General features: G+C 48.9%; 2 protein-coding genes and 2 pseudogenes across 3 annotated transcripts in view; 1 reads left to right on the top strand and 3 right to left on the bottom strand.

Annotated features, from left to right (window-relative positions):
- TMEM222 (transmembrane protein 222) overlaps positions 1–14,800 on the bottom strand; it is a 17,168-nt gene extending 2,368 nt beyond the window's left edge. Inside the window, exons 1-3 of the mRNA XM_004592200.2 lie at positions 14,536–14,800; positions 2,427–2,511; positions 1,423–1,454 (exon numbers count right to left, since the gene is read on the bottom strand). Of these exons, the coding sequence (XP_004592257.2) occupies positions 1,423–1,454; positions 2,427–2,511; positions 14,536–14,732 (314 nt within the window). The 5' untranslated portion in view covers positions 14,733–14,800. The remainder of the gene's footprint in view (positions 1–1,422; positions 1,455–2,426; positions 2,512–14,535) is intronic.
- Positions 14,801–28,521: 13,721 nt separating this feature from the next.
- Positions 28,522–28,914, bottom strand: LOC101535309 (ubiquitin-like FUBI-ribosomal protein eS30 fusion protein; annotated as a pseudogene).
- Positions 28,915–34,785: 5,871 nt separating this feature from the next.
- Positions 34,786–90,139, bottom strand: WDTC1 (WD and tetratricopeptide repeats 1). 2 transcript variants are annotated; one of them, XM_058677368.1, is made up of 16 exons: positions 89,727–90,139; positions 70,179–70,326; positions 68,945–69,028; positions 52,704–52,750; positions 52,332–52,443; positions 48,817–49,004; positions 46,857–47,039; positions 45,936–46,030; positions 45,417–45,532; positions 44,356–44,431; positions 43,731–43,839; positions 42,837–43,013; positions 39,783–40,018; positions 38,446–38,617; positions 37,471–37,663; positions 34,786–36,732 (listed from the first exon to the last, which is right to left on the bottom strand). In XM_058677368.1, exons 2-16 carry the CDS (start codon positions 70,224–70,226, stop codon positions 36,535–36,537), a joined length of 2,034 nt encoding a protein of 677 aa, XP_058533351.1. In that variant the 5' UTR covers positions 70,227–70,326; positions 89,727–90,139; the 3' UTR covers positions 34,786–36,534. The 2 variants fall into 2 exon arrangements, with proteins under 2 accessions (XP_058533351.1, XP_004592258.1); XM_004592201.2 differs by having other exon boundaries at positions 42,837–43,010; positions 89,727–90,138.
- A 12,255-nt stretch (positions 90,140–102,394) lies between these two features.
- LOC101535948 (large ribosomal subunit protein uL11m-like) lies at positions 102,395–103,177 on the top strand (annotated as a pseudogene).
- The last annotated feature ends 39,367 nt before the right edge of the window (positions 103,178–142,544 follow it).

The raw sequence follows: 142,544 nt of genomic DNA, 5'->3' as shown, positions 1-142,544 counted from the left end.
GCAAGGCTCAGACACGTAGGAAATGTCTATTGCCCTGGGGGACCCTGGCAGATGGATTCACTCAGTCATAGAGAACCACAGTCTGTGTCTCCCTGGGGTTAAACAGAACCCCACGGTGGTGGTGTCAGGAGATGGGGATTAGGTCATGGTGAAGGCCATCTGAATAGGATCAGTGACCTCGGAAGAAAGGCCTTGGCCCTTCTGCTAGGTGAGGTGATGGGGAGAAGACACGTTGGGCCCCTCCAGACCCTGAATGCACTGGTGCCCTGACCTTGGCCATCCAACCTGTGGAAGTGTGAGAGGACTTCGTGGGTTCTAAGAAACGAGTACACGATCCTGGGTGATCCAGACCAGGTAAGAGGCCGCTTCTTGGAGCTGAGCCAGACTAGAGGAGGGGTCAGCCAGGCCTGCACAGTGGAGGTGGACCTTCTGGGCAGAGGGATGCCGTGACACAGCAAGAGGGGTCCCATTGCAATGTCCCCAGGGACCAAGTGGCTGGGCCTTGCTGGAGCACTCAGGAGATGGGAGCCAAGGGATGTGCTGGAACGAAGCTGGGGCCGCTGAGTCCTTGCCTTCAGCAAGCGGGACAGGAATGGCCACTCTAGGCCATGGAATGCCCTGGTGGCTCCAGGTCTAAGAGTGCTGGCAGGTCAGAGGGGCCCCGGCTGCTGAGTGAAGGGCCCAGACTGTGAAAACCCACCATGGCATGGCTGGCTGGAGGGCTCCTGCCTGGAGGAGGGGTTCCTTAAGGGTGTCTGAAAATCCATCTGCCACCAACTCCTGGCCCGGAGGCCCTGGCCCACATTCCCATCCTGAGCAAGTCAGACCAGGGTTGGTTGGGGAGCTGGGCTTCTAGCTGCCTTGGCCGAAAGGAGTCCCCACCCTCCTTAGCTCCTTCGTCCTGATGCAGCCATGGGTACCTGGGCACCAGGTGCTCCTCTGAGAATCCTGATGGCCACTTTTTCCCCAGGCATGCATCTGTGGTGAAAAAACTGAGAAATAAGAAATCCGCAGCTACAATAGTGCCAGCTGACCGAGACCTGGCTTGCCTCCGACACTTTGTTCACTCCGAGGGGCAGGAGGGAGCGGGATGCGAAGGGGCTAGGCGTGGGGCCAAGGGCGGCTCCATCACTTCCTAAGGAGACCCCCTGCCCATCTCTTCTCTTTCCTCCCTTGTGCCATGTAGCTAAAGCATGACCTGCACAGCTGAGGCAAAACCTGTACCTTCCACAGGTAAAGGCCCAAGCCAGCACCTGGCCCAGCAGGTGCCAGCCAGCACAGGGCTGCTCCACTCCGGTAGACCCACCATCCCTCCCCTCCATATCCCTTCTTCAGGGTATTGGCCCTGCTGCACCCCGGAAGGCCTGGCCTAGCCTGGAAGGAGGAAGTCGACCTTGAGGCCAGTCACAGGTGTTCACTTACTTGGCAGGCTTTCCAAAGGCCATGTTGTCTTCCTGTTAAGGGACAAGAGCAGAGGTCAGTAGTGGGAGAGTGGTTTGGGCCTGCCCAGGGGCTGCCACAGCACCTGCATGGCTACTAGCAATTGCTCTGAGGGATGAAGGCAGCATGGCAAAAGGGCATCACACTGGGAGGCCACGGGCCTTGGGCTCCAGTCACCAGTGCCCTTGCGTGGCATCAGGGATGTCTCGTTCTCCAGTATTCTGGTCACTCATCTCTGACACTTCATCAAGTGTCAGGCAAGTCATTCCTCTCCCAGTGTGAATGACAGCAGCACTCTGGCCTCCCAATCTGGTCAGTGGCCCCCACGGAGCCCAGCTCTGTGGGTGGCAGGCCAGGGGCTGCTAGGCCGCCGTCAAGCCCTAGGCCCACCAACTGAGACCTGGGCTCTTGGGGGTCACATGCAGGGAGGCCCTGTGGACAGAGCTGGTCAGAGGTAGTGGGAGTAGTGCTTGGGAAGTGTTGGTATATGGGAAGTGAGACTATGCTGAGACGATAGACTAAGAAAATACATTCCCTGGAGCCTGCGCACCTTCCTTCAAGCTGCAGATGCATGGACACAGGCACATTGGGCATGCTCACCGAAGCCAGCCCAGAGGGGCAGTGCTGGTCTACTCCAGGGAAGCATGCCGGCCTCACTGCTGCCTATGGTGACTCCCACCTTCTGCAGGTGCAGAGCTGTGCTTCCCAGATAATCTAACTCACTACTCTAACCCTAACCCTACTCATGTCTCAGAGCTCGGGGGCTGGGGCAAAAGGCTGGGCCAGTTACTTAAGAATCCTTCCACCAAATACTGCCCTCCTGTTCCTTCCTGGAGACAAGAGAAACGGGCAGGGGTCATAGGCTGGGGAGGCCAGGTCTGGGATGCTGTGTTGTCCACCTGCTCCTGGGCTATGGCAGCACAAGACTGACAGCCTTCCCCGGAAGCCCTGGAATTCCCAGAGGGGCGGGCAGAAGGGGGACTCACCGAGACAAAGTAGGGGCCAGCAAAGTCCCGGATGACTCCTGTGGATGTGCAGATGCCCATGTGGCCAATGATGGGGAAAAACCACCTGTAAGGGAGAGGACAAGGAAGGGACATGGTCAAGGAAGCATGCAAACACGCACTGTGGGGTGGCTTTTGTGCTGTCCTCAGGAGCGACTGCAGATGACCACCCAAGGGGACACCAACATGAAAGACTCCCCTCCCCCAGCTGGCCCCAGTTAAAGGATGAGGTTGAATGCACAGGGTGACGAGCAACCAGAATTTATTCACCGCGAGCAGACTCTAAATCGTTTCTGCCATCACTCTGGAAAACAGCCTGGCGACATAAGCTAGGCTTCTGGGTTCTACTTCCAAGAGCATCTAGCAGAATGAATGCCATGTTCATCAGAGCTATTGAAAAGGACGTTTAGGGTCTGGCACAAGGGCTCAACTGGCTAATCTTTCACCTCCAAGCATTGGCATCTCATATGGGCACTGGTTCACATCCCAGCTATTCTACTTCCCATCTAGCTCCTGTTTATCCTCTGCTGGGAAAGCAGCAGAGGATGGCCCAAAGCCTTGGGGCCCTGCACTCATGTGAGAAACACAGAAGAAGTTCCTGGTTCCAGATCAGCTAAGATCTTCCAGCCCATTTGGGGACATGGAAGATCTTTCTGTCTCCTCTGTAAATCCGCCTTTCCAATAAAAATCTTAAAAACAAAACAAAAAAATGAAAAGGATGTTCCTGGCACTTTCACTTAAGATAGCTGGAACTGGTGACTGTGTCGAGCACAGCTGTGCAGATGTTGCTTGGGATGCCTACCAGGCACCCCACGGCAGAGTGCCTGCATGGGAGGCCCACCTCCACTGCTGATCCCACTGTCTATTCATGTGCATCCTGGGAGGCAGACCAAGGCTCAAGTGCTTGGGTCTCAGCCACCCAAGCGGGAGTCTCGGAACAGCTCCTGGCTCCTGGCTTCAGCTTGGCCCAGTCCCCATGTCTGGGAAATGAACCAGCAGATGGAAGATCTGTTTTTCTGTCACTCTGTTTTTTCTAAGTCTCCCATGCAGGTGCAGGGGCCAAAGGACTTAAGCCATCTTCTGCTGCTTTCCCAGGCCATTAGCAGGAAGCTGGGTTAGAGGTAGAGCAGCCAGCGACCCAACACTATGGCTCACTGGCTAAATCCTTGCCTTGCATGTGCCAGGAGCCCATGTGTGCTGGTTCATGTCCCAGCTGCTCCACTTCCCATCCAGCTCTCTGCTTCTGGCCTGGGAAAGTAGCTGAGGATGGCCCAAATCCGTGGGACCCTGCACCCGCGTAGAAGACCCAGAGACTCCTGGCTCCTAACTTCAGATCAGCTCAGTTCTGGTCACTGCAGCCACTGGGGGAGTGAACCAGTGGATGGAAGATCTTTCTCTTTGTATTTCCTTCTTTCTGTATTTTTCCTTTCCAATAAAAAAACATAATAAAATAAATCTTAAAAAAAAAAAGGGGGGGAGCAGCCAGGAGACGAACCAGTGTCCACATGGAATGCTGACACCTGCAGGCTGAAGATCAGTTTGCTATGCTATCATGCCAGCCTCACTTTTCAATTTCTTTAAAAGGGGGAAATGATGGTCAAAATTTATTGCACTCTTAGAATTTTAATGAATGAAAGCTATATTTTAATATAGCTGATTAAAAAAAATAACTAGAAATAATTCAAGTGTCCAACAGTAAAGTGGTTAAATAAGAGTTGTACAATGAAATCACACATAACAAATGAAAACAGACTTATAAAACAGACTCTGATCTACCATATAAAACAGACCCTTATAAAACAGACTCTCCGGGCCCGGCGGCGTGGCCTAGTGGCTAAAGTCCTCGCCTTGAAAGCCCCGGGATCCCATATGGGCGCCGGTTCTAATCCCGGCAGCTCCACTTCCCATCCAGCTCCCTGCTTGTGGCCTGGGAAAGCAGTTGAGGACGGCCCAATGCATTGGGACACTGCACCCGCGTGGGAGACCCGGAAGAGGTTCCAGGTTCCCGGCTTCGGATCGGCGCGCATCGGCCCGTTGCGGCTCACTTGGGGAGTGAATCATCGGACGGAAGATCTTCCTCTCTGTCTCTCCTCTGTATATATCTGGCTGTAATAAAATAAATAAATCTTTAAAAAAAAAAAAAAAAACAGACTCTCAGAGATGTGAGACTGAGTGAGAAACCTTCCTCAGATACTATATAATGTAGTCAACTACACAGAGTTTAAGGAGGTGCACTAGTAGAGGGGGGTGTGGTGGCGCAGAAGTTAAACCTGCTGCTTAAGATGCCTGCCGCCCACATCGCATCAGTCTGAGTCCCCACGGTTTGGTTCCCAACCTACCTTCTTGCTAATGCATCCTGGGTAGACAGTGGGTGATGGCCCAAATACTGGGGGTCCTGCCATCAACATGGGTGACCCAGACAGCATTCCTGGCTCCTGGGTGTGGCGTGGCCTGGCCTCGCCCTTGCTGTTGTGGTTATCTGGTGAGTGAGCTAGCACACACAGCATCTTTCTCTCCCTGTCTCTGTCATTCTTTCAAATAAATAAATCTTTTTTTGCAAAAAAAAAAGAGGCAAAAGATTCATGGCTAGAGGTAAAAAGGGAGGCTGTGATTGGAGAATTGATGGGGACAGTGCACAAGGAGTCCTCTGGGCCCTGGAAATGAGCTCTCTGTCCACACAGTGGTTGCACATGTGTGCTAAGCTGCATCCTGATAATACGTGCACCTTATGGTAGATCAGTTACATGGTGCACCAGTAGTACTGGCATCCCATACGGGTGCTGGTTTGAGTTCCAGATGCTCCACTTCTGATTCAGCTTCCTGCCAATGCACCTGGAAAAGCAACCGAAGATAGTTCAAGTCCTTAGGCCACTGCAGCCATGTGCGAGACCTGGAAGAAGCTCCTGGCTCCTGCATTCAGCTTAGGAATTGTGCCCACCTGGGGACTGAACCAGTGGATGGCAATCTCTCAACTTGTAACTCTTTCTAACAAAATATATATGTGTTTTTAAAAAGTTACACTTCATTAAGTTTATAGAGTTGACATTGTGGCATAACAGGTAAAGCCTCTGCCTGTAATGTTGACATTTCAGATGGATGCTGGTTCTTGTCTTGGTTGCTCTACTTCCAATTTAGCTCCCTGCTACTGTGCCCAGGAAAGCAGCAGAGGAAGGCTCCTGGTATCCACAGGGAAGACCCTGATGAAGCTCCTGATTCATGGTGTTGGCTTGGTCCAGCCCTAGCTGCTGCAGATATCTGAGAAGTAAACCAGTGAATGGACGATGTCTCTGTTTCTCCCCCATCTCTATAACCTTGACTTTCAAAATATTACATACATCATTAAAAACAACAATGGAATGGCTTTTTTTTTTAAAAAGATTTTATGTTTATTACAAAGTCAGATATACAGAGAGAGGAGGAAAGTCAGAGAGGAAGATCTTCCGTCCGATGATTCACTCCCCAAGTGAGCCGCAACGGGCCGGTACTGCGCCGATCTGATGCCAGGAGCCAGGAACCTCCTCCAGGTCTCCCACGCGGGTGCAGGGTCCCAAAGCTTTGGGCCGTCCTCAATTGCTTTCCCAGGCCACAAGCAGGGAGCTGGATGGGAAGTGAAGCTGCCGGGATTAGAACTGGTGCCCATATGGGATCCCGGTACGTTCAAGGCGAGGACTTTAGCTTCTAGGCCACGACGCCGGGCCCTGGAATGGCTTCTTGAAGAGTATGATCAGGACAAAAGCAGGGTTGCAGGAACTAAAAGGCCATTTTGTAAAAAGCCATGGGTACTGAGGAACGAACACACACACACACACACCCCAATCTCAGATGGAGCCCATCATGCTCCAGCTAGGGACCTCAGACATGTCCAGCCTGAGACAGCCCTCCCAAGGCTGGGGACTACAGAGCTGTGGCAGCTGGTGAAGGTCTCACGGGGCCACAAGAACACGTGAACATGACTACTCAGTGCCTGTTGGGGTGGCAGACACAGCTCCAGGAAGCTGTTCCATGGCCCTGGGGTGGAGCAATGAAGGCTTCACAGAGCCTGCCTTGTATTAGCAGACAGCCAAAGTGCAGCCCGTCTAGGGAATGGGATGTGGAAGGAACCGTGCTGGGCAGGAGGGAGGCCGGCTCAGAGGCACAGATGGTGACCGTGACTACAGCACTGCCAATGGGCTGGTGAAGAGCAGGATTCAAGGTCCTAAATAGGAGGACTGGGCAGATGCATGTGGACAGCCTAATGATCTTCAGGATCTGTAACCCGTGTGCCTGGGCGGCTGCTGCGACCTTTGGAGGACAGACTTCAGATTCCATCCCCTCTGGCCAACACCTGCTGACGGCTTCCTGTTATGCCTGTCACACTTGGACCCCCTTCCCAGTGTGGCCCCGAGGATGCCTTGGGACTCCCCTCACTGCTTGTCCTGGTGACAACGATGTTTGCTTGCCGGGAACACATTTCCCCAGCTGGCGCCTTGCTCAGCCTTGGTTTCAAAGTCAGCTCTGGAAGTGCCCCTGGACGAAGCCTGTGCAAGCAGCCACACGCACAAGCCCAGGCTCTGGTGCTTGGCTTTGTTTTCTTCGCAGAGCTGCCACTATCTGCAGTAATCTGAGTTACTCCGTGGGGACTGTTTCCTGTCATGAGGGAGAGCACACATTTTTTTTTAAAAAGTCAGATTTACAGAGAAAAGGAAAGACAGAAAAAAAATCTTCCATCCACTGGTTCACTCCCCAAGTGGCTGCAACAGAGCTGAGCTGATCCGAAGCCAGGAGCTTCTGGGTCTCCCACATGGGTGCAAGGTCTCAAGGCTTTGGGCTGTTCTCGACTGCTTTTCCAGGTCAGAAGCAGGAAGCTAGAAGGCAAGTGGAGCAGCTGGGATATAAACTGGTGCCAATATGGGATCCCGACGCACACAATGCGAAGACTTGCCACTAGGCTACCACATTGGGCCTGAGAGCACACATTTTTGTCCTGTTTATTGCAGCAGCTCCTAGGCTGAGCCCCCATGGCTGCTGCTTATTCTGAACGCCCAATGACTGATGAGCTAGCCCTGCACCTTGGAGATGGACACTGGCAATTATGAGAGCAACCCATTTGGCTCCTCCTGCCCACCCCATCCTTTCATCTGGCTGGGTGTGACCAGTTGTTCACAAGCCACAGGTGCCAATAAGGCTGGAGACAGCAGCAGAGCCCTGGACATGGGAAAGTGCTGAGAGTGATGCCCTCAAAGCTGCTGATCAGGCAGGAAGCTTCAGGAAGTTCTCCAGCTGCCCTGTGGACTGGAACATGAGGGTCCCTCAGTGTGTAGAAAGGGGCTTCTGTGGGGCTTAGTGCTGTGGCACCTGCAGTGCCAGCATCCCAGAAGGCCACTGGTATGAGTTGTGACAGCTGCACTTCTGCTCCAGCTTCCTGCCAGTGCCCCTGGGAAAGCAGAAGATGGCCTGCGGGGTTGTAGCCTACGTGCAAACTTGTGGGGAGCTCCTGGATCCTGCCTGGCAAGCCTTGGCCACTGCAATCATTTGGGGAGTGAACCAGCAGACAGAAAAAACGACAGATCTCTGTTTCTCCCTCTAACTCTGCCTCCTAAATAAATAAATCCTTGCGGGGGGTGGGGAAGTGTGTGGGAATAAATAACTATTTTGGTGTAAATAACCTGAAATTTAAATCTATACTTTCTGGAATGCCTATTTTCATTTTTTATTTGTTTTTTGTTTGTTTTTGGGATTTTTTTTATTGTATTTTTGACAGTCTTTAAATTGTTAATTAGGGTAAAAAGGTTCAAGGGTTATGGGAAAGTGGGTAAGACTATTATTTCCATATTGTTTCCGTCATGTATCTGAGGTAAAGGGGGATATTGAGGGAGAAGCCACACCGAGTTTCCCACCCACCCCAGGTCCTGGATGTGGGGCATGATCTGAGATACTTGCTCAAGTGGTTTTGATAGTTCACCAGTTATGAATCGCTGCCAATCTCGCCACTCCAAGCATGATGAGGTCGTTGCAGAATCCACTGATGGACATAGTCCATCATAGTCTCCATTTGCCCCGTATTTCGCTGCCAACATACAGCTGAGGTGGTTGATTGACCTGTTCTATCTTCTGTCTTTTCTTGGTTAGGGTTCTGAGTCCGGCATTTTGACTGGGAAGATCCCCAAAGAAACTTTGTCTGAGGTGTTCCCAGACCAGATTCTTGTATGTACTAGCAAGTACAGGCCCCAGCACAGTCCATCACCCCGATCAGCTGGTGGTTGCAATTGCTGGGTTGGTTCTGTCCAGACTTCCACTGGAACCAGTGGGTGTTTGCAGTCCAGTCTGGTTCTGCCCAGCACATACTCGGCCCTCACATCAACCAGTGGGGAGCTGCAGCCTAGTCAGAGCGACCCACAATAACACCCACCAGGCCCGCCCCTACCCTGGTTTGCCAGTATGTGTAGCAGACTAGTCCAGTCTTTCCCACATCCCATTTAGCTCTCGTAAATGTCGAAGAGTATTGAAGCTTAGTTCCATCTTACCAGCTCAACTATCCAGCCCTCACAGATGTTGTTGAGTGTCTGTCTAGCCACCCCAGCCTCTGTCCTAGTTAGTTAGTGCCCTCCCATGGGAGTGGTAACCCAAGAGGGAGGAGCCCACTATTTCCCTCCCAGGTCTCTCTCACTCCTGGATTATGCACTCTCCAGGTGGTTCTGTGGTTAGACTTGACAGAATTAGCCCCTAGTGCCAGCTGCTGCCAGCTGATGCTGTGGCTAAGTCCAAACAACCCTCACCCACTCTAATTTTGTTTGCACCAGTAGGAATAATCAGCCCAGCCTGGCTTTTCCCTGATCTAGTCCACATGAGGCCCCCATCCCAGCTCACGCTCTCCAGTGGGAGTAGCTGTCCAGCAAGGGAACCACCCCTTCTTCCCCTGCCGGCTCTGCCCCCTCCCCTTCCTGGTTCTCACACGTGCTGGTTGGGTGCTGCAGTCACATCCGGTACAGGCAACCTCACCGTGGCATTCCGTGTTGTGCACTGGTTTTTGTCACAACCCACACTCTGTTCTGATGTTCGGATTTGCCAGTGGATGACATGAACTGATTCAGCCTGGTCTGCCCCCAACACATGCCAAATGTATGCCAGTGGGACACTTTCCATGGCCTATTCTGGGCTGTTTCCTTCCATGCTTCTTGTGCTTATTTGTAGGGTCTGTGTCCTATCAGAGGAGTTGCTCAGGCTCCTCCATCAGAACCCCTTCTGGTGCCAGATTTCGAGCATACCAGGGGGTCCATGAGCCAGCCCTACTCAGTTCACCTCCTGTCCTAGCAAGGACAGTGGCTTTTCCTAACTGGCCTTCAACCCAAACTGGTTCTTATTGGATGTTTCAGCCCAGCCATGGCTCGTCCATACCCACATATAGCTCGCACATGGCTCAGTAGGGGTTGAGACCTAGCCTAGTCCTTCCCACATCTACCCTGGTCCTCCAGAACACCAGAATGTGTTGCAGTCTGGCCTGTTTCGGTGTGTCCAGTCCCAGTCCACACTTGTGCCAAGGGAGACTACAACTGTATCCCAATCAGAACACAGCCCCCATTCCAGCACACACACACCCTGGTGGGAACCTCCACCCAGCCAGGGTCTCCCCCCAGCTCCCCAACCGGGCCTGTTTCCAGCCAGTGTTAAGCTTGCCAGTGGTTGCTGTGGCTCAGCTTCGCACAGCCCCTCACCTGTCCCGGCCTCTGCTTTAGACACTGTGGCTTAGTGTCCTGGGCTCACGTAGACCAGTAGGTGCAAGAGCCTAGCTCGGCATGACCTGTGCTCCATGCTGGTTTCTAGTTTTGCTTGTAAGCTATGGTTTGTTCAGTCCTAGGCAGTACATCCCGTTCTATTACCAATTCACACATTAGCCAGCTGTTGGAGCTACTTTGCCCTGCTTGTCTGACCCCCAGGTCTGGACCACATGTTCACCAGCGGGAGGTATGGCTCACCAGAGGAGTTTCCCAAGTTCCTTCACTTGATCCACTCCCAGACCCAGTTCTCATATATGCCAAAAGGGTTTTAGGCACAGGCTGGCCTTCCATTTGGCCTTGTATGAGCTGGTGGACGTTGCAGCCCGGCCCACCCCACACCCTAATCAGGATGCACATTCGGGTGCCGCTGCCTTGACCTGTCCAGACTGTTGAGGGTTCCTTTACCTGTGGTTGATGGTAAGCTCCTTGGTCACACCCAGCTTAGTCCATCATCACCCCAACTCTTGAGCTAACCAGTGGGGCTAGAATTTCCACAGGGTTTGGCCCACACATCCCCCACACAATCTACCCCCAGATATGGTTCTCGAATGCTAGTTAATGTCATGGCCCTGCCTACTGTGACCCGTCTGCTGATTCATCATCATGTCAGGTAATAGGACATCCTGCTGGACAAGCCCCAAGCCTTAGCTTTTGCATGAACTGGTGTTCGGTACTCAGCATTGTTAAGTAATTACAGGTTCTTCAGAGGAAGATTTACTCTCATTGGGAATCTTTAGGATTGATTCACGGCCCCAAAGCACTATGGGTTCAGCATCAAGCTACCTAAGCAGAGATTCAAAGAACCAAAATCCCAGAGCTCCTCGGCCGGATGGCCAGCAGGCACGGCCTGGCGCCAAATGGCACGCTGGCTGCCTGGGGACAGCCCACCATGTGCATGTGGTGGCTGGCGTCTGGGATCCAGGCATGAGATGCCCCGTCCTGAGGTCCCCTGCAGCCGAGTGGCTGCAGGCCTGGGGACAGCTTACCACGTGCACGTGGTGGCTGGCGTCTGGGATCTGAGCATGAGACTCCCTGTCCTGAGGCCCCCTGCAGCCGAGCAGCTGCTAGAAGTTTAAACTCCCAGGCCCAAGGTCCCGCCCCTCCCCAATCCTGTCCACTGATCAATGAGAGCGGCAGGTGGGCCTTGGGCCCGGGCCCACCCTGTCCAATCACGGAGACCTCCCCCCCCTCGGTCGGTGTACTCACCCTGAAGGGTGCAGCCCCCGGAGCCCAGGCAAGCCCAGGGACAGCTCACCACGTGCACGTGGTGGCTGGCATCGTGGAATGCCTATTTTCAACATACACACTATGAATTTCTGAAGACTCCCATAGGTCTCTGATACTGAATACAGGAGCCCTGGATTGGAGCTCTATCGAGGAAAGTAGGCTATCTTCGTGGAAAGAGCCCTGCTAGCCTCTGAGCCTTCATGTGCTGATCTGTGAAAGGTTGACAATGGTTCCTACGTCTGCATGGAAGACTTGAGTGATAATGAACATGAGGTATTCAGACCAGGCCCCAGGACAGAGGCAGCATCCCACCTTGGCAGCTCTTAGCTCACTTGGCTTTTTTCTTTTTTTAAGATTTACTTATTTTTTATTGGAAAGTCAGATATACAGAGAGGAGGCGAGACAAAGAGGAAGATCTTCCATCTGTTGATTCATCCTCCAAGTGGTTGCAATGGCCAGAGGTGCGCCAATCCGAAGCCAAGAACCAGGGATTTCTTCCAGGTATCCCATGAGGGTGCAAAGTCCCAAGGCTTTGGGCCGTCCTCGACTGCCTTCCCAGGCCACAAGCAGGGAGCTGGATGGGAAGCAGGGCCGCTGGGATTAGAACTGGTGCCCATATGGGATTCTGGCGCATGCAAGGTGACAACCTCAGCATCTAGGCTACCAGCACCTGGCATTTTGCACAGCATGATCCACACCTGAGAGGTAGACAGATAACCGGTTCCTTGTGCCCCATCGACAGCCAGAGCTGCATTCTACAGGCCCGCACCACAGCACCCGGGCAAGCCAACTGACCTGCCCTACTTTCCCTCCTGCTGCAGTCAGTTCTCCCCAAGCAATCTCTCAGCCCTTGGCTGCAGGGGTGGGGCCTCACCTGTTCCAGCCTTCTTCTTTTCTAAAGATTTATTTATTTATTTGAAAGTCCGAATTACAGAGAGGAGAGAAAAGGGAAAAATCTTCCATCCGCTGTTCACTCTCCAAATTGTTGCAATGGCCAGGACTGTGCCAAGCTGAAGCCGGGAGCCTGGAGCTTCTCTCAGGTCTCCTATATGGAGGTTGGGGCCCAGGTACTTGGGCCATCTTCCTGTGCTTTCCCAGGCGTATTAGCAGAGAGCTGGATCAGAGGTGGAGAAGCCGGGACTCAAACTGGCGTGTGTATGGGATGCAGTGCCCCAACCCTTGCCTCATCTTGGTCTTCTGACCACCTGCAGATATCTGAATGGAAATGGGGTGTAAGCTGCTTCTTGATAAGGTCACCGACAAACCTGGTGCCTTTACACTTCGCCGCCACCAGGTCTCTGTAGAGATCACATCACTGAGGATGGGAAATGGCCGGATAACAGGACAGGTTTGAGCAAAACCTCAGCACTCTCTGGGCATCCCTCCCTATGATCTTCATACTGACATCTTCTCCCAGCGGGGGTCAAATGTCGGGAGTCCTCCCATGGGCTCCTGGGCTTCCTCTCTGCCTTCCGCACCACCATATTTTCTCATCATCGAGGAGTGGCTGGGCACATAGGAGTCTCTCAGCAAATGTGGCAGACAAACTGAAGGAATTCACGGACACATTTTCATGCACATTTTATTTTTGGAGGACTCAGATTTGCATACTGAAAGCAAGTGCACAAGCATGTTGAAAACACAAAACAATCCAATTATTTGAACACAACACAAATTTAAGGTCATTTGAGGATCAGCAATACCAAGGGCCTAAACAACGACTCCATTTGTTTGGCTGGTTTTCAATTGGGAAAAGAAACTCATCCCCTAGGGCCCGGCAGCGTAGCCTAGCGGCTAAAGTCCTCACCTTGAAAGCCCCGGGATCCCATATGGGCACCGGTTCTAATCCCGGCAGCTTCACTTCCCATCCAGCTCCCTGCTTGTGGCCTGGGAAAGCAGTCGAGGACGGCCCAATGCATTGGGACCCTGCACCCGCGTGGGAGACCCGGAAGAGGTTCCAGGTTCCCAGCTTCGGATCGGCGCGCACTGGCCCGTTGCGGCTCACTTGGGGAGTGGATCATCGGACGGAAGATCTTCCTCTCTGTCTCTCCTCCTCTCTGTATATCTGGCTATAATAATAGTGAATAAATCTTAAAAAAAAAAAAAAAAAAAGAAAGAAACTCATCCCCTAGCTGAGCTGGGAGAAGGGGCAGTGGAGAAAGTAAGTGACAGTTGGGCCCGACGCAGTGGCCTAGTGGCTGAAGTCCTCGCCTTGAAGGCCCCGGGATCCCATATGGACTCTGGTTCTAATCCCGGCAGCTCCACTTCCCATCCAGCTTCCTGCTTTTTGCCCCTGAAGGCAGTGGAGGATGGCCCAATCCTTCGGACCCTGCACCCGTGCGGGGGACCTGGAAGAGGTTCCTGGCTCCTGGCTTCGGATCGGCGCAGTACTAGCTGCTGTGCTCACTTGGGGAGTGAATCATCGGACAGAAGATCTTCCCCTCTGTCTCTTCTCCTCTGTATATCTGACTTTGTAATAAAAATAAGTAAATCTTAAAAAAAAAAAAAAGAAAAGAAAGAAAGTTACAGTTGGGGAGGAGGAGTATGGGACGCTTGGGCTTATTGGGGTGTGACCCTGTGCCCATCACGCGTTCACAGTGCCTACTGCACAAACTGGCTGTGAGGATCACAGAAAAGGGCTTCTCATCCCCCGTTCCCCTCACCAGTTCTGCAAGGTGCAATCCCTAGGATCCAAATCCTGAGATGTTGTGTGGGACAAGGGGTGGGACCCCAGATCCCCGGAGCATGAACGGCTCCAACCCCACACCACCCCCTTGCAGCAGGAGGTGACCTTGTTACTTAATAAATGGAGACGCTCACGAACGAATGAATGAAGATGCTTCCTCTTCTGTCCGCGCGTAGCTGCAGAACCTCCCGGCCCCCTGACCGCTCCCGCTGCACTAGAACTCAGGTGCAAACAAGGCGGGAAGCGAGTCCCGGCCGCCAGTGGAGGCCGGCCCTGGCGCAGGCGGCCGGGGCTCTGGCTGACCACTCGAGGTGAGCGGGCCGGACCCCTGGCCGGCCGGGCGTCTCTCCACCGAGGACGCCGCCCTCGCCTCGGCTCTACCGGGACCCTCTTGGTGCCCGGGTGGACGCCGGAGGACACTCACGTGAGCACCGGGATGGGCGTCCACACTACGCAGTAAGGGAAGCGGCTCCGCTCCACGTCCATGGCGACGCCGCTCGAACCGTGGTACTGCTTCATGTCCGTCTCGGCCGCCGTCGGCCCCTCCACTTCCGCCATCTCGGGCGGGGGTGGCGGCGGCGGCAGTAGCAGGAGCGGAGAACTCCCTTCCGCTTCCGCCATGCTGCGCGCGGCCCGCCCCGACCCGTCTCTGCTGCGGCGACGCTCGGCCCCTTGGCGTCACTTCCTGGAGGTGGGGTCTGCTCGCTGGGACTTTCCCCCGGGAATTGAAGCCGCGTTGCTCTGGGCCCGGGCCGCTCCGCTTGTTTGTGTGGCTGCCCTCAGGCAGCGTGCGGGTTGGCGTGGGAGGCCGGCCGAGAAGTCTAACGGTTCCGCCTTGGGAGGTGTGGTGTCTTCGCTAAACGTGTGCTATACCTTATTTCTAATCCCCATAAACAAGGTTACCCACATAGCAGATGGTCTGAAGGCTAAAGAGGCGAAGGGAGTGGCCACAACTTTAACTTGTCCTTTTCCTCCTGTGGCTTTCCACAGGTAGTAGTAGCATGAGGCTGGATTGAGAGAGTGAGCGAGCCCAGGAGGGTTCCCCCAGGCAGGTGGCATGGAGGTGGGGCATGCAGGAATGTTAAGTGTCTGGCTGGAATGGGCCACACGCCTTAGATGCTGTCTCAGCCCTCCATGGTACAAATGGGGAAACAGTGGCCCAGCGAAGCATACTGTGTGAGAACCCACACAGCCACTCTCACAAAGAGGCCAGGGGCAAATCTTGACGCTTTTTTTCTGTATGTTTTTTAAGATTTTTTTTAAAGATTTATTTTTTTTTTTTTATTGGAAAGTCAGATATACAGAGAGGAGGAGAGACAGAGGCAAAGTTCGTCCATCCGATGATTCACTCCCCAAGTGACTGCAACAGCCGGTGCTGTGCTGATCCAAAGCCAGGAGCCAGGAACTTTTTCCGAGTCTCCCACGTGGGTGCAGGGTCCCAAGGCCTTGGGCCGTCCTCAACTGCCTCCCAGGTCACAAGCAGGGAGCTGGATGGGAAGTGGGGCTGCCAGAATTAGAACCGGTGCCCATATGGGATCCCAGCACGTTCAAGGCGAGGACTTTAGCCGCTAGGCCACAGCGTCGGGCCCCAAGATTTATTTATTTTTATTGGAAAGGTAGATATGCAGAGAGAAGGAGAGACAGGTCTTATGTCCACTGGTTCACTCCCCAAGCAGCTGCAACAGCTGGAGCTGAGCCGATCTTAAGCCAGGAACCAGGATCCTTTTCCTCCACTGCTTCCCAGGCCACAAGCAGGAAGCTGGATGGGAAATGGAGCAGCTGGAATATGAACTAGTGTCCATACTGGTTTAATGATGCATGCAAGGTGAGAACTTCATCCACTAGGCTACTGCACTGGGCCCATTTGTTGTTATTGTTTAAGGTTTATTTATTTGAAAGGAAGAATGATAGAGCAACAAGACAGAGAAAGCACACTTCCATGTGTTGGTACACTCCCCAGATGACTGCAATAGGCAGGGCAGGGCCAGACTGAAGAGCTACTAGATTCTTCCAGGTCTCCCATGTGGGCAATGGGGCCCAATCACTTAGGCCATCTTGTTCTGCTTTCCTAGGCCATTATCAGAAAGCTGGGTCCAAGGTAGAGCCATCAAGATACAAACCAGCATCCATACAGGATGCTTGCATCTCAGGTGGCAACGTTGCCACTATTCCACAGCAGCAAATCCTCGTCTTGGCTCTTAAAGAGATGCCAAAGAGCCCAGTGATGGTTAGCTAATCCTCTTGTAAGTGCCAGGATCCCATGTGGGCGCCGGTTCATGTCCCAGCTGCTCCACTTCCCAACCAGCTCCCTGGTTGTGACCTGGAAAAGCCATGGAGGATGACCCAAAACCTGGGGACCCTACACTCATGTGGGAGACTTTGAGGAAGCTCTTGATTCCTGGCTTCAGATAGCTCAGCTCCATCCATTGTGGCCACTGGGGAGTGAACCAGCAAACAGAATATCTCTCTGTAATTCCTTCTCTTTGTAAACCTGCCTTTCCAGTAAAAATAAATCTTAAAAAAAAAAAAAAAAAGCCAAAATAGGGGCTGGTGCTGTGGCATTGCAATTTAATCTTTCACCTGCAGCACCAGGATCCCGTATGGGTGCTAGCACGAGTCCCATTAGTTCTGCTTCAAATCCAGTTCCCTGTGAATGGCCTGGGAGAACAGCAGAGGATGACCCACGTGATTCAGTCCCTGCACCCATGTAGGAGACCTGGAAAAAACTCCTGGCTTTGGACCAGCCCAGTTGCAGCTCTTGCAGCCATTTGGGGAGTCAGCCAGCATATAAAAGACCTCTGTCTCTCTCTCCATCTCTCTATATCTTTCTTTCAAATAAAAACAAAAGCATACATCATTTTAAAAAGAACGATGCCAAAATGGACCTGGGCAGTCTTGGGGGTGGGGAGGATAAGTAGGAGGGCAGGCAGGCAGTCTGCTGCTTCAGGGAGGGGCTGCTAAGGAACATGGGAGCTGCTCCAGTCTTGCCTTCCCCACCTCGTCCCCCAGGGCAGATCTGGGGGACACCAGTTTCTAGCAGGTGGTGTTTTTAATCCATGGCAGAGGTCTGTTTGTCTCTGCTGGGAAGCTTCAAGGTCCCCAAATTCAGTGCCCAGCAGGATCGGTGCCTGCTGGGTGGTTGTTAAGGTATTGAACAAGAATGGCGTGTTTTTAAAAAGATCTTTCATCTCCCATGGCTGAACTGAGCCTGACCCACTTACAGTTCACCGTGCGTGGGTGCACCCCCTCCAGTGATCTCTGAGCCTTGTGTAATCCTTGACGGGCAGGAGCCAGCACAGAGCCGAGGCCCAGGGATCGATGGGCTGTGCAGGCAGTGAATGCTGAGTGGATCAATTCCAGCACTTGATTCAGCTGCTGCAGCTGCTCTGGCATCTTCTGGGCCACAGCCCTCGAGGAGGGTCTGTGCTGGAGATGTCCCTCTGCGGTCTCTGTCAACCATCCTTCTGGCATAGGCTGGCAGGTGACATCCTTAAGCCTGTATTGAGTATGTGCATGAATAAACAACCTAAGCCTGTTGCTGGGTTGGTGATAACTGACAATTCATACACCTAAGCTGGCTGCCTGTGGTGGCTTCCTGTTAACTCTTGGTATAAAATACAAACCTCTTTACAGCCCTCCATCATTTGAACTATCCTTGCTCACTCTGCTACAGCCACCTGAAGCTTTTTCCAGTTCTCCTGTACCCTGCTCTCTCCTATCTTTTAAAAATTTTTTTTTAATTATTTATTTTTATTGGAAAGTCAGATATACTCAGTGGAGGAGAGACAGAGAGGATAATCTTCCATCCGATGATTCACTCCCCAAGTGACCGCAACAGCTGGAGCTGAGTTGACCAGGATCCAGCTGCTTCTTTCAGGTCTCCCACGTGGGTGCAGGGTCCCAAGGCTTTGGGCCGTCCTCAACTGCTTTCCCAAGCCACAAGCAGGGAGCTGGATGGGAAGCGGGGGTGCAGATATTAGAACCGGTGCCCATATGGGATCCCAGTGCATGCAAGGTGAGGACTTTAGCCACTAGGCCACTGCACCAGGTCCCACTCTATCCTATCTTGGGGACTTGGTACACATTGTTCCCTTCCACTTGCAATGTACCCACTACTCACTTTTTTTTTTTAAAAGGTTTATTTATTTTTATTACAAAGTCAGATATACAGAAAGGAGGAGAGACAGAGAGGAAGATCTCTGTCTGATGATTCACTCCCCAAGTGAGCACAACGGCCAGTACTGCACCGAGCTGAAGCCAGGAGCCAGGAACCTCTTCCAGGTCTCCCACACGGGTGCAGGGTCCCAAAGCTTTGGTCCATTCTCAACTGCTTTCCCAGGCCACAAGCAGGGAGCTGGATGGGAAGTGGAGCTGCCGGGATTAGAACCGGCGCCCATATGGGATCCCGGGCGTTCAAGGCAAGGACTTTAGCTGCTAGGCCATGCCACCGAGCCCCCACTACTCACTTTTGATGGAAAAAAAATGCTTATTTTTTAAAAATATACTTTTTTTTTGGAAAGGCAGGTATAGAGAGAGGAAGAGACACAGAGAAGATCTTTCTGATGTTTCACTTCCCAAGAAGCCACAACGGCCAGAGCTCAGCCAATCCAAAGCCAGGAGCCAGGAACTAGGAGCTTCTTGCAGGTCTCCCATGCGGGTGCAAGATCCCAAGGCTTTGGGCTGTCCTTAGCTGTGTTCCCAGGCCACAAGCAGGGAGCTGGATGGGAAGCGGGGCCTCTAGGATTAGAACTGGTGCCCATATGGTATCCCAGTGCGTTCAAGGCGAGGACTTTAGCTGCTGGGCTATCATATTGGGCCCAAATTTTGCTTATTTTGAAGCACAGAGTTAGACACAGACACACACAGAGGGGGAGAGAGAGAGAGAGAGAGCCTCCATCTAACAGTTGACTCTCCATATAGTTACAATGACCAGAACTGGTTCAGGCTGCAGTGAGAATCCAGGAAATTCAGCTGAGTCCCCACCTGGGTTCAAGGTTCTATGAACTTGAGACATTTTCTGCTGGTGATCATAACCAGGCACACCAACAGGGAGCTGGGTCAAAAGCGCAATAGCCAGGTAGGTTACTGCCTCAAGTGTCGGCATTCCACATGGGCACTGGTTTGTATCTTGACTGCTCAACTTCTGATCCAGCTTCCTGTTTATGGGCTGGGTAAGTAGCACAAAATGTCCCAAGTGCTTGTGACCCTACACCCACGTGAGAGAACTGGAAGAGGCTTCTGGCTCCTGGATATGGGTTGGCTCAGCTCCAGCTGTTGTGGCCATTTGGGGAGAGAAAAGCAGTGGATGGAAGATCTCTCTGTAAATCTGCCTTACAAAAAAATAATCTAGGGCCCGGTGCCGTGACCTAGTGGCTAACATCCTCACCTTGAACTGAAGAACCTAGATATTATCTGCTTTTGTAATACTGCCTTAATGGCTTGGCTGGGGGCTGTGTGAACACCAGGCCTGATAGTGTATGTGACACCCAGCAGGACACTTGGCAGGTCACGTAGGCAGACCACTCCTCAGGAAGGAGGTACCTGGTGTTTGATAAGATTCACCACCCTATACCTCATCAATTTGTACTTTTTGAAAGTTGCTTGCTTCAAACCCACCAATAGAAGCCTGCTAAATCATGACTATATAATTAATAGCCTAAAATATATAAGAACGCTGGGCTGTTCAACCAGGGGCTCTGAAGCTCTCGCTGTGGCTCGCTCTTCCTTCTCTTTTGTCCTCCCTACTGATCCTGCTGCAGCCTTGGTTATGGCTGCCCCTCCCCTGTCCAGCCCTGCTGAGCTGGGGGAGGTGACTGGGAAACCTAGGTTAACCTGAATAAAACACCTTTATGCCTTAGCACCGACTTCAGACTTGATGATTTTCTGGGGATTTCAAAATCTGGCACAACAGAACATGCCAGGATCCCATATGGGCACCGGTTCCAATCCCGGCAGCCCCGCTTCCCATCCAGCTCCCTGCTTGTGGCCTGGGAAAGCAGTTGAGGATGGACCAAAGCCTTGGGACCCTGCACCCGCATGGGAGACCTGGAAGAGCTCCTGGCTCCTGGCTTTGGATTGGCGCAGCACTGGCCGTTGTGGTCACTTGGGGAGAGAATCATCGGACAGAAGATCTTCCTTTCTGTCTCTCCTCCTCTCTATATATATCTGGCTTTGCAATAAAAATAAATAAATCTTTTTTTAAAAATCTAAAAAAAAGTGACACAGCTAGTACATGAACTGACATCTGTATGGGATACCAGTGTCTTAGTTGATACCCTAGCTTGTTACTGGTCATGGGCCTGTTCATATCCCAGCTGTTTCACTTCCCATCCAGCTCTCTGCTTGTGGCCTGGGAAAGCGGTGGATGACTTCCCAAGGACTTGGGACCCTGCACCTGTGTGGGAGACCTGGAAAAGGCTGATGGTTGGCTCAGCTCTGGCCGTTGCAGCAATTTAGGGAGTGAACTAGCAAATAGAAGATTTTTTTTCTCTGTGTCTCTCCTTCTCTCTGTAAATCTGTCTTTCCAATAAAAAGAAATTCATCTTTTTTTAAATTACATTTTTGGCAATCTTTACATTGTTAATTAGGGTAAAAAGGTACAAGGGCTATAGGAAAGTGGGTAAGACCACTATTTCCATATTGTTTCCTTCATATATCTTAGGTAAAGGGAATAGTGAGGGAGAAGCCCCACCCAGTCTCTCACCCACCCCAGGTCCTGGATGTGAGGTATGCTCTGAGATACTTGCTCAAGTGGTTTTGATAGTTCACCAGTTATGAATCGCCACCAATCTCGCCACTCCAAGCACGATGAGGTATTTGAAGAATCCATTGATTGACATAGTCCAACACAGAGTCTCCATTTGTCCAGTATTTCGCTGCCAACATATAGCTGAGGTGGTTGATTGACCTGTTCTATCTTCTGTCTTTTCTTGGTTAGGGTTCTGAGTCTGGCATTTTGACTGGGAAGATCCCCAAAGAAACTTTGTCTGAGGTGTTCCCAGACCAGATTCTTGTATGTACTAGCAAGTACAGGCCCAGTACAGTCCATCAATCATCTGATGATTGCAACTGCTGGGTTGGTTCTGTTTTCAGTCCAGACTTCCACTGGAACCAATGGGTGTTGCAGTCCAGTCTGGTTCTGCCCAGCACATACTCGGCTCTCACATCAACCAGTGGGAGCTGCAGCCTAGTCAGAGCGACCCACAATAACCCCCACCAGGCCCGCCCCCTACCTTGGTTTGCCAGTATGTGTAGCAGACTAGTCCAGTCTTTCCCACATCCCATTTAGCTCTCGTAAATGTCGAAGGGTATTGAAGCTTAGTTCCATCTAACCAGCTCAACTATCCAGCCCTCACAGATGTTGTTGAGTGTCTGTCTAGCCACCCCAGCCTCTGTCCTAGTTAGTTAGTGCCCTCCCATGGGAGTGGTAACCCAAGAGGGAGGAGCCCACTATTTCCCTCCCAGGTCTCTCTCACTCCTGGATTATGCACTCTCCAGGTGGTTCTGTGGTTAGACTTGACAGAATTAGCCCCTAGTGCCAGCTGCTGCCAGCTGATGCTGTGGCTAAGTCCAAACAACCCTCACCCACTCTAATTTTGTTTGCACCAGTAGGAATAATCAGCCCAGCCTGGCTTTTCCCTGATCTAGCCCACATGAGGCCCCCATCCCAGCTCACGCTCTCCAGTGGGAGTAGCTGTCCAGCAAGGGAACCACCCCTTCTTCCCCTGCCGGCTCTGCCCCCTCCCCTTCCTGGTTCTCACACGTGCTGGTTGGGTGCTGCAGTCACATCCGGTACAGGCAAACTCACCGTGGCATTCCGTGTTGTGCACTGGTTTTTGTCACAACCCACACTCTGTTCTGATGTTCGGATTTGCCAGTGGATGACATGAACTGATTCAGCCTGGTCTGCCCCCAACACATGCCAAATGTATGCCAGTGGGACACTTTCCATGGCCTATTCTGGGCTGTTTCCTTCCATGCTTCTTGTGCTTATTTGTAGGGTCTGTGTCCTATCAGAGGAGTTGCCCAGGCTCTTCCATCAGAACCCCTTCTGGTGCCAGATTTCGAGCATACCAGGGGGTCCATGAGCCAGCCCTACTCAGTTCACCTCCTGTCCTAGCAAGGACAGTGGCTTTTCCTAACTGGCCTTCAACCTAAACTGGTTCTTATTGGATGTTTCAGCCCAGCCATGGCTCGTCCATACCCACATATAGCTCGCACATGGCTCAGTAGGGGTTGAAACCCAGCCTAGACCATCCCACATCTACCCTGGTCCTCCAGAACACCAGAATGTGTTGCAGTCTGGCCCGGCCCGGTGCGTCAAGTCCCAGTCCACACTTGATCAGAACACAGCCCCCATTCCAGCCTGTGCGCCACTTAGTGGGAACCTCCACCCAGCCAGAGTCTCCCCCCAGCTCCCCAACCGGGCCTGTTTCCAGCCAGTGTTAAGCTTGCCAGTGGTTGCTGTGGCTCAGCTTCGCACAGCTCCTCACCTGTCGCGACCCCTGCCTTAGACACTGTGGCTCATCGTCCTTGGTTCACACAGACCAATTGGTGCAAGAACCTAGCTCAGCATGTCCTGTGTTCTATCCTGGTTTCTAATTTTACTTGTGGGCTAAGGTTTGCTCAGTACTTCCCAGTGCGCACGATCCATCACCTTTCCATACACTGACGAGCAGTTGGAGTTACTTTGCCCAGCTTCTCCAACCCCCAGATCTGGACCACATGTTCACCAGCGGGAGGTATGCCTCACAAGGGGAGTTTCCCAAGTTCCTTCACTTGATCCACTCCCAGACCCAGTTCTCATACATGCCAAAAGGGTTTTAGGCCAGTGCCTGGCTCAGACTGGCCTTCCATTTGGCCTTGTATGAGCTGGTGGACGTTGCAGCCCGGCCCACCCCACACCCTAATCAGGATGCATATTCGGGTGCTGCTGCCTTGACCTGTCCAGACTGTTGAGGGTTCCTTTACCTGTGGTTGATGGTAAGCTCCTTGGTCACACCCAGCTTAGTCCATCATCACCCCAACTCTTGAGCTAACCAGTGGGGCTAGAATTTCCACAGGGTTTGGCCCACACATCCCCCACACAATCTACCCCCAGATATGGTTCTCGAATGCTAGTTAATGTCATGGCCCTGCCTACTGTGACCCGTCTGCTGATTCATCATCATGTCAGGTAATAGGACATCCTGCTGGACAAGCCTGGAGCCTTAGCTTTTGAATGAACTGGTGTTCGGTACTCAGCTTTTTTTTTTTTTAAGATTTATTTTTATTTCTTGTAAAGTCAGATATACAGAGAGGAGGAGAGACAGAGAGGAAGATCTTCTGTCTGATGATACACTCCCCAAGTGAGCACAACGACCGATGCTATGCCCATCCGAAGCCAAGAGCCAGGAACTTCTTCCAGGTCTCCCACACGGATGCAGAGTCCCAAGGCTTTGGGCCGTCCTTGACTGCTTTCCCAGGCCACAAGCAGGAAGCTGGATGGGAAGTGGAGCTACCGGGACTAGAACCGGTGTCCATATGGAATCCTGGGCACGTTAAAGGCAAGGACTTTAGCTGCTAGGTCACGCTGCCGGGCCCAAGGTACTCAGCATTGTTAAGTAATTACAGGTTCTTCAGAGGAAGATTTACTCTCATTGGGAATCTTTAGGATTGATTCACGGCCCCAAAGCACTATGGGTTCAGCATGGAGCTACCTAAGCAGAGATTCAAAGAACCAAAATCCCAGAGCTCCTCGGCTGGGTGACCAGCAGGCACAGTCTGGCGCCAAATGGCACGCTGGCTGCCCGGGGACAGCCCACCATGTGCACGTGGTGGCTGGCGTCTGGGATCCAGGCATGAGATGCCCCGTCCTGAGACCCACTCACAACCGGGTGGCTGCAGGCCCGGAGACAGCTTACCACGTGCACGTGGTGGCTGGCATGTGGGATCCAGGCATGAGACTCCCTGTCCTGAGGCCCCCTGCAGGCGGGCAGCTGCTGGAAGTTTAAACCCCAGGCCCAAGGCCCCACCCCTTCCCAATCCCGTCCACCACTCAAGCTCAGTGAGAGCGACAGGTGGACCCTGGACCTGCCTAACAAAGCCCCAGAGACTTACCCCAAAGAGGGCAGCTCCTAGGGCCCAGCAGGCCCCGGGACAGCTCACCACGTGCATGTGGTGGCTGGCGTCTGGGATCCAGGCATAAAAGAAATAAATCTTAAAACAAAACAAAACAAAAAATTGAAAGGCAGAGAGTGACCAGAGTTGTGATCTGGTAGCTTACAGCTGCTGCCTGCAATACTGGCTTCCCATTTGAATGTTGCTTTTTAATGGGTTCAAGTTCTGGCTACTTTGCTTCAGATCCAGCTCCCTGCTAGTGTACTCAGAAAAGTAGCAGGAGATGAACAAAATAAATGGGGTGCTGCCAGGAAACCACATATAGGTCAGTTTTCTGGCTTTAGACTAGCCCATCCCTGGCTGCTAATGAGGACTAAGGAGTGAATCAGCATATACAGAAAGCTCTCCGTGTATTCCTCTCTGTAACACTTTCAAATAAACAAATCTTTAAAACCAAAAATATTTATTTATTTTTATTGGAAAGTCAGATATACAGAGAGGAAAATCTTCAGTCCGATGATCCACTCCCCATGTGGCCGCAATGGCCGTGCTTTGCCAATCCGAAGCCAAGAGCCAGGAACCTCCTCCAATTCTTCTACTCGGGTACAAGGTCCCAAGGCTTTGGACTGTCCCTGACTGCTTTCCTAGGCCACAAGCAGGGAGCTGGATGGGAAATGGTGCTGCCAGGATTAGAACTGGTACCCATGTGGGATCCTGGTGCATTCAAGGTGACGACTTTAGCTGCTAGGCCACCATGCAGGCCCAACAAATTTTGAAAAAAAAAAAAAGTCTTGTGGTATGGGGATGGTGCTGTGGGGCTGATGCCTTCTGTGGCACTGGCATCCCATATGGGTGCCAGTTCATGTCCCTGCTGTTCTACTTCTGATTCAGCTCCCTGCTAATGGCTTGGGAAAGTAGTGGAGGATGATCTGAGTCACTGGGCCCCTATACCCACTTGGAAATCGGAAAGAAGCTCCTAGCTTTTGGCTTAGGACTGATCCAGTTTGGTTGTTGCGGCCCTTTGGGAAATGAACCAGCAGACAGATCTCTCTCTTGGCTCTCTAACTCTGCCTTTCACACAAATAAACAGCAACAAATTTTTTTTTAAGTCTTGCTCAAATTTCAAGAAGTAAATATTTCAGAGAGATGGAGAGATTGCCTCATATCCCAAGTATCCACACCAGCCTGTGTGGTACCAGGTCTCCCATGTGGTGGCAAGGACCCAAGTGCTTGGGCTATAGTCTCCTGCCTACAGGATTCATTAAGACACTGGAGTAGAAGGGGAACAATCCAGAATGAGTGGGCACTCCACTGCAGGATGGGGGGGTCTCAAATGGGGAGTTAATTCAAGGCACCATGCCCACTGTGTCTTGCTCATTTTTGTAAGCCCTCTGTGCTTTGTATTTACATAATGAACATTCCTTAGATTGGCTGGCAAAGGCTTATACAGATAGGATCACATGCCGGTTACAGATGGTCTGAGGGTGGGAATGGAGTGGGGTTCCTGCTCCCTGTCTGTGCCCTGGGCCTTTATAGAGGGCTTGGGGAGGTGGGTGGTCCCTGGCTCAGATGCAAGGGGCCCAAGCGATCCTACCTCTGATCTAGGCAAAGGTAGAAGCTGGGGCTCAAGGACCAGCTACCCAAGGAGAAGCAACTCCCACTCTGACTTCTGGCCTCTCTCCCAGGCTTGTCTCCTTCTGTGTCCTCCCCCTCCCATCCCTTCTCTCACATCATCTTGCTACTCTCACCTGAGGAAGCGCCCTCCGGCTTCTGCCCTTGCCTTCTCTGGCCTGTTCCTTCCCTCCTCCCCTACAGACAGATGGGAAATCTCCACCAGAGACTAACTGCCTTGCAGGCTCAGAGCAGCACAGCAGGGGCCTGGAAGAAGCTCCTCCTGTGGAGGGTGGGAACAGGATTGATGGGGTTTGGAGCTGTCCCTCCCCCAACACACACTGACCTAAAACAGGAATGACCATCTGGATCCACTTATGGGGCTGGTGGGGCAGGGGAGGATGGCAGAGCTGGAGCCAGCCAGCCTGGGATGCTAAGATGCCACTCATGCCAGGGAGAGCTCGAGGCCATTTCCTCTCTTGGCGGGAGTCGGGGCACCCCCTCAGTTGGCCCCATGGGCTCTGGAACCTTCTCTCCCAGGCCATCTTATTCATTCTGCCATTCCAGGGTCCCCATGGTCTGAGCCCATGTTTCCTTTCTAGGCTTGGCTGGCTCTCCAGCTGCCTCCCTGGGGACTCTTGGCAGCTGCCTCTCCCGGCCTGTTTGCCCTTCAGGGATGAGCCCTGTACTCCCCCCCACCACCACCACCACTTCCTGTCTCTTTCGTGCTGTTCCTTACCGGGCATGCCCTTCCCCTCCTCTCCAGTACCATTTTCAAGGTTTCAGGCAAACGACGCCTCTTTGCTCCCAGAGCACGAAGGCTGTTTCTGCCTACTGAATATTCATGTGCGCTTGCATTAGCATAGGCTGTTTACATGTCTGTGTCCCCCAAGAGACCGTGAACTCCTGGAGAAGGGGACGGGTGGGATCTATTGGCCCCTGTAGCCTGCAGGGCACCTGGCAGCTAGGAAGTGCTCAGGAGCTTTCCCTGTCCCTGCAGCTCCTGGGGTAGGGGCCTGCTGGGGAAGGGTCACCTCCCTCAATCATCCTGCAGCCAGGAAGCAGGCCTAAGCTGGGCTGCAGGGCTGTAGGTGAGAGCTGCTGCAGGGCCTGATGCTGTAGCCACTGACTTGGGAGGGTGGGCAGCGGCCTCCTTCCTGCAGGTCACAAACCTGTGGAAACCAGCTCCCTCAATCCCTAGATGGAATCTGCTTTTTCACTCCATTGAGGAGGTAAGCAAACTTATCCAGAGCTACAGCAAGCACACACAGTGAGGTCCAGAATCAAAGCTTGCTTCAGGGCAGGCAGGAGAGCACAAATTCCCAACCTGTGGGCTCTGCAGTTGGCCTGTGGTCCAGGGTTTGCCCGGGAGCTCCGTGGCTGTCATACCTTATGGGAGGAGCTGAACCTGTTGGGGTGTCAGTTTCCTCACCTCTCAAAAGGGAATCAATGCTCTGTATCTCTCAGTGGATTTTTGAGAGGCTGCGCCTGCACGGTGCCCAGCTGGCACCAGGTGAGGACCTCGAGCCTCTGACAGGGCACTTGGATGTGTATGATCTCACCGTGATCTGGATCCTTTGTTAGGATGCAGTGAGGTGGGCAGAGTGGGTAGCAGGATAGCCGTTTGCCTACGAGGACAGGGTCTGGGCCCAGCCTGAGGCCTAAGCATGTAGTGCAGAGTTAGGATTTGTAACTGTGATCCCGGACTGTCTCTGCTGGTCACCCATTTGAGGGCCATTAGAGATTGATGAGGGAAGACCAAACTGGCGATGTAGAGATCACTACCAGTAGCTGTCAATTTGTGGCCTCATCAGGACCAGAACCTATTTTATACAAAATTAAACCAAAATAACAGTGATCAGCGTTGTGGCAAGAGTTTAGCTGCCACCTGTGATCCCAGCATCCCATGTGGGCATTGGTTCAAGTCCTGGCTGCTCCACTTCCAATCCAGCTCCCTGCTAATGCACCTTGGAAAGCAACAGAAGATGGCCCACGTCCTGTGGCCCCTTACACCTATGCGGGAGACCTGCTTGGAATTTAGGGCTCCTAACTTTGGCCTGGCCCAGCCCAAGCCTTTGCAGCTATTTGGGGAGCTGCAAAAATCAGCTGATAGATGACATGGCTTTCTGTAACTCTGCCTTTCAAGTAAATATTTAACAAAACAAAAAGGCCCAGCATGATGGCTTGATTGATTAATCCTTCTCTTGCAAACACTGGTATCCCATTTGGATGCTGGTTCATGTACTGGCTGCTCCACTTCCCATCCAACTTCCTGCTTTTGGCAATGGGAAAGCAGCAGAGAACGGCTCAAGTTCTTGGGTCTCTGCATCCACATGAGAGATCGAGAAGAGGCTCCTGGCTTGGGATTGGCTTAGCTTCAGCTATTGTGGCCATTTGGGGGAGTGAGCGAGTGGGTGGATGGCCTGTCTTCTGTCCAGCTAAGAACATGGCATGCAATGATGGCAGGGCACTTCTTGCTTCAGAGTGAATTCTAATGCCTGTGTTTCACACACTTTCCTGTAACTGCTGGTCCACAACCTCCAGACCACGTAGGACTCTGCTGTGTGATAATTTTGTATTTTCATTTGGTCAGTGCCAGGCACATAGTAGGAGCTCCAAAAGCATCAGCACTTAGGAAATTATATATATATATTTTAGCGGGTGAAGCAGCTTTATTAGTGCCAGGGTTGCGGGGGGCACCCTAGGAGTTGGCATTATGGCCCTTCTTCTTGCTGAAGGTGGGCACCACATTGACAAAGCACCAGCTGTACTGCATGCGCTGCTTGGCCTGGCCTGTCTTCTCCTGCTTGGTCATCTTCGGAGTCTGACCTCGCACTCCCCCCGGGCCCACGCGGGCCAGGGCGCTGTGGACTTTACCCTCAGAATGTGTCCGGCCACCTCCAGCGTGCTCAGGGCCTGCACCCTGCACTGGGTCAGAACGGCATCATCCTCCAACAGGGTGCCCGCGAGCAACACAACCTGGTCCTCTGGGGCGATGCCCTCCGGGGCGGCCACAGGAGCCTCGATCTGGGTAACCATCTCCTGGGTCACCTCGGGTATGGAGCTCCTGCACGCGGATGAACAGCTGCATGTCAGCGACTGGCGAAGAAAGGTGGCACGTGTGTGAGATCCGAGCTGCAGCACCTCCTTGCCACCGCCACCAAGATGGAGCCGAGAAAGAGACAAAATGATATTTAAATAATTGAACTAGGGCCTGGCAGCGTGGCCTAGCGGCTAAAGTCCTTGCCTTGAAGGTGCCCAGGATCCCATATGGGTGACGGTTCTAATCCCGGCAGCTCCACTTCCCATCCAGCTCCCTGCTTGTGGCCTAGGAAAGCAGTCAAGGACAGCCCAAAGATCTGGGACCCTGCACCCACATGGGAGACCCAGAGGAGGTTCCTGGTTCCCAGCTTCAGTGGAGCTGCCGGGATTAGAACCGGCACCCATATGGGATCCTGGGTGCCTTCAAGGCAAGGACTTTAGCCGCTAGGCCACGCTGCTGGGCCCTGGGTGCCAGTTCTAATCCTGGAAGCCCCACTTCCCATCCAGCTCCCTGTTTGTGGCCTGGGAAAGCAGTTGAGGACAGTCCAAAGCCTTGGGACCCTGCACCCGCGTGCGAGACCGGGAAGAGTTTCCTGATTGGCTCAGCTCCGGCTGTTGTGACAACCTGGGAAGCGAACCAGTGGACAGATCTTTCCCTGTCTCTTTCTCCCTATAAATCTGCCTTTCTCTCTCTCTATATATAATATACATATTCCTGCAAGGACTTTACTGGGCAGCATGTGTTTCAGGGGACTGACTGGCCACAGGGACCACCGCCCTCCTCTACTCCCCCACATGGTGAGAGCTCCAGGTAGGACGTGGATGGCTGTAGTTGGGGGCAGCAGGGGCTGGTCACTTCTCCAGGGGCGTGTAGTTGAGCAGTTTCTCAAGTCCACATGGGACAACAGTATGTGGCGGCAGCAGTAGTGCTTCAAGCCTTGGGCATCCAAGGCGCATCCCCTCAGTGTACTTGGCCTGCCCTGCAGCAGTCCCAGGAGGCTTCCCTCTTGCTGCCAAACGACCTTGCCACAGATGAGGGAGCACACGGGGATGATCATGGCTCTCAGCTCTGCTGGGCTCTGACTCACCGCGTGGACTACTGACTAATGGCTGACAGCCCAAATAAAAATGAATACTAAAAAATAAATAAATAAATAGATAGATAAACGAACCAAACAACAGCAACCAGGATCTCTGGAGTGCCAGGTTTTTGAGCATCCTATGAATTGAATGTACAGCCAGGGCAGAGCCTTTTGTCCCAGGTGACTTCTCATTGTATTTTCCAAGTTCTGCCACTCCTTTTGGCAGGCTCCGGAGCAGACACAGACAACAGGCCTCCAGGGCCACATCTTCCATGCACAACACAGAGTCCCAACTTCCATGTCTGTCTGGCTCTGCACTCCTGGGTGTGGCTTTGTGTGAACCCCAGGCACTGTACCAGCAGGGCTGGTAGGAGCTTTGGCTGAGTCACTCCCATGGCAGCACTGCAGAAATGGTGCCCCGCTGAGGTTTTTACTGCCTCCGAGTTCTGCCTTCCCAGAGAATCAGAGCTGGAATCTCACTGCACACAGCTTATCCAGGCTATATCCTTTCACAAAGTGATAGGCGTAGAAACCTTCTGCACCCTCTGGACTGGATGTTACCTGCATGTTTAGCTTTGTATGAACCCATCCTCCTCAGGCAGTGGCTGCACTCTCTCTTCCCATCAGCAGTGACAGAGAAGTTCCTGCTGGTCCACATCTTTGTCAGCACCCGGATCATCAGTTCCTTTTAATTGTAGCCAGCCTAAATAAGCATGTTGTGGTATCTTAGTTTTAATTTTCAATCTCCTAATGTCAAGCAATCTTTCAAGTGCTTATTAGGTGTCTTCACATCTTGTTTAAAATCTTGAGAGGTGGGGAGAGGGGAGGAGGTGGACAGAGCAGAGAGAGAGAGAAAGAGAGAGAGAGAGAGAGAGAGAGAGAGAGAGAGAGAGAGAGAGACTCTTCCACTTGCCGTTTTTCTCCCCCAGTTACAAGGCCTGGGGCTGATCCAGGCTGAAGCCAAGATCCAGGAATTCCATCAGGGTTTCTCACATTGGTGACCAGGACCCAAGTTATGGGTCCATCTTCTGCTGTTCTCCCAGCCACACTAGCAGGCGGCAGGATGGGAAGGGGACTCAAATAGTCACTCAGGTAATGGGGAGCCAGAGTTGCAGGCAGTAGCTTAACCTGCATATCTTCTTTGGTAAGGCATCTGCTTAGCGCTTTGCCCACTCCTATTCTTTTCCTATTTTTATGAGACAGCTATCTCATCCACTGCTTCACTTCCAAATGTCTGCAATGGGAGGGCCAAGGCAGAGACCAGATGGGGAGTCAGTTCAATTCCCATATGGTATAAATCCAAACCCTGGAGCCATCACTGGGCTCCTCCAAGGCTGTGAATTAGTAGGGCACTAAAATCGGGGGCAGAGCTGGGATTTAAACTCAGGACCTCCAATATGGGATGTGAACTTCTCATACAGTGACTCCTCTGGTGATCGAATGCCTACTCAATTTTTGTTCCACATTGTTGAATTCTGACTTATTTGTATATTTTAGATTCGAGACCTTTATACTGTGCAAATATTTTCTCCTAAACCTTGGCTTGTCTTTTCCATTCTAAACAGCTTATTTTTCATTGACTAAAACCTTTTAATTTCATTGAAGTTCAACTTACCAATTTTTTTTTAAAGATTATTTATTTTTTATTACAAAGTCAGATATACAGAGAGGAGGAGAGACAGAGGGGAAGATCTTCCATCCGATGATTCACTCCCCAAGTGAGCCGCCGAGCTGAAGCCAGGAACCAGGAACTTTTTCCGGGTCTCCCATGCGGGTACAGGGTCTCAAATCTTTGGGCCATCCTCTGCTACTTTCCCAGGTCACAAGCAGGGAGCTGGATGGGAAGTGGAGCTGTCGGGATTAGAACCGGCGCCCATATCGGATCCCAGCACGTTCAAGGCAAGGACTTTAGCTGCTAGGCCATGCCGCCAGGCCCCAACTTACCAATTTTTTAAAAAAAGATTTATTTTTTATTGAAGTCAGATATACAGAGAGGAGAGTCAGAGAGGAAGATCTTCTGTCCAGTGATTCACTCCCCAGTGAGCACAATGGCTGTGCTGTGCCAGTCCAAAGCCAGGAACCAGGAGCTTCTTGCAGGTTTCCCATGCAGGTGCAGGGTCCCGAGATTTTGAGCCGTCCTCAACTGCTTCCCCAAGCCACAAGCAGGGAGCTGGATGGGAAGCGGGACTTCTGGGATTAAAACTGGCACCCATGTGGGATCTTGGCATGTTCAAGGTGAGGACTTTAGTCACTAGGCCACCACGTCAGGCCCACCAGTTTTATCTTTTACAAAGTCATTCCTAAAACCAAGGCCACCTAGATTTTGTTTTCTAGCATTTGAATTTTGGGTTTTATACATAGGTCTGTCAATCTTTTTGGGAGGTATAAAGTCAGGGTCTGTAGTCTGCTGGCACTTGGACGCCTAGTTGCTCTACCGTCATTTGTTTGATGTCCTTTCTCCACTGAATTAAGTCTTCTACTTTGTCCAAACTCAGCTGGCTGTGTTTTTCTTTCTTTTTTTAAATTTATTTTTGTTGGAAGGCAGTTTTTTAAAAAAAGATTCTTAAACTTTTGATTGCAAAGTCAGATATAGAGAAAGCAGAGAGAGGAAGATCTTCCATCCGCTAATTCACACCCCAAGCGGCTGCAACAGCCAGAGCTAAGCTGATCTGAAGCCAGGAGCCTCTTCCAGGTCTCCCAAGTGGATGCAGGTTCCCAAGGCTTTGGGTCGTTCTCAACTGCTTTCCCAGGCTACAATCAGGGAGCTGGATGGGAAGCAGGACATGAACCAGTGCACATGTGGGATCCCAGGGTATTCAAGGCAAGGACTTTAGCCACTAGGGTACTCTGCCAGGCCCAGAAAGGCAGATTTACAGAGGAGAGGCAAAGATCTTCCATCCACTGATTCATTTCCCAAGTGACCACAACGGCTTAGGGCTGAGCTGATGATTCACTCCCCAAGTGGCTGCAACGGCCAGTGCTGCGCCAATTCTAAGCCCGGAGCCAGGAGCTCTTCCAGGTCTCCCATGCAGGTGCAGGATCCCAAGGCTCTGGGCCATCCTCGACTGCTTTCCTAGGCCACAAGCAGGGAACTGGATGGGAAGTGGGGCGCCGATATGGGATCCCGGTGCATTCAAGGCGAGAACTTTAGCTGCTATGCCACGGTGCTGGGCCCTATCTATCTATTTATTTTTAAAAGACTTATTTATTTAATTGGAAAGTCAGATATACAGAAAGCAAGATCTTCCCTCTGATGAATCACTCCCCAAGCGGCTACAATGGCTTGGAGCTGAACCAATCTGAAGCCAGGAGCCAGGAACTTCTGGGTGTCCCACACAGGTGCAGGGTCCTAATGCTCTTGGCCATCCTCTACTGCCCTCCCAGGCCACAAGCAGGGAGCTGGATGGGAAGCAGGGCTGCAGGGACCAGAACCGGCATGTAAGGCGAGTACATTAACCACTATGCTATTACGCTGGGCCCCAAAAAAGTATCTTTAAAGCACCAGCTCCAGATGAAAAGCAAGTTCCTGGTAAATTCTTGTAATGGCTCTTCCTTGGCTTCAGGTCCACACTCAGCAAACTGAATCCCTCATGCACATAGGACTCTGCACAACTCCCTTGGCATGGAACATGTGCTTTAGCTTGCCCTGGTCATGTCTTGAAGATGCTTCTGCAGACTTCAATCTGCGAACACAGGAGAAAGATACCAACCTGTAGGACCTGTTGCATATCACCTAGTTTTCTGGCAGGACCACTTTTCTGTGCAAGCCTAACCAGCTGGCCCTACCTAGTTCTTTCCAAACGTACAGAAGAAACCACAACGTGTCTGTTCTCATAGCACTGGACTACAATTCCCGTACTGTGTAATGAGGCACATGAGAGCGCCCTAGCAAATTCAGAGGAGGGGGAAAGTAGGCTGTTCTAAATGTGAGGGCCGTCCAACACCTGTTGGCTTCTGTGAGAACTCGAGGTAGTTGGCAGGTTCATTAGATGGTACAACTTTCTTTTTGATTGTGTCATCACCAAGGAGTTGTTTTCAGAAGCTGCTGTGATAAAAAGCAAACACAAGCCAGAAGGGAACAGGAAATGAAGGGGTTGGTATCTGTTCTGATTATAAAGTTCAGCTCACTGTGTAGTGCCCAACAGCTGCACAGATCCCATTGGTGCCTGAAGTTACTTAAGGAAATAACATTATTTTCCCCAATTTATGTGCATTATGTTGAGGATGACAACTGATTTGTCATGGCATAAAAAATTAAGGGATTTGGGCTTAACTAATACACTGAACTACCAGGTATTTGCTTTGGCATAGGCGCTCCATGACAAAAATCATTTTAACGGCGCTGAGTCCGATCTTACAGATCATAGAATCCAGTGCACCAGGGAACTTTGTGGGGTACAAGTATCCTTTGTTTCTCCTGACAAAACAGAAGGGTGACTAGAGGACACCATGTGTAGTAAGGTTACACATTATTGTGTAAAACTGTTCATTATATACACACAAGCGTATGTATTTTGGGTTATAATGTGAAATGTCTATTTCATATTTAGGTTTTGAATCAATGTTGGAAATGACTAAGATTCCAAGCATTGCACAACACAGATGAGAACAGTCGTGGAGTGAAAACTGCTTATTGCAAATGACACACATGAGGGTCTGACTCTGTGCTTGGCCCTGCTAGGTGGTGGCCGCTGGTCAGTGGGGACCCTGCAAGGCACGCTTCATTCTGCTCAGTGGGGGTGTGGTCAAAATCAGAGAGTCATGGAAGTCAGGGACCAGGTGTTCTTGCTCCTTTTGGCCCCAAGACCCATTTGTAGCCCACAAATAGTACCAGTCACAGCTAGAACAAAATGATTTTAATCAATTGCATCACCCTCACTTTCCTGGGAGCGGAGCAAAAAAAAGGCTCGGCTCCTGCCCCGGAGGACAGTAAGGCTTAAGTGTCTCTCCACACTGCAGGGCCCAGGCTGGGCAGGCAGGGGACGGGCAGCGGGTGGCATGGGGAGGAGGGAGGAAATGGCGGCGGTGGCAGCAATGGTGGTGGCGCTGAACACAGGTAAGCTAAGGGCCCTGGCCATCCTTGGCCCCCAGCCCCAATATTTCTGCTCCCCTTCCCCCCAGAGAGAAAAAGGTCGTGGAGAAGAGATGAGGAGTGAGTCCCAGCAGCAGGAGAAGCAGCAGCAGCTGTTTCCTTCACCAATAAATATACTTCATTACCAAGCTAGAGAGGAGAGGGGTGGCAAGAGGGACTGGGGTGGGGAGAGAGAGGGGGAAGCTGCCACCTGTGTGGCTGGGATTAAAGCAATGAGATGGAGCCAGACCCCCCACCAGTCTCCTCACCCCCCTTGTCTTCTCAAAACTGTGAAAAAGCTTTTAACATGGCCCTCCTGTCTCCAGGGCTGCTCAGAAGCCTGACTGAGGAGGCACCTGGCAGAGACCGGGCGGAGGAAGGAGAGGAGGGCGGGTGGGGGAGGCAGGAGGGAAGAAGGGAGGCTGCTTCTCCCCAGAGGCTGCAGCTGGAGGGCTGGAGCCAAGTAAGCACGGAGGGGCGGGGGAGCCGAGGCAGGCAGGCCCGGCTCCGGAGCAGCCGGGAGCACAGAGCCAAGGGGCCTGCGGGCTAGCGGGCGGCTTGGTGCACGGTGGGGCTGCTGCGTCGTCCAGTGTAAAGCTTGGGCTGCTGAGCAGGGAGGGCTGGGCCAGGAACTTGCCTGTCTGCCACCCCCTCCCCGCCGAGCAGCAGGGGGCTGAGAAAAGCCATCACTTCTTTGGTCTTTGTGGCGGCTCAGGCTCAGCTCAGCGTGTGGGGTGGGAAGGAGGGCAGAAAGGGCAGAGCGGCCCTTGGCAGGAAGTACCACCTAAGCAGAGGGCCCGACTGGGAGCTCCGGCAGAAAGGTCACAGTGAGGCCGAGGAGCGCCCAGGAGGAGAGGGGCTGCCCACGTGTGGAAGGACTGGCACTGGTGGGCGGGTGTGTTGCGATGCCCCACCCTCTGCTAGGGCCCACAGGAAGGACAAAGCCCCAGGAGGTGGTCAGGCAGAGCAGGCTCCAGACCCGGGCCCCTTCTTCCCCATGCTTGGGTCCAACGCTGAGGCTCAAGAGGGAGGGTGGGAGCTCATCCTTTGTCCACACCTTCCCTGGAGACCACAGAGGGCAGCAGGCACCACAGGCCAGGGCTAGCCCTTACCCACTGGGAATTCCATGCCCTTTCCTGCTGGCAACTGGAAGCCAGGGCAGTTTGGAAGGCAGCTCCAGCCCTTGCCACCTGAGGCAGAAGGGGTCTGAGGCCGGCCAGAGCCCTCCAGGGAGGTGGGAGCAGGAGATGGGGGATGTCTGGAGGGGCTTCCCCTCCCGCTCTTTTGCTCAGAGCTGGGGACAGTCCAGGCACAATCAACCCAAGAGTCTGAAAGCCGGCAAGTTGTAGCACCCCCACCCCCAGTGCCAATCTAACAAAACAAAATAGGGGAAAGGGAAAAAAATGGTGGGGGCATGGGGAAGGGGGAAGGGAAACAAACCAAAACGAGATCCCCTGACCTCATGCCCAGGGCACAGGGTGCAGTCAGTAGCAGGCCTGGGGAGTGGGGTCAGGAGCGTCTAGCTGGGCCGGCACTGCACCTGGCCCTCTGAGCTGTCCTCGTCGTCAGAGGCCCCAGCGCCCCCACTGCTGAGGCCCGTGATCCGGTAGCCCATGTTGAGCAGCATCACCTCCAGAGGGTCTGCATTCATGCGCCGCTGGTTGGCCTGAGAGGCGCCCTCCATGTCCTCCACTACGCGGCCCGTGAGGTCTTCGCTCTGTGGTGGTGAGAGGGGACAGCCACCAGGACATGTGAGGGAGGAACACAGGATATGTGTGTGTGGGGGGACATTACATCCATAGGGCTAGGGGGAGGGAGACCCTGAGATGCTGTGGTACCATGCCCTCTCCTCAGGGGAGGATTCTGGAGAGCCCTCTCAAAATCACAACAGATTACTCCAGGAACCAGATCCAGGAATGGGGAGGAAGTGGAGGTCTGAGGCTGCCCTGTGTGCATGCATGCCCTAAGTGGCTCTGCATGCTGGCCTTGCCCCATTCCCCACATTCAGATAAGGGTGGGCAGGGATGGTTAAGCAGGCAGTGAGTAGGGAAGGACTCCAAGGTGGCCTACTGGACTCTGAAGCCTGCATATTTCCCTTGTGCCTGAAAGGCAAGAATCTGGGGGCCTGAGGTGTGCCTCTCTGACAGGGGGAGGAAGGCTGATCTGCTCCTCCCTCTGTCCCTCTCTAGACCGTCTGTGACCTCCATGTAACACCTCAGCAGCTACCTCAAGGATACGCTGTGGCGAGCCAGGAGCCAACTCTTGTCCCTGGATGTGCCCACTGCATTTGGTGTCTCCTGGACCTGAGGGCTCTCACCTTGCTCTAGCCTTGGAGTCCCCAAAGCTGCTGGACTCCAAGGCTTATTCATTGGCCCAGTCTTGGTGTGGGCTCAGCCATGGGCCTTGCACAGGGGACCCTTCTGTTTGGCCTGATTCACCTTGCCTGCCTCTTTACCTCTGGTCGGGGGTTCCAGAGCCGGACAACAGGGTCGATGCCGCTGGTGGCCAGGAAGCAGTAGCTCGGGTGTGGCTGCAGGCAGTTGACAATGGACTCATCCCCCTGGAGCACGCGGACTAGATTGGTGGTCTCCTTTTCCCAGATGAAGAAGGAGCCGTCATCAGAGCCACTGACGATGTACTGAGCATTACTGGCAGGGCCAAAGGGCAGGGAAGGCAGATGAATGGAAGGTGTTGGGGAGCTGGGCAGTCAGGAGCCACTCAAGTCCCCCCTGCTCTGGGTCATGACCTTGAGCGTCCTCCACATTGCAGGGCCAGAGTCACTGGGGTTGCTCTCTAAAACCCAGGGGCAGTGACTGCTTGGGTCCCTAAAGCACATCATCATCTCATGGTGCCAGGATCATGTCTTGCCTGGCCTTGGGTCTCTAGGAACAGCCTCACCTAGGCTTCCTGGATGTAGGCCCCTATTTCCCAGTATGTGACCAGCACAACCCCTCATATCCGGCTGGCGTCTATAGGGAATCCTGAGGGAGAATTCCGAGTTGTTCACTTAATCAAAGCAAGGTGAGGCTGACAGTGTGTAGGACATGGGCTTTGTTCCTCAGTGGCCACATGGCCCATATAGGACTGTCAAGCTCCCCAGCCTCTGGGGATTCCTGCCCCATACTCAAGCGGACAGAAGTTTGGAGCATTCAGAAAAAGAAACTGGGTTGTGGCTCCAGCAGCCAAAGCAATATGAGGTGGGGAGACAGGGGATGGGCACCGTGGTATCATGTTAGCCGTCTCACTGGGTCCTTGTTACGGCCTGACAAGTGAGTAAAGTTCCCTTCCTCAGTGAGGTCGCTGAGGCCCACAGAAATGAAGCTGTCTGCCCAAGAGCAGACACCAAGGCAGAGCTTGAGATGTTTTAACTCCTCCACCCCCGCCACTTCCTACTAACTGCCCGTGGTCCCCTCCTCTTTTGGGCTCGGACCTGCCAAAGAAATTGGCCTCCTTGATGTCCGTGGTGGTGTTGCAGTGGCCACAGTAGCGGAACTGGTAGTCATAGCTTCTCTCCCGCAGCACCATCTCATCCTCGGAGATGGAGTCCTTGCGGCTTGAGCTGCGGAGGCGGACGGGACCGCCACCAGCTCCCTTCTTTTCCTCTGAGGGCAGAGACCAGACAGGTGTGAGTTTCCACTGTCTCACCCGCTCCCCACCCACGCCCCTCTTCACAGCCCAAGTCCCACTGAGCCTCGTGACTGCCCCCATTTCTGCACTGGAAACTTGGGACCATCTTGTGGGGGATCCAGGCCCCGAGGTTGCTCAAGGGCCGTTTGTTTCTACAGGGGCAAGAGGCAGGGCGGAGCAAGTGCGACACCGACTGGGCAACTTTCTCAGCGCAGAAGGACCCAGCTCCCTGTCTCTGAAGGCAAGCCCCAGAGCAGCCCCTCGAAAACTCACGTGTGTTTTCAGTTCCTTGCATGTGCCTTAGTCCTTCTGCGTCCAGGCCCTTGCACAAACTCGTCCTCAGGCTAGGAAGGCTTCACTTCCCACAACCCCTCTCTAGTTAACTTATCTCCTGCCTTCTGAGGAGCTTGGGTAAAATGTCTTCTTAAAGATTCCCAGCTGTTAATCAAGATACTCTCTCTTGCCTTCTGTGGCCACCTGCTATGTGGGCCCAAGGCACTCCGCTTACTCTGCTTCTCCTTCATTAGACTGTACATCCTACAAACCCAGAAATGTCGCCTATCTGGTTTACGGCTGAGTTCTCTGGCAAGGCAGTCTCATGGCCAGACTGGGGCAGGGGGGAGGGCATGGAGCCAAGGATCCATCTGCTTCTAGGGAGCACATCACTGTGATCTGTTCCCCAACACCCTCCTCCCCCAACACTACCAGCATGAGCCCAAAGGGTGGTCCTGGGCTGTGCTCCACCCAAGGCCAACCAGGTACAAGGCAGGGCAGAGCCTGGAAACCAAGGCACCGCACCCCAGCCTGGATGTACTCCTAGTCCCTGTGTTATCTCTGCTTCCCTGTACAAGCCAACCAGCTACAGCCTGTCAGGTGCACAAGGATGGGAAAGAGGGGGCAGTTGGGGGCATGGGGTGTGGTACGGACCACAGCCCTGGCTGGGAGTGGGTACCTCCCACATGCTTTTGTACCTGGAAAGAATCATTCAGGGGCAGGTGCTAGACCTTCTCCAATGAGGAGACCAAGTTACCATGCCCTGGACATGTGGCTTCTGAGGCAGCCACCTGACCCTAGGCCTATTCGATCCTGGACCTGTGACCACCCCGAAGGCCACATGGCACCTCCGCAGTGCCTACTCACCACCATCATTCTTGGAGAAGAGGGCAGCCGTGATGTCACGGCCCAAGGCATCACAAGCGCTGCTATGGGCCTGTTCTGGGAACTTCCCTTTGAAGTCATCCAGGCACTCCAGGGCCTCGGCCACATACTTGAGCTCAAAGAGACAGCGGGCCAGGCGGAAGTGTGCCTTCAGGTGGCATGGGTTTAGGGAGATGGCCTTGAGGCAGTCCCTCAGGGCATCGTAATGGTCACCATCCCTGGAAGGCAAGGAAGTCTGCCTTGGGGGGGGGGCACCACATGGCAAGCAGGGCTGCCCCTCCTCCCCATGTTGTCTTTGCTTCCTGTGGCTGCTCCAGTCCATTTCTCTTCTGACAGATCTCAGGTGAAGAGATTTGGGGATGAAAAGAATCCTGGCTTAGCCTAGGCCTCTGTCCCCAAAAAACAGAGTAAGCCAGGAACCCTGAAGGTTTGGGGGCGGCAAACCCTGGTGTCAGGGTGCCCTCTGCTGGGCACAGCATGTAACTGTGTGCCTGCTCACCCCAGGCACCCGCAGCTCTGCAGCAGAAGGCCTGGCATCCTGCCCACCTCAGGCTCCCCAAGCCCTCCTTCTTCCTCCACCCACATCCTCCAATCCCCCCGGCTGGCCTTCAAAGCCGCGTCCAAGCAGGGGGCCCTCAAGGACAGTTCTGTGGTCTAGGGAAGCCAGAAGTGCCAAGCCGGGGGCTCTGGGGCTGACCAGCAGGCAGCAAGCCCTGAGCCAGACCCCCCTTGGTCCTGGCTGACTGATCCGCAGCAGCTGTGGCCTCTACCTCCTGGGGCTGGAGGATGGGGTTGACAGCCTGGCAGAGTCAGCTCTCTGGAAGCTGATGGCAAGGGGGCTGCACACGCCAGGAGCTCAAATCCTCCCCACTCGCTCCTGCAGCCTCCTCCAGCAAGGATGAAAGAAAGTGAGGGAGCTTTCTTTGGGTGGGCAAGACTGAAGGAGAAGTCAGCCTTTCACACCTTGTGTTAGAATGTGGGAGACACTCCATGTCCCTGCCCCCGTGGACCTGACCCTGCCTCTCATGAGGGGAGGTCACAGAAGCCACTTGTCATTTGGGAGCAGTTTTCTCTTTTTTTTCCCCTTTGGCTGAGCAGTGAGCGGCACTCCCTGGCTGGACCTGCTGGCCTCTTCACCTGGGGTACTGCTCACAGCACCTCAGGACCCACACTCCCTCTCTGCACGTAGAGGGAGCATTCAGCTGGGTGCCAGCAGTTCTAGCTGGTGTGGGGGCAGAGCATCCAGAGCTGCCTCCATGGAGTGGCCTGCGTCAGAATGAGTGGCTGTGACGAAGGAGCAGGCGCGCTGTGGAAACCCAATTACCGCCTGCAAGGTGCCCCTCTGAGCTCCTGGGGAGAACGGAGCCGAGACCAGCCTGGAGCCAGAGGGTGGCAGCTCCCACTGCATCCAGGAGCAGATGGCAGCCCTGGGGAGATTGGCCCAAGACAGAACGTGACATTCGAAGGGTCACTGGCAGACATGTGGGATGGGGGTGGAAGCAGGGAGAGCAGGCAGACCCAGGGCCCACCCACCCTAAGCACACTGCCAGATCCCTTTCCGAGGGAGGACAGCCCTCTGCAAGGCCCTTTCCTGCTTGAGACCCTCCATGGCTGTCTGACAGGCACAGAATTGAGGCCAACCCTCTCTGTGTGCATTCCAAGCCCTTCCCAGGCCAGCCCCAGGCTACCTCACAGACTCATCTCCTGCCAGTCCCTTCCTGAACCCTCTGCTCCAGCCAAATGGATTTGCTGTTCTGCTGCAAGCTCTTCAGGCAGCCCCCGCCCCCTCGTCTTTGTTCACACCATTTCATCTCCCTGGAATGTCCTTCCCCCACAGGCCCCTCCTCCCCTCCATCTCCTGTCTCGGCCTGCCCGCACTCACAGCCATTCAGACGCCTTGGCTTTCTCCTGCTTCCCGGATCCCCAGCTAGAGCAACCCTCTTTTCTTGTTGTCTGTGGCGTGTCACCTGCTAAACTATCCTGTGATTCCATGCCAGTCCTAAGGCCGGCTGCTCTGAGTAAGGGACTTGGTGACAAAACTTGGTGTCCCCAGTACCCAGCACACAGTAGGGGCTCACACAGAGAATGTGCCGTGGACACACTCAGGATAGGATTAGCAGCCTCTTGTAGCAAGAACACACAAGTGAAGCTGAGCTCTCAGCCTGAAGTCTACCTAATGACAGAGAGGCCCCTCAAAGCATCTCCTGGGTTTGGCAACTTCCTGGTGCCTGAGCTGAAGCCCATGGTTGGGGGGAGGCAGCCTCCCCGCCCCCACTGCCAGGCTGCTGACTTGGGTGGGTTTCTGAAGCCTCCCTCTCCGGCCTGCCTCGTTTCAGCCAGACGATGGCACACCAGCTGGCCTGTCTGTCTGGGCAGAGTCGACGGATGCCAGACGGAGCAGAAATGGCTGTGGGCCCAGCTCTATCCATCTCTCGTCCTGGCCCTGGCTGGGGGAGGGGTCTGCCTGCCTGCCTGCCGGCTGCTGCTGCAGGCAGAAGGGCTGGGGCCCTGATGCTCTCCCAGGATGAGGGGTTCTTCAGGACAAGGAGCAGCCCAGCCAACCTCCCACAGCACCCCCAGCTGGCAGTGGCTCCCTGGGACTTTTCTGTCTGGAAGCTGAGGGTCTAAGAGTGCGGAGAGCAAGCCCTAGGTCTAGGTGCTCCAGGACTGGCTGACAGATACCAAACCCTTCAGTCACATTCCACCGCTCCCTCAAAGTCCAATTCAAGGTCCAATTCTCCAACAGTTGCAGCATCATCCTCTCAGCCCGATTCCCTAGTGGCATAGCATGCAGAACACCACACTGGAACTACTTGTCAGCATGTTCTGCTCAACTACCAATTACCTCAGTGCTTGAGACTTCTCTATCAATGTGGCAGGTGCCTCCCTTGTCAGCCAGCAGGTGGGGAAGGCCAACAAGGCAGTCAGCTATCTTCTTTGTACACCTCAGCAATGCAGCCCCACCCAGCCTGCTGCCTGTGGTCCCACTGCTCCACCCCCTGCCCCGGCCTTGGCCTGTCCGTAGTGTCCACTCACCACTTGCGTTTCATGTAGGCGGCAGCTCGGTTTCCGTAGAGCATGGCGTTGTGGGGAGCCCTTTGCACAGCCTTGCTGTAGAGCTGAATGGCCTGGGTCCATTGCTGACAGGCAAATGCCTCATTGGCCTGTTGCTTCACTCGCTCCAGATAAGGAGGCAGTTCTACTTGGGGACTGCTGGGAAAACAGAGCCAAGGTCAGATCAATTGCAGGAACAGAAAGGAACAGCTCCTTGGAAAGCCTGGGGCTCTCTTGAGGGCCACCCAGGTCTTCTTGTCCCCTGGGGGCTGTACTGTCCCACCTAGAAGAGGGGAACTTCACAGTGCCTGGCCTGAGTTACTGCTTCTTACAATAGAGGGGACAGGCCCAATTCCATGAACAACAAGGGCAGCAATGAAGCTGTCCTGAACAGGCTTAGGGTAATTCTTAAACTCCTGGGCAGGACCATGGCTGACCCTGCCTGCCTCCACTTGGAGCTGAACCTTGAGTCCCTCCCATGGTTCTCTCCATGGAAAACTGACATTTCTCGTGAGGGGAAGAAAGTTTAAGCAATGATGCAAAGACCAAAGAGAAGACTTCTAAGAGAACAGAGAAAAGATTCTTGTAGAATGGGGAACATAGCAGGAGGCCCACCTGCATGGTTTCCCTTTGTGGAGACAGCTTCTGTCCCTGGGTCCTGATCCTGGCCACTGACGCCAAAAGACCACAGCCTGAGGTGGAGTATGGCTGATGCCCTCCTGGGCAGAGGGCAAGAGAGCCACTGGCCACCCTCCAAGAGGCCTCTACACCCCATCCCTTGGTTCCGTGTATGTCTGGGCGCAGGTTAGAAGGCAGGTTTCCAGGACACGTGCCTGGAATGGGGCTTGAAGGGCTGGACAAGGTCACTGGCCTCACCTGACATTTCCTCTACTCTCCGGCAACCGGAAGCCATTACTGTGAAGGTGCAGGCCGTTGGACACACCATTGGACACTCCATTGGTGGACATCTTGCCATTCTGAACTTCTGCAAGGGATAGAGAGAAAGCAACAGCTGAGGAAGAGACCCTCTCATACCGAGATTCCATTATGGCACTAAGGGTAAAGTCCATTCCTAGAACACTGGTTCTGACAGCCGAGCAGGCAGGGCCATAAGTGAGGCCTGGGCGCCCTCTGCTGCCTGGCCAGAGGCACAGCTCTAGTGCAAGCTACCCTCAGCAGAGGGGACAGAGTGACAAGTGAGGGGTGAGCAGGTGCCTCAAGCAACTGCAGGCTCCAGGACAAAGGGGAATGGCAGCCACTCCAGGGTCTTCAAGTCCCTGAAAGAACCTGTCCTGTCAGAGCCAGGTGACAAGCACTGTGTGACAGAGTCCTTGGGTAGGGCTTTCTGCCCTCCTGTCTTCTCCTTGCTGGCTAGACAGGCTTGGCGTGCTCTTCTCCGAGACTGGCAGCCAAGGCCCAGAGCAGTGTGCAGGCTCCTCAGCAGCGGTGGTGTGTGCTCAAGCTTCCCACCCCATCAGTGGAGACCCTTGGGAAGACCTACCTCCTGAGGAGTGGCATTTTCTGGGCAAGAGGAAGGTGTATGGCCGCTGCTTGTAAGTCAAGTCAAACAAATAGACCTAGTGGGAAGAAGTCAGGAAGTAGCCTGTTACATGAGGGCATGGTGGAAGACACTGCAAGGCCTTGGTGACTCAAGAACCAGGGTCTTAGGAGGACACTCAGAATGTGGAAAACAGAGCCCTGGAACCCGGCTAAAGTTGTGTCTAGGAAGTAAACCCTTGGCAGGAAGTGGTTCTTGGCTGTGGGCCCTTGGGGTGGACTCTCAGTCACTTAACAAGAGTCCTGGGTTTCCACTGCAAAGGCCCTCTGTCACAGACAGGCCTCGTCCTACTGAGGGGAAATGTGAAGCCGTGCCTCACTGACAGCAACATGGCCAGTCACTTCTCTTGGCAAATTCACATCAGCTTCTTGCTGAACTCTAATCGAGTGTTTTACATGATTTTTTTCTGTTTTACTGCAGAAAGCTATCAAAAGAAGAGGGATTGTTACACTCACCCCATTTATAGATGAGGAAACTGGGGCTCTGCGCTCACATCATTTATCCAGGGTCACAAAATCAGCAGGTGCCACAGCCTAGACCCACACTTGGGTCTGTGCAGCTCCTGATGGGTCTGCTACCCTGTCTCTCCACTTGGCAGGATGCGAACAACAAGCCAGGTGATGGCCCAGCCCTGGAGCCAGAACCTTATCCTGATCTATGCACCACTGTGCAACAGAAGGCTAGGCATGACGGGCCTACCATAGCTCAGCTGTGCTCTCCTAGGGAGGTGGCAGATGAGAAAACCAAGGTTTAAAAAAATGGAAACAGACAGACAAAATCACCGTACACAGCCAACAACAGGCCAGCATTTGAGGATAGGTCTGTCAAATCCAAAGCCCAAGTTGTTGATCAAAGCGCTGGACCACTGTATATTGATAATGTCATTTACAACAAGCCTGATGCTTGTGTCAGCCCTAGGCAATGCACATATGGCATACACAGCGCTTGCAGCTGGGTAGGACACAATGACAGGGTGCAGAACCAACCCAGGTGACTGAACGTACCTGCTCCCCGCCCATGTTGACTAGCAGCTCTGTGCCGTTGGGGCTGAAGGTCACATAGGTGGCGACCAGTACTCTCAGACGGTTGTTGTAGTCGGGCAGTTTCACTGGCAGATGACCTAGAGAAAGAGACCAGTTGCCTTAAGATGAGTCTCTGGGTTGCCCCTCCAAAGGACAGGTTGGGTGATGTTAGCCATGTTGAAAAGGACAGCAACCAACTCCTTATAAAGTGTAAACGCTTCTGGGTGTTGAGTCCTTAGTGTTCAGGCTGAGTCAACTGCTTCTTGTGTCTCACCCAAGGCAGTCATTTCAACCTCACTTTTTAGCAAAGAAACTCATCAAGATGTGGCGGTTGGCTGAAGGTCACACAGCCGGTTGGCGGCAGAGTCAGGATTAAAGCCCAGATCTGTCTGACTCCAAGACCCTTGCTGTTGACCACTAGGCCCTGCTGCCTCACGTGCTGTCCTGGAAAGAGCCAGGGTCCAGCCAAGAGCCTGGGGCCACGGCTGGGCTGAGCCCTACCTGCCACGTAATACTGGGCCGCACCATCCGGAAGGGGCTTCTGTCGGTCACAGAAGGTGTGCACGCCCGCTGAGGGGCTCTGCTTCATGCTCTTTCTGGGAAGGAGAATCAGACAGGTCAAAACTAATAGTACCCCTGGCTGGACCACATCTCCCGCCTGAGGGGAAAACCCAAGTTAGTGTCCCTGAGAAATACAGGAGGGAATTTTCCTTATCCAAGTAAGCCCAAAGGCCCAGGCAAAAGCAGTGGACATATTGCAGGGTCATTTGAGTCTCTAGGCCCACTGTACAGCTAAGGAAGCTGTGGCTGAAGCAGGCGGTGGCTGCCCAAACCCAGGAATGAAGGTCTAGTAGGCCAGACATTCCTGCTCCTGTCCTGATTCATAGAAAGCCCAAGTTGGAAAGGCCTCTCAGACTTGGTTTGGGTATATTATTTTCATTTTTTAATAAACATCACATGTATTAAAAATGACATGTAGAGGCCGACATTGTTGCATAATGAGTCAAGCTGCTGCCTTTGACATCAGCATCTCACACTGGAATTTAGTCCATGTTCTGGCTGCTCCATTCCCAATCTGGCTCCTTGCTAATGCTCCTGGGAAGGCAGTGGAAGATGGCCCAGCTACTTGGGCTCCTGCCACCCAGATGGGAAACCTGGATAGAGCTCCTGGGTCCTGGTTTTGGCTACTGTGACCATTTTGGGAGTAAACCAAAGGATTGAACATCTTTATCTTTCTCTCTTTTAAAGGATAGGCTTTTTAGTTTCTGAAACAAACATGGACTAAATTGTTCTGAAGTTAACAACAGTAACAACAACTGACCAAACAAAAACCAAAAACCAACCCAAACCTCAAACAGGGCAGGTTCCCAGGGAGTTGCTGGTAGTGGTGGGGTGGGTGGGGGTGGGGGTACCCGATCACACCTGTGGTTATGGATCATGCGGATGTCGTAGAGCCTCACGAAGGGCCCGCTGGCCCCGACAGCAAGGCAATTGTTGTCCTGGGGGTTGACCGTGAGGCACTTGGCCTCTACCAGCTGGCCGCAGTACTCGGTCAGGTCAATCAGCACCTCTGAGTGTTTGCTGTTCTCCCGAAGGTCATACTGGCTGTGAGAGAGGACAGAGTTAGGGAATCCAGGTTCCCTAACTGTGGGGGACAAGACGTGGGGTGTCCTTGTGTGGAAGGCAGGGGAGAAGCCAACTCCTCGTTACATAAGTGGAGTGGGAGGGGCCATAGACTGCCCTCTGTTGCCCACGTGTGCCAGGTCTGCAGGCTTGTCACATACAGCCCCACGTGGTGGTCCATTACATGACTATGACGCCATTTCCTTGAGTGACACAGAGCTTTGTTGGGTGCTGTCCCTGACTTTTTTATGTACGTCATTTAATTAAATCCTAATTCCACCTCCAGGTACCATCAGAACCTTGAAGTCCACAAACCTTGAAGGAGACAAATGACCGCTTGGGTGGCAGAATCGGGAAAGCAGAGCTGGGCCTGCCTACAGATCCACAGGCAGCTGTTCCGCCCTGCTCCCTTCTGATCTATCTGGTTTCTCTCAGGAAACAAAGCAAGTGCTGGGGTGACAGAATCTGGAGGTCATCTAAGAGCTTCTTAGGAAACTCCACCTGGTGGAGGCACTGCCTACACAGTCTCCCAGGCACCAGATTCCCAGGCTCCAGCCGGGGAGCTTTCTGTTGTGACACACAGCTACCTGCCAGAGTGGGGAGCAGGCCATCTGCTTGCCCACCTCTTGCTTAGACAGCTCTAACAATCCCTCTGCTGTTCACCTTGTCTCCCCACGCTGTCCTCACCAGATTGCTCTTCCTAAAATACTGTTCTACATCACTCTCCTGCTCAAAACACGCAGCGATGGCTCAACACTTCTAACACACATCTAAGTTGACTTTTGCCAGACTTCTCTGCTTTCCAGGTTTGATGTCACAGACCTCTCCAGCCTATTCCCCAGTTTTCTAAATGTGGGCTCATTCTACCTGCAGGACTCTTTTATCTTGTAAGTAACACACTTAGTACCTTGCTAAACCTTGGGAGGCCATTCTGTTCCTCCTTGCCAACCCAAACCCTCTCCCATGCTATACTCACTATGCTAGCATTCCTGTTTGATGGGGTACCTGTGCCCAAGTACTTGGGCTCCTTCCCAATGCTCAAGATGCTCAGCTTATACCAGGCAGCCCTGGCACAATTTGGTCAGTCAAGGGCAACAATCAGATCTGCCACTGACCAGGGTTTTCTGAGTACTGCTAAAGTTTGACATGTGCCACTTCCACATTCAGACACTGAACAATCAGGAGGACACTGTGATTACTCTCATTCTACAGATGAAGGAACCGAGGGTTTGGGCTGAAGTGACTTGCCCAAAGAGAATGAAAGAACTCAGACTGACACCACATAGTCACCATGACTTCAGCGCCCTGCTCTTAAATGAGTATGATTTTTATTTCTGTTATAGGGAAGAGGACATAAAGACACAAAGAAAAAGTTCTAAGGGTAATGGGTCTGTTCTCTAAGGAAGGAAGCAGCAGCACCGTGTTCAACAACATGGTCTTGGAAAGAGGATAGCTCTCTTTATCAGCTCTGGCTGGCTCTCTCCCTGCCAGGCATATACCCACGCACATACCCATAGGCCAACTATTCACAGAAATGCACCAGGAGCCTCTGTGTTGGCACTGTGCTGAGCTGGAGGACCACAACTGAGGAGAAGCCAAGCATGAGCTGGCTTATGAGAAATAGTTTACTAGGCAGACAAGTGAGGCTGGAGAGTAGGAGTCAGGTCTGCAGGAAAAAGCTCCAAGGGCAGGTAGAACTGGAGAGCCATCACACAGTGGGAGCAGGGGAGGCACGGGCCCTGGATGCCCTCACCCTTACCGGATGAGTCCATCCTCAGCGGCACTCCAGAATGTGTTGGGCCACATGGGGGCCGTAGCAATGCGTTTCACCCGGTTTGTGTGGTCTCCAAACATGTGGATGGTCTCCTTAACAGTCAGGTCATGGACATGCACTTTGGAGTCAGCTGCCCCTGTGATCAAGATGCGGTCCCCAGCATGAGGCAGGAACTGTCCGGGAAAGATTGGAAAACGAATTAGGGGGTGTTGGGAAAGAGCTGGTCAAACAGCCTGGCTGTCATCACCCCTTTCCCTTCCATGTCAAGAATATGAGTCCATCCAAGAAAACCTCCCAACCAAACTTGAGACCTTCAGCAGCCTCCTATAGGGCTGAAGATCCATGTTAAGACACATCCCTTTACTTTAGCAGAGTGGTCCTGACCTAGCCCAGGCTGGACTCCCAGAGGAAGCTTTTTCCTTTGATCTCTGACAATTGAGAACTGAGTGGATGATAATCACAGCTGTCGCCATTTATTATTCGCATACACTAATCACCTGGGAGCTACTTTATCTTACTGATTCTTTTTTAAGATTTATTTTATTTTTATTGGAAAGGCAGATATACAGAGAGGAAGATCTTCCATCTATTGATCCACTCCCCAAGTGGCTGCAACGGTTGGAGCTGCCCCAATCTGAAGCCAGGAGCCCAGAGTTTCTTCCAGGTCTCCCATGTGGGTGCAGGGTCCCAAGGCTTTGGGCCGTCTTCGACTGCTTTCCCAGGCCACAGCAGGGAGCTAGATGGGAAGCGGAGCCATTGGGATTTGAACCAGTGCCCATATGGGATCCCGGCACATTAAAGACGAGGACTTTAGCTGCTAGGCTACCGTGCTGCACCCATCTTATTGATTCTTTTTTTATTTCATTTTTTTATTTAACATATTTTATTGTTTATACCTCAAATACCAAAAATGACAGAAGCAACATACAAAGTAAAATTATAAAGCAGCTTAACACATAAATAAAGATAGAAAGATTCTTGACAAAATGTTGTTAAGTCTTGCCTGGCAAAACTTAAAATGATAATACATCAAGACAATATATTTTATATCCCTTAAATGGAAGGTTAGTTCATCTTCTAATACCTATCTAATCAACAAAAATATCATAACAAATTGGCAAATAAAAACCATGACCATCATCATCAAAGAAAGGGCCTTTCATACAATTTGAACACATCATTTTTAAAAAAGATGTGTTTCCTTTTAGTTAAGCATGTGTTGCTTACTCAGTGGCACATTATTTTATCAGGGTGCTACAATTTGTTGTTGTTGTTGTTGTTATTGTTGCTGTGATCGATGTGGCTGTTATGAAATGATGTCAATCCGAAAAATAGTAAAAAAAAAAAAAAAAAAAAAAGTAATTTTCTTTGATGGTTTAATCATATTATGTCCCGTTAATGAGTATTTTCTTTTTAAAAATCTTATTGATTCTTAAAACAGTTCTGTTATGAAAGCAAGGGAAGAACGCCCAAGCACTTGGGCCCCTACCAGCCATGTAGAAGAGCAGGCTGGAGTTCCTGGCTCTTGGATTCAACCTAGTCCAGTCCTGATTTGTTGTGGCCATTTGGGGATTGAGTTAGTAGAACTTTCTCTCTAGTTCTGCCTTTCAAATAAATACATCTTTAAAAAATTTTTATTTGAAAGGCAGACTTACAGAGAGGACAGTAAGAAAGATTATCCATTGGCTGGTTCATTCCCCAAAAGGCCACAACAGCCAGAGCTGAGCTGATCTGAAGCCAGGAACCAGGAGTGAATTCCCTTCATGACGCCCACATGGGTACAGGGTCCTAAGGCCTTGGGCCATCTGCTGCTGCTTTCTCAAACCCTAAGCAGAAACTAGATTGAAAGCAGAGCAGCCTGGATTTGAACTGGTATCCATTTGGGATGCTGACACTTTGGTGCAAAGGATTAAGCTGCTGCATCACTGTGCTGGCCCCCATACAGGGAATTTTTGTGTGTGTGTGTGTGTGAAGGGTTTTGTTTGTTTAATACATCTGAAAAGAATGCACATACAAAGAACTGAGACATGAGAAAGCGTTGGTTCAACAGTACTGAATCTATGAGAATTAGGATTTGGGAAACATGGAAAAGATTATCTAAACATTTTAAAAAATTCGAGACTGCAGCCTGGATTTGGTTCCTAATTTTGTCCTGGCCCAATTTTTGCCATTGTGGACATTTGGGGTGTAGGCCAGTGAATGGAAAGCTCTGTGTCTCTCCAATAAAAAACTAGAGAAGAGAAAAACAGGACGTAGGAAGAAATGCTCACAGCAGGATTTGTTAAGATAGAAAAGCAGTAGAGACTGCTTCAATGTAGGGCCTGGGGGAAATGGGTGGAGCAGTAAGGGGATTCAGGAGCGCCCTTGCAAGGGGCCTACAGGAGCTGTCACACACACCACACCCTGTGGCAGCCACCAGAGGGAGCGCACGGGCTAAACATTGTGAATAGGATTGACCGCTTCAGAGTGCAGAGATTGTGGGTCCAGTTGTGAGCACCTTGACCAAGCTTTACCAGCAGAAAGTGTCAAGAGTACTGAGAAATCTAGAACTCCCTGCTGCAAAAGTAAAGGCTCCTATTTCTCCTTTCTCCTGACTGAGGCATAGACTCAACTGGACTTTTGCTTTCAGGTATAGAATGGCAATTCCTTCTTGCCTCAGCCCCACATTTGTTTGGTTACCAATGACACAAGCATGAAGTCATCTACAGTTGGCCTCTTGGTTATTTGAGAGGGAAGACAAGCATGGAAAGCAGATGGGGGCCAGCACTGTGGTGTAATTTGCTAAGCTTCCATTTATGGGACTGGCATCTCATATTGGCGGCGGATCCCGATTGCTCCATTTCTTCTAGGATGGCCCTAGAAGAAGCTCCTGACTCTCAGTTTAGAACCAGCATTTGAGGTCTGGCCACTGTGGTCTTTTGAGGAATGAACCAGCAGATGGAAGCTCTGTTTTTTTCTCACTTTGTAACTCTTTCAAATAAAAAATTAACAAATTGGGCCCGGTGCTGTGGCCTAGCGGCCAAAGTCCTCGCCTTAAATGCGCCGGGATCCCATATGGGCGCCGGTTCTAATCCCGGTGGCCCGACTTCCCATCCAGCTCCCTGCTTGTGGCCTGGGAAAGCAGTCGAGGATGGCCCAAAGCTTTGGGACACTGCACCCGTGTGGGAGACCTGAAAGAAGTTCCTGGCTCCTGGCTTCAGATCGGCACACTACCGGCTGTTGCGCTCACTGGGGAGTGAAACATCGGACAGAAGATCCTTCTTTCTGTCTCTCCTCCTCTCTGTATCTGACTTTGCAATAAAAATAAATCTTTAAAAAAATTAACAAATCTTAAAGTAAAAACAAACAAAATTATGAGTTTAAGGACTATCAGACATTCGAGACCAGAACAGAGTCAGAGAGCCCAGTGGTATGAGGGGACACACACATACACAACACAACATGGCTGTGTTCACAGCTCAGTTGCCCCTTCTACTTATTCTGTGCCATTTCCTGCTCACCTTGACAGAGAAGATGTTAGCCGTGTGTCCCGTGTGCATGGAGAGCAGCTTCTTGTGGTGCAGTGGGTCCCACACAATGGTGTGCTGGTCATCAGAGCCGGAGGCCAGCAGGCTGTAAGCAGAGAAAGGGGTCTGATGTCTCAAGCTCCCCAGCCCTTGTTTCCAGCCTATTTATCAAGGATTTCCCATGATTCCTTTCACACCAGCTTATTTGAAAACCATAGCTTGGATGGTCCTTCAGCCGTCTGTTATCCACACTGCCTGTGTGCTGGAAAGTCTGGGCTCTTCTTCTCTGGGTCCCCCTTCCTTCAGACCTGCTAGAAGGAAGGCCCCCTTTTCCAGCACCCTCTCAGCCTCCCAGAACATACTTACTCTCCTTTCTCATTCCATTCCAGACAGTTGACACAGCCTGAGTGACCCTGGGGAGCAAATGAAAGGTGACAAAAAGACAGCTAGTTAGAGAGGTTGTCAGGGGAAACTTACTTCCAAGTGGAACTGGGTAAGTTAATCGGCTTTTCTATCTTCAGTATTTTCCATAGGCATGTGAATGGCCAGAACTGAGTCAAACTGACTGGCACCTTACAGCACACAGAGTACTTTCATAGTCAAAACCTCATCTTGATATCAAAGTGCATCAAAGGGGCAGCACTGAAACACAGTGGGTTAAGCTGCTGCCTGTTAGGCTGGCATACAGGTGCCAGTTTGAGTCTCAGCTTCCAATCAAGCTCCCTGCTAATGTGCTTAGGAAAGCAGTAGATAACGGCCTAGTTACTTGAGTCCCTGTCACGCACATGGGAAACTTGCATGGAGTTCTAGGCTTCTGGCTTTGACCTGGCCCAACCTTAGCAACTGGAGCCATTTGGGGAGTGAATCATCAAATGGAAGATCTCTGTTACTTTGCCTTTCAAATAAATAAAGTAAATCTTAAACACATAAGCAGAAAATACTTTCATATGCTGACAAACCCTTCAAGGCACACCCCTTTAGAAAACACCCCAGGGAGTTGTTTAACCCACAGACAGACAGTTAACCTAGGAGATTCCCTCTACAACTTTCAGTTCACTGTCTGCTGTGATCTGCCTCAGTTTCTCCACGAACTTAAAGTAAGCTCCCAAGAACTGGAGACTTGGGCCCGGCGTTAAAGTCCTCGCCTTGAACGCCCCAGGATCCCATATGGGTGCCGGTTCTAATCCCGGCAGCTCCACTTCCCATCCATCCTGCTTGTGGCCTGGGAAAGCAGTCAAGGATGGCCCAAAGCTTTGGGACCCTGCACCCGCGTGGGAGACCCGGAAGAGGCTCCTGGTTCCTGGCTTCGGATTGGCGCAGCACCGGCCGTTGCGGCTCACTTGGGGAGTGAATCATCGGACAGAAGATCTTCCTCTCTGTCTTTCCTCCTCTCTGTATATCTGACTTTGCAATAAAAAAAAAAAATCTTTAAAAAAAATCTACTATCCTTGCCTCAGTGATAGCTCAGGAACATAGGCCTAATTCAAACACGGTGTGATTTACATATAAGAGGAAACAGTTATTGGGAACTTCTAAAAAAGTTCTTATTTTGAAGAGTCTGTGGAAGATCCCAGCTGTAGGCAATGGCCTAGGTTACCTTGTACCTAGGCAAGTGCTACACTGCTGGAAGAGAAGCAGCTAATAGGTGGGGAGCATGCTGGGCCTGGTTAATGCCAAATTTGTGTTAACTATACCAGTGTGCCGGCATAGTCACCTATTCTATTTTTTTTAATTAAATTAAATTTTATTTTAAATATATGCGAGGGGATCTGGTGCCACAGGCCTCCAGCCCGGTTTGGGCCAACCCACGTGAGTGCCGTTTGGAGCCATGGGCCCCTAGTCTGGCTTGGGCTGGCCTGTGGGAGCACCCTCATGTACTCCCAAGTGCAGGGACCTGCAGAGGACATCTGGTACCATAGCAGAGGATGGAGGACACAACTGGTCAACTACCCAGCCAGGTGCTGACAGCAAATATCTGGGCAATTAGAGACTCCAAGGTGGACGAAGTCAGCCAATGGACTTTGGAAGGATTTCTTCATCCTTGACTGGCAGCATTTCAGAACTACTGAAATCACCTGAGCAGAACCCTTGGCGCATACTCCACATCAGGGACCCTGGGATGACATTGGGTGGCCATTCCCCATTCCCGGGTACTGAGGCAGTTGGGAGCCTGGGTACAGCTTCTCCCCACCTTCCCCCAGATACAGGAAAAAGAAAAATTTGTAAACAATGGTCTTACCCCCTTTCCCCTAACCCTCAACCTTTCCCACCCTAACCAACTATGTAAACATCATCAAAAATAAAATTAAATAGTATTATAAAAAATAGAGTCTATGGAAGAGATGACTATCTCCCTCTGTTCTCTGGGTTTGAGATGTGACATCTGGAGTTGCTGCACACACTTTGCTATCATGAGGGAAACCAGTGAGAAGGTGAAATCAACACCTGGAGGAGAGTAGGCCCTGGGAATCATGGGAAAATGGGGTCTGAGAGACCAGAGTAACACCTACCATACTCCTGCACTTGAGTTAAATGGGCCAATATGCTCAATACTACCTAAGACAGGGTTGTGCTGTGGTTAGGCAGAAAGCTACCTCCTAAGGCACGTGCAGCCCATATGGATGCTGGTTCAAGACCTGGCTGTTCCACTTGGGATCCAGCTGCCTGCTAATTAATGCACCAAGGATACTGATGGAAGATAGCCAAGATGCTTTGGTCCCTGCGCCATGTGGGTGACCTGCAGAAAGCTTCTGGGCTCCTGGCTTCAGATTGGCCCAGCTCTAGTCATTGCAGCCATTGGGGGAATAAAGCAGAACTTTCTCCTGTTTCTTCATAACACTGCCTTCCAAATAAATAAAACAAATCTTAAAAAAAATTAACAAACCCATATTATCTAAGGCAATTTGAGTTGGGCTGTTAGCTGTGACTTAAGGCAACCTAACCAAAATCTCTACCTCACTCTTCTTGTGGTAACTTCTTCAAGCTGCCTTCCCTGTTCCATACATTAGGGAGGGAGGCATATCTTCCTGTTGTCATCCTGCACCAAGGCCCTATGTCAGTGTGGCTGTTTTCTTCCACCAGACTTGACCACGAAAAAGCAGGCTTGGTGGTTTATGTTCACTACATCTGCAAGGCCAAGTACAGGGTACCTGTTACCTAGATAAGCAATGAGTTTAGAATTGAGAGATCAGCTGCCTGGTAATAAATGCCCTCTTGCTCACTTTCTTGTGAACTCTACCCTTTGCCCTACAGAAAGATTCTCATCTGGGTTTTCCAATTACATATGAGCCTTGGCATGATCTTGCAGCCAGAAATGGCCCTCTACGGATAGATGTTCCTGTCCTAATCCTCTGGAACCAGGGAACATGCTATTTAAGGTGACTAGCTGATGTGATGGAGGTTAAGGACCTCAAGAGTGAGAGATTATCCTCAACCATCCAGGCAGGTCCTATCTAATCACAGAGAACCAAAGAGATGAGGGTGAGAAAGGGACTGGAGCCAGGAAACGCTGCAGCCTTTGGAAACTGGAACCACAGAGCAAAGGTTCTGCTCCACTGCCTCCAGGAAGAGTGGGGTCCTGCCAACAACCCACATTCAGCCTGGTGACACTTCTGGCAAGCTTCTGGTCTACAGAACTGTGAGGTAACCCACTCAGGTGTAACCACTCTGTGGACATAATGGGCGCTTGGATGCCCATTAGCTTATTTGAGAGGGAGGCATCATTACTCACTTCACAAACCAGAAAAACAACACTGAGAGGTTAGGTAAACCTGCCTAAGGTGACAACATTTAAGATTTCAACTCAAGAGTGCAGACCCTCAAGTGATATCTGAGAAATTCACTAGTGCTCCCAGAATGACTGTATTTGTCCTCAAATTGGTAAACACAGCACAGCAGACACAGGCCACTGTGGATGGATCTGGAATTTATGATTCATTTCTGCCTGGTTAAAAAAAAAAAAAAGAACTAGCTGAAAGACAAGCAAGTTGGGGAAAGTCAAGAAAAAGTTCACACCTTTACAAAGATACAAAGTGACTATCATAGTAATAAAAGGCTTAATAAGTCAGAATCCACACTTGATAACATTCTTGACAAGGAACGCAGCATTTAAGAGGAGTTATCTGGCTTGGTCGGAGGTACACTCTAAAATCATGCTGAAGCACAGGATGGGAGAGAACCTAATGGTGACATCAGAGGCAAACAACTGATAAATAGAGTTAGGGAAATTGAGAGGAAAGACCTTGTAGGGATGGAAATCTTTCTACCTGGGTAAGCTTAGCTTAGGAAACAGGAAGTGTTGCAGGGAAAGCACCTGCAAGAAAAGAGCCAAAGCTCATCTACGTTCCGAGTCACAACCAACACTCAGTTCCTGCATAACCTTTTTACATATATTGAGTGTAATTACTAAAGTCTCTGACTTTGCTGGGTACCACAGCGCACAGGAGGAAGAACAAGCAGACAGAAGTGTGTCATTATTGACACACCACTTAGAATGGTAGAAGTATAATCACAATAAAAACCAATGGATTTTTAGTTGGTTTTATTACTGCCTTTAAATTTCTTGTTTTCTAACTTAAGATTTTTAAAAATTTATTTTGAAAGAGCTACACAGAGAGAGGGAACAAGAGAAACGGAGATATTCCATCTGCTGGTTCACTCCTCAGATGGTCTCAAGGAACATGGTCCCTGTGCTGGGCTAAACCAAACCAAAAAGATTAATCTGGTCTCCCATGTGGGCGGGGGAGCACAAACATCTGTCCCATTTTCCACTGCCTTTCCCGGTCATTAACAGGGAACTGGACAGGAAGTGCAGCAGCAGGGATATGAACTGGCACTCAAGAGATACTGGTTTCACAGGAAGTGGCTTTACCTACTATGCCACAATGCTAGCCTCTACTTTTAAATTTCTTACACACTATGCACTCCTTTACAACATGAACTACTGTTCACACCTTGCTATGACAACTATAGGTAAAATACTATATTTATATGTGTGGTCTCATTTTTATAGGTGAGACCAGATCTTAGCAATATTAAATAATGTACCCAGGGGCAAACAAATAGTAAATGTGAGAACACAAGTGACAGCCCAAACAATATGTTATTTATGTGGCTAATGCTGTACTCAAATTCCACTGTTACTCCTTCCTACATTAAAGAGAATTCATTTGGTGTGGCAGGTAAGGCATTGCTTGGGATGCCCACATCCCATATTGGAGTGCATGAATTTGAATATTGGCCCCACTTCTGATCCCAGGTTCCTGCCAATGCATACCCTGGGAGGACAGCAGGTGACAGTCCAAAGCATTTGAGTCCTAGCCACCCATGTAGCAAGGTGGATTAAGTACTTGGGCTCTTAGCTTCAGTCTGACCTATCTTTGCAGGATTTTTACATTTGTTTTTTAATTTTTGAGAGTGAATTAACATAGAACATCTCTCCCTAGTTCCTCCGCCTTAAACAAACAAAAAGGGGCTCCTTGCCGAGCACATGCCAGGATCCCATGTGGATGTGGGTTCTAATCTTAGATGCCCTGCTTCCCATCCAGCTCCCTGCTTGTGGCCTGGGAAAGCAGTTGAGGACGGCTCAAAGCCTGTACCCGCGTGGGAGACTGAGAAGAAGCTCCTGGCTTTGGATCGGTGCAGTTCTGGTCATTGCAGTCACTTGGGGAGTGAATCAGCGGACGGGAGATCTTCCTCTCTGTCTCTCCTCTCCGTATACCTGACTTTGTAATGAAAATAAATAAATCTTTATAAAAAAAAAAAAAAAGGAAGAAGCAGCAGTATGACAAGAGGCCAGTGCTGTGGCATAGCCTCCAATGCTGGCATTCTACATGGTCACTGATTGGAGTCCCAGAAACTCCACTTCCAATTCAACTCCCTGTTTGTGGACCAGGAAAGTAGCAGAGAATGGCTCAAGTCCCTGGGTCCATGTACCCATGTTCGAGACCTGGAAGAAGGTGCCTGGCTTCTAGCTTCATATAGGCTCAGTTCTGGCTGTTGCAGCCATTTGGGATTCAACCAGTAGATGGAAGATCTTTCTCTGTTCTTTGTAACTCTGCTTTTCAGATAAAGACAAAACAGACCTTAAAAATAAAAAAAGGAACATGACAGAGCTGTACATTGACATTTCCTCAAAAATGTCAATCAGAAAGGATAGGAAGTAGATAATGGTCAAGTACTACTAACTTAAAAAAAAAAAGTGTGTGAATGGGTGTGGGCAACCAAGATGTAGGTAAAAAGCTATAAAACATTTAGAAGAGTAATGGTTATAACAACAGCTGAATTAGGTCAGGCCCTGTCCTAATTACCCTTGATAAATCCATGAGGTTGTTTATAACATGAGGTCATATGCACAGAGCGGTGGGTGGACCCCAGAGTGGAGCAGGTGGACAGGAGGAGGCTTGCATCCCAACCCTGGAGACTCCCGGATCCTCACCAAGGACTATCAGTATGGGCACCAATTGCCAAGGAGACCATGGGGAACTGGACTGCCCTTGCAGGCCAAGAACTCTGTGGTCATCGGACTCCCTTTTGGATCTCCCACATGGGATGGAAGATGCCCGGATCCTTCTTCACAGCATTGAATGTGATCGAAAACAATAGCCAGGAGCTATTTGAAAGGCAGAGCATCGTAGAGAGAAAAAGAGAAGAGAGAGAGAAGAGAAAAAGAGAAAGAGAGGAGATCGTCCACGCACTTACTCCACAAATGGTTGCCAACATCTAGGTTTAGGCCAGGCTGAAGTTGGGGGCTGGGAACTCCAGCATATCCTCTCACATGGGCGGCAGGGCCCCAAGCACTCGGCCATCTTCTGCTTTCCCAGGTGCATTAACAGGGAGCTGGATCAGAAAGGAAAGCAGGTGGGACTCACTGGCACTCCGAGATGTTGGTGCTGCAAGTAGCAGCTTAATTTGCTGTGCCACGATGTTGGGCCCATAGAAGAGTCTTTTCTTTTTTCTTTTTCTGTCTAATGAAATAAACTTCATTTTCCACATATTTGAGCTAAAAAATCTAAGTGCTCATAAGTATAGTGGGAAAAGGCAATAATCATGGTTCGATTAGGAAGTTTCCTGATCTGAATTTTTATCTGTTGTCTGTTCCTCCAGGCTGTCTTTATCCACTTCATCATTTTAACTGTTACTTGAGCACCTGTATATGCTAGAATTCTTGTATATTCAAAAGCTGCTGTTGCAAACAAAATAGAGAGCGCTAGTGGAATGGGATTAAGGTTAAATTCAGACAATTACTGCTAAGAAGAATCCAGAAGGCGGCAGTGGGATACACTTTAGACCTGGTGACAGGGGAAAACCTTAGGGATCTCATAGGTGATATCTTAGGTGAAAGAGCAAATCACACAAACGCTTGAAGGAAACGCATTCCTGGCCCACAGAGGTCCAGTATACAGGGAGCCACAGGCTTAGTCGGCTGTAACAACAGGACGGCAATGTAGCTAGACAGCAGCGACAAAGGGGACTGCACCAGAATCTAAGGCATGAAGCCAGCAGCTTGTTTATCTTAGCCACTATTGTGTTCATCTCAGGGTATAGGAAAATTCCTGGCATATAAAAGGCATCAGTATTTTCTGAATATATGCCTATATTAATGAGTTGCTCCTACGTGGGCCCTCTGGTGTTTGAAGGCATGAAGGGCCAGAGAGTAGATATTTTAGGTTTTGCAGGCCATATGGTCTGTCTGAACTACTCAGTTCTTTTGCTGGATCTCCAAAGCAGACATAGACAATACATAAATGAATGAGTGTAGCTGTGTTCCAATACAAGTTTATTTATAAAAACAGGTGGCAATAGACTTGAAACTCATATGGAAATGCAAAGAACCTAGAATAGCCAAAACAATCTTGAAAAAGAACAAAATTGGATAAGTTATATGTCCCAATTTTATAACAGTACAATACTGCAGCAATGGCAATGATGTACTGGTGTAAGCACACGCATCTAGATCCACAGACTAGAGTTGAGTCCATCAATAAATCCATACACCTAGGGTCAACTAAGTTCTGAAAAGAGTGCTAAGATATTCAACAGCCAAAAAAAAAAAAAAAAACCAAAAAAAAAAAAAAAAAAAAAAAACAAAAACGAAAAAAAACCACAACAAAATATAAGCTCACAAAACTCCACAGAAACAAATGAAAAAAATTCCTTAAAAACTTATGGGGCAGGCATGGTAGGTCAAACTACTGCTTGGGGTGCCTATTTACATATCTCCTATTTTGGAGAGCTGATCTGAGTCCCAGCTATTCTACTCCTGCAAACACTTCCTAGGAGGCAAGAGATGATGACTCAGGCACTTGGAGTCATCACATTCACGTGGGAGATCTTGCCGGAGTTCTGGGCTCTTGGCTTTGACCTGCTGCGCTCCTGACTCTTGTGGGCATTTGAATAATGGACCAGCAGATGGTTCTCTCTCAGTCTTCCCCTCTCTATGTGTCACCCTGCCTTTCCAAACAAACAACTCTGCCTTTAAAAATAAATAACTTCATTAAATAAACCACTGGCTTGTACACTTAAATAAACAACAAGCAAACAGGCAGAAGTCTGGCTTTAGCCCACAGACTGTAATTTGCTGACCTCTAATTTATTTCAGTATTTTATCTATTTATTTTAGAGGGCAGAGAGACAGAAAAAGAAAAAGACACACAAACAGAGACAGCACTCAGTTGCTGGTTCATTCCTCACATGCTTCTAACAGTCTTCATATGCTTGGGCCAGGAGAAAGCTCACAGCTAGACCGCAACCCAGATCTCACACCTCAGAGGTAGGGAGCCAGGCACTTGAACTGTCACCAGCTGTTCCTCAGGATGCACATTAAAAACACAAAACCTCTGCCATGTCTGTTTGGATCACGTTATGTTACATTACGTCTATGGAACTTCTCTGGCCTACCACCTCAATTCAAAAAGGAAAATCAACCTAGTTTGACATGAGCTTGCTTCCATAAATACCTTCCTTAATTTTATGCTCAAATTACATAAGAATGAAAATACAGCCAGATATACAGTTGGCCCTTTATATCCATGGATTCTGCCCATGGCTTTAATCAACTGGACTGCAAATGTAGTTAGGACTATGATGGCTCAGTCTGTACTGCAGCTTCCACATTAGCTGACCAAACTACAGCAACTATCTTAACATTGTTTACAATGTATTAGATATTCTACAGATGGTTTAGAGATGTGTACATGCAAATACTATGCCATTTAAATATTCTTTTGGTCTGTAGGGGGTCCTGAAACCTATTCCTCTCTCCCCAAATACTGAGGGATGACTGTGCAGCTTTCCAAACTGTTTTAAGGCTAATGTTAAGAAAACTAGTAAGAGGGCCTGGTGTGGTAGCCTAGTGGCTAAATCCTTGCCAGATTCCCATTTGGGTGCCAGTTAGTTTTCTGGCTATTCCAGCTCCAGTTCCCATCCAGCTCCCTGCATGTAGAGAATGGCCTAAAGCCTTGGGATTCTGCACCCATGTGGGAGATACAAAAGAAGCTCCTGGCTCCTGGATTTGGATTGGTTCAGCTCTGCCCATTTCAGTCATTTGGGGGGTGAACCAGTGGGTGGAGGATCTTTCTGTCTCTCTATAAATGTGCTTTTCCAATAAAAGTAAAATCTTTAAAAAAATCTTTTGAAAGTCACAGTGACAGAGAAAGGGAGAATGAGTCAGCCCACTGGTCCGCTTCCCAAGTGGCTTGGCTAAAGCAAGGAGCTCAGAACTGCGTTTGGGCCTCCCATCCTCCACTGCTTTCCCAGGGGCATTGGTTCCTGTTTCCTAGTCCTGTAGTAGCGCTGCTGGGACTCAACTGAAGGTCATAACATTATAGAAAGCAGCAGAGGAAGATCTTCCGTCCGATGATTCACTCCCCAAGTGACCACAATGGCCAGTACTGTACCGATCTGAAGCCAGGAACCAGGAACTTCTTTTGGGTCTCCCACACGGGTGCAGGGTCCCAGTGCTCTAGGCCATCCTCAACTGCTTTCCCAGGCCACAAACAGGGAGTTGGGTGGGAAGTGGAGCTGTTGGGATTGGAACTGGAGCCCATATGGGATCCAGGTGTGTTCGAGGCACCAATAGGCCATGCCGCTAGGTCCGCTTTCTCTTTTCTTAATGCTCCATTTTATAAAAAAAGATTCATTCATTGTTATTGGAAAGTCAGACATACAGAGACAGAGAGGAAGATTTCCTGTCCGCTGATTCATTCCCCAAGAGGCCACAACGGCCAGAGCTAAGCCAATCTGAAGCCAGGAGCCAGAAGCTTCCTCCAGGTCCTCCACGCAGGTGTAGGGTCCCAATGCTTTGGGCTGTCCTCGACTGCTTTCCTAGGCTACAAGCAGAGAGCTGGATGGGAAGCGGGGCCACCAGGGTTGGAACTGGCACCCATATGGGATCCTGGCACATGCAGGTGAGGACTTCAGCTGCTGTGCTACTGCGCCGGGCCCTGCTGCTCTCTATTTTTAAACAAATTCAAGTATGTAAAATGTTGCGGGAATAATATATATTTCATCTAATTTATTGCCATACCTGTTTTTTTTTTTACTTCTTCCTTCTTTCTCCACCCACAAACTTGAAAGCATTAGACTTTAAGAACCTTTATACCTTAGTTTCTTTATTATTTTATTTAACCACAACATATTTGTCAAAAAAAAAAAAGGGGGGGGGGGTAGTTCACCACTGACAGAATCAATATCTAATCTATATTCACATTTTTTATGTTCACCAACACTTCCGATAGTGTCCTTTTAATTTTTCTGATCCAGGATCCAATCTACAACCACATACTGCATTTAGCTGTCATTTTTTTTCTTTCAATTCTTTTAATCTGGAACAGTTCTTCATCCTGCCTTTTTGACATTGACAGTTCTGAAGAATATATTAGCCATGCTAGAGAAACGTCTCTCAGTTTGGGTTTGGCTCATCAGTTCCTCATGATCAGATTCAGGCAGTGTGTTCTGACACAATTACCACCTAGTGACTGTGTGTCCTTACTGCACAGTGTCAGGCAGCAGCTGATGTCTGTCTTGGTTCAGGTGGTACCTTCACTATCATGTGCAAATACCCTGTCGTCAATCACCCACTGATTTTCCTATCCTGAGTCATTTATTGGTATGATGGTGGCAAAGTCTTGATTTTATAATTCTATCATTTCTTTATTTAGTGGCTGGCATTCTATGAAAACAGAGTGTACATCTTACTCAGTGCAGACTCATATTTTTTGTCCAGGGGCCTTCAATGTATGACTGTCATCATTCATCCTAAGGCTTTAATATCCTAGATTTGGCCAGCCACACACCCGTCAGCCTAGCTCCTAAGCCCTTTTCCTAAGTCTCTATAATTCTTCATGGTTTTCTTTTTCCTGGCACAAGATGTTACACACCCATCATGTCCTCTACCCGGCCCAGCCCTAGAATCACTTAGTTCTCTGATGACTGCTGTTTCCTTTCAATGGGGAATGATAGAATTCTTAATTCCTGAGACCACTGCTTGTGGACCCTGTCAGTGGACAAAGGCGGACAAGACATAAAAATGTGATCCTGAGCAGTGGACAGAAGATCTTCCACTCTGTCCTCTTCTCTGTATATCTGACTTTCTAATAAAAAATAAATAAATCTTGAAAAAAAAATGCTGTCAGTTGACATCCCCCTTCCTGGCTTAAAGCGAAACTCACAAAAGCCCGGAGCAGGGTTACGCCTTCTTCTTTATCCATAATCCTTAACCTCTCTAGCCCTGGAAGTGACCAATTTCATCGCTGCTTAACCATCCTATACTTCTGTTTGAAGAATAAAATTAAAATGCAGGTACTTTCTTGTCATGCTACATACTCCCCAGGGTAATCACAGCGTACTATAAGGCTCCAGCGTATGTGAATACACCTGAATCAGCACCTCTAGTATACAACCCTCTCAAACTCAAATCCAAAAGCCCCAACTGCGTCTAGAAAGCACAAATTGGACAACCCACTTCTGCAACTCCAAAATATCTATCACTAAACATATAGTCCTTCACCCTTAAATTTACTTCCCCAGCGCTCCCTAACTCAGCAATTGATATTACCATCTATCCTGGCACTTAAGCTGCAAACCTGTTCTCTATTCCTCTTTTATCCTATCTTTCCACATGTAATCACCAAAAATTCTAATAATTCTACTTCTTAAGTGTCTCTCAAAGTTTTTGATTTTGTTCCATCCAAATCATCACTATTTCAGTTCATTAGGTCCTTCATCACTTCTTCCTCATCACGGCCATAACTGCTTACGTGGTTCTGGCTGGCTTCGGTCCCATAATCTATTATTATTATACTAAGATAAATTTTTTTTTTACTAAAGATTTATCTATTTGTATTGAAAAGGCAAATTTACAGAGAAGGAGAGACAGAGAGAAGAGCCTCCATCTGCTGGTTCACTTCCCAAGTGGCCACAGTAGCCGGAAGTGAGTGAATCAGAAGCCAGGAGCCAGGAACTTCCTCCAGATCTTCCATGTGGGTGCAGGATTCCAAGGCTTTGGGCCGTCCTCAACTGCTTTCCCAGGCCACAAGCAGGGAGCTGGATGGGAAGTGGAGCAGCTGGGACATGAACTGGCATCCAAGAGGAATCCCGGTGCATGCATGGCAAGGACTCTAGTCAGCAGGCTACCATGTCTGGCCCAAGCCAAGAAGAATTTTTTTAAAACCTAACTTGAATTATGCTGTTCCAAAGACCCTTCAATAGTGCTTCAGTGTCCTTCAAGTTGTACCCCATGTTTCATTTTCAATATCCCTCTCACCCTCACCAGCCTCAGCCTCCTCTGTCATCTCTCCTCCAGGTGGATTCTATTTGTCCTCTGAAATGGTCCTCTCTACCGTCTCCTGCATCGCACTGCTGTGACCTGGAGCACTTTCTCTCGCCACCTCCCTCAAGCACGTCAGTTCTTCTCATCCATCCTTCAGATGTAGCCAAGACATGGGCTAGAGGTGAAGTCTTTGTGCTTTAACAGGTTGCATTCATCAGTGAAATTTCTCAGAATAACGATGGGACAAATACTGAGTGTTTAAGAGTGAAGGAGTATGGGGCCCGGTGGCGTGGCCTAGCAGCTAAAGTCCTCACCTTGAACACCCCGGGATCCCATATGGGCGCCGGTTCTAATCCCGGCAGCTCCACTTCCCATCCAGCTCCTTCCTTGTGGCCTGGGAAAGCAGTCGAGGATGGCCCAAAGCTTTGGGACCCTGTACCCATGTGGGAGACCCGGAAGAGGTTCCAGGTTCCTGGCACTGGATCGGTCCGTTGCGGCTCACTTGGGGAGTGAAACATCAGATGGAAGATCTTCCTCTCTGTCTCTCCTTCTCTCTGTATATCCGGCTTTCCAATAATAATAAAATCTTTAAAAAAAAAAAAAAGAGTGAAGGAGTATGACATGAGGGTGAATTGGCAAAAACTCCATGACTGGAAATCTTGGCAATATTAATGAAAATAAAAAAATGTACGCATTCTGAGACCTACTAATTCCACTACACGAACTTATCTTACAGATATACACCAGTGTAACACAAAGAATAGCCTCATATAGATAACAGACCAGATGCAAACTATTGTCCATTGATAACAGTTTACGCAAATTAAGGTACATTCACACAACATTCTGAATCCATGAAATAATTAGCAATTAGACACAGATTTATTAATTGACAAAAAATCTTAGAAAACATACATCTGAGAGTCAGGAAAAAGGAGGTCCCATCTACTTCGTCACTCCCCAAATGCCTGCAACAGCCAAGACACGTCAAGGCTGAATCTAGGAGCTGGGAACTCAATCTACACCTCCCACATAGGTGGCAGCAACCAGCTACTTCAGCCATCACCACTCTCTGTCAGTGTCTGCTTTAGGAAGAATTCAAAGCTGGGTATCAAACCCAGGTGTTCTGAGCTGGGGTATGGGCCTCTTGCCAGTGTATTAACTCCTAGAATAAATACCTGTAACTACCTTTTTAACTTTTGGTTTTTTTAAAGATTAAATTTATTCATCTAAAAAATCAAAGTTATAGGGAGACAGAAATCTTCTATTCATTGGTTCACTCTTGGTCCAAAAACAGGAGACAGGAGCTTCTTCCAGGTCTACCACATGGGTACAGGAACAGCTAGATCAGAAGTGGAATAGCTGGAACTTGAACCAGCACCCAAATGGGATGCTGGTTTGCAGGTGGTGGTTTTACCCACTACACCAATGTCAGTCCCAACCACTTACATTTTAAGACAAAATAATTTAATGAAAAGTGTGATTTTTAAAAAAATTGTTAATTTAAAAGGCATAGTATAGGAGGACATTGTGACCCTAGAAGGTCAGCAAGCACAAATGAACAAGCTAATGGATACCTTTTGTATACATGATTGGATATCATTTGTATGAGAATAATTCAGAGGACAGCATGTGTATGAACACTTGGTAGAATATACAAGACAAAAGGAGTTCCGAACAAAAGTATATAAACAGTTGATGGGTTTTATTGATAAGCTCAATACCTCCACCCTTATCCTACATAACCCTTAGTGTATAAAGTCTGATGCCCCAATAAACTTTGGCTTTGACCATCAGTCAGAATCCACTTGTGTTATTATCAGCTCCATGCAGGAAGTCCATTGTGCAGGACAGCATAGTAACAGAGAGAAAAGGAGGCAGGGAGGGAGGCATGAGAGGTAGGGTGGGCGGCAGGAAAGATGAGAGGTTCTTCCATATACTGGTTCAGATTTTCCAAATGGTTGCAACAGCCAATGCAGAGTCAAGTTGAACCCAGAAGTCAGAACCCCAGCTAGGTCTCCCAGGTAGGTGGCAGCACTTCACTACTTGGGCTATCATTCTGCTGCCTTAGTATGTGCATTAGTAGGAAGCTACACAGAAGCAGAGTAGCAAGACTCAAACCTACACTGTGATATTGGCTGTCAGTGTAGTGAGTGGTGGCTGAATTCATTGTCCTACAATACTAACCCCTGTTCTCCATTTGTGCAAACTTCTTTAACGTCTAGCTAATGAATGATTAGTAAATTCTCACATGTTTTGTATTTAATCTAGTAGGTTGAATGAAATGAGAGAAACTCAGCTTCACTAAGGACTGTTAGTTGGAATAGGAACATTTTTAAGAGATTGGTTGACTGGTGGCAGAGCCCAATAATTTGGGCCATCTTCTTCCCAGACACCCCATCAAGAAGCTCGATCAGAAACAAAGAATCAGGACACTCGCCCCCAGTGCCTGTCTCTTAACTATAATTCTGTTTCACAGTACATGAAGTAGTATTCTATTAACAATATTTTCCACATTTATAATCAGAAAAAAAATTTAGTGAATGTTCTCATGACTACTTGATTGTGTCTTAAAATATACATGGGGCCACCAGGAGCCCATGCGTGGTGGTTCATGTCCCAGCTGCTCCACTTCCTATCCAGCTCCCTACTTCTGGTTGGGAAGGCAGTCGAGCATGGCCCAAAGCCTTGGGACCCTGCACCTGCATGGGAGACTGGAAAAAGCTTCTGATTTCGATTGGCTCAGCTCTGTTGCAGCCACTTGGGGAGTGAACAGAGACTGGAGGATTTTTCTGTCTCTCCTTCTCTTCATAATTCGAGTTTCCAATAAAAATAAGTAAATCTTAAAAAAAAAAAAAAAAAAAAGAAGCAAAGGAAAGATAGAAATTTCTTCCATCCATTTGGTTTACTCCCAAATGGTTGCAACAGACAACGCTGAGTCAATCTGAAGCCAGAAGCAGGAGCTTCTGGGTCTCCCACATTGGTGCAGGATCCCAAGGCCTTGGACCATCCTCTACAGCTTTCCCAGGCCACAGGCAGGGAGGTGGATGGGAAGCGGAGCATCCAGGACACACACTGGTGCCCATATGGGATCCTAGTACTCGAAGCGGAAGGATTAGCCAATTAAGCCAATGCACTGCGTCCCTTTCTAGTCTTTCCTAAGATTGATGATTTGTAAATACTAACCTAAAGAAAAAAATTTTCACTCAACCTTCATGGGACACTACATTGCATAAATCAGCTAAAAGTCTAACCCAAGCCATGATCTTGCAACACTGTGGAGTGTCTATGTCTAGGTCAGACACAGTGACAAAACCGGCCTTCTGCACCCAAGCTCTGACTCTTCCATGGACTGAACAAGAAAAGCCCAGACAAGGGACAAGCTGCTTAGCCTTCCTAAACCTGCTCTTTTTGTTTCTTTGTTTAAAATAAATAAATAAATAAATAAATAAATAAATAAATAAATAAATACAAAAAGCAAACAAAAAAATTTCCTGTGCACATTCCCCACAGCATTGCTCTGAAGCTAAAGTGACAAAGTGTATATATATGCATACACAGTGTGTCTGTGTGCATGTTACATATAAGAAAACACTCTTACTCTGTGACTGTTAAATCCTGTACACAGGTAAGAATCATTAGTGAGCCAATTCAAACCTTTTCCAAGCACAAAAAAAGTAATACACTCAATAATTTTTTGTGACGATGTCAATCACTGCTCGATTCAGACTTAGTTGTCTAATAAAGTGTGAGATAACCTCCAGGTATGACCTTCAGAGAAACACTTGTTTGTATCTAGAATGAGGCCAGGCAGAGAGGAGAGCAGCTGATTTCCTACCTGCAGCTCTGCTTCCAGACCCAGCCGTCGGATGAAGGGGTCAGTGACGTGGTAGCGCCGCTCAAAGCTCAGGGCACCCCGCTCCTGGGGACAGAAACAAGTTCACGGTCACACAGACATACCAACACTGGCAGTGTGCTTATTAGATATGGAGTCCCATGCTGGGCAACACAGGAGCTAGAAAAACTAAGAAGAGTTTGCACTACTTCTTGTAGGGATTAGAGAATAGATAAAAGTATATTAACTAAGTTGTGCAGTAGAATTAAGAGAGCTGGTGAGCATCACTTTAGGATAAATTTAAGTAAAAAACCCCAAACTGTTGATTCTGCTCTTTCCAGCCCAATCAAATCTCTCTCTCTCTCTCTATCTCTCTGTCTCTCTCTCTCTCACACACACACACACACAGCTAAAAGGACTTAAAAATGCAGGGAAGATACAAAATGTATAGATCATCATGCACATGGGGTACAATACTCAAGTTTTTGATAATGACCACAGCTCAGGCAGTATAATAGTTAAAGAAATTGTATAAGAACTTTCTCCTCTTCATTTAGATTTCATCCTTCCTATTTACTTGCAAGCAGGCACACATGATCATTGGCTAACAGAAAACAGAGGCACATGGCAGCAAATGCCTCCTGCTTGGGAGGGAAAGCAGTGGTGCAGCACAATCGGCTCCAGTTTCCCGCTGGGGCTTCCTTAGTACATCTTGCCTGCATTCCATCTGTTCCACTGAACCTCTGTGCTTCCACTACTGGGGGTTTCCTGGCAAAGCCTGGGGCTGCCCTGCTGTCCTGGAGTCCACCCATCTCTTCATCATACAAGCATCAGACTGTCTTATGCATATAAGGATGGGCTTTAGTATAGCTGAGCAAAGAAAGAATCAAGGAATTGGGATTAAGACTCTCCCATGTTCCAGTGGAGCACCAGGGGAGAGCTCCATGACTTCACTCTGCAAGCTCCCACCAAAACATGCACGTACAAGCCTGTGCACGACTCCCGGATAGCTTCTCTCCTTCACGGACCCACATAATCTTAGCTGCCCAGGACAAATTCTGGGACAGGGAAAGCCACACAAAGCCCCTGTTTTTGGATAAAAGTGGCTGAGGAAGGTCTGCTACTTAACTGACTTCTGGCAATTGACTGTAGCTCATGGTCTCTTGGTTGTTGAAGCTGTGGGCGGTGGGGGTGGGGAAGGATCTTGAGTTCAATTTCAAATATCTGTGCTGCTTACCTTGACCTGCCTGCGGATGAGGTCTCTAGTTATGTTGACTTTTGCCATCTTCTCTTAATGGATTCAACAGAAGGAAATTACAGAAGAATCTTCAGGACCCTTGAGCATTCCAGCCAAGCCCAGGTCCACAAGACACACATTTAGCTATCTGAGAAGAGAGGGGAGAGAATCAAACCTTGTAAAATGGAAAAAGTTGACTTCATAGCCCCGATTCTCCCCAAAACAGCTCACTAACCCACAAAGTAGACCAGCTTTTGGGATAATTCATGGCACAGTGAACTGGCCCTGCTCCATAGTGATGACCAACTTCTGGAATGGGGAAGACAGTATTTCACAATCACAGGAAGCCACTGAAAGAAACATTGAAGGTGTATGACGAGGGGCAGGAGTAGAGGAAGATGATAGCATAGCCAGGAAAAGAACAAGGCATAATAGTTAGATCGACAGGATCAGTAGGCCATAACACCAGGGCCAAACCCTAAATTGTGATTCAAGGGTCTGAAGCAATAGTGCAGTGGTTAAGGTCCTCGCTTTGTATCTGCCGGGATCCCATATGGTCGCCGGTTCTAATCCCAGCAGCCCCACTTCCCATTCAGCTCCTTGCTTGTGGCCTGGGAAAGCAGTTGAGGACAGCCCAAAGCCTTGGGACTCTGCACCTGTGTGGGAGACCCGGAAGAGCTCCTGTCTCCTGGCTTCAGATTGGCTCAGCTCCAGCCATTGTGGTCACTTGGGGAGTAAACTATTGGATGGAAGATCTTCCTCTCTGTCTCTCCTCTACCTTTCCAATCAAAATAAATAAATCTTTAAAAAAATATATGATTCAAATCCTTGACCTTCAGCTTTGCTCTCCCCAAAATCAAATCAACATCACAGACAGGACACTCAATCATTACATGGATGAGGAACGTTTGAACCACAGGACATAAAGCCCATGTAATCTTGTCCCTGCCAAGACAACCATAGGCAAGATTCCAAATTCAATAAACCTACAGTAGGCTAAATTTTAAGTTGATAATTTTGTATGATGTTATCACCAACATGGCCCTTCGGGGGTGGGGGAATTACACATCTTTGAGACAGTCACAGAATCAGAGTGAGAAAGAAATGCAATTGTCTATCTTACAGGGGGTGGGAATTTGGGGGGGAATCCCAGCCTACACAAAATTGTACCACACAATTCAAAATAAAAATATATTCAAAAAAAAGAATAAATGCAATTGTCACCATGTACAAGATCCAACCCAATAAAAAACATGAGGAAAAAAACTAGAAAATCCAATCTAATGAAATATTCCCAATGTCTTCAAAAGTTGAATTCTAGTCTCACTTAAATTTTTCTCAAAAGAGACAAGTCTTAAGACGTTTTTTTTCTTTTTCTTTTTTTTTTTTTTAATTTGAAAGGTTGAGAGAGAGAGAGAGATGTAAATATCTTAACTGGCTAATTCACGTCCAAATGCCTGCAATAGTTGGGAGGTGGTTAGGTTGAAGCCAGGAGCCCAAAATTAAATCCTGGTTGCCCATGTACAAAGCAAGGACCCACATATTTCAACCATGAGCTGCTGCCTCTCAGAGTACGCATTAGCAGGAAGCAGGGATTCAAAACAGAGCCTGGAGTCAAACTCAGGCATTCAGACATGGGATATGAATATGGGATGTGTAACCACTGTACCAAGCTCCAGTCCCAGGCACTAGCCGCTGAAGAAATCAATTTCTGTAATAGAACCATGTTGATTAGAAAGACCATGTAATTCCATCTTTTTCTTTCTACAAAAATCTTATTTATTTGAAAGGCAGAGATGACACAGAGGGAAAGACAGTAAGAAAAAGTTCTTCTACCCACTAGTTCACTCTCAAGTAGCCTTGATAACTGGGGCTGGGCTAGGAGGAAGCCAGCAGCCAGAACTCCATCCAGGTCTCCCACATGGGGAGCAGGTCCAAGTGCGTGGGCTCTCCCATGAACTTCCCAGGTGCATTAGCAGGGAACACGAGTGGAGGGTAGCATCTGAAACCTTACTCAGCATGCCAGCATCACAGGTGGCCGAACCTGCTGTTAATGCTGGCCCCAAGTAATCCCATTTCTGAAATGTTGCCATACAGGATCCAAAATAAGACATAAAGGTCCAGATTCTCTAAGAGTAAAAAAACTAAAATGACCCTAGTTTCCAGTAACAGAAAAATGGCTAAATAATGAATGGCCAAATATTTAGCAACAATAAGAAACACTAATTATGGAAGGAAACGCTTATATCACAATAACAATATGCCACTTTTGAAATGAACAGTTAACACTTTTTTATAAAAGATCTATTTATTTCTATTGCTTAAGGCAGAGTTATACAGAGAAAGATAGACAAGATCTTCCATCTGCTTGTTCACTCCCAAGATGGTCACAATGGCAGGAGCTGAGCCAGTCTGAGGCCAGGAGCCAGGAGCTCTTTTGGAGTCATCCACTGCAGGCAGTGGCTTAGCTTGTTACAACATCATGCTGACCCCAGATCCTAGTGAAGTGTAAAGAAAAAGGAAGAGATTTAAGTCACTGTTCATGCTGCTGCCATTCCGTATCTTCCTTCATTTCTTTCTCAGCCAACGCAAAATCAGGAGCCAGGAGCCAAAGAAACTTCGGTCATCTTCCACCACTACCACTTTCCCTGGCCATTAACAGGGAGACAGATCAGAAATGGGCAGCCAGGATGGGAATCGGTATCCATACGGAATGCTGGCATGACAGGCAGAGGATTAACTTGTACCCCACCGCTCTAGCCACTATCTCGGTCTTTCAAATAAAAGATAAAATCGGACCATGACGAAATCTCACCTGCAAAAATCTGATGTATAATCTAGTGATCTTATATATATATAAGTACATGCAACTAGAAAAGCAAAAAGATAGAGACAGAGAAAGATTGAACACAATGGTTCACTGTCCAAACGTTCATAACAGCTAAGGCTGGGCCAGACTGAAGCTCCCCTCTAGGTATGGACCCAAACAGTCGGAGTTATCAACTACAGTCTCCAAGGGCACACATTAGTAGGAAGCTGAAATAAGATAAAAAGAGATGCCCAGGGTCCGATGCATTGGCCTAGCAGCTAAAGTCCTCGCCTTGAACGTGTCAGGATCCCATATGGGCGCCATTTCTAATCCCAGCAGCCCCACTTCCCATCCAGTTCCCTGCCTGTGGCCTGGGAAAGCAGTGGAGAATAGGCCAAAGCCTTGGGATTCTGCACCCCTGTGGGAGACCTGAAAGAAGCTCCTGGCTCCTGGTTTCGGATCGGATCTCTGAACAAGCCAAAACACAGCCTTTTCTTGCAGAGCAGACACCATGATTGCCCATAACTATGTATCAGGGACAACAAAACCATTGTCAAAGCACTGGAGAGGGATTGAAAAGGACAAATTTAACTAAATGACTGAAGAGGAATAGCCAGAACAGTGAATTCAGAAGGAACTTATGGAATAATAAGTTAAGTCTTATTTATAATCATTTATTCATACAACTTACAAAAATGACAGTGGAGAAAATTAAAAGTACATATGCAAGAATAAGAATGTAACTTGGAAAGCACAAATACAAAATTGGAGCTGTAACAGACCACAGGTAATTTCAATGTGCATTCTTCGTTCTATGGAGGGCTGTTAATCTGACCTGATTTTCACATTTAAAACTCCAATAACACCAACAGCTAATGTGTTACCAGAACACAAAAGCTCAGTAAAACTTTTTTTTTAAAGATTGATTAATTTTTATTGCAAAATCAGATATACAGAGAAGAGGACAGAGAAGAAGATCTGCCGTCCATTGGTTCATCCACCAAGTGACTGCAATAGCCAGAGATGAACCGATCTGAAAGCAGGACCTTGGAGTCCCTCAGGGTCTCCCACGGGTGCAGAGTTTCAATGCCTTGGGCTATCCCCAGCTGCCTTCCCAGGCCACAGGCAGCAGGCTGGAAGGGAAATGGGGCCACCAGCATTAGAACCAGCACCCTGGGATATGCAAGATTAGGACTCTAGCCATAAGGCTACTGTGCCAGGCCCAACATTCTTTAGAGTACAAAGGTTTAAGGATTGTATCTACTGTAATGTAGACATTCAACAGAAAAGGAAAAGGAAGAAAGAAACCGAATTCTCAGAGCTGGAAATATGAAGAATATATTAAAAAGTATCAATGGCATACAGGAAAACATATGACATAATGTTGTCAAAAACACAGGAGTTGCTATGCAGATGTTACACCTCTCAAAAATAATTCTATTACTGGAACGGCAGAAGATCTAGTATGTCACTACTTAACCCCATCTCTTCCATGAACTTTTTTTGCAAAAATGTATTTACTTGAAAGTGAGAAAATTTAGAGTGGATATGAAGCTGCCGAGCTCCATATTCCAGTGTCTAGGAATGAGTTCTCATTCTGCCTCTGATCCAGATCCCTGCAGCTGTGTTCCCTGGGAGACGCCAGCTGATGGGCCAAGTGTCCCACATGGGAGACCTGCATGGAGTTCTTGCCTCCAGACATTACTGGTGCAGGTTTAGGGAGTAAACTAGTGAATGGGAGATCTCCGTCTCTCCCACTTTGCCTTTCAAATAAATAACACTTACAAGAAAATCTAATAGACAGTTCAAAGTAAAGGAATTAACCCACACATAGTTAAAAAAAAAAAAGGGCACCAGCAATAAGAGCCTGAAGTGAACAAACCTTGGAATAAAGTTCATCTGTGAGGATTACTCATTGTATCTAAAAACTGAAAGGCAGGAGCCAGCATGTGGATCAACAGGCTAATCCTCTGACTATAGCACCAGCATCCCATATGGGCAGCAGAGTTCTGGTCCTGGTTGCTTCACTTTCCATACAGCTTCCTGCTTGCGACCTGGGAGAGCAGTAGCATGACCCAAGTCCTTGGGGCCCTGCACCCATGAAGGGCAACCCAGTGGAAGCTCCTGGCTCCCACCTTTGGACCAGCCTACTCCGGCTGTTGAAGCCATCTGAGGAGTGAAAGAGGATGGAGGATTTCTCTCTCTTTCCCCTCTGTAAATCTGCCTTACAAGTAACTATAAATAAATCTTAAAAAAAATTTTTTTTGAACTATAGGACAGGGGCCCGGCACGATGGCCTAGCAGCTAAAGTCCTCGCCTTGAACGTGCCAGAATTCCATAGGGGTGCCGGTTCTAATCCCTACAGCTCCACTTCCCATACAGCTTCCTGCCTGTGACCTGAGAAAGCAGTCGAGGACAGCCCAAAGCCTTGGGACCCTGCACCCGCGTGGGAGACCTGGCAGAAGTTCCTGTCTCCTGGATTCAGATCGGCGCAGCACGGCCGTTGTGGCAGCTTGAGGAGTGAATCATCGGATGGAAGATTTTCCTCTGTCTCTCCTCCTCTCTGTATATCTGACTTTGCAATAAAAATAAATAAATATTATAAAATAAATAAAGTAAAGGACAATGTCCAGATATGTGGAAGCAGCCATTTCACAGTGTACCATATTCCTTGGTCATGGGCCATGTAGAAGAAAAAAAAACTTATAATACTTGGTCCTAAACTTTAGCACCCTCAGTACCTATTTAAGCACCTTACTTAATTTTTCTTTATTTTTTTTAAATTATATTTTTGACAATCTTTACATAGTTAATTACGGTAAAAAGGTTCAGGGGCTATAGGGAAGTGGGTAAGACTATTATGTCTATATTGTTTCCTTCTTGTAAAGGGGGATATCGAGGGAGAAGCCCCGCCCAGCTTCCCATCCCACCCCACCCCACCCCACCCCAAGTCCCAAATGTGGGGCATGCTCTGAGATACTTGCTCAAGTGGTTTTAATAGTTCGCCAGTTATGAATCGCTGCCAGTTTCACCACTCCAAGCACTTACTTAACTTTTCTGAGTTCAGTTTCTTTGCTGTTAAATGTGGATGTTAACACCTACTTCAATGGGATGCCATGAGAAACACACTGATAAAATATATAAATATGAAAGCACATTTTAGCACCCGATCATAATTGGTGTACAGATGTGAGCCAAATATTCAACTACTAAAACCTGGTGACACCTGTTATATTTGTTCAGCAGGATAGATGCAACAATTCTCCGTTTTTTCACTCCCAGACATGAAGCTAGCACTGAGGTCTCCAGGTCACAGAAGGTAGAATATTTTCATCAAGTTTCGTCAGTTTTGGAATGCCCAATCAGTAGGAAAACACATCTTTGTCAGAAACAGAGTAACTGGGCCCGGCGGCGTGGCCTAGTGGCTAAAGTCCCCGCCTTGAACGCCCCGTGATCCCATATGGGCGCCAGTTCTAATCCCGGCAGCTCTACTTCCCATCCAGCTCCCTGCTTGTGGCTTTGGATCGGCGCGCAACGGCTGTTGCGGCTCACTTGGGGAGTGAATCATCGGATGGAAGCTCTTCCTCTGTCTCTCCTCCTCTCTGTATATCTGACTTTGTAATAAAAATAAATAAATCTTAAAAAAAAAAATCAAAGAAACTACACAAAAACTCAAGCAGCCTGATTCATAATAGCAAACAGATGAAAGTAACTCAAACGTCCAACGATGAGCAGAGAAATACAATGTATATCCATATAATGGGATATTATTTTAAAGCTCTGTCTGAAAAGTATAATGGCAAGTGGGGGGGCGGGGATGGATGGGGCTTGGGGTGGGGAATGGAGGAGCAAGGCACGGATTCTCCCTCTGCTGAATCACTTTCCAGGACCGAACCTTATCTTGCACTGAGGTCACCCCAGATGAGGTTTCTTGGGGGACTCCCCAGCTAGATGGCTGAACTTTTTTTTTTTTAAAGATTTATTTTTATTACAAAGTCAGATATACAGAGAGGAGGAGAGACAGAGAGGAAGAGCTTCCGTCCGATGATTCACTCCCCAAGTGAGCCGCAACGGGCCGGTGCGCGCTGATCCGAAGCCGGGAACCAGGAACCTCTTCCGGGTCTCCCACACGGGTGCAGGGTCCCAAAGCACTGGGCCGTCCTTGACTGCTTTCCCAGGCCACAAGCAGGGAGCTGGATGGGAAGTGGAGCTGCCGGGATTAGAACTGGCGCCCATATGGGATCCCGGCGTGTTCAAGGCGAGGACTTTAGCTGCTAGGCCACGCTGCCGGGTCCTAGATGGCTGAACTTAAGCCCTGGCCACAGGAAAATCAAAATATATATGGTCCAACCTTGGAGTGCATGTACTGGGACTGTGTGTCCTCAGTGGCTAATGCCTGTACAGTGGCCAGCATGCCCAGATGCACATGGGGGACATGGCAGCCAGTTGCCAGCTCATCTGAGCCAGCAGGGGTTGTGGAGTGCCTTGTCAGAGGATGGAAACAGAGAAGGTTGGACCACTCTCCTGACCAACCTTTGCAACATGTTTCTGGCCCCGTGGATGCATACTGAAGTGGACTTGTTTGTCCAATAGGCCTTGGAAAGATTTTCTCAATCCTGCTGCAATAAAGCCAACAATGTCTCAGAACTATCAAAACCACTCAAATAACACCCTTGGAACACTCTTCCCCCCAACAGCATCTTCTAAAGCGTCACCAAATGACCATCCCTTATACCTGGGTGCTGATGTAGTCTGATAGCAAGCAGAGGTCCCCCTCCACACATACATGAGAATAAAAAATGGAAACATTTGTCCCTCCTACTTTCCTCCAAACCTCACTCTACTCATTCTAATGGGAGGCCCACATGGGGGTGAATCCAACTATGTAAATAATATCAAAAGTAAAATGAAAAATTAAAAAAGATTTTGGAAATCAGAACAGAGACAGAGGGGAAAAGAGAGAGAGAGAGAGAGAGATCTCCTACTCACTCCCTGGTTCACTCCCCAGATGGTTGCAACAGCCAGTACTGGGCCAGGCCAAAGCCAGGAGCTTCTTTTAGGCCATCTCCAACAGAGATATATGGATCTGAGTGGGGTAGCTGGACATGAATCCCAGCCCATGTGGGATGCTGACATTGTAGCAGGTGGCTTTACTCTTCATACCACAACTTTCAGCACACAGCTGTTTCACAGCTAATCCAACTTCCTGCTAATGTGCCCAAGAGAGCAGTGGAAGATGGCTCAAGTACTTAGGTCCCTGACACCCAGGGAGGAAACCTAGATGCAGTTTCTGGCTTCTGGTCTTGGCCTGGCTCAAGCCTTGGTTGTTCCAGCTTTCTCACTAAGGTACTTTCAAGTAAACAGATAATCTCTTCATTAAAGAAAAAATAAAAAACGTTGGTAATTTTTGCACATATCTGTGAATATGCTAAAAGCCATTTAATTTGTGTACTTTAAATGTGTGAACTGCTCATTATCTCAATGAAGTTTCAAAAACAAAAACTCAAAACACAAAGGAACTACTGAGACAGATAATATGAACAAGTCTCAGATGAATGACAGAGCTAGTTATGAAAACATGAGAAAACTATGATTCTAATTATATGTTCTAGAACAGGCAAAACTATAATGAATAAAACAAAAACAAAAAAACCTCAGTGTTGTCTTGAAAGATTGCAAAGGAAAGGACACCTAGAACTTTCCAGAATTAGAGAGAGGTTCTATATATCACTTGGAATGTGGGTCGTAGCAGTGTACCTATTTGTCAAATTACACAATCAGCATTAGTACACTAAATAGTATTTGTGAATTTTACCTTAAAATCAAGCACCAGTTTATGAAGGACATCCATTGTAAAACTAGAGGGGAAATCAACAGGGGTTGGGGGGACCTTGGGGAAGGGCACGGGCAACCCCATAAAACAAAACATTTTCAACTGTAAAAAAAAAAAATCAAGCAGTAGTTAGAGATTAGGGAAGATACACATGAAACAGGATGACAGGTGCACAGGTATGCATTCATCTGTTCTATTTACTATGCGTATGTTTAGGATCACAGCAACAGTCCAATGGCTAATCCTCAGCCTTTCAGTGCTGGCATCCTATATGGATGCCAGGTTGTGTCCCAGTTACTCCACTTCCCACTCTGCTCCCTGCTTTTGGTATGGGAAAACAGTGGAGGATGACCCAAAGCCTGAAGACGCTGTACCCAAGTGGGAGACTCAAAGAGGCTCCTGGCTCCTAACTTCGGATTGGCTCAGCTCCCACTGTTGTGGCCACTTGGGGAGTGAACCAGGGGATGGAAGATCTTTCCTCTGTCTCTCCTCTTTGTAAATTTCCCTTTTCAATAAAAATAAATAAATTTAAAAAAATAAGATCCTATTAGTGTCTAAGTGTGAAATATTAATTAGAAAATCATTAATCATATACAGCTAACGCAGATGACCATGTCAATCCTGCGAAGAAAAAGACAATTCGAGGAAAAAGACAACTATTAGGGCTGGCCTTGAGCACAGCTGGTTAAGCTGTTGCCAGCATCCTACATCACAGTGCCAATTTGAGACCTGGCTGCTCCACTTTGGATCTAGCTTTCGAATGTGCCTGAGAGGGCAGATGAAGGCCAAAGTGCTTGGGTCCCTGCTAACCATGAGGGAAGTCAGGATTGAGTTCCTGTGTTCCAGCTGGCCTGACCCAGCACCACCCACTGTGGATTTGTGGGCATTTGGGGAGTGAATGAATAGATGGAAGGTCTCCTCTCTCCTGTCATTCTGTCTTTCAAATAATAAAGTAATTTTTTAAAGATTTACTTATTTTTATTAGAAAGTCAGATATACAGAGGAGGAGCGACAGAGGAAGCAGGACTGCCAGCACTAGAACAAGCGCCCATTTCATATCTCAGCATGTGCAAAACAAGGACTTTAGCTTTAGCCCCCAGGCTTTCGCGCCAGGCCCTACAGTAAATTTTGTTAGGTAAATTATATCTCAAAAAAAAAAAAAAATTCCAAAATGCTTTTTCTCTACCTCACTATCACAACTTAAAAAATTTAGTTCTTACCTTTTCTTATGTCCGTCCGTGGCTAGCTGGCTTCTCGCTAAAACACTAAAAGCATCTTCAGGACCAGCTCTTAAGCTGATTCACCTGTAACCCTCCCAGTTTCTCATGATTCATGTGTGAACTTCACATATGACAACTGGCATTTGTTCAATGAGTAACAGCATGATCACCTTTGCAGAGTTTTTTATACCTAGAGAAGCATCTTGGTTCTTGTTTTTAGTTTGACCTTCATAATAATCCCAAGAAAGTAATTAGCTAATAAGAGAACAGCAGCATTCGGCCTGGTCCCCAGGAGGAAGGGCTGGACTGCAGGGGCCTGTGCAGCAGACCTGCCCCTGCTTTTGGCTCCCTGGCTCCCTTTGTTTCCTCCGCTGTAAAGCGAGAGATGAACTCAGACAAGCTGTCCAATTACACTATTCTATGATGTTTAGGAGACACTGCTAGTTAGCACCAAACCAAAAACAGAACCCTGAGCACCTGTACCCTCTTTCCTCCGGACATGCTGCTTCTCACAGCAGAGGAGTGACTGCAGCCTTCTCCTAGACGCACTAGCCCTCGAGGGAGTAGAAGGACACAGACAACAGGGAACATACTCCGATAATGCAGTTCTCTCTACGAACACCCACGAGGGGGCCAGTGAAGTGGCGGAGCAGGTAGAGCCACAGCCTGAGATTCTGGAATCCCAAATGCACGCTGACTCGACCTTCAGGCTGGCCACTTCAGATCTAGCTTTATGATAATGCCCCTGGGGCAGCAGCAGGTTAACTCTTACTTTGCAACAGTGGCATTCTATATTAGAGCACCACTTCACATTCAGGCTGGTCCACTTCCAATCCCACTCCCTGTTAATGTAGCAAGGAAGGCAGAAGACGGCTCAGGTACATGGATGCGGCCACTCACATGGAAGACCAGGATGGAGTTCCTGATTTTTGGCTTTGACCTGGTCTAGACATGGCTGTTATGGCCATTTTAGAAGTGATCTAGCAGATGGAACATCTTTGTCTTTCCCTCTCTTGCTCATTCAGCTTTTCAGATTAAATAAACAAAGTGCCGGAGTCCAGCTCCAGCCTGGGTTTCGGAACTCGGGAAGGGTGCGTGGACGAGGCGCAGAAAGAAAGAGACGGACCACTAGGTTTCCATGATGATAGTGGACACGGCAATAAAGCCGTCTGCTTTATTTATACAGAATCAGTTAAACTCTGGCTCAGACTTTCCACGTCATGGTCAAGTGGGTGTTTCTAAGAACAACCATGCCATCTGCTTTATCCAAAAACAATAGGAATTCCTGCTACAATTCTCATCCTACAACCTAATCTTGTATTACAAAGAAAAGGAGAACCTAAGATTAAGGAAAGGATGAAACCCTAAACACAGGTCCCTTGATTAGCATAAGGTCAATGGGGACACCCAAAACAGTAGGAATAATAGAAGGCCCTTTTGTAAGACATTATCATTGACATTAACCTCCAAGTTCACATTGTGTAAAAAGCCAGTCTCACAATAATGAAAATGCCTGGACAGATTAGAATTCTTCTGCTGAGCTGGCATAGTAGGCACGGGGAATGTCCAAGTGAAAAGCACACGGAGACCATGGTGGTGGTAGAAGTGCTGGGAGCCATCTGCTCCAAAGCCTCCTTATTACATATTATCTCCTCTTCCCCCCAAGTCCATTAACAGGACAATAGGACGTCAATGAGTCTGCAAAGGCCAGGTGCTACTGCCTTAGGCCTGATTCCTGAGTGCTCAGCTAAAGCAATGTAAATCAGCTCCACAGCCCACAACAACAAAGAATACCTATTTATTTTACTTGAAAGAATGAGAGAGAGAAAGAGAAAGATCTTCCATCTGCTGGTTTACTCCCCAAATAGCTACAATGCCCAGAGCTAGGCTGGTCCTAAGCTGGGAGCCAGAAGCTTCTCCCACATAGGTGTGGGGGGCCTAAGTACTGGGGCCATCCTTCATTGCTTTCCCAGGCCATAAGCAGGGATTTGGATAGGAAGTGGAGCTGCCAGGATTCTAAACAGCTGCCATATGGGATGTCATCACTGCAGGCTGAGGATTACTGTGTTACACCACCACACTAGCTCTGTATCTACTTTTAACTGGCTCTTTCTTAACTCTGGCACAATTCAGAGTACCTCCTAAAGGAAAGTTCCACCCTCTCACTTTACTCTTAGCAGAAAGGTCAAGGTAAACCAAGTCAATGATTCTGAAGATGCTTCCTTTCTCAGGAGCTGGGCTAAATCTGGACCAAGGAAGTCCTTGGTATTTCAACACCCAGGCCCTTAACCGCAGGCGCTGGTTCTGAGAACAGTTCCCTATCAGGTTCAGGGATAAGCAACTTCACTCTTTTTGCAACTGGATGCAAGAGTTGTGAGTAAGGCACTGATCCCACGGCACCCTCAGGAGCTCCTGGACAGCTCCTGGGTGGGCCAGGTCTGATCCTATCCCCATTGCGTGCAAATGGGGTTAATCCTGCCACAGATAGCTACAGGGAGGATTAAGGGTCATTATTCCTGGCACAGCCCTAGCAGTTGTGACCTTGTGCATTCTAAATGATGGTAAACACCAACACACCAAGGGTGAACCCAGACTCCTTCACCATCCCCAGTGGGGTGCGCTCTGAAACGCCCATCCATGCTGGGACCTGCTGGGTGCATCCTGCCCTTACCAGGCCTCCAAGGTTCTCAGGTGTTAGTCACAAATGCCACAAAGCTCTCTGAGGAGCCTACAACTATTACTAAGAGCACAAAGAATGTGTCCCAAGCTCTGAGGGCCACAGGCAGGCCACCATCCCCTCTGAGGAAGCCAGACCAGCGGTGTTTCTGCTTCAGTCCCAAGTCATGGGTCTGGAGTACAATCGCCGAGGTCTACTGGAAAAGCACACAGCACGCCCTTCTGTCCTAAACTCACCATACAGCAAGAACTGTCATAGCTGCATTCTACCCAGATGCAAGCCACAGCTCAGAACACACACGGCTTAGTCTGGTCACACAGCCGAGAGCTGCAGACAAGGATTTACATACGGGCCCTACCACCACTAGCTGAACAACAAACACCAGCCTATTCTCAGCTTTTGGGAGCCTCAGTCTCCTCCTTGGTAAAGACGGGATAATAATTCCTACTTTACAGATTCTCTGAGAATTAAATGAAGTATCAAAGCATCTAACAAGTAACCTAGTTAGTATTCAATGTTCATTTTTTACAGATGAAGTTTTAGATCATCCCACAGAATCAGACTTCAAAACATTGAACAATTAGTACAATACCTACATAAGTATAACCCCCTTCCCCTGGCATCATATCCTTGGAACGAAGCAGCAAAGCCTATGCTTGAATACTTCTAATGATGGGTAACTCACTCCCTTACAGGACAGCCCATTTTCCTTTTGGAAATTCTCATCACTGACTTGATCTCCTCTGATTTGGAAGCTAGGCAAGGTTGGGTCTGATTAGCACTTGGATGAGAGACAGCCAAATATTCTCATGTCAAACCAAAGTCTCCCCTATGGCATGTCTGGCCTTTAATTCTAATGTTGCTTTCTGGACTCAAAGAAAAGTCAGCTCTCATTCCCCATGGCAATGCTTCAGGTACTGTGTTTACCAGGCTCCTGGTCTTGATCTTCTTGGGTCTTCCTCATGCGCCAGTCCCAGGGCAGCTCAGGACAACAGGGCAGACACCAGGAGTGCATGCCCATGTTCTTCTACTAGCTATGTGACTTGATTTATCTAGATGTGTCTTCATCTGGATATTAGAAAGATTCTCAACTCACAGCAGACATGAGATAAAGGATATCTCCTAGTAGCAAGCACATCACCTATCAGACCCTCAATAAATGGCAGTCACTTCTTGGGATACATTCCAACCAGGGAATATTTCTCAAAGTGAAGCGACCAGAATCAAACATAGCATCAAAGGACTGGGGGGTAATATTGTAGCACAGCACGTTAGGCAGCAGTCTGTCTGCTTCATATCCTGCATATTCCACTACCAATCCAGCTCCTTGCTAATGGATCCAAGTGCTTGGTTCGCTGCCACCACAGGAGACCTGGATGGCATTCCAGGCTCTCAGCTTCAGCCTGGCACAGCCTGGGCCACTGCAGACATTTGAGGAGAAAGCAAGCAAATGTAAGATCTCTTTCTCTGCCTTTTAAAATCTTTTCTTTCTTTCTTTCTTTTTTTTTTTTTTAAATCAAGGAACTGTTTTCTCATGACAATTACAGGGACTCCGGTTTTTCAAGAGGCGATAGCTAAGATGAAAGCAGTCTACGGGGCGTGTGTGTTCACTGAACACGAAATACTAATACTGCAGAGGCTCCCAAACAGCCAGTGGAAGATCTGGAATAGTGTGGATAAAAGGAAAGAAACAGCCACCAAACCAGTGGCCCGGCTAAATCCTCACCTTGTATTCGCCAGGGTCCCATAGCCAATTTATATCCTGGTTGCTCCACTTCCATCCAGCTCCTTGCTTATGGCCTGGGAAAGCAGTAAGGATGGCCCAAAGCCTTGGGACCCTGCACCTGTATGGGAGACCTGGAAGAACCTCCTGGCTACTGGCTTCAGATTGGCTCAGCTCTGGCTGTTACAGCCACTTAGGAAGTGAACCAGTGGACAGAAGATCTTTCTCTCTCTCTTCTCTCTGTGTATCTGCCTTTCTAAGTTAAAACAAAACAAACTAGAGGCCCAAAGAAAAGGCAGTATCACCATGACACTGTCTACAGTCTCTTCTTTGGACTCAGAACTGTGCATATGGACCACGTTCCTTAATTTTTAAAGAAAAGTAAAAAGTAATTAGGAGTCAATGCTGTATCACAGCAGCTTAAGCCGCCACCTGTGATGGCAGCACCTCGTAGGGGAGTGTCAACTAGATCCCAGGCTGCTCTGCCCCTCAATGAGCTCCCTAACTGGAGCTGCGAAGGCAGCAGAAGATAGTTCCAATACTTGGGGCACTGCACCAGGGAAACTCAGATGTAGTTTCAAGTTCCTGACTCCAGCCTGCACCAGCTTCAGCATTATGGCCATTTGGGGAGTAAACCAGTGGATGAAAGATCTCTGTCTCTCCCTCTCTCAATATGCCTTTCAAACAAATAAATAACTTATTTTTCTTCTCCCCACAAAAAGGATCTATTTATTTGAAATGCAGAATTGCCAGGGGGCGGGGTACGGCGGGGTGAGAGGAACAGTGAGGTCTTTCACATTCTGGTTAATTTTCAGCAGATGAGCACAGTGACCAGGGATAAGTCAGACCAAAAGTGGGAGCCAGAAACTTCTACGTCTCCCATGTGGGTGCAGGCCATCTTCAGCTGCTTTTCTGGGCATACCAGCAGGAAGTTGGATCAGAAGTGGAGCAGACAGAACTCCAACAGGTGTTAAGCTACCACTGGCAATGCCAGCATCCCCTATGAGCCACTTCTGATCTAGGTCCCTCCTTATGGGCCCAGGAAAGCAGAAGATGGTCCAAGTACTTGGGCACCTGCTACTCACGTGGGACACTGGGGTCGGAGTTTCTAGCTTTGGGCTCTGGCTGGCCCAACCCTGATCATTGTGGACATCTGAGGAGTGAACCAGCAAAGATCTTTAACTTTGACTTTCAAATAAAATATACCTTTATTTTAAAAATGTATTTGAAAGGCAAAGTTACAGAGACAGAGATATAACTTTCATCTGATACTCCAAATGGCTGCAATGGCAGGGACTGGGCCAGGCTGAAGCCAGGAGCTTCTTCCAGGTCTCCCATGTGCATACAGGGGTCCAAGCACCTGAGCCATCCTCCACTGCTTTCTCAGGTACATCAGCAAGGAGTTGGATCAGAAGTGGAGTAGCTATGGCCAGAAGTGGCAACCAAAAGGGACACAGCATTGTAGGATGCAGTTCAACATATTATGCCATAATGCCTTAAAGGCATTAAAAAATATACACTGGGCCCGGCAGCGTGGCCTAGCGGCTAAAGTCCTCACCTTGAAAGCCCCGGGATCCCATATGGGCGCCGGTTCTAATCCCGGCAGCTCCACTTCCCATCCAGCTCCCTGCTTGTGGCCTGGGAAAGCAGTTGAGGACGACCCAAGGCTTTGGGACCCTGCACCCGCGTGGGAGACCCGGAAGAGGTTCCTGGTTCCTGGCTTCAGCTCGGCGCACACCGGCCCGTTGCGGCTCACTTGGGGAGTGAAACAACGGATGGAAGATCTTCCTCTCTGTCTCTCCTCCTCTCTGTATATCAGCTTTCCAATAACAATAAAATCTTTAATATATATATATATATATATATACACTTATTTTTATTGGAAAGGTAGATTTACACACAGAAGGAGATACAGAGAGAAAGGTCTTCCATCCACTGGTTCACTCCCCAAGCGGCTGCAACGGTTAGAGTTGAGCTGATCTGAAGCCAGGAGCTACAAGTTTTTTTCTGGGTCTCCTGGGATATTAACTGGTACCAATATGGGGAGGAATTAACCACTGAGCCATAGTGCAGGGCTGCTTTTGGGTTTGTTTTTCTTTTATTTTATCTTTATTAGAAAGCTATACAGAGAGGAAGATCTTCCATCTGCTGGTTCACTCCCCAGGCAGCTGCAACAGCTGGAGTTGAGCCAATCTTTGACTGTTTTCTCAGGCCACAAGCAGGGAGAAGCAGAGCTGCTGAGATTAAAACCGGCGCCCAAATGGGATCTCAGCATGCTCAAGGTGAGGACTTTAGCCACTAGGCCACCGCACCAGGCCTCAGGGCTGCTTTTTTTTTCACTTTCCAGTTCCTGAAGACAGGTGTGTGAAAACACTCTTCAAGCATGCTCAGTGAGTCAATACTGAATTCCTAGGCTAGGTGCAATGGCTCAACTGGCCAATCCTCCCCTCACAAACACTAAGATATGGGTGCTGCTTTGAGTCCCATCCAGCTCCTTGCTTATGGACTGACAAAGCAGCTCAGAATGGGTGCCGGTTGTAATCTTGGTGGCCCGGCTTCCCATCCAGTTCCCTGCTTGTGGCCTGGGAACTCAGTGGAGGATGGCCCAAATCTTGGAACGCTGCACCCGCTTGGGAAACTAGGAAGAATCTCCTGACCTCAGAGTGGTTCAGCTCCAGCCATTGCAGCCATCTGGGGAATGAATCATTGGAGGGAAGATCCTCTCTGTCTCTCCTCTCTGTATATCTGACTTTCCAATAAAAATAAATAAATCTTTAAAAAATTTACTTATTGCTTTATCAAAAAAATACTGAATTCCTTTCAGCTAGGAAAGTCACCAATGTGTGACAACTCTAAAGCTCAAAACCGGCAAATCCGCACCACCAGCATGGCACAGTACGCTAAGCCTCTGGCTATGGCATCAGCATCCCACATGGGTGCTGGTTCTAGTCCCAGTTATTCTACTGCTGACCAAATTTCCTGCTTACAGTCTGGCAGAGGATGGCTGGTGTCCTAAGGCTCCTAAATCCATGTGCGTGACTGGCTCCTATCTTCAGATGGACTCAGCTCTGGCCATTGTTGTCATTTGGTGAGTGAACCAGTGGATGGAAGATCTCTCTCTGTTTCTCCTCTCTGTAATATACACTGCTTTTCAAATAAAAATAAAATAAATCCCAGGGCCGTGCAGTGACTCAACAGGCTAATTCTTCCCCTGCAAGCACCTGCAATCTATTTGATCCAAGTTCATGTCTTGACTGCTCCACTCCCCATTCCTGTTCCCTGCTTATAGCCTGGGAGAGAAAGCAGTTCAAATGCTTGGACTCCTGTTACCCACATGGGAGAACTGGAGGCTCCTAATCAGGTTCAGCTTTCCAAAATATTTTGAAGTTTTGGGCCTGGCGCGAAAGCCTAACAGCTAAAGTCCTCACCTTGAACATGCGGGGACCCCTTTTGGGATCCAGTTCTAATCCCAGCAGCTCCACTTCCCATGCAGCTCTCTGCTGTGACCTGGGAAAGCAGTCGAGGACAGCCCAAAGCTTTGGGATCCTGCACCCATGTGGGAGACCTGGAAGAAGCTCTGGGCTCCTGACTTCTGATCAGCTCAGCTCTGGCTATTGCGGCTGCTTGGGGAGTGAATCATTGGATGGAAGATCTTTCTCTCTCTCTCTCTCTCTCTCTCCCCTCATCTCTGCATATCTGCCTTTCCAGTAAAAATAAATTATTATTTTAAAAAATAATTAAGAAATTAATAAGTCTTTAACAACAAAATTGGCAAATCGTTAATACTCAATACATACATTCTTTCCCTCAGTGACAGCAAATGAGTGTCCCAGGAAGAAACACGGATGGCACTCAGCCATTCTTCAGAGTTAATTCGAAAGCACTGCAAACTGAGATATGACTTGCAACTAAGTGCGCCCAACCAAGTCACCAGAGTAACGAGACAGCAAGATCTCATCCTTTAAGCAGCACAAGCGTGGTTTTAACTGAAGAGGTTGTGTCCTGCCTGCACTGTCTGCCTCAACTCAGCCCCAAGAAGCTGCTCCTTGCTCCATTTGCTTACTATGTTCCACAGCAAAGATCCGATTCAAGCCCTCTAAAGTCACACGAATTATGAGGCAGAGTCAGAACTGAAACCATCTCCTTTCCCACAGGGAGGCCAGCCTGGCCACTCCAGGGCAGCGCTCAGTGTGGACCATCGTGGACACACCTGTGCCTGGGTGGGCACTTCTCCAGCTCTGGAGGTCAGAAGGTACCCTCGGAAGGGTTTTCTTCCACTTTACCCCATCACACACCTCATCCTTGGGACAAACAGCGACGACACAGACACCCACCCTATCAGGCTGCTCAACTCCAAAGTTGAGAGCAAAACTTTCAAGCCTGCGCTACCATGAGTCTCAGTAGGCGAGAAGCCATAAAAGACCCTGAGTGAAGCGGTCATGCCAGGCTGCGGGACTTTAGTCATCCATCCTGACACTCTTCTCCAAGACTCCCTGTCGGTACACGGCGTGAGGGGCAGAAAGCCAGAGAGCACCGCGCTGGCAAAGGGGTGTCCCGCGGCAGTTTGCAGTCGCAAGCAAGCACCAGACCCCGCTGGCTCGTTCCCTCCCTAACTCCCCTTTGAAGTGGACAGCGAGTAGAGGGCAAAGGCCCTCTCCAGGCACTGCCATGGCCTGGCGGAAACACCTTGGCAAAGTTCAATTCAGTGCCAGGATGGGTCACTTGAAGGCATCTGCGGCTGCTAGAAGCCTGACCGCAACACACACACACACACACACACACACGCACACACACACACGAGAGGGAGAAACAGAAAGAGAAAGGGGTGAGGGGTGAAAGGGAAGGGGACAGCTAAGGCAGCAGGTCGGGTGAATGCCGCCTTCCCAGCACTCTCACCTGCCCCCCAGCTTCCGGAGACCAGCGCCAGATCAAATGTCAAACAAAAACTCCGCAAAAAGAATCCCGAGATGGGACGGCTTCCACCTCTCTCCCTCGGCAGTGCCTCCCGGGACGCCCACCTTTGGGTCCTGGCCGGTCCTGGGTCCCCTCCCCCCCGCCGACTCCGCCCCCTCTGCCCTCCGCCCCAACGAGGCCTGCCCCCTACTCAGGACAACCCGGGAACCCCGGGGGCTCCGAAGCGGGGCCGGCTCAGCTCACCCCACTCCTCCCCAGGCCGGCACGGCTGGAGCCGGCCAGCAGCGGACGGCCCGTGCGCCAGAGCTTGCGAGAGCCGGTCTCCACCTTGGCGCCCGAGGAGAGCAAAGGGGCGGCGGCGACGACCCGTACCTGTCAGGTCTCTTCCCCGAACCAGCAGCGGTGCAACTTCAGGAGCCCATGTCCGTTCGGCAGGGGTCCGGCCCCTCTCCCGGGAGTGGGGGCGCGATCCCGGGAAGGGGGCTGAGGGGCCCAGGCAGCTCTAGCCCCTTCCCATGCTCCGCGCCCCGCGCCTGGCCGGGGCCGGACAGCGCCTCCGCCCGCCCCTGCGCACCGCCTCACACCCGCGCTCACACACACTCACACTCCCTCGCGCGCTCTCACACACGCACTCCCCTCCCTCCTCCTCCACTGTTTATCTCCTCCAGCTGTCTGGGGACCCAGGAGAAGCCCCGCACCGCGCCTGCGCCACGCAGTCTCCGCCCCTGCCCCGCGCTTCACTGCCGGCAGCTACGCTACGGAGACGGCGCCGGGCCGCTTCCAGAATGGCGAGCCGGGCGCCCCCTCCACCCCGCTCCTCTCCCCGCGCCCGGTCAACGTCTGCTGCCGGTGGCGCCTACTAACCTGCTAGTGGGGGAAGTCCCGCTCCGCCGTGGCCAATCCTCTTCGCTGCTCGAGGGACCGGCAGCCAGTGGGCGGACGGGAAAGTCGAGTTCAGCCCCGGAGCATCTTGGGAGTCGTAGTTTTTAGCCCTTGAGGCGCTCCTCCGGAGCAGGCTGGCCCCACTCGGTTGCCATTAGTTACCCTGACGCACCACCCACTCCATCACTGCGTGAAAGACTCCCTCAGACCACTTCTGGACACCCACTCGCACACTCGCCCGGAAGCCCGCGGAGTCCCAGGAACTCCACAAGACTTCCTCTGTGTTTCTGGATGTAAGGACCCCTTTAGATTGGAGCCCCAGGATGGGAGCTTCAGTCTACACTTTCCCGCCGTGGGGGGTGAGGGGAGGGCAGCTGCTAAGATAGACTTGTGTCACTTGGGCCTGAAGGAAGAACTTCAGAAGGAATCGGTCCTTGTGGCAGGCGCCATGCCCCCACGTGCAAGTGCTGGCATTCCACAAGGCCACCAGTTGCTCTACTTCCCACCCAGCTCCTTGCTGATTGCCTGGAATAGCAGCAGAGAATGGACCAAAGGCATTTGGGGCCCTGCACCTGCGCAGGAGACAGGGAAAAAGCTCCTGGGCTTTGGATAAGCTCAGCTCCCAGTTTTTGTGGGCATTTAGGGAATGAACTAGGAATGGAAAATCTTTGTCTCTTCTCTCTATAAATCTTTCCAATTAAAATAAATAAACCTTAAAAAGAAAAAAAGGGGGGGGGAGGGACACCATATCCTGGTGAGCCCTGGGAATCCCCAGGTCAATGGGCCAGACTGGGAAGTCACTGCTGTACCTCTGAGCAAGGCAAGGCTGTTCCAGCCCGGATCCCACGTGTGATAGAAACACATCCTGGGGCTTGTACCAGGCCTCAGTAGGTTTAAGTCTCTGGCTGCAGCCTGGCATCCCACACGGACACCAGCTCAAGTTCCAGCTGTGCCACTTCCAAAGCAGTTCCCTGTAACGTGCCTGGGAAAATAGTCGAGGATGGCCCAAGTACTCGGGCCCCTGCACGCAAGTAGGAGACCCAGAAGAAGCATGGGGCTTCAGATTGGCCCAACTCCCACTATTGGGGCCACTCGGAGAGTGAACCAGCACATGGAAGATCTGTAACTGCCTTTCAAATAAAAATAAATAAATCGTGGGGGCGGGTACACACCTCCTCTCTGAAGAAGTTCAAGGTAAGGGAGGATTTTCCAAGTCGGAGAAAGACATTGTCCTCACCTTCTGATAAGGGACTCCTCTGTATGGCAGTCATCTGTCAGGATGGCAACAATTCGCTTTTATTCACACTGTTGGGTACAGTCCCTAGTTTGCAAAATAAGTTAAAGCATAAAGAAGCTGGGCCTGGCGCAATAGCATAATGGTTAAAGTCCTCGCCTTGAGCATGCCAGGAGCCCATATGGGAACCGGTTCTAATCCCAGCAGCTCCACTTCCCATCCAGCTCCCTGCTTGAGGCCTGGGAAAGCTGTCAAGGACAGCCCAAAGCCTTGGGACCCTGCATCCGCATGGGAGACCCAGAAAGAAGTTCCTGTCACCTGGCTTCAGCTCGGTGCAGCACCGGCCATTGCGCTCACTTGGGGAGTGAATCATAGGACGGAAGATCTTCCTCTCTGTCTCTCCTCCCTCTCTGTACATCTGCCTTTCCAATAAAATAAATCTTAATTAAAAAAAAAAAAAGGCATAAAGAAGCTAAAAGCAACTTGCCCTGGGGATCAAGGATGTAAACTGGCAATCAGACCCAGATCTGCCAAGCCCCAGAGTCTTAGAACACAGCCTCTACCTCCCACTGCAGAGGGTCCTCAGAAAGGCCAAGGAAAATCCAACTTGGAGATAAGTTTATTCTAATGCAAAAGTCTTTTGAACCTGTGTATACAAGGGGGTCTTCAGAAAGTTAAATGGAATGTGTATTGTGCCAACACTATGCATGGATTTTTCACTTAAGTAAATCTGTTTTTTCACCTAAGTAAATCTATTTTTGAATTTAAAAGGCACAGTGAGAGAGAGAAAGAGATCTGTTAAGAAACACAATAGATAGAGAGAGACAGGGTAGGAATTCACAGCCAAATCGGATTCATTATCAAAGGGAAAACATAAATCCACAGAAGGTGACAGAGTGCCTGTGTGGATGGAGTGACCACGTGGCAGGGGCCCAGTCTTTCATCAGGCTGGGCTTTTTATAGTTTAGGGCAGTGAGGGTATCTAGGGGTGGGGAGAATTCCATTAAAAGGAGGAGTGGGTGGGGGACAGGTTAGCTTTGTGTGGGCACTTCAACCTAGCTAAATCCTGTCTCCTGCTGGGATTGGGGCAGATTAGACTGGACTTTTGAAATGCAGTTCCTGGTGGGAGATTTTTCTGGTTCACTCACCCCTACGGCCACAAAGATTGGGTGATGGTGGCATGGTGCTGGGCAGGACCTGGAAAAGTGAGTGACCAGGGCACAAACACTTGGCCATCATCCACTGCTCATTGCATTTCCCAAGTAATTAGAGGGTATCAGAAGTGGAGCAGCCAGGCCTGGCGCGGTAACCTAGCGGCTAAAGTCCTCACCTTGCATGTGCTTCCATCCCATATGGACACCAGTTCTAATCCTGGCAGCTCCGCTTCCCATCCAGTTCCCTGCTTGTGGCCCAGGAAAGCAGTCGAGGATGCCACAAAGCCTTGGGACACTGCACCCATGTGGGAGACTTGGAAGAGGCTCCTGGCTCCGAATTGGCATAGCTCCAGCCGTTGTGGCCGCTTAGGGAGTGAATCAGCAGACAGAACATCTTCCTCTCTGTCTCTCCTCTTCTCTGTATATCTGACTTTCTAATAAAAATAAATCTTTAAAAAAAAATGGAGCAGTCGGGCCTGGCGGCATGGCTTAGCGGTTAAAGTCCTCGCCTTGAACGCCCTGGGATCCCATATGGGCACCGGTTCTAATCCCGGCTGCTCCACTTCCCATCCAGCTTTCTGCTTGTGGCCTGGGAAAGCAGTCGAGGACGGCCCAAATCCTTGGGACCCTGCACCACGTGGGAGATTAGGAAGAAGTTCCTGGCTCTTGGCTTCGGATTGGCGCGCACCGGCCCGTTGCAGCTCACTTGGGGAGTGAAACATCGGATGGAAGATCTTCCTCTCTGTCTCTCCTCCTCCTCTCTGTATATCCGGCTTTCCAATAATAATAAAATCTTTAAAAAAAAAAAATGGAGCAGCCAAGACACAAATTGATTCCCATATGGAATGCTGGCATTACAACCAGGGCTTTACGCATTATGGTATAGCCCTAGCCCAAAATATTTTTTTCTTCAAATGCATATTTATTTTGTAAGCAATTTTCTCCATGAACTTTTGGGAGCCCCCTTATATTTTACATCTGTACTGTTTGCCCCAATTTACCATTTTTTGAGTTGCCCCCCAATTCTGCTAATATCATGTGTTTGAGTATCTGTGACCTCCCAAAGGGTGTTTTTCTCCATTTGAGTAAGAACCCACTCTTGTGAATGCATCTCACCAAGACTTTTCATGTCCATCTAAAAATGTAAACCACTGGGGTCAGCACTATTGCTCAACTGGCTAATCTTCCATCTCCAAGCATGGCATACCATATGGGTGCAGTTTGAGTCCCAGCTACTCTACTTCCCATCCAGCTCCCTGCTCTGGCCTGGGAAAGCAGTCGAGGATGGTCCAAGGCCTTGGGATCCTGCACCCATGTGGGAGACCCAGAGGAGATTCCTGGCTCCTGGCTTCAGATCAGCTCAGCTCAGGCTATTATGGCCAACTCCAGTGGATCCTTCTCTGTCTCTCCTTGTTTTTTCACCTTTCCAGTAAAAATAAACAAACCTAAAAAAAAAAAAGTGTGGCTCCTTTTTCCTCCACCAAAACTAATTCAACTACTACAATTGAGACAAGCTGTGGTGTTGACTGAGCACTGAGTCACAGGAGACAAGTACTTCCTGGTAAATTGAGCAATGTTCCCAGTCACAAATTTAGGAAGAGGCACTATTGGGATTACACCCTGATTATGGGGTGGGAATGGAAGTTTGGCATTGTGGCTTATATCATTGCCTAGAATGCCCACATTGAAATGCCTGCCTCAAATCTAGGCTTGTCTGCTCTCGATATAGCTACCTGCTAATGTTCACCCTGGAAAGCAGCAGATGACGCTCAAGTACTTGGTCCTTGCCACCTACATGGAGAACTGGATGCAATTCTGAGCTCCTGGTTTTCGTGTGGCTGTACCTTGGCTGTCGTGGCATTTGGAGTGTAACCAGTAGATCTCTCTGTGTGGGATGTTAAGTTTTATTTGTTGGAAACACAGAGACAGAGAAGCTTTGATCTGCTTGCTCATTCCCCAAATGGTTCTAATGCCTGGAACTGAGTCTATTTGAAGTCAGCAGCCGGGAGCTTATTCCTGGTACCCCATATAGGTTCAGGCACTCAATGAATTGAGCTATGTATGCTCTGCTATTTTCCAAGGCACATTATGAGGTGTTTAGGTCAGAAGCAGAGTAGCCAGGAATCACAGTAGCCCCTCCCTCTTCAAAATAAAATGAAAATTAATCATTTTTAAACCCATCTTTTAAAAAATCTTGAACCCTCATCTTTGTTCTCTGCCAGCAAGGTCACAGAGGGTATTGGGGACAATGGTAGGGAGAGGCTCATCACAGCTCATGGTGCATATCAGATACTTAGTAAATGTTTGTTAGAAGGAACTTTACTTGATTAAAAGATTAAGGACATTGATTAGCAACTGCTGCAGCTAGTATTGATGGACTGTCTCCTAACAGGTACTTGCTGTGTGTTCATGCCTGTTCTCTTCATACTAGAATACTACCAGAGACAGAGCTCACAACCTCTCGAAGTATCCCAGTTAGATAATTCTCTCTTAAATTAGTCTGAAGGGATCCGGCGGCGTGGCTTAGCAGCTAAAGTCCTTGCCTTGAACGCGCCAGGATCCCATATGGGCACTGGTTCTAATCCTGGCAGCTCCACTTCCCATCCAGCTCCCTGCTTGTGGCCTGGGAAAGCAGTCGAGGACAGCCCAAAGCCTTGGGAGCCTGCACCCGTGTGGGAGACCCGGAGGAGGTTCCTGGCTCCTGGCTTCAGCTTGGTGCAGCACCGGCCGTTGCAGTCACTTGGGGAGTGAATTGTCGTACAGAAGATCTTCCTCTCTGTCTCTCCTCCTCTATGTATATCTGACTTTCCAATTAAAAAAAAGATTCATTTACAAAAAAAAAATTAGTCTGAAATTGCCTATGGCTGAAGATGTGTCTGGTTCTGGAATTAACTGAGTCAGTTCTGCATTTACATACTTATTTACACAAGCTGACCCACTGGAAACACACAGCTACCCTTTCCTCTATTACATAGAAGAAACAGACTCCAAAAGGTTAATCTCAGAGCAGACACACCTGTCAGCCCCACAGATACTTTCATATTAATTTGAGAGAGAACTTCCTAATAGGGCTACTGCTTTGGAAGATAGTGAGCTCTCTGTCTTCGGTAGTATTCAAATGCTGGCTGTATGATTGGGATATTCTAGAAGCAATTAATTGTTGTGTCTGATGGGTATTTAATTAAAGTGACCAATTCCAGTTCTCTAAGTTGGCTTTTGGAAGCAGACAAATACAGTTAAAGTAAGACTGGGGTCAGTGATCGCAGCTACCTTTCTCCTCTGATTGCTGGCTCCACAGTGGCAGACACTGGCTGCCACCATTGTCATCTCCTAATCAGACTCTGGAGCAAAAGCAGACAAACTCAACCCCACATTGGAGATGCTACTGCTTTCTAACCCAGCTATTCTGAGTTAACATTAGAGGAACTGTTGCACACATGCATGCAGAGATATGGGCATGTACACTGCTTCCTATCCCGAGAGAACAGCAGGAAGTTAAAGCCTGCCTTTCTGTAAGCCAGTGGGTAAATGCATTGTGGTTTATTTATGTGGTGAAGTTCAACACACAACCAGTTCAATGATTTGAATGCAGTCAAGATGAATGAATCTTGGGGCTGGTGTTGTGGCACAGGGAAGGTAAAGCTACTGTCTGTGATCCTGGTGTCCCCTATCAGAGTACTGGTTTGAGCTCCAGCTGCACTGTTCAGTTCCCTGTTGATGTGTCTGGAAGAACAGTGGAGTATGGCCCAAGTGCTTGAGTTCCTGCAACCCCTGAAGGAGACAGAGATACTTCTGTGCCTTTGGCTTTGGCCTAGCCTAGACCTACTTATTTTAGCCATCTAGGGAGTAAGTCAGCAAATGGAAGAGCTGCTTCTCTGTGACATTGTTTTTTAGAAAAATAAAATACACTTTAAGAAGTAGATAAATTTTTAAAATGTGAGAGGAAGTTCGATTTGATATTTGTGTAAAATATAACATAAAAATTTAAATATTTGCAAATATGAACAGAAAAACACAAAAAGCTAAATGGAAAAGCAATGAATGATGGTCCAAGTGCTTGGACCCCTGCCACTCATGTGGGAAACGTCAAAGAAGCTCCTGCCTTCAGCCTGGCTCAGCAATGGGTGTTGCAGCCATTTGGAATAAACCAGCATATGGAAGAGTTCTGTCTGTCCTACTCTCTCTTACTCTGTCTTTCTAATAATTAAAGTTTTTTTAAAAGAGTTATTTTATTTTCTTGAGGACTTGCAGATATACAAGTTTAGGTTGTGAAGCGTAACCTGGGTCACCAGGAAAAAGGGTTGAAACACATTAAGTTAGTCCCTTTATCTGACCAAGGAGAAAAAGGCCCAGACACAAAGGTGTCTTGCCTAAAGCCACAAATTGTCATGAACCCAAACTCCATCCTCCCTCTCTACTGCCACGTGGAGAGAATGTAAGCTTATCCTGAGGTAGTGTACCGGTGTTCACTGTTCCTTCCACCTGCAATCACTCCCCGACTCTCATTGATCTTGCTGAGCTTCCATTTCTCTACCCAGCTAGGCCCAGGAAGAATCAACCACCCTCACTCCCCAAGAAGCACATCCTCTGACCAGCAGTGGCTTAGATGCATGAAGTTGTATTTCTGAGGCAGATGATTGCTCCCATTAGCTCAGGTGCTCAACAGAACTCAGCTCTACTTTTTTCTGCTCCAGAATCCTGTTTCCTATGTAGTTACAAAATGGCTGCTTTGGCATCAAACATCATATGTATGTTCAAGATAACAACAGGGAAGGCCCGGCGGCGTGGCCTAGCGGCTATAAAGTCCTAGCTTTGAAAACGCGCCAGGATCCCATATGGGTGACGGTTCTAATCCCGGCAGCTCCACTTCCCATCCACTTCCCTATTGAGGCCTGCTTGTGGCCTGGGAAAGCAGTCAAGGACAGCCCAAAGCTTTGGGACCTGGAAGAGGTTCCTGGTTCCTGGCTTCGGATCGGCGCGCACCAGCTGTTGCGACTCACTTGGGGAGTGAATCATGGGACAGAAGATTTTCCTCTCTGTATATCTGACTTTGTAATAAAAATAAATAAATCTTTAAAAATTAAAAAAAAAAAGATAACAACAGGGAGAGGCCCCAGCTAATTTTTATTTCTAAAAAGTTCTTGAGAAGTCCAACAGCTCTCTGTTTATATCTTGCTTGTCAGAACTATCCCTAGGAATCACCTCAATGCATAAGGTAGGTCTGGAAAAGTCTAGTGAGCTATTATTTAATATTACCAGGTTTTATATTACAAGAGGAGACAAGGGGGAAAAAAATTCAGAAATGGAGATCAGTGTGATGGCTCAACTGGCTAATCCTCCACCTGCAAGCATCAGCACCCATATTGGCACTGGTTCATGTCATGGCTGCCCCCACTTCCCATCTAACTCTCTGCTTGTGGCAGAGGATAGCACAAAGCCTTGGGACCATGCACACATGTGGGAGACCTAGAAGAGGTTCCTTGCTCCTGGCTTCAGATTGGCTCAGTTCCAGCCATTGCAGCCACTTGGGGAATGAACCAGTGGATAAAAGATCTTATTGTCTCTCCTTATTTTTGTAAAATCTGCCTTTCCAATAAAAATAAAATCTTAACAAGAAAGGAAGGGAGAAAGAAAAAGAGAGAAGAGAGAGAGAGAGAGAGAGAAAGAAAGAAAGAAAGAAAGAAAGAAAGAAAGAAAGAAAGAAAGAAAGAGAAAGAAAGAAAGAAAAGAAAAAGAGAAAGAAAAGAAACCCAGAAACTAATTTGGACTGACCAGCCCAGAGCATCTGCCAGAAATTCCAAAGCAATCTTTTCAGGCAGCCTGGTTCTATACGGTCAGACTCAGTAGTGCAAATCAAGGAGATGGGAGCTGTAATTGTGTTATAACCGGTTAGGCCTCTGCCTGCAATGCCAGCATTCTATATGGGTGCCAATTCTAGTTCTGGCTGCGCCACCTCACATTCAGAGCCCTAACATTGCACCTGAGAAAGCAGTGGAAATTGGCTCAAGTGCTTGGGGCCCTGCACCCACCTGGGAGGCCCAGTTGGAGCTCCTTGCTCAGGACCCTGCTTGTTGTGGCCGTTTGGGTAGTGAACCAGCAGATAGAAGATCTCCCTGTCTGTCTTTCCTCCTCCCTGTATATCTGACTTTCCAATAAAAATAAATAAATCTTCTAAAAAAAGAAAAAGACATGCTAGCCTCTGACAAAGCAGAAAAAGCAATTTAATGGAGAGAGGACAGAGACTTGAACCAACAGTGCTGCAGCAAGTGACATCCATGTAAAAAAGTGAATCTAGAGTTGAAGTCCAAATGTTTATACTCCCCAAATTTCAGATATTGAAACCCTAATCCTCAAGGTAACTGCATTTGGAGGGAGGACCTTTAAAGGCAATTAGGTCATCAAGGCACTCTGTGCTTCTCCCTCTGTCTTTCAAAGTACATAAATTTGTTTTAAAGATTTTTGTTTGAAAATCAGCAGTACAGAGTGCTACCAGATCCTGGTTCCCTCCCCAGATGACCCAGCTGTAGCTATTGAGGCCATCTGGGGAATGAACCAGCAAATGGAAGATCTCTATTTCTACTTCTCACTGTAACTTTGCCTTCCAAATTTATTTTATATTTATTACAAAGTCAGATATACAGAGAGGAAGTGAGACAGAGAGGAAGCTCTTCCATCTGATGATTCACTCCCCAAGTGAGCGCAATGGCTGGTGCTGTGCCAATCCAGAGCCAGGAGCCAGGAACCTCTTCCAGGTCTCCCACGCAGGTGCAGGGTCCCAAAGTTTTGGGCCGTCCTCGACTGCTTTCCCAGACCACAAGCAGGAAGCCGGATGGGAGGTGGAGCTGCTGGGATTAGGATCGGCAACCGTATGGGATCCTGGGGCGTTCAAGGCGAGGACTTTAGTCACTAGGCCATGCCGCCAGGCCCGTGTATGTATATTTTTAAAGAGATTCTGAAAGTTGGCGTTCGGGATATGGCAACCTCCTAGGGCAGGTGTGGTGCAGTGGTTAAGTCACTGCCTGTTACACCAGCATCCCATCCAGGAGTGCCTGATTCTAGTCCTGGCTACTCTGCTTCTCATCCAGCCTCCTGCCGATGTGCACACAGGGAGGTAGCAGGTGATGGCTCTAGTACTTGGGTCTTTGCCGCAGGAGTCATTCTTCAGCCTGGCCCAGCCCTGGTTGTGTGGGTCACTAGACAGAGCTAGATCTCTCTCTCTCTCTCTCTCCCTTTCAAATAAAATGAAAATAAATGCATAAAAGTTACAGAAATGACTGCTTCCCTAGGTGATGAGCAGGATGGTCCTTGGACAAGTGGAAGGAAGGAGCTTGCATTTTCACTGTATGCTTTCTAGCATTTTAAAATGGTGCACTTACCCAAAGTTCTACAGTAATTTCCTTCCACACTCTAGGCCCCATCCACTCGGGAAAGAGAGGAAATGAGTGAGAGTTGGCGGTACTGACTGGTGAATAAATAGGTCAAACAGGTTCTTTAGTTTGAATTCTAGCTCACTGAAGAGGCCACTGTGAAGAACTGAGTGGAGGCTGGTGCAAACAAAAATTAGAGTGCGTGAGGGTTGGTTGGACTTTGCCACAGCATCGGCTGGCAGCAGCTGGCACTGGGGGCTAATTCTGTCAAGTCTAACCACAGAATCACCGGGACAGTGCATAATCCAGGAGTGAGAGAGACCTGGGAGGGAAATAGTGGGCTCCTCTCTCTTGGGTTACCACTCCCACTGGACGGCAGGAAAACTAGGACAGGGGCTGGGGTAGCTAGACAGAGAAGCACTCAACAACAGCCATGAGGGCTGGATAGTTGAGCTGGTTAGATGGAACTAAGCTTCAATACCCATCGACATGTACAAGCGCCAAATGGGATGTGGGAAAGACTGGACTAGTCTATACATACTGGCAAACCAGGGTAGGGGCGGGCCTGGTGGGTGTTATTGTGGGTTGCTCTGACTAGGCTGCAGCTCCCATGGTTTACGTGAAGGCCAAGTATGTGCTGGGCAGAACCAGGCTGGACTGCAAACACCCATTGGTTCCAGTGGAAGACAGGGCTGGAAACAGAACCAACCCACCAATTGCAACCACCAGCTGATTGGGGCGATGGACTGTGCTGGACCCTGTGCTTGCTAGAACACACAAGAATCTGGTCTGGGAACACCTCAGACAAAGTTTCTTTGGGGATCTCCCCAGTCAAAATGCCGGACTCAGAACCCTAACCAAGAAAAGACAGAAGACAGAACAAGTCAATCAACCACCTCAGCCATATGTTGGCAGCGAAAAACTGGGCAAGCGGAGACGCTAAGATGGACCATGTCAATCAGTGGATTCTTCAACGACCTCATCGTGCTTAGAGTGGTGAGATTGGCAGCGATTCATAACCGGTGAACTATCAAAACCACTTGAGCAAGTATCTCAGATCATGCCCCACATCCGGGACTTGGGGTGGGTGGGAAACTGGGTGGGGCCTCTCCCTTAATACTCCCCCTTTACCCCAGATACATGAAGGAAACAATACAGAAATAATAGTCTTACCCCTTCCCTAGAGCCCTTGAACCTTTTTTCCCCTAATTAACTATGTAAAGATTGTCAAAAATATAATTAAAAAAATCAAATTAAAAAAAGAAAAAAGAACTGAGTGGAAGACCCTGTAATAATCTATTGGTTTGGGCAGAAAGATGATGGATTTGTTTTGGGAAGGGTGAATTGAAAATTTGTCAGAGGGGCCGGCATTGTGGCATAACAAGTTAAACTGCTTCCTGGGCTACCAGCATCCCATAAAGATGCAGTTTGAGATCCAGTTGCTCTACTTCCTATCCAGTTCCCTGCTAATGCGACCGGGAAAGCAGCAGAAGATGGCCCAAGTGCTTGGGCTCCTACACCCATGTGGGAGACCTGGAAGAAGCTCCTGGCTTTGGATTGGCCCAGTTACTGCCACTGAGACCATTTGGGGAATGAATCAGCATATGGAAAATCTGTCTCTCCCTCCCTCTCTTTCCTTCTCAAATACATAAATTACAAAAAAAAAAAAAAAAAAAAGAAGAAGAAGAAGAAGAAGAAAGACGTGGGATGAAATCAGTCTGGTGTGAACAGCATTTGTGTTTGTGCAGTCCTGTGATTTAAAACATTTTTTTGCAAGGATCCGGGGGCATGTGGCATAGTGTTGGAAATAGTTAGCATGTCTGGTCCCCGATCAGCGTGTCTGGGGTCATCGCTCTGCTCTGGGTCCTGTTTCCAGCTCCCTGTGAATGCAGACCCTAGGTCATGTCAACTAACTGGGTTCCTGCCAGCCAGAGGGCAGACCTGATTCTTTTTTCTTTTTTGTTTTTAACATGTGGTTATTTTAAAGGGATGAGGGGGTGGAGAGGGATCTTTCACCTCCTGGACACTCCAAATGTCTGCGACAGACAGGCTCAGGACATGCTGAAGCCAGGAGCTTAGAAATTCATCTGGGTAGGGCCCGGCGGTGTGGCCTAGCGGCTAAAGTCCTCGCCTTGAACGCACCGGGATCCCATATGGACGCCGGTTCTAGTCCCGGCAGCTCCACTTCCCATCCAGCTCCCTGCTTGTGGCCTGGGAAAGCAGTCGAGGATGGCCCAAAGCTTTGGGACCCTGCATCCGCATGGGAGACCCAGAATGAAGGTCCTGTCTCCTGGCTTCAGCTCGGCGCAGCACCAGCCATTGTGCTCACTTGGGGAGTGAATCACAGGACGGAAGATCTTCCTCTCTGTCTCTCCTCCTCTCTGTACATCTGCCTTTCCATGGACCTCTGGCCCATGATGGCGGCGCCCAGAGAGTGGCACTCGCTGAAGTGAACTAAAGCCGGAAAGCCTCCCTAGCATCATGTCGAAACTGAGCCGGGTCTCTCGGGCCCTCAGAAAGCCCGAGGCTGGAGATGTGATCAGGACCATCGTGCGGGCCGGCCAGGCCATGTCCGGGCCCCCCCGGGCCCTCTCTTGGGGCAGTGAGGCGTTTCCATCAACCAGTTTTGCAAGGAGTTCAACGAGAAGACCAAGGACATCAAGGAAAGCATTCCGCTGCCCACCAAGATCTTTGTGAAGCCTGACAGGTCATTTGAAATCAAGATAGGTCAACCCACCACCCACCGTCTCCTGCTTCCTGAAGGCAGCAGCTGGGATTGAAAAGGGAGCCCGGCAAACAGGAAAGGAGGTGGCAGGCCTAGTGACTCTGAAGCACGTGTATGAGATTGCGCGGGTCAAGGCCAAGGATGACGCCTTCGCCCTGCTGAACGTGCCCCTGTCCTCAGTGGTCCGCTCCATCATCGGCTCTGCCCGATCCGTGGGCATTCGGGTGGTGAAGGACCTCAGAGCCGAGGAGCTGGCGGCTTTCCAGAAGGAATGGGCTGCCTTCCTGGCTGCCCAGAAGGAGGCCGACTTGGCAGCAGCCCAGGCAGAGGTGGCCAAGAAGTAACCCAGTCTCCCCTTTCTCCTCCTGCACCCTGTTTGGAAGCTGGCATCTGGGGCCAGGGGGTGCTCTGTGCCCCAGGGGAGGCAGGGAGACCATACCAGCCTGACTGTTCTATTCCTGACTCCTCTTTTTTTTTAATTTTTTGACATGAGTGGCTGAATCAACCAAATAAACATCTTTTGTCACCCCCCAAAAATTAAATAAATAAATCTTAATTAAAAAAAAAAAAGCGTAAAGAAGCTAAAAGCAACTTGCCCTGGGGATCAAGGATGTAAACTGGGAATCAGACCCACTAACTCAAACAAAATAAAGCAAAACAAAAAATAAAATAAAAAAACAAAAACAAAAATACACTAACTCTAAAAAAAAAATTAGATGGAGTAGCTAGGACTTGAGCTGGTGCCCATAGAGCGATGCCAATGTCATAGGTGGTGACAGATTTACAGAAAGAAGGAGAGAGAACAAGAGAGATCTCTCTGCTGGTTCACCCACCCCCCAAGTGGCTGCAGTGGCTATAACTGAGCAAATCTCAAGCTGGGACACCTACCGGCACCCATATGGGATCCCAGGCAAAGTGAGAATTTAGCCATTAGGCTATCGCATGGTCCCTTGTACTGGGACTCTTAAGTCAGCTGTCTTAGTAGGGTTGCATGGAGAGACACAATCCATAGGATCTTTAGAGGTCAATAAGAGGATATTAGGGGGGTAATAGACTCACGAAATCATGGCAGCTGTGATGTCCCACTGTGGACCATCTGGAGGCTGGAGGTTCTGGGTTGCCAGGAACGTAGCTCAGTCCAAATCCAAAGCCTTGGAAGCAGGGAGCCGGAGGGTAGAACTCCTGTAAAAGCTGAAAGCCCAAGTGTGGGCAGCTGCTGGAGTATGTCGTAGAGTCCAAACACCAGCCAAGTGACATGCAAGGCAGGAGCCGACTGTCTCAGGACTCAGAGCTTGGAGCAATCACTCAGAATTTATTCTCTCCAGGCTGCAGCCAATTGGCGGTGCCTGCCTCCACTGAGACCAGCCTTCTCCACCTAGGCCACTCAGACCCCAGTGCTAATCCCATCTAGGAGCATTTCACAGACATACCTCATGATAATACCTTTCCAGGTTTCCAGCCAGTCCCTAATCCAGTCAGGCTGCCATCCAAACTAAACCACCGCAAGCCTCCCATTTGTCAACTGGGCACCGAGGTGCATCACCTTGAACCATCAGCACTTTTCCAATACAGATAACAATGTAACAGCTTCACCTACAACCCTGTGTGACAACCTCAAACACACTCCCTCTTCCCTGGGAGAGGTGGTAGGTCCTGAGTGGCATTCAGATTCTATAAACACTGTGATAGGAATGAATGACACTCAAACACTGATATAAAGTCGATAATCTCATCTACAAAAGAGGAATGAAAACAAAGATAGTCCTTAACACAGATGCATTGTTATCAAAATTGAAAGATAATAGCTGTAATGGTTCTGTGACTAGTCACATGATCATAGCTGGTGTGCATAACTACCTTCTACTGCCGATTTGGCATTCTACTGCCTTCATCAGGCACCTAAGCTAATCACAGTTCCTTACTGGGTGGGTTGACTCATACTTTCATTATCAAAATCTGGGCTATTTGTAATCTTGCATGGTTTTGGGGTGCCACAGTTTTTTGTGGATCTTCACCAGAGACATGGTAATGCTAAGAGGTGACCTGAGGGATCACTCCTCTGTTGTTGAGTTCTAGCCCAGCTTCCCCGTGGTGGTCTGGATCAACCACCCCAGCCAGCACAGTGCCGTTCTTCTTAGCCTGGGGACCCATAGGCACAGGGAACCCAAAGTGGATGGTGGTAGTTTTAACTTACACAGTGATGGAATCTTTGTTGTGTGTCCTGGAGGAGCAGTTTCCTTGTGCATCTAGGACTACTAGGCCATCAGAACATAAGGTTGTGGGGACAGGAAGTACATTTTCCGTGAATGGGTCATGGTACTTGGTGCCACTCCTATTTCTACCCTTGATTCCTGGACCCACGATAACTAACTCTGAGAAAAATGGTACCATATGTTGCATGTTGATTCAAAGGATATGTGGCCTTCGGGAAAACCTTTCCCTCGCCATGCAAGGCATGTTACCCAGCTGGCCCTACATGTATGTGGGCTAATCTGAGTCCTGCCTATTCTACTTCTGAACTATCTCCCTCGTAATGCACTTGGGAAAGCAGTACAACACAGCCCAAGAACTTGTGCCCCAGCACCCACATGGGATATGTGATAGAAGCTTCTGGACGCTGTCTCCTGGCTTTTGAGCCAGCAGATGGAAGATCTAGCTGTCTTCTCCTCTCTCTGTAACACTACCTTTCAAATAAATACATCTTTATTAAAATATTCATTTATTTTTATTGGAAAGTCAGATTTACAGAGAGAAGGACAGAGGGAAAGTCTTCCATCTGCTGGTTCACTCTCCAAGTGGCTGTAATGGTTGGAGCTGAGTTGATTTGAAGCCAGGAACTAGGAGCCTATTCTGGGTTTCCCATGCGGGTGCAGGGTCCCAAGGCTTTGAGCCATCCTTGACTGCTTTCCCAGGCCACAGGCAGGGAGCTGGATTGGAAGTAGGGTAGCCAGGGCACAAACCAGTGCCCATATGGAATCCCAGTGTGTGCAACTAGAGATTTAGCCACTAAGCCTTCTTGTTTGCCCAAATAAATACATCTTTTTAAAAAAAACTTATATTTCTATAAAATGTCATTCCATTATGTTGAAAGCAAATGTTCTGGACCCGGCAGCGTAGCCTAGCAGCTAAAGTCCTCGCCTTGAACATGCTGGGATCCCATATGGACACTGATTCTAATCCCAGCAGCTCCACTTCCCATCTAGCTCCCTACTTGTGGCCTGGGAAGGCAGTTGAGGACAGCCCAAAACCTTGGGACCCTGTACCTGCATGGAAGACCCAGAAGAAACTCCTGGTTCCTGGCTTTGGATTGACTCAGCTCCAGCTGTTGCAGCCTCTTGGAAAGTGAACCATCAGACAGAAGATCTTCCTCTCTATCTCTCCTCCTCTGTGTATATCTGCCTTTCCAATACAAATAAATGAATCTAAAAAAAAAAAAGAGAGAGAGAGAGAGAGAAAGAAAGAAAGCATGGTAAGATCAGAATATTCCATGAACATTGCTATTCATTTTTGGTCATAAAATGCCTTTCTTGATCAGAAACAATGTTGTATGGTTAAGATATTTGGTAAGTCCACAGATGGAAGTTTTGACAGAAGCATTGTGTGCAAAAAAGACAAATCCATATTTCTGTGGTACCAGGATCCTATATGGATTCCGGTTCATGTCTGGATTGTTCCACTTCCCATCCAGTTCCCCACTTAAGGCCTGGGAAAGCAATAAAAGATGACCCAAAGCCTTGGGACCCCGTACCCACATCGGAGACCCAGAAGAGGCTCCTGGCTTCAGACTGGCTCAGCTACAGTTGTTGCAGTCACTTGGGGAATGAACCAGAAGACAGAATATCTGTTTTTTTTTAAAGATTTATTTATTTTATTACAAAGTCAGATACACAGAGAGGAGGAGAGACAGAGAGGAAGATCTTCCGTCCGATGATTCATTCCCCAAGTGAGCCGCAACGGGGAACCAGGAACCTCTTCCAGGTCTCCCACGCGTTTGCAGGGTCCCAAGGCATTGGGCCGTTCTCAACTGCTTTCCTAGGCCACAGGCAGGGAGCTGGATGGGAAGTGGAGCTGCCGGGATTAGAACCGGAGCCCATATGGGCTCCTGGAGCGTTCAAGGCAAGGACTTTAGCCACTAGGCCATGCCGCTGGGCCCGTAGACAGAATATCTTAAAAAAAAAAAAATACCTTTCAAATAAAAATAAATCTTTTTAAAAAACTCTGTCCCTGGGGACCAGCATGGTAGCCTAGCTGCTAAAGTCTTCACTTTGCATATGCTGGGATCCCATATGGGTGAAAGTTTCTAATCCTGGGAGTCCCGCTTTCAATACAGGTCCCTGCTTGTAGCCTGGGAAAGCAATCGAGAACAGTCCAGTCTTGGGACCCTGCACCCACATAGGAGACCCGAAAGAAACTCCTGGCTTCGGATTAGCGTAGCTCCAACCAATTTGGCCAATTGGGTAGCGAATCATGGGATGGAAGATCTTCCTCTCTGTCTCTCATCCTCTCTGTATATCTGACTTTCCTAGAAAAATAAATAAATCTTTTTAAAAATGCTGTCGCCTTAATAATGGAAGAAGTCCAAGGAAATAAACCTGCCAAGCTGATATTAGGTTGCTGGCTGATTGTGGTAGGGAACAGTGCTCTTCAAGGGCTTTTCTGTGGGCCCCTATTGCTGACTGATTAGGCCCTCAGTGCTGACTGCAGTCAGACAAGCTTCAGTGGGTGGAAGCTTGGGTGGCCAATGTAAGGAGTTATTCGAATATCCCACCCTGGACCCAGCGCCATTTCTTCTGCCTCACAGTTCAAGCCAGTCCAGCCATCCACCAATCAAATGTAACCTGGCATTCCATCTGAGAATCCCACCCTCAATCTTCCTGCATTCACCTGCAGTTGCCAATCCCCTGGGGCCAGCCCTCAATCCCTCCCAATCCCCGCCCCCACACCTGGCAGACAAAAAGGCCCCCAGGTGCAGCTGTCTCTTTCTGCTGTTCCTCTCTTCTCCTTCCGGCCTACCTCCCCCCTTTCCCCTCTTCCCCCCTTCCCCTCCTTTTTCTCTCCACCACCTCCACCCTGTTCCTGCCCCACTGGAATAAACCTCCTAAGATACCTCGTTGTGTCTGGTGTTTTCAGCTCACAGTAAAGAATAAATAACTAACAGCCAAGACCATGTATAATCCCATCCCTGCCCCCACAGCCACTTTACTCATGTATCCAGTGGACAATGACAAGAGGTTGGAATTCCAGAATAGATTGTGTTGTTCAGTTGGTTATTAAAATCCTTCTCTGATGAGGTCACCCTTGGAGGGTAAAGAACCTGGATGTTTTCTGCCTTTTGTGATTCTGCCTTAATGGCTTGGCTGGGGGCTGTGTGAACTCCAGGCCTGATAGTCTACGTGACACCCGGCAGGACACCTGGCAGGTCACGTGGCAGGTCACGTAGGCAGACCACTCCTCAGGAATGAGGTACCTGGTGTTTGATAAGATCCACCACCCTATAGCTCATCGATTTGTACTTTTTGAAAGGTGCTTGCTTTAAGCCAACGAATAGAAGCCTGCTAAATCATGACTGTATAATTACTAGCCTAAAATGTGTAAGAACTGGAGGCTTGGGCTCTCTCTCTGGCTCGCGCTTGCTTCTCTTTTTGTCCTCCCTGAGCAGCCTTGGCTGCGGCTGCCCCTCCCCAGCCCAGCTGAGCTGGGGGAGGTGGCTGGGAGACCTAGGTTAACCTAAATAAACCACCTTGCCTTAGGACCGACTTCAGACTCGATGATTATCTGATGATTATCTGGGGATTTCAAAATCCGGCACAACAGTGGGCACTCACAAAAGTCAGAGGTCTTCATATCCTTAGTCCACTTGGAGATTTCTTTCCATGTACCTCTTCCTCACATTTCTTGGTTCTCAGTATTCCAATCATACTCCAAGTCTGACCATCCAGTCGCACCCCTGGCCACAGCACATGCATCAGTTCATAATCACATCTTGCTGTTTTTCCTTCAAGACCAAGGCCACAAGCAGGTGTACTGTTTCAACTTCTGTTCACTGAGATTTCCTTTCACTACTGCCCTCCAGGGATGTCCAAGGGAAGGCAGTGTGGCACCCGCACATCATATAGAACCATCTGTAATCCACGTCCTGGTCTTTTTCTCTCAGAACTGAAGACAGGTTACTCCCCAAAAGGCCCCAGATGCAGGCTGAGAGATGCTGGAGTCCAGCTCCAGCCAAGGTCGGAACCCGTGAAGGGTGCGTGGATTAGGCATAAAGAGGAAAGATACGGACCACTACAATTTCAGGATCATAATGGACAATGCGAGAAAGCTGTCCCCTTTATTTACACAGAAGCAATCACAAGCTCTGGCACAGACTTTTGATGTCCTGGTCAAATGGGTGTATCCGAGAATAATTCTGCCAGTTTGTTTCATCTAAAAACAATAGAAGCACCTACTACAATTCTTATTCTACAATTCAATCTTGTATCACAAGGAAAAGGAGAACCTAAAAATCAAGGAATGAATGAAACCCTAAACAAGGTCCCTTGATTAGCATAAGGTCCTTGGGGACAGCCAAGACAGCATGAATAATAAAAGGCCCTTTTGCAAGAAGTTAATATTGGGCCCGGCGGCATGGTCTAGCGGCTAAAGTCCTCGCCTTGAAAGCCCCGGGATCCCATATGGGCGCCGGTTCTAATCCCGGCAGCTCCACTTCCCATCCAGCTCCCTGCTTGTGGCCTGGGAAAGCAGTTGAGGACGGCCCAAAGCTTTGGGACACTGCACCCGCGTGGGAGACTCGGAAGAGGTTCCAGGTTCCCGGCATCGGATCGGCGCGCATCGGCCCGTTGCGGCTCACTTGGGGAGTGAATCATCGGACGGAAGATCTTCCTCTCTGTCTCTCCTCCTCTGTGTATATATCTGGCTGTAATAAAATGAATAAATCTTTAAAAAAAAAAAAAAAAAAAAAGAAGTTATTATTGACATTAACCTCCAAGCTCACATTGATAGTAAAAAGCCAACTCCACAGCAGCAAACAATGCCTGAATGGATTAGAGTTCTTCCGCAGGGTGGTCCTGTGTTCATGCAAAGGAAGGTGGAGCTGCATTCAGGTGGTTGTGGAGACATCCGCAGGGCCCTGCCATACAGCGGGAAATTCCTTTGGGCCCTGCCTGCAATGGAACAATACTCTTCATGCCTTCATGTCCCCCACATCCACTGCATGGACCCCAGCAGAGAGAGAGAGATGAAGCAGTACAGCAGGGGTGGAAACCAGAGGGTGTTTGGACTACTTCATGGGACTGACTTGCCCAAGCCTAATCACATCCATGCTACTTGCAGGTGATGACAGAGTTCTGAAGTGCATACCCAGCTTTATGGCTGGAGGATCAGATAATATCCAGTTCACCACAGGGCAGCTCAGGTTACATGTAACTTGACTGCCTCTGGTCAAGCCTTCAGTTTCTACTAAGGCCCAGGAGCAGGTCCAAGGGCTGTTTCTCAGCAGGAAAATTATCTGTGAATACTGGCAGGGCCTTACACCCAAGTCTGTAAAGATCCTTATAGCTAATTACTGATGCCAAGGACTCCAAACAGCACTCCCACTTACCCCCGACACCTCAAGCTCTATTGCACCTGCTGGGTCACCTGCTCCAAGCTGCAGAGAGCTGGTCCAGGATGCTGGACCAGCTGCACAGTGTTTTTCCTGTTTTGGGTCCCACTCAACACCAGCCGCTTTGCAGGTCACTTGGTAGACAGGATGGGTACCGTGCTGCCTCCCAAATCCAGATGGCCCGTCTCTGGACTGTGTGCTGGTTTCTCACTTATAGAAACAGCCAGATGCAGTAACTTCCCTCTCACTTCAATAAGGAACATCTTTATATGCCTAGGGATCTGACTGAAATAGAAGGCTCTTGAATTTAGTTGGACTTGGACATGTACAAGTCTTTTTTTTTTAAGATCATTTATTTTTATTGAAAGGCATATTTGCAGATAAAAGGAGAAACAGAAAGATCTTTTGTCTGCTGGTTTACTCCCCAAGTGGCCATAACAACTGGAGCTGAGATAACCTGGAGCCAGAAGCTAGGAGCTTCTTTTGTGTCTTCCATATGGGTACAGGAGCCCAAGGATTTGGGCTATCCTCTACTGCTTTCCCAGGACAAAAGCAGGGAGCTGGATGGGATGTGGAGCACTAGGACTCTAACCAGTGTCCATATGGGATGCCAGTGTTGCAAAGAGTAGGATTAGCCATTTGAGCCATTGTGTGGCCCCATGAGGCTTATCAGTAATTTCATAGTGGCTGCTATGTCATGGTACTAGACCCAATCAGTGTCGTGTTCTCAGTGTAAGGAACCAGTATGGAAGGAGCAGGGTTTCTGGAGAGCTGGCACATCCCTTTGGCACGACGGTGAAGGTGGGTTATTGGCCTTGCCCACTGAAAGCAAAGCTAATTGCTTTTGGTTGGTCTTAGGGACAAGCACGGATAAAAGGTGCTTGCCAGGGCCCAGCAGCGTGGCCTAGCGGCTAAAGTCCTCGCCTTGAAAGCCCCGGGATCCCATATGGGCGCCGGTTCTAATCCCGGCAGCTCCACTTCCCATCCAGCTCCCTGCTTGTGGCCTGGAAAAGCAGTCGAGGACGGCCCAAAGCTTTGGGACCCTGCACCCGTGTGGGAGACCTGGAAGAGGTTCCTGGTTCCCAGCATCGGATCGTTGCAGCTCACCTGGGGAGTGAAACATCGAATGGAAGATCTTCCTCTCTGTCTTTCCCCCTCTCTGTATATCCAGCTTTCCAATAATAATAAAATCTTTAAAAGGTGCTTGCCAAACCAAAGGTTACATAGCAAGTTCCAGATGTGTTCATCTACCCAAGCCAGGAAACCATGTGGTCCAGCAACAACAACTGGAGTTGTCACTTGGTCAAGGTGAGAATAATCCATTGTCTCCAGGGTCCATCTGTCTTTGAACAGCTCACATAGGAGAGCTGAATGCGGATGTGGTGGACAACACTGTCCCTGGGGGGAGGGGAAGGAGGGGCACAGAGCCTGGTTTATTGTTGGGGGTCAGGGCCCTGCAGGTGCTAACAGAACCAGGAGTGCCCATCCTGCCGGCTCAGGGCCAGGCCAGAGCTGAGGGCAGGACCCTTTCCCCTTTGCCTCCCTCCCCTCAGGAAGTGGCCTTGCTAAAGGCTTCTCCCTTCTTGGCAGGAGGGGTGTGTATTGGAGAAAAAAGGGGGAATTAGGGAGTGGGAGAGGGGGCCGCGACAGTAACGCCAGCTTCTATGAGCCTTCAGCACTACGTTGTTTTCAATCATTTTCCAGATCCCCACTTTGGTCTTTTCTCAGCTTCCGCTGCTACACAATGCGAGCTTTCCTCAGGGGTTCCTTGGGTTCTGGCAGCACTTTGCGCCATTGTTGTGGACTTGCTCTCCGCCGGCTGTTGTGCTTGGAACTTACACTGCCCTGAGCCATGATGGGGCATGCGCCAGAAGAGGCCATATTCTTGGTAGTGGCATGCATTTGTGGTGGTCTATGCCTTTCAGGAATTTGATATTACTGTGTTTTCTTAAAGATTTATCCCTTGGGGGCCTAATGCAGCAGCCTACTGGCTGAAGTCCTGACCTTACACACACCAGGATCCCATACAGGTGCCGGTTCTAATCCCAGCAGCCCTGCTTCCCATCCAGCTCCCTGCTTGTGGCCTGGGAAAGCAGTGGGGGACGGCCCAAAGCCTGAGGACCCTGTACCTGCGTGGGAGACCTGGAAGAGGCTCTGTGTTCCTGGCTTCAGCTTGGTGCAGCTCGGCCATTGCAGTCACTTGGGGAGTGAATCATCTCTGTCTCTCCTCCTCTCTGTATATCTGACTTTCCAATGAAAATAAACAAACAAATAAATCTTTTAAACAAGGATTTATTCCTTTTTTCGAAGCATAGCTGTGGAGACAGAGACATCTTCTATCTTTTGGATCACTCTGCAAATGGCTGCAATGGCCATGGCTGGGCCAAAGCCAGGAGCCAAAAACTCCAGCCAAGTTTCTCACAGAGGTGGCAGGAACCCATATAAATCTGTGACCTTTTCACCTTTTAACTAAATTGTTGGCAAAGCCTGCATACCCCAAGCCAGGCGGAGGGACTAGGGTTACAAAAAAGACAACACAGAGTGGGTCATTCTTGTAAAGAGAATGCCTTTTATTTGAAGTTGGCCTGCCTGTTTTATAGTCTGCCTAATTCCTCCCAGTATTTTCCCAGTGCTTAAGCAACTCCTAAGCTCTCCCAGGGGTGTCTTAAAAACGGGGAATCAGGGAAGAGGGAACTTGCTATCAAGCCAGGGGCTAAATGTATCAGGCCAAGATTGCCCATCCTGTTACCCCTAGAAAAACAAGCTAAGCTGTGGAGTTAACCCTTGGGAGTCTGGGGCCTAGCACTAAACTTAACCTAAAAGTAAGTCTCTACAAAATCAATTCACTGTTTTTTTTAAAGATTTATTTTATTTTTATTGGAAAGTCAGATTCACAAAAAGAAGGAAAAACACAGAGAAAAGTCTTCCATCTGCTCTCCAAATGGTCACAGCAATTGTTCTACTCTTCCAAAACCATGTTGCTCCCACATCAACAGGTGGGGCAGGGTGTGACAGTGTAGTAAGCTAAGCCTCCACTTGGAACACTCACATCCCATGTCCAAGGATCAGTCCAGTCCTGGAAGCTCTGCTTCCGCATCCTAGGAGGCAGCAGGTGATGGCTCAAGTCCCTGGCCATCTACGTGAAGGATCCAAATGAGTTCCAGGCTACAGATCATAGCTTGGCCCAACCTAGGCTTTCACTGCCTTTTTGGGAGTGAACCAGGGCATAGATACACATGCATGCTCTCTGTCTCTCTCTCTCTCTCTCCCTGCTACTCTGCCTTTTTTTTTTTTTTTTTTTTTAAGATTTATTTATTTTTGGGCCCGGCGGCGTGGCCTAGCGGTTAAAGTCCTCGCCTTGAAAGCGCCCCGGGATCCCATATGGGCGCCGGTTCTAATCCCGGTGTTGTAGGGTTTTTGAACCCCGAATACTGCAGCAACCTCAATTCTTGTCTCGCAGGAAAGAAGAATTTTCATGCAGACACAGTTTAGTTTTAAAGTAAGATTTATTAGAAATAGTTGAGAAAGTAGACTCCCATCCTAGTGATGGGAGGGGCCTCGAGATCCTCTGCCATAGCGGCAGGGGTAAAGGCAAGAGAGAAAAACCCTAGTCCCCTGCCATAGTAGCAGGAGGAAAAGCTAAGAGAGAAAAACCCTAGTCCCCTGCCATAGTAGCAGGAGGAAAAGCTAAGAGAGAAAAACCCTAGTCCCCTGCCATAGTGGCAGGAGGGAAAGCTAAGAGAGAAAAACCCTAGTCCCCTGCCATAGTGGCAGGAGGAAAAGCTAGAGAGAAAAACTTGTATTAATGGTGGGGAAAGTATCTTTTAAAGACTCCCCTCAACAATGTTTCTCCATAAACAAAGAAAATTCCTGGTTTCCATGGTACCTGGCCTTGGGACAAAAGGCCAGAAAGGTGTCACTGGCCAACTTCCTTGGTCCCTTTCTAATGATAAAGAGGCCAGTCTGAAGCCCTCCCCCTTGGCAATGGCTGGAGAATTGGGCGGAGGCTTCAGGTGGGGAATAGATATGTTAATGTCACCCTTGTCTCCTGGGAAGCACTCCTGATAAGATATGCATTTGTCTTGGGAGAGACTTGTTCTGGTGAATAAAGACGTGGTGGGGAAAATACCCCTTTATATTTGAGAAAAAAATGACTTGGGGACCTAGAAAACCCTAACTGCCTACTACCCAGTCTAACTCCTCTCACACCGGCAGCTCCACTTCCCATCCAGCTCCCTGCTTGTGGCCTGGGAAAGCAGTCGAGGATGGCCCAATGCATTGGCATCCTGCACCCGCGTGGGAGACCTGGAAGAGGTTCGGGCTCCTGGCTTTGAATTGGCACAGCTCCGGCCCTTGCAGCTGCTTAGGGAGTAAATCATCGGAGGGAAGATCTTTTTCTCTGTCTCTCCTCTTCTCTCTATATCTGCCTTTACAATAAAAATAAATAAATCTTTTTTTAAAAGATTTATTTTTATTACAAAGTCAGATATACAGAGAGGAGAGAGAGAGAGGAAGATCTTCCGTCTGATGATTCACTCCCCAGGTGAGCCTCAGATGCCGGGAACCAGTAACCTCTTCCAGGTTTCCCACATGGGTGCAGGGTTCCAAAGCTTTGGGCCGTCCTCCACTGCTTTCTCAGACCACAATCAGGGAGCTAAATGGGAAGTGGGGCTGCCGGGATTAGAACTGGTGCCCATATGGGATCCTGGCACATGCCAGACGAGGACTTTAGTCACTAACCCACTGCACTGGGCCCTACTCAGCCTTTTAAATAGATGAAAAGACATCTAGAAGTAAAGTTAAAAAAAAAAAAAAAAAAATGGAGACTATTTGCTTCCTCCTGAAGCTGAGTGGGACTTCCTGACTGCCTCTACTCGTAGAACTAGCAGAAATGATGCTATTAACTTCTGAGGTAGGATCATATAGCAGATATTGGGGGCCAGTGCTGTGACACAGCAAGTTAAGCTCTAAATGGAATATAGGCATGCTATATGAGTGCCAGTTCAAGTCCCAGCAAATCTACTTTCCATCCCAGCTCCCTGCTAATGATCCAAGTACTTGGGTTCCTGTACCCAAATGGAAGATTCAGATGAAGTTCTTAGACCCTGATGTTGGCTCAGTCCAACCTTGGCTATTGTGAATATTTGGGAGAGTGAACCAGTGGTTGGAGGATCTTGGTCTCTCTTTCTGTAATACTACTTTTCCAATAAATAAATTCATCTTGATGAAAAAAAAAATGCTATTGCTTCTGTGTGGCTTTCTTTGACAGCATGTTTGCTCTTGGGACCCTGTCGCTATGCTAAGGAAGCCCAAACTGGCTCATAGGGAAAGACCCTCAAAGAGGCCTGTGGCAGGGGTAGCTGGGCGTGCTCTCCAACAGCCTGAACCAAACACTGCATGAAAGTGGCCAAGCTTTCCGGAGGCAACCCTGGACATAGGCATAGGACCAGCCATCCTATGGTGCCCTGTCTGAAATCCTGCTCGAGAGTACCTGAGGACAAAAGTGCTTATTTTACGGCATTCAAGTTTGGAGGAAATTTTATATGCATCCATAAATGCCATATCTGTGTTCTTTGCTTAACTAACCATTACTTTATTCTTTTTTTTTTTTAAAAAAAGATTTGTTTATTTTTATTGCAAATTCAGATATACAGAGAGGAGGAGAATCAGAGGGAAAATCTTCTATCCAATGATTCACTCCCCATCTGACCGCAATGGCCAGTGCTGCGTTGATCTGAAGCCAGGAGCCCAGAGCCTCTTCCGGGTCTCCCATGCAGGAATACAGTCCCAAGGCTTTGGACTGTCCTTGATTGCTTTCCCAAGCCACAAGCAGGGAGCTGGATGGGAAGCAGGGCTGCTGGGATTAAAACCGGTGTCCATCTGGGATCCTGCCGCATTCACGGCGAGGACTTTATCCACTAGGCCACCACGCCAGGACTCATTGCTTTACTCTTTAGCTCTCAGCAAACATGTCTCTTCTAGGGTCCAGGATGATGGCATATCAGGCTAATCCTCTGCCTGTGGTTCTAGCATCCCATATGAACATCAGTTTGAGTCCTAGCTGCTTCAGTTTTGATTCACTTCATTATTAATATACCAAGGAAAGCAGCAAGGATGGCCCAAGTCCTTGGGACTATCTACCTGCATGGGAAACCTGCAAGAAGCTCCTGGCTCCTGACTTCAGAAGTACTCAGTTCTGGCCGTTACAGCCATTTGGGGAGTGATCTAGTAGATGGAAGATCTCTCTGTAATTCTAACTTTCTCTCTCTCTCTCTCTTTTGGGTAACTTTCAAATAAAAATAAATGCAACTTTCAAGAAGAAGGGACCCAGCACGGCGGCCTAGTGGCTAAGGTCCTTGCCTTGAGCACTCTGGGATCCCGAAAGTTCGCCAATTCTAATCCCAGCAGCCCTGTTTCCCATCCAGCTCCCTGCTTGTGGCCTGGGAAAGCAGTTGAGGACGGCTCGGGAACTTGGGATCCTGCGCCCGTGTGGGAGACCTGGAGGAAGTTCCTGATTCCTGGCTTCGGATTGGTTGAGCTCCGGCCATTGTGGTCACTTGGGGAGTGAATCATCGGACGAAACATTTTCCTCTTTGTCTCTCCTCCTGTCTGTGTATCTGGCTTTGCAATAAAAAATAATCTTGAAAAAGTATTGAAGGAAAAGAAGAGGAAGAATAAGGAGGAGAAAGAGGAGGAGGAAGAGGAGGAAGTACCTCTTCTTAGGAAGGCTATTGGGATCAGGACTAGGTGGTTTCCTGGTCAGGTCAGTCATACCCTCCTCCATTTAGTCTTTCTCTACACTTACCACACCTGTCATGATTTCCTCTTTTCCCACCACTGGCTTTGCCAGGCTGATAGCCCCGTTAAACCTGGGTGTGTTTGCCTGCACTCTCCACCACTGGCCTGGTAGGGCCCTGCACTCGGGTGCTCTCAGCAAATACTCCCTTGAAGGCATGGCCCATAGCACCTGGCATAGAAACTGGGAAGGTAGCAGCTGTTGGATTGGCTCCTTAGTGCCTGGGGACTATGTTTGGTTACATCCTGTGCGAGGTGCTGCGTTATGGCCAGTGTGTATGGAATGGGAGTTACTGTGTAAATGCTCTCCTCTTGCCATCAAGCCATATAAGACATTGTGTCCAGTAACAAAAAGTAAACTTTGGGACAGTTTATGGCTTTCTACCCTCACTTTCACCAGAGCTGATGAAAGCAGCAAAGAACATCACTCTCACCCCACAACAAGAAAAAGGCATGTAACTGTGGCCAGTACCATGGCAGAGTAGGTTAAGCCTAAAACACCTGTGGTATCAGAACCCCATAAGGGTGCTGGTTTGGGTCCGGCACTACCTTAAATCCAGCTCTCTGCTAATGTACCTGGAAAAGTTGAGAAAGATAGCCCAACTTTTTGGACACCTACATCCACGTGGGAGACCTAGTTGAAGCTCCAGACTTCTGGCTTCAACTGACCCAGCTCTGGCCATTGTGGCCACATGAGGAGTGAAAGAGAAGATGGAAGATCTCGCTCTCTGTGTTTCTTTCTGTCTCTGTAAATCTCCTTTTCAAATAAAAATAAAACAAATAAATCTTTCTTTGTTAAAGGCAAATAACTTATGAAGTTCTAATTTGTTTTTCTTCCCTAAAGATTTAATTATTTATTTGAAAGGCAGAGAGAGAGGGTCATTATTCAATGATTCACTTCCCACATGGTCAGATCTGGGTCTGGAGAAACTCCATCTGGGTTTTTCACATGTGTGTATCAGGGACTGAAGTCAGTGGGCCATCATCTGTTGTCTTTCCAGGCATGAGAGAAGGAATCTGTTTGGGGTGTCCCCAGTGTCCCCGGTACAGGATGCCAGCATTATAGGTACTGGCTTAAGTTACTGCACCACCAACCTTCCCACCAACCTTCCATCTTTCTTGAGCTCATCACAGGGCTCAATTTACAAGGAAACCACATAATTTTTTTTTTTTTTAAGATTTATTTTTACTGGAAAGGCAGATTTTCAGAGAGAAGAGACAGAGAGAAAGATCTTCCATTCATTCCCATGGTTCACTCCTCAAGTGGCTGCAACAGCCGGAGGTGAACCAATCCAAAGCCAGGAGCTTCTTCTGCCTCTCTTACGTAGGTGCAGGGTCCCAAAGACTTGGGCAATACTCTTCTGCTTTCCCAGGCTACAGGTAAAGAGCTGGGTTGAGAGTGGAACAACTGGGACATGAACCAGTACCCACATGAGACCTTAGTGCTTACAAGGGGAAGATTTAGCTGAGTCATTGTGCCAGGCCCCATAAATTTGATTCAAAAGAGAGGTAATCCCATCAATAATATTGTGGGATACATTAATTACACGCTTGCCACAGCATAGGAAGAAGTGGCTGGTATCCTAGGGGGTAAGAAAAATCAGACTAATCCTCCCTTTGCAAGTGCCAGATGCCAAAAGGGCATCAATTCATGTCCTAGGTGTTCCACTTTCCATCCAGTAACCTGCTTATGTCCAGGGAAAGCTGTAGAGGATTGCTCAAAGCCTTGTGACCCTGTACCCATGTGGGAGACCAGGAAGAAGCTCCTGGCTCCCGGGTTTGAATTGGCTCAGCTGCAGCCATTACCGCCATTTGAGGCAAAAAAAAAAAAAAAACAGTGAAAAAAACAGATTTTTTATTCTGTCTTTCCTTCTCTTTAAATCTGCCTTTTCAATAAGAAATAAATCTTAAAAAAACAAAATCAGCTAAAAGCCTTAAAAATATTTTAAATAAAACTGTTTCTGACTTTCAGAATTAAAAATTATTTCACTATCTTTATTTTTATTTTATTTGAAATGCAGAGAGAGATTTTTTTTTTTTTGAAAATTTATTTTATTTTTATTACAAAGTCAGATATACTAAGAGGAGGAGAGATAGAGAGGAAGTGGAGCTGCCGGAATTAGAACCAGCAGCCATATGGGATCAAGACAAGGACCTTAGCCACTAAGCCACGCTGCCGATCCCAGAGACAGAGTTTCTATCTGCTGGTTAAGTCCCCAAATGCCTACAACAGCCAGGTCAGCCAGGCCAAGAGCGGGAACCCAGAACTCCGTCAGAGTCTCCCATGTAGGTGGCCAACACCTGAGTGCTTGGGATATCAGCTGTTGTGCCTTAGCAGGAAGCTAGCACCAGAACCATGACGCAGAATGGGGAGTGGGGGTGGTTTTAACTGTTAGTCTAAACACCTGCCCCAATGTATTGCTTAGGATGAAGCAGAAGCAAAATGCATCTACCTGGGGCTATGGTTGTCACTCACTGACACAAGCAAAGAGCCTTGGCTTTTTCAGCAGGGCAATAAACAGTCAGAGGGTTCAAGCTCCTAAAGCAAAATTAGACTGAGGCCTCTAGCACCCAAAAAGTAGTCGTGGCTTTGGGTTGTTAAAAAGAAGGAGACAGCCATGATTTGAGGCCCAGGGACATAGATCACACCAAAGACAAACTCCCCTATTTGTTGCCAACATTCTGGGCCTGGTACCAACAGACAGGTGACTGCATCTACCATAGGAAGCTCCCCTGTGGCACAGGTGAGCAAGACTGGAAACTGGCGAGAGAAAAAAGAAGTGATGAGAGGACCTGCCATTGGTGATTTTGGAGGGGAAGGGGGAAGGAGGTGCTTCAGGCGAGAACAGAGAATATAGAACAGAGGGTGTTTGGTCTGAAAATGATAGCACAACTAAAGAAAATATAAAAGCACTTTTCTTATGTTTAATCTCTTTTTTAAAATAGCTGAGTCACAGGCCTGGCACCGTGGCCTAGCAGCTAAAGTCCTCGCCTTGAAAGCCCCAGGATCCCATATGGGCGCTGATTCTAATCCCGGCAGCTCCACTTCCCATCCAGCTCTCTGCTTGTGGCCTGGGAAAGCAGTCGAGGACGGCCCAGTGATTTGGGACCCTGCACCCACATGGGAGACCTGGAAGAGGTTTCTAGTTCCTGGCTTCGGATCAGTACAGCACCGGCTGTTGTGGCCACTTGGGCAGTGAAACATCGGACGGAAGATCTTCCTCTCTGTCTCACCTCCTCTCTGTATATCTGACTTTGTAATAAAATGAATAAATCTTTAAAAAAAATAGCTGAGTCAGGCTTAACAGTTTTCTAACTGCTTTAAGAACGGATGCATGGGCAGGCATTTGGCTCGGAGGTTCAATGGCCTGCATTCTGTATCCAAGGGCATCCTGCAGATGAACACCCTGGGAGGCAGCAGGTGATGGCTTAGGGACTTGGTCCCCTGCCATTCCACTTGGGAAACCTGGATGGAGTTCCCAGTTCCTGGCTTCCACACAGCCCAGCACAGGCTGCAGTGGCATTTGGGGAGTGAGAAGGGAAGGAAGACCTTGTTGTCTCACAAAGTCCCAAACTGGGGTCCTGTGCCACACCTTCAGGGAAAGACTGCTCAGGCATCTTGGGAAGGCCTTGTTATTCAACAGTCTCCTTGGAAATGGGAGCAGGCAGGGTTGGGGGAGGGATGGGATTCCGGAGAGCTGAGCACGTGGAGGTTCCTGGAAGTGCAGGGAAGCTCCGATCTCTTCCCATCCCTAGCCCAATGGCTTCCTCTCTGCACTCTGCCTCTCTTTGTAACGTCCTTACATATAAACACCAGCAAGCAGTTCCCTGAGTTCGAAGAGGGGCTTATGGGAGCCCCAGTTTACAATTGGTAGGTGAGAAACAGGTGAAACTGATGTTTTGGTGGTAAGAGTAGGAGGGGGAGGCCCTGGGACTGAACTGTCAGGGAGGCTACCTCCGTCAATCTCCAACCTGTGATAGGGTGGGTTAACTCCAGGTATAACAACTGGATTAAGAAGGACCCAGTAATCCAGTGAAGCTTTATTCTGGGTGTGTCTAAGTGTGTCCCTTGAAGATAAGGCGTCAGTCTGATTGGACTAGGTGGGGAGAAGACCCGCCCTCTATGTGGATGGTCCCTTCCAATCAGAAGAGATAGAAGGTGAATTGTCCTCCTGGAGGGTTAGGTCATCAGAACTCCAGGCTTGCCAGCCTTTGGACTCCAGATGTTATGCCAGTGGGTTCTTGCTTTTGGCCTCAGACAGTTCCACCATTGAATTCATGGTTTTGAGGCTTTGAACTTGGACTGAGCCAGGAGGATGGCATCCAGTGTCGCTAGCCTACAGCTGGCCTGTTCTGGGACTCTCTGCCACCACAATCAATTCAGCCAGTTTCCCTAAAAGTACCCTATCACATAACTACATACATATCCTGTTGGTTTTGTTTGGAGACTTTGGCCGATACACCAATCGTATAGAAAGTTACCTTTAAATAGCCCTGGAGGAGGGTGTTTGAAGCAGCAGTTAAGTCATTCTTTCTGACACTAGTGTCTCCATATCAGTGTTCCTGAGTTCAAGTCCCAGCTCCACTTCCAGTTCTGGCTTCCTGCCATCGTGTACTCTGGGAGGCAGCTCATGATAGTTCAACTGCCTGGGTCCCTGCCAGTCACACTAGAGACTCAGATGGAGTTTCTGGATTCTAGACTTTTCTTGGCCCAGCCATAGCTGCTGTGAGCATTCAAGGAGTGAATCAGCAGATGGGGGAAGCTCTTATTCTTTCTCTCTATCCCTTTCGAAGAAGTAAAATAGCTTTGTTTTTAAAGTTTGAAAGATTTATTTGGGGCTTGGCGTGATAGTGTAGTGGTTAAAGTCCTCATCTTGAATGTGCCAGGATCCCATATGGGCACCAGTTCTAATTCCAGCTGCCCCATTTCCCACCCAGCTTCCTGCCTGTGGCTTGGGAAAGCAGTCAAGGATGGCCCAAAGCTTTGGGACCCTGCACCTGTGTGGGAGACCCGGAAGAAGCTTCTGGCTCTTGGCTTCAGATTGATTCAGCTCCAGCTGTTGTAGCTGCTTGGGGAGTGAATCATCGGATGGAAGATCTTCCTCTCTGTCTCACCTCCTCTCTGTATATTTGCCTTTCCAATTAAAAAAAAAACTTTTAAGAAAAGAAAGATATATTTGTTTATTTGGAAGAATTACAGAGGACGGAAAGAGGGATCTTCCCTCTGCTGCTTTGTTCCTCAGGTGGGCTCAGCCAGGCCAAAGCCAGAAGCCAGTAGCTTCATCCAGGTCTCCCACAGGAGTGTCAGGGACTCAAGCACTTGTGCCATCTGCCACTGCTTTCCCAGGCCATTGACAGGGAGCTGGATTGCAAGTGGAGTAGCTGGGACAGGACCCGTAACCACAAATAAAATGACTTAACAAAACTTAACATGGCTGAACTTTAGATCCTGTATTAATACAATGGAAAAACGAATCACTTTACAAGTTCCTATGAGGATTAAATTCACATAGCAAACAATAAATGCTTGCAATAAAAAAACCTGCACTGTCACATTTATTGCAATCCTATTCACAGTATCTGAGGTATGAAATTAATTGAAATGTCTATCTATGGGTGAATGGCTAAATATGCTACATACACATAGCTGAACACAGTTCAGTCACAAAGGTTCAAATCCTCTCATTTGCAGCAACATCAACGGGCCTGGAGATTGTAATGTTAAATGAAATAAGCCAAGCCCTAAGATACACACTGTGTGATTTTACTCACAGGTAGAATCTCCAATAGCTGAGCTCATTGAGGTACATAACGGCATAGTGGTTACCAGAGGCTGGGCAAGGAAGAGAAGATAGGGAAAGACAGTTCTTGGGCACAAAGTCCCAGAAGGGCAGAAGGAATGAGATCTGATGTCACCACACAGTGAAGCACCTGCTGTGCGTCCTGGCTCAGCTCCAAGTTCCACCTTCCTGCCAGTGTACACCTTGGGAAATAGCAGAGGATGGCACAGGTGGTTGGCTCCCTGCCACCCACATGGGGGACCCTGATGGAGTACCAGACTCGCAGGTCCCCTGGTCCAATCCTGCCCACTAAGGTATTCAGAAAATGAGCCAGTGGATGGAAGATTGCTATCAGTCTCCCTCTTTCCCAACTGATAATAATAATAATAACAACAACAACAACCTATAAGAGTGTGGTCATTTGGTTTTCTTTTTTTAAAATTTTTATATAAGATTTGTTTATTTTTATTGCAAAGTCAGATATACAGAGAGGAGGAGAGACAGAAATGTCTTCCGTCTGCTGATTCACTCCCCAAGTGGCTGCAACAGCTGGAGCTGAGCTGATCTGAAGCCAGGAACTTCTTCCGGGTCTCCCACATAGGTGCAAGATCCCAAGACTTTGGGTCGTCTTCGACTGCTTTCCCAGGTTACAGGCAGGATGCTGGATGAGAAGTTGGCCCACCAGGATACAAACTGGTACCTATATGGGATCTTTGCGCATTCAAAGTGAGGACTCAGCTGCTAGGCTACTGCACTGGGTCCGGTCATTTGGTTTTCAAAAAGGCTCAAAGGCAATTCAAGGGGCTGGGGTTGGCTCAACTGGTTGACTAATCTTCTACCTCTAAGAACAGGCATTCCACATGGGCACTGGTTTTTGTCTTGGCTGTTCCACTTCCCATCCAGCTCCCTGACTCTGGCTAGGAAAGCAACAGAGGATGGCCCAAAGCCTTGGGACCCTGCAGAAGAAGACCTGGAAGAAGCTTCTGGTTCTTGGCTTGGGATTGGCTTAGTTCTGGCCATTACAGTCATCTGGGGAGTGAATCAGCAGATGGAAGATCTTTCTTTCTGTCTTTCCTCTCTGTAAATCTGCCTTACCAATGAAACTGAATAAATTTTTAAAAATGCAATTCAAAGGAAAAAAGAATTGTCTTTTCAACGAAGGTTGCCAGAACCATTAAATATTTAGCTCCCAAAATCCATTCCCTGTTCTATGTAGCAGTATTAACTCAAAATAGTTCATAAACTTAATGTAATACTGGAAATGATCAACTTCTAGGAAAAAAATAGAAAAGCTCTATGACCATGAGCTAGGTCAATTTTTTAAAAAGGTTTATTTATATATTATTGGAAAGGTAGATTTACAGAGAGACAGACAAAAAGATCTTCCTCAAATGGTCTCAACCAACAGAGCTGAACTGTCCCCAATCCAGGAGCCAGGAGCCTCTTCAGGGTCTCCTACACTGGCACAAAGTCTCAAGGCTTTGGGCCATCCTCTACTGCTTTACCAGGTTAGAGGCAGGGAGCTGGATGGGAAGTGGAGCAGCTGGGACATAAACTAGCATTCCTATGAGATCCTGATGATTGGAGGTAGAAAATAGGCCACCTGAGCAGTTGCACCATATCCTGGCTCTGTATTTCTTAGATATGACATCAAAAACATGATCCACAATAAAAAAAAAAAATCTGAATCAATGGAACATCATTAAAATCAGGAATTACTGCTTTGTCTGTGCACCAGAATAGAGTGTGGGTCATGCCAATTTCAGTCGCAACACATACCAGTGCACGTTATGGCTGGGATTGGATGCCTGCTGGGCTGGGCTAGGCTATAACTCTCACCAGCGTCATCTGGAATTGGGGGTGGACCAGGCCAGACCAGGTTACAATGCCCACTGGCAAAAGCTGAGGTGAGGTGGGCTGTACCAGACTTGGTCGCAGCGCCCAAACAGCACGTGTGAGAACCATGGAGGGAGGGGGCAAAGCTGGCAGGGGGAATGTGGAGGGCTCCCCTGCTGGACAGCCACTCCCACTGGAGAGTGTGAGTTGGGAAGGGAATAGACCAGACCAGGCAGGGCTACAACACCTGTGGGCCTCATGTGAGCTAGCTCAGGGAAAAGCCAGCCTGGGCTGATTGTTCCTACTGGTGCAAGCATCAGTTAGAGTGGGTGTGGGTTGGTTGGGCTTTGCCACAGCATCAGCTGGCGGAGGCTGACACTGGGGCTAATTCTGTCAAGTTAAACTATAGAACCACCTGGAGAGTGCATAATTCAGGAGTGAGAGTGGCCTAGAAGGGAAACAGTGGGCACCTCCCTCTTGGGTTACTACTCCCACAGGAGAGCACGAAAACCAGGACTGGGGCAGGGGTAGCTAGACAGAAAGGCACCCGCCAGCATGTGTGTGAGCTGGATAGTACGGCTGGTTGGGTTGAACCAGGCTTCAATGCCCAGTGACATGTAGGAGAGCTAAATGGGATGTGGGACAGACTGAACAAGTGTGCGGTACATAATGGCAAGCATGGGAACCAGGGCAGGGGGCGGGCCTGGTGGGGGTTATGGGGAGTCGCCCTGACTAGACTGCAGGTCCCACTCGTTTGCGTGAGGGCTGAATATGACGTGGGCAGGATATGAAGTGGACTGCAACACCCATTGGTTTGTGTGGAAGACAGGGTTGGAAACAGAACTGATCCAGCAATTACAGCGACCAGCATGTGCAAGCTGATTGGGGCGACGGACTGCCAGACTCTGTACTGGCAAGCACACACAAGAATCAGGTCTGATCACCTCAGACGAAGTTTCTCTGGGGATCCCTCCAACTGAACTGCTGATCTCAGAACTCCAACCATGAAGAGACTGTCAGTCAGTGGATTCTGAATAGATTTCATCATGCTTGGAATGGTGAGATTGGCAGCAATTCAGAATTGTTGAACTATCAAAACTGCTTGAGCGGGACCCTCGGAGCATGTCCCAAGTCAGGGACATGGGATGGATGGGAGGCTGGGTGGGGTTTCTCCTTTTGTCTCTCCCCTTACCCCAGATACAGAAAAAAATATATATATATTAGTGTAGAAACAATTATTTTACCCACTTTCCTGTAGTCCTTGACCCTTTGTGTTCTAATCAACTATGTAAAGATTATCAAAATATAAATTTAAAAAATTTTTTAAATTGCTGTTTTGTGAAAGATAATGTTGGCAGAGGGGCAGTTGGGTGGAGAATAACTTCTAATGTTCTATAGCAGGAGAATAACTGGTTGACAACAAGGCATTTTGTGGTTCACAACAGCTAGCTGCGAGTATTGATAGTGAGTGATACCAACTACCCTGATCTGATCATTACATATTGAATATGTTTATCAAAGTATCACACTATATCTCATAAATGTGTGTAATTATCACATGTCAGTTAAAAGTTTAAGAACTGTGGGGCAGGCATTGTGGTGCAGCAAGCTCGTTTGTAGCCTGAGATGCTTATCAAAGTGCCTCATTCAAGTCCCCACTCCTCCACTCTCAATTCAGCTCACCACTACTGCATTATGGGGGACAGCAGATGATATTGCAAGTGGTTGGGTCCCTGTCACCCACGTGGGACACCTGGATGGAGTTTCCGGTTCCTGTTTTCATCCTAATCCAATTGCGGCCATTTGGAGATAAAACAACAGATGGAAAATCTCTTGTTTTCTGTCTCTGTCACTTTGTCTTTCAAGTAGATAACAATGAATAAAACTTTAAAACAGTTTAATAGTTATTTTTTAAAATGAAGAAAGTGGGCCTGGCATGATGGCATAGTGGTTACGGTCCTCGCCTTGAACGCACCGGGATCCCACATGGGTGCCGGTTCTGGTCCTGGCGGCTCCACTTCCCATCCAGCTCCCTGCTTGTGGCCTGGGAAAGCAGTTGAGGATGGCTCAATGCCTTGGGACCTGTAACCAAGTGGGAGATCTGGAAAGAAGTTCCTGGCTCCTGGCTTTGGATTGGCGCAGCACCGGCCATTGTGGCCACTTGGGGAGTGAAACATCGGACGGAAGATCTTCCTCTCTGTCTCTCCTCCTCTCTGTACATCTGCCTTTCCAATAAAATAAATAAATCTTTTTTAAAAAATGAAGAAGTCAGGTGTTGTGGAGTAGTAAATGAAGCCACTGCCTGCAACGCTTGTATCCCTCCTTGCAGGGTCAAGTGAAGTCCCAGCTGCTCTGCTTCCTATCCAGCTAACTACTAGTGCACCAGCTCAGCCACAGAATGGAGAAAGCCAGATAAAGATGGAGAAGGTCTCTGAGCTGAGAGCCCTTCTGGTTCTTTCTGTGATGGGGTGCTCTCCTCTCACAGTGCCACCTAGTGCCTCACCATGCATCCTGCGCCGTCTCCAGTATCTGATTCTTGGTGGAACCGGTTAAGCAGGTTGTGTAGGTGTAGGAGACTGGCTAACAGCACTGCCCCTTACTGTGAGTGTTCTGGCCATCATCTACCACCCCAGCTCAAGGTGTGGGCAACAGTTCAGTGCTGACACTGCTAGAAAATGTCCCAGGTTCATTTTGACCCCATTGCACCTCCTGCATCGACATAATCCAGGCTTTGTGCCTGTGCTGAGTGGAGCTGCAGCTGAATTTCACAGGTCTCCTGGGCTTAGCCCCCCTGGAGCACAGCGTGAGGCCATCTCCTCTGCCAGCAGACCCCTGCCCTGATCTTCGTTTGCTGTCTCTGAACACGGCTCAACTGATGACCAAGAATACAGTCAGAAGGTGGAAAACCATGAGACCCTAACAGTGCCGGAAAGACCTTTCTCCAAGGTCATCATATCTCTGGGACCTTGGCCAAATCATTTAACTTAACCTGAGCTTCTGTTTCATAGCAGAAATAAATAAGCAGCTATGTTTTTAATAATCTTTATTTTTTTAAAAAAAGATTTATTTATTTATTTTTTTAATTACAAAGTCAGATATATAGAGAGGAGGAGAGACAGAGAGGAAGATCTTCCTTCCGATGATTCACTCCCCAAGTGACTGCAACGGCCGGCGCTGTGCTGGTCTGAAGCCAGGAACCAGGAACCTCTTCCAGGTCTCCCAACACGGGTACAGGGTCCCAAAGCTTTGGGCTGTCTTCAACTGCCTTCCCAGGCTACAGGCAGGGAGCTGGATGGGAAGTGGGGCCACCGGGATTAGAACTGGCACCGATATGGGATCCTGGCGCGTTCAAGGCAAGGACTTTAGCTGCTATGTTCTCATGCCGGGCCCTGAATAATCTTGAGAATGAGAAATGTGTATGTACTTGGCAACTAAGAAGTGATCAACATATAGCACTTGGTTATAGCTATGGTCTAGTATTTGCCTTTCCTTGCACTGATCTCTGAACCCCAGGGGACAGAGGAGAGCTCAGAGAAGTGTGATTACAGCCTGCTGGTGACAGGCAGGTGGGGTACAATGAAGTGCCAAGGACAGAGCCGGGTCTTGCTGTAGGAGCATCATGTCCGGGGGGGGGGGGGGAATGTCAGCCTCACACTAGGGGATGCCTCAGTGCTTACGCCATCCATGAATATCTATTATTTTACTCATAACTGGGAGGTGCTTGTTCCTAATGCCATCGCCTTTATTCTGTAGAGGGAAGAGAGGCTCAGGGTCGTGGGCAAAGTGGCATGCTTGTCACATCACTATGGATGGACAGGGGTGGGACTTGAACCAGGTTTATCCTGGCTCAGTGGCTCTCTTCTTTTGTTTCAGAATAGTTGCCAACTTTCAAAGCAAAAAGTATGAAGAAATTCCCAAATACGCTACGTACAGTTCCTCCTGTTGCTATAGTGCTACATCTACTATATTTGTGCTACATGTACTATTGTGCTATATTTGTTCTGATGAACGTACGACACTCTCAGCTTCTCCTAAATATGTCTAGACTCCCTGTGTTCCTCCCACCCCTCCCGGCTTTTAGTACTTCCTTGTCATTCCAGTTTTCTGTAGCAGAGGTGACTCGGCCACCTGCTGTCCCTCCCACAGGGCGTGCCTGCTTTTCACCCCTTGTGGAGCTTTGTGGATGTGTCTAGGCTGGATCTGGATCCTGAAAGGGGAGACGCATCTGAGGAGCAGACGCAGTGAGGAGGTGGACCTGTGAGCAGGAGTTAGGCCAGGGCTCCCTAGCAGAGGCACATCATGGGTGCTTTTGAGAAAGCAGGGATCCTTCAGCCAGGTGGGTGCAGAGTACAGTCAGAAAGGAGATCATGGCTCACCAGATGGGGCGGAGCTTTGTAAGCCACATAATGATCCCAGGTGTCATCGCAGGCCACTGAGGTGTTGACCTGGGCGATTGGATCTTGAGCTCTGGTTTCTGGCTGAAGTAGTGGCATGCTTGGCTGGCTGTGTGAATCCCTGGGCTAGGGAAGAGAGGGGATAGAGTCCCAGACGAGAGATCTGAGGAATGAAGCTGTGGAGGGCAGGAGGGATTCATCGGCAGCTGATGGGGAGAGCGGTCAACAGCCCTAGTGGAAGGAACTGCTTCTTCCCCTTTCACTCATTTCTCGGGGACAGAAAACTCTTCCAGGCCCTGGGAATACAGCAGGTCTTTGTCCTCAATGCACCTGACATCCTACTGGGTGGAGACAAATAACAAGAACCACATGCATAAATAGGTCACAAGCACACAGGAGAACCAGCCAGAGGCTGGTACAGGAGGACCCAGGCTGAGCTGTAGGGATCCAGTCTGTCAGAGCCAGGTACCCTGCATGGCAGGCAGTTTCATCTTAGCCAACGCAGTAACCAACATCAGCAACCTTCTTAAACTTCACTGGTGCCCCTGCTTTCCCGTGTATCTGACCCTGAGCACGTCTGACATGTTTGTTACTTATCAACCATGTTCCAGAACCTGCAGCCTGTGACAAATCTGCCTTCGCTTACCTCAACTCACCTTTTCAGGCCAAGCCACTCTGTGTTCTGCATTATATATATTTAATTAACACATTTTATTTGAATAGCAGAATTGCACGCGCACACACAGAGAGAAACAGAAGGAGAGATCTTCCAACAGCTGATTCACTTCCCAAATGGCCTCAATGGTCAGGGCCATGGCAGGAGGAAATCGGGAGCTAGGAGTTTCATCAGGGTGTCCCATGTGGGAGCGGAGATCCAAGTACTTAGGCCATGCTCTGCTGCTTTCCCAGCTGTATCAGCAAGCAGCTGGATTGGAAGAGAAGCAACTGGGACTTGACCAGTGCTCTATGGGATGCTTATTTTGTAGGTAGCTTAACCTGCTGTGCCACACTGCCAGCCCCCAGTGGGATTAATTCTAGCAGTGAACACTGGTGGCTCCTGCTGCTGGCAAACAAAGTTATGCATACATGCACCTCCTCTTCACCGCGTGTTTCTTTCCTTCTCTCAAGCTTCTGATCTGGACACAGCTGTCTTTCCAAGCAGACGCATAAGAGAGAAAAGATGGACAGTTCTCATGGACATGGAGTCCCAACTGCTTTGTAGCCCCCCTCTTCTTCCGCCTCCACCCCCCTTCCCTTCCCAGGGGACAGGATTCCCTTCACAGTGAGAGTGGGAGCTGGCAGGGAAAGGTGGCTGAGAGAGACAACCACGCCCAGGACCTCTGGCATCTCTGGGCGGGGTGGGGAGGAAGGGCTGCAAGGGCTCACAGGTGAGGCACGTGGCAGCTCTGAACCAGGCACCTTTGCAGACAGCTGAAGCTAGTTGTGGGTGGCAGGGTGACCTGGGGGGCCACCTGGGGGTGGTCGTCTTTGAGTTAGTGACTCAGATTCCTGCCAAACCAGAGCTAGGCTTCAGAGGCAAAGGAGGCAGAGCTTAGAGGGGGCGGGACAGTGCACAGAGAGGGAAGGGCAGTAGGTGTGACCTTGGCTGAGTCAGTGGCATCAGGCCACACCCAGCTCAATGGATTTCAGTGGTTTCCCACCGCCACAGGAGAAAGTCCCTACGGATTCACTTGGAGGTGACCTGCAAGACACCTGGGCCAGCAGCTCCACCCCACCTTTTCCCCAGGCTGCTTCTTGCCATGCTATCCCTTCAGAGGCCTCTGGAACAAGCAAGGCCTTCTTCTTCTCTTTCAGACCTTTCCCCTCAGGTCTCACGCACATATACACACTTTCTAGGAAGTGTATACAATAAACTTTTCCTTTGGAATAATTTTAGATTTACAAAAAAGTTGAAAAAAAAATGTGTTAGGAGTGGTGGCTCAACAGGCTAATCCTCCCCTTGCAAGAGCCAGCATCTGCCATTTTTCTTGGAAAAAAAGAAGTGGAGAGAATTCCTGTGTATTCCTTGAGCCTCCCCTCTATTTATGTCTTCTCTTACCAAGATGCATTTCTCAAAACTAAGACATCAGCACTGAAATATCGCTAGCTGGGGGTTTGTGTCACAGCATAGTGTGTTAAACCACTGTCTGTGATGCTGCTTCTGGGTCTTTCCTGCTCCTGTGACCTTGACAATCTGAATACTGGGCAGGTGTTTCACAGAATGTCTCTCCATACAATTTGCCCAATATTGTTCTCCTAACTTTTTTTTTTAAAGATTTATTTATTTTTATTACAAAGTCAGATATACATAGAGGAGGAGAGACAGAGAGGAAGAGCTTCCATCCGATGATTCACTCCCCAAGTGACCACAACGGCCGGTGCGCGCCGATCCAAAGCCGGGAACCTGGAACCTCTTCCGGGTCTCCCACACGGGTGCAGGCTCCCAAGGCTTTGGGCCGTCCTCGACTGCTTTCCCAGGCCACAAGCAGGGAGCTGGATGGGAAGTGGAGCTTCCGGGATTAGAACCTGTGCCCATATGGGATCCCGGGGTGTTCAAGGCGAGGACTTTAGCTGCTAGGCCATGTCGCCGGGCCCTGTCCTCCTAACTTGACCAGGGTCATGGGTTTTGGGAAGAATCTGCAGAGGTAGGGTACCCTTCTCATCACATCCCATAAGGAGGCATGTGCCATTGGCAATGCCAACCTTAATTGCTTGGTGCAGTTGGCCAGGATCCCCACTTCAAAGTTACTTCTGCCCCAGCCTACTCGCTTCATGTCCCTTTCTGTCTAATCCTCTCTCTTTTCCTTCCTGCTTCTCTGATGTAGCTTGCTAAGTACAGCCCACACTCCAGCTGTGAGAGAAGCACCTGAACTTTACTTCTTGCAGACACAGAGAGAAACAGAGAGCAAAAAAGAGCAAGAAAGACAGCATCCCGTGACCTCCTCCAGTTGTGGTTTCTGGCAGGAGAGAGCTCTCCCCATTCATGGGCCTCTTTCATGAGGTCACAGTCAGGGTGGATATTACATGGCACCTCCCCCACTCCCCAAGTCCCAGATGAAGGAAAGGCATTTTGGGAAAAGGAATGCTTTGATTGACAAGTAGGAGGGTACGTGGGGCAGGAGGTGGTGGCTTGTGACTGCCAGCTCCAGGGTCCTAACTTAGCTGCCTGCCTATCCGATGCCACCTGGTCCCCTGCCACTATGTTGGGGAAATGATGGAGCTCCAGGCTCCTGGCTTTGACCCCGCCCACTCCCTACCGTTGTGGCAAATAAAAATAAACAGTATCAACTAATTTATTTGGGAAATAAACCTGTGGATACAAGATGGATTGATCTCTGTGTTTCTCCCTCTGCCTTTTAAATAAATGAATACATATTTAAAAAGAAAAACAATTTCTGTTTTCTGTTCTATTTGCTTATTTGTATAGAATAGACTCATGCATATTTGCTTTCTGCTGTGGGGACTGATTCCATCCTGCGCTATTTACTTTGGTGCGCAGATTGCCCAGTGTGACCACTGGGCGGCGCTCTTGCAAGCCTTGTCTGGCCCACGACTCCTGAGTGCCTCCTGCTTTCTGGTACTGCAAGATGTTCCTGGCTCTTGTCATTTCCCGACCCAAACCCAAGAATCAGCCATTTCTCCAAAGACTCATGCCTAGAGCGTTGGTGGAGCACAGTGCTCAGAGTCGTCACCACAGTGGTGTGGCACTTCCCACTGCTCCTGGGGAGTACACCTGTGCTGTTAAACTGTGAAATATGTCATATACACACCAGGAGCACACACGTTCCGCTTAAGGGATAATTATAAACTCATCATAGCCAAGTTTTGCTTTGAGCATGAAACGCGTCCAACGCGTCCAGGTCTCTGTATCTTGCTCCTGGAACCTCCCCCTTGAACTACAAAGCCAAGGTCAGGAGCCCTCACAGGAGCTCTCAGAGCTTATTCCAGTCTCATCCGTGAAGATGTGAACATATCGCCAAGAGACCAAGTCAGCGCCCATATTCTACCATTCAGAAGAAAATGTCGTCACCACCACAGACTGAGGACAGATTGGGTCCTTCTAAATTTGTGCTTTTTTCACCAGCCATGTGAAGCTAATAAACACATGAGTTATAGCTGGGCTAGAGCGGACACTGTGGCACAGTGGGCTAACCCATCATCTGGGATGCCTGTATTCCATATTGGGGTGCTGACTCAAGTCTTGAGTACTCCACGCTTCAGATTCAACTCCTTGCCAATGCGCCTGGGAAGCAGCAGACAATGGCTCAAGAGCTTGGGAACCCAGTCTACATTCAGACTGGCAATGAAGAGAACACACCTGGCAGGCAGGCTGGCATGTCAGGAAAGAACTGAGCCCAGCCTGCATTTAAATTGGAGTTTTAAATAGTATTTTTAAGGAATATGTATTTTTTTTGATAGGTAAGCTTAGAGAAAGAGAAACAGATCTCCCAGCCACTGGTTTACTCCCCAAATGACCTCAACGGCTGGGTCTAGGAGCCAGAATCTCTTCCAGGTTTCCCACATGGATGCAGGAAACCAAGCAGTTAGGCCATCCTCTGTTACCTTCCCAGGCCACTAGCAGGAAGCAGGATATGAAGTGGAGCAGCCAGAACTTGAACTTGTGCACGTGAGATACCAGCACTGCAGGTGGAAGCTTAAACTGCTATGTCTTGCTGTTGGCCTTCAAACTGGAGGGTTTTTTTTGTGTGTGTGGGTGGGAGTGTGAGTCCCTCTGGCACCTTTCCCCTCTTTCCCATTTCTTTCCTCCTCCTTCCTCTTCCAGATTTCGCTGGGTCTCAGAAAGCTTTCTGGATGTGGAATTCCCACAAGTATTCTCAGGTCCTCATGCACACAGTGTGATAGGACCAGCCCCGTTGGAGCCCCCAGGAGCCAGCTGGGAAACACCCAGCAAAGATACTGAAAAAGAGCTGGTATGCTGGGGTCTGATATGGTGGCATATCAGGCTAATCCTCCTCATGTGGTGCCAACGTATGGGCACCTGTTCTAACCAAGCTACTCCAGTTCTGTTCCAGCTCCCTGTTTGTGCTCTGGGAAACCAGAGGAGGATGGTTCAAGTCCTTGGGACCCTGCATCCACATGGGGACCCAGAAGCTCTTGGTTCCTGGCTTTAGATCAGCTCAACTCTGGCTTTTGTGACTATATGGGGAGTAAACCAGTGGACAGAAGATTTCTCTGTCTCTTCTTTCTATAAATCTGCCTTTTAAATAAAACTAAATCTAAAAAACAAACAAACAAAAAAACCAACCAACCAAAAAAACAAAATGAGCTAGTATGCATGCAGAGTTTATTTCCTCATTTCATTGCACAAAACTCCCATTTAAAAAAGACTGGTTTATTTTATTTGAAAGGCAGATTAACAGAATGAAGAAACACACACAATTGAGGAATATCATAAACTCAACACAGTCAAATCCACTTTAGACATTAATCCTCCATCTATTGGCTCACAACCTGATCTGAAGGAGCCAGCAGCTTCTGGATCTCTGTGGGTACAGGTGCCCAAGGACTTGGGCCATCCTCTGTTGTTTTCCCAGGCCATAAGCAGGGAGCTAACTTGGAGAAGAAGAGCAGCCCGGACATGAACTGGCACCCATATGGAATGCTGGTGCTTGCAGGCTGAGAATTAACCTGTTGAACCAACGTGTTGGCCTCTATTTCCTTTTTTTTTTAAAGATTTATTCATTTTATTACAGCCAGATATACAGAGAGGAGGAGAGACAGAGAGGAAGAGCTTCCGTCCGATGATTCACTCCCCAAGTGAGCTGCAACGGGCCGATGCGCGCCGATCCAAAGCCAGGAACCTGGAACCTCTTCCAGGTCTCCCACATGGGTGCAGGGTCCCAAGGCTTTGGGCTGTCCTCGACTGCTTTCCCAGGCCACAAGCAGGGAGCTGGATGGGAAGTGGAGCTGCCGGGATTAGAACCTGTGCCCATATGGGATCCTGGGGCTTTAAGGCAAGGACTTTAGCTGCTAGGCCATGCTGCCGGGCCCTCTTTTTTTTTTTTTTTTTTTTAAGATTTATTTATTTTTTATTTAAAAGCAGATCAGATTTACAGAGAGAAGGAGACAATGGCAGAGGTGAATCCGAAGTCCGGAGCCAAGAGCTTCGTCCGGATCGCCCACATGGATGCAGGGTCCCAAGGCTTTGAGCCATCTTCCACTGCTTTCCCAGGCCACAGGCAGGGAGCTGGATGGGAAGTGGGGCAGCCGGGATACAAACCAGCGCCCATATGGAATCCTGGCACTTGCAAGGTGAGGATTTAGCCGCTGAACCATTGCGCCGGGCCCCCTCCCGTTTTCAATACTTCCCACTTCCTGTGATCTCTCTTACAGACGTAGGCTAATGTTTAACTGGGAGAGGCAGGTAGCTAGTTCAGGATCCACTGACTAGTGGCACTTGCAAGTCACAAGCCCTCACCTCTTGTGTAATTCTGTTCTCGTCCATTAAAGCACCCGCTTTGCCAGGTTGCATCTGTTTCATACAGGCCCTCCCAGGTGGCTTTATGCCTCTAGAAGTTTCCACTTCGACCTCATATAAAAGGCCAACAACTAACTAGGGAAGCGCCTCTCTTCTACAAGAGACCACGACAGCAGGAGGTGCCAGGCCACTCTGCTTCATTCCCCTCCAGCCAATCAGCGCACAAAGAATCAAAAGCCCAGGCTAGGGCCCTGCTAATGGTTCAATTAGCTAATCCTCCACTGCAAGCCCCAGAATCCCATATGGCTGCTGGTTTCTGTCCCAACAGCCCCACTTCCCATCCAGCTCCTTGCTCACAGTCTGGGAAAACAGCAGAGGATGGCCCAAAGGCTTGGAACCTTGCACTCCTGTGGAAGACCTGGAAGAAGCCTTGGCTCCTGGCTTTGGAATGTCTCAGCACTTGTCTGGAACGCCGCGTACCCGAGTCGAGAGCACCGGAGCGGATGGACTAGGGTTACAAAAAAGACAACACAGTGGGTCATTCTTGTAAAGAGAATGCCATTTATTCGAAGTTAGCCTGCCTCTTTTATAGTCTTCCTAGTTCCTCCCAGTTTCCCAGTGCTTAAGCAACTCCTAAGCTCCCCGAGGGCATGTTAAAAAAGGGGGAATCAGGGAAGAGGGAACTTGCTGTCAAGCCAGGGGCTAAATGTATCAGGCCAAGATTGCCCATCCTGTTACCCCTAGAAAAACAAGCTAAGCTGTGGAGTTAACCCTTGGGAGACTGGGGCCTACAAGCACTGGCTCTTGTGGTCACTTGGGGATTGAACCAGTGAATGGAAGATCTTTTTCCCTGCCTCTCCTTCTCTTTGTAAACCTATCTTTTCAATAAAAATAAGTAAATCTAAAAACAAAAGAACAACAACAATAAAAAAAAAAGCACAAACCCAGCCCAGGCTGTATTCATCTTGGAGGGATCTGAGTATGGAACAAAGATGAATACCCGACTCCCCAGCTATCAGCTATTAAATTCCCACCTGTCTTTTGTGTGCTGATTGTGTGTGTGTGTGTGTTTAAGAAGGCTAGCAGTGGCTTACCTTGTTCTGGCCCGGAAAGCTCTGACATGATCACCTGTTGGCAAGGCTCCACCCAAGCCTCTGATGTAGGCATCATCTGGTCCCAGAGTTTCTCCTTTAGTCTGTAGTTCCTCTAAAAATTAGCTCGTTAAGTTAAGGGGTGAGGGACCCAGAACAGTGACTTAGTAGGTTAACCCCCTGCCTGCGGTGTTAGAATTCTGTAAGGCAACTGGTTCCAGTTCTAACTGCTCCATTTCTGATCTCCCTCTCTCTCTCTCAATCTGTAACTCTGACTTTCAAGTAAAAAAAAAAGTTTTAAAAAAAGTAAATTTAAGGGCCTGGTGAATTAGCTTAGTGGCTAACGTTCTCTGCTTTGCATGCGCCAGGATCCCATATAGATGCTATTTCATGTCCTGGCTGCTCCACTTCCCATTCAACTCTCTGCCTGTGGCCTGGGAAAGCAGTTGAGGATGAGCCCCATGCCTTGGGACTCTGTACCTGTATGGGAGACCTGGAAGAAGCTTCTGGCTCCTGGCTTCAGATTTACTCAGCTCTGGCTTTTGTAGCCACTCAGAAAGTGAACCAGCAGACAGAAGATCTTCCTCTCTGTCTCTCCTTCTCTCTGTATATCTGCCTTTCCACGAAAACTAAAGTATATCTTTCTTTTAAAATATATTTTTATTTTGATTTTTGAATTGTGTGGTACAATTTTGTGTAGGCTGGGATTCCCCCCCAAACTCCCACCCCCATCAGATTTTTCCCATTTTGTTACAATAGTGTAGTCCTTCATAAAGAATCATAATTCTATCTGTCTCTTATTTAAGTGTACCCCGACATTGTTGGTACAGACAATGTCAGACAGTCCGGCATCCCATTGTCTACACATGTCCAACAGTTTCATTGGGATTCCATCTTTCGTCTGGATGCAGGGATGCATGTTCCATTATACCCCCACATCTGTATATGATAGACCTCAGTACTCCATCACTATACATTTCCATAAGTGAGAAGCCATGAAACAAGGTCAACAACTGGTATGAATTAGAACAGTCAAAACAACAACAACATCAAAAACAAATTACAGTACCATGAAAAAAATGCGCTACTGAGTAACCAACACATGAGTGACAAAAAGGAAACACAGGGCCTGGCGCAGTAGCGTAATGGTTAAGGTCCTCGCCTGGAATGCACCGGGATCCCATATGGACGCCGGTTCTAATTCTGGCAGCTCCACTTCCCATCCAGCTCCCTGCTTGTGGCCTGGGAAAGTAGTTGAGGATAGCCCAAAGCCTTGGGACCCTGCATCTGAGTGGGAGACCCAGAAAGTTCCTGTCTCCTGGCTTCGGATCGGCGCAGCACCGGCCGTTGTGGTCACTTGGGGAGTGAACCATTGGACGGAAGATCTTCCTCTCTGTCTCTCCTCCTCTCTGTACATCTGCCTTTCCAATAAAATAAATAAATCCTTTTAAAAAAAGGAAACATAGAAGTCTCTTGGGAAAAATGATGCCATCGTGTAATTCATGAGCATGTGATGAATTCGACTAGAGAAAAGAGATTATTTGGAATGAACCAAACTGAAATTTAAAAAATCAAGACACATGGGAAACAGCCAGAAAAGCAAACAATCAAAAAACAGTGTGGATTGAACTATTGGAGTTACATTTTCCATGTTGATTTCCTTATATAAGAGAGAATATACGGTATTTGTTCTTTTGTGATTGACTCATTTCACTGAGCATAATTGTCTCTAGTTGGGACCACCTGGTTGTAAATAGAATAATTTCATTCTTCTTAATAGCTGAATAATATTCCATGGAGTAGATGTACCACAGTTTCTTTAATCACTCTTCCTTGGATGCAATATATTTTAAATAAATATAAACATCTTTTAAAAACTTAAAAAATGTGAAGGAATTGACACAGTGGTCCCTACAGTTCCCACAGTAGACCCTCAGGGCTGGTCTGTGTCCTGAGGCCTATGCAGTGCTCACAGGCAGGACTGCAGGCTGCAGCACTTGACATACCTGCATCATCCCTGAGGCTCGCACCCTGATGTTGGCCTTCAGGACTTCACAGACTGACACACAACCCACCCTTAGACCCAGACACATTGGAGCTCACCTTGGCTTGTAGAAAGCACGCTGGCCCCTCTTACTGACTAATCGCAGGAGGACCATGTGCAACATGAGCTAATTATGTGCTACTCACCCTGGCTTTGAGCTAAAAGACGCCCTGACTTCTCTCCCTCTGGGATGTGGGAATGGAACACTGGCTGCCCAATTCCTTGCTCTGGGCTTTGCAGTAAACACCTGCTTCTTCCCACCACTGGGTGTCAGTGGTTACTTGCTGCACATCAGGTGAGTGAACCTGGTTTTGGGGTTTTTACTTGAAAGGCAGATTTACAGAGAGAGAGAGGACACAGAAGAGTTTTCCATCCATTGGTTCACTCCCCAAATGGCCAAAGCTAGGATTCTGGAGCTCCTTCCAGGTCTCCCACGTGGGTACAGGGTCCCCAAGGCCTCAGGTCCTCCTTTGCTGCTTTCCCAGGCTATTAGCTTGGAGTAGAATGGGTGCCCATATGGGATGCTGGCCCTGCAGGAGAAGGCTTAACTTGCTGTGCCACAATTCTGAGCCCTAGGGGTTTTTCAATAGCAAGGCCACCTCAACATCCTTTCTGGGAAAAGGGAACAATGATATAAAGATGCCATTTGGTGATTAACGCTTGGCCACCTGGGAAACATCTACAGGTTTACTATTTTTCTTTATTTTTTAATTTCAAATTTTATTTTGAACTCTCAGGAATATTCATATGCTCTTTTCTCCCATTTCCAAATGTTATTCATTTGTTCCTAATAGCCAGTGATCCTAAACCTCAAGTTAATCCCCAGCTGCAAGCAACTGCCTAGGTTGCCTTGTACCTAGACAAGTGTTACACTGCTGGGAGAAAAGTAGCCACTAGCTGGCAAGCATTCTGGGTCTGGTTAATGCCAAATCTGTGTTCACTATAACAATGTGTCAGCATAGCTGCTTATTTTCTTTCTTTCTTTCTTTCTTTCTTTCTTTCTTTCTTTCTTGCTTGCTTGCTTGCTTGCTTGCTTGTTACATGGGGAAGATAGGGAACTCCAGGCCAGGGCACTCCACTCCAGTTGCCAGGTGGGGAGGTTACAGATTTCCTGGGGAAAGTGTCTTGGGATGTTTTGGAGTAAGAGTGACTGAGGGTGTGTTTTGCAGGGAAAGAATGATTTCTGGGATCTTTCATGGACCAGACCGCTACATTCACAGGTAGACAAGGGAGCTGAGATGGAGTGGTTTAGAGGAGGGGAAAACAGAGGATATGTCTGGGGCTGGACTAATTAGCATCATCCGCTACCTGCTGGTGCTCACAAAAGCTGGGCTGGGAGCCATGCCTGGCTGGACTAGGTTGCAGTACCCACCTGTGAATGTCAGAGCAAGAGTGGGCCATTTCAGGCTGGGCTACAGCACCCACTAGAATGCCAGAGAACCAGATCTGGGCCAAGATTCTCTAGGGGACTTGTGGACTTGCCTCCATGGCAACCAGCAGCACCAACTGGTTTACACAGAGAACTGGAGGCGGTGACAGGCTGTCAGACTGGACCACAGAACTCACCTGATAGGAACCCACTTGACACTCGTGGGGGCTAGGGCTGGGAAAAGACTGGGTATGGCCAGGCTGTAGCATCTGCCAGTACACACAAGGGTCAACACTGAGGGCAGGCTGTACCAAGCAGGGCTGCTGCCCATGCTGGCACAAGTACGATCTGGGACTGGGAACATGCCTGGCAGGAGAACTTGGGGAACTTTCCTACCAGGCACAACTCCCACTGGTGAGCACAAAAGCTGGGAACAGGCGAGACCAGGGTAAGCTGCACCACCTGTTGGCATGCTTATAGCTGCAGTATTTCCTCAGTAGGATGAGTTTCCTGTGGTCTAACAGGTTTTCCCAGGTAGGTGATTTGCATATCTGAACAGAGCTGGGGAGCACACACTTTTAGTTTAGGGACTACACCAAATGTCTTTGGACCACCCTTCACAGGTATATCTCATTTATTAGGTCAGCTGCCTTCAAACCAGGGTTCATGATTTTCTATGAGTTACCCAGCGTGGATGCTATCTTTAAACATTTTAAAATTTCTCTTCCTTGGAAAGGCAAAAGGGGAGGAGAGAGGGAGAAAGAATGAGAGCCCAGGCTGCAGTCAGATTGGAACTTTAATGGATGTGGACCCTTCTTCTCCTGGAACATTGCTGGCAGAGCTTTCCTAGGCGTGGAATTTGTGAAATTCCACGAAATTCCTGGGCTTTATCAGCAGTGCTATTGGACCTAATAGTTACACTATGTGCCACTTTTTTTTCTTTATTTTTGTCAATCTTTACATAGTTGATTAGGGCATAAAGGGCCAAGGGCTACAGGAAAGTGGGTAAGACTATTATTTCCACATTTTTTTTTCTGTATCTGGGGTAAAGGGGGAGATAAAGGGAGAAGCCCAATCCAGTCTCTCACCCATCCCAGGTTCCTGATGTGGGACATACTCCAAGGGTCCTGCTCAAGTGGGTTTGATAGTTCAACAGTTATGAATTGCTGCCAGTCTCGCCATTCCAACCAAGATGAAGTCGCTGCAGAATCCACTAGTTCACATAGTCCAACTTAGAGTCCGTTAGCCCAGTTTTTCACTGCTAACTCTTAGCTGGGGTAGTTGATTGACTTGTTCTGTCCTCTGTCATGATAACAGTTGTCCTATGCAGATTCAATATCCTCCATGTGCCGCTGGATACGCTGTCCACTGCTCCATCTGAGCCTCTGAGGAGGCTCAGCTTTGACACATGCACTCCACAGTCAGGCCATGGAACCTGCAATTCTCTTCATGGATGGCATTCTGAGTCAGGCAGTTCAATTGGGGAGATCCCAAAAGAAACTTTGTCTGAGGTGATCCCTGATTCTTGTAATTCTTGTATACACTTGCCAGTACAGGACCCGGCACAGTCCATTGCCCCAATCAGGTGGTGGTTGCAATTGTTGGGTTGGTTCTGTTTCCAGCCCTGTCTTCCATGCAAATCAATGTGTGTTGCAGTCCAGCCTGGTTCTACCCACCACACACTCGACCCTCATGTAAACCAATGGGAGCTGCAGCCCAGTCAAGGCGACTCCCAATAACCCCCACCAGGCCCGGCCCCTGCCCTGGTTCCCATGCTTGTCAGTGTGTACAGCAGATTGGTCCAGTCTGTCCCTCATCCCATTTGGCTTTCCTACATGAAAATGGCATAGAAGCCTGGTTCAACCCAACCAGCCCCACTATCCAGCCCACACACATGCCATTCTGTCCAGCCACATCTGCCCCAGTCCTGGTTTTCGTGCTCTCCTGTGGTAGTGGTAACCCAAGAGGGAGGTGCCCACTATTTTCCTACTGGGCCCACTCCTGCCTGGATCCTGTACTTTCCAGGTGGTTCTGTAGTTTAGCTTGACAGAATTAGCCCCCAGTGCCAGCATTTGCTATCTGATACTGCGGCAAAGCCCAACTAACCTACACCCATTCTGATTTATGCTTGTACCAGTAGGGACAGTCAACCCAGGCTGACTTTTCCCTGATCTGGCTCACATGAGGAGCACAGGTGTTGTAGCCCTGCCTGGTCTGGTCTGCCTCCATCCCAGCTCACACTGTCTAGTGTCAGTGGCTGTCCAACAGCGGGGCCCTCCACTTTCCCCCTACCAGCTTTATCTACTCCCTCCATGGTTCCTACTAGTTGGGCACTACGGCCCAGTCTGGCATGGCCCATCTCATGTCAGCTTTTGCCAGTGGGTGCTGTAGTCTGGCCTGGCCTGGCCTACCCTCAATTCCAGCTGGTGAGGATTATAGCCTAGCCCAGCCCAGCATGTACCCTATCCCAGCTGTAATGT

The sequence above is a fragment of the Ochotona princeps genome, chromosome 2 (assembly GCF_030435755.1).
Source record: "Ochotona princeps isolate mOchPri1 chromosome 2, mOchPri1.hap1, whole genome shotgun sequence".
NCBI lineage: Eukaryota > Metazoa > Chordata > Mammalia > Lagomorpha > Ochotonidae > Ochotona > Ochotona princeps.
The sequence above is the reverse complement of the archived record's forward strand: the minus strand, read 5'-3'. Positions and strand labels throughout refer to the sequence as shown.

Bases quoted from the DNA above. Each gene is read 5' to 3' on its own strand.
- WDTC1 (XM_058677368.1), bottom strand. From the start codon at position 70,226: ATGGCAAAAGTCAACATAACTAGAGACCTCATCCGCAGGCAGGTCAAG. The intron at 52,751-68,944 runs GTAGGAAATCAG...TTTGCTCCCCAG, and splicing joins GTCTGGAAGCAGAGCTGCAG to GGTCACTCAGGCTGTGTCAA. The intron at 52,444-52,703 runs GTAAGTATGTTC...CTCTGCTTACAG, and splicing joins GAATGGAATGAGAAAGGAGA to CCTGCTGGCCTCCGGCTCTG.